The sequence below is a fragment of the Gymnoscopelus braueri genome (assembly GCF_963280865.1).
Source record: "Gymnoscopelus braueri genome assembly, chromosome: 5".
NCBI lineage: Eukaryota > Metazoa > Chordata > Actinopteri > Myctophiformes > Myctophidae > Gymnoscopelus > Gymnoscopelus braueri.
In genome coordinates, this window is record NC_137606.1 from 12,506,646 (window position 1) to 12,628,541 (window position 121,896).

Sequence of the window (121,896 nt, forward strand, 5' to 3'; positions counted from 1 at the left end):
TCTGTGGCTCGGTGGTAAGCACTTTATATTTGAAATCTGAACGTTTATGTTTATGTGAGAGATGGCAATGTGAAAAAATCGAACACAACTTTAGACCAGGGGGACTCGGCACCATGTTTCAGGGCTAACACAAGCACACCGGAGAGCGCACAGTGAGCCTACCCTGTCAACACAGCGGCACCCCCAGGGTCCTAGGGTCCTAGCGCCCTTCATATACAGCACACAAACACATAGGCAGGCAGACGCACAGATTTTTTTCAGGTGGGTCTAAAATGCTGCCCACGGTGCCCACCTACAGTCTATGGTGCCCACCCAATCAAAATGAATAAATGTTACAGATATATTTTGTGGTATTTTTTCTATTGGCATAAAAAAAAATCCATCCTTATCAGGACCGGTCCTGATAAGGATGGGATAGAGGATATTGTTGACCATAATTATTGTGAGGTTCAATATATGTGAGATGTGTTACTAGACACCTTTTCATTTATTCCAAGATGAATACAAAGAGATCTAGAATGTGAAATAAGCAAAGAGAAATGGTTGAATATAGTTTCCAAGGTTGGTTGGGCCACTAGGGATATTCGAAGCAACTTTACCCATTACAAGATCATATAGATTTTACTATACTCCTGTGAAGCTTTTTAGGATGGGTTTGGTCGAAGACAAAAGGTGTTGGAAGTGTAAAGGAGAAACTGGAACATTTTTGCATGCCTTCTGGGAATGCCCTGTGGTAGTACCTTTTTGGAGAGAAGTTCTGAGGGAAATGGGAGATTGGTTGGGACAAACATTGCCCGAATCTCCACTGTTCTGTCTTCTTGGAGATAGCACACTCTTGCCACAAGGTGTCAGCAAAGGTCAACATGCATTGATTACGGCAGGGCTCATTACTGCAGCTAGGCTGATATTAAGAAATTGGAAGAGCTCATGTACACCAGGGCTGGCAGATTGGACCCAATTTATGACTGAGACTGCATCTTATGAATATCTGATTGCCAGAAAAAACTATGTAAAAGGGAAGTTCCATCTAGTATGGGACGTCTTCTTTTTGTACATAAAGGGTTTGCTGCATTGATGTTGAAAAAGATCGCAATTGATGTATAATCACAACTGATAATAAAGGGGTGTAGGGGGGTGTTGTCCACTTAGCTTTGTTATGACTGCCTGTTTTAGTTATGTTTTATTCATTTTATGTTGTTGTTGTTTAATTTATCTGTACTGTTGTGTTGTTGGTCTTTCTGTTATGTTATGTCATGTTTATCACAACGTTTTCACTTATGGAAAATCCGCTTGCTCACGTCTGTCGGCATAGGTCCAAAGTTCATGTGTAAATCGTTTCGTGCAGATTGCTCAAATAGTCAGGGGATATTAAAAACATCTTGGAATAAATTCCTTACCAAAAAAAATCTTCACCAATGTGTTTGTAAAGGTGTCTAGTAACACATCTCACAAAGACTGAAATGCAGTTTCCCTAGGAGAATTTGTGACAGCTCCTGAAAGTTGGGGTACCCACCATAACCTTATGCGGGTAAAATAAATCACATTTTAATTCTGTTTTAAGTAGCATGTGATGAGTCAAACTAGGGTGTTTTTCTGATTTTGAATCCATTGCAAGCATTTGTTTTGCACCAAAACCACTCCTTGGGCTAAAAATGGCCATAGCCATCCTTTTGTATACTTTTTGTGTAAAAAGCCCATTGAGATTGGGCCGTTTTTAGGAGTGGTTTTGGTTTTATTTGCTTTTAATAACTTACAGGAGTTCTTACTGTATGGTGTGTGTGTGTGTGTGTGTGTGTGTGTGTGTGTGTGTGTGTGTGTGTGTGTGTGTGTGTGTGTGTGTGATATGAAATGTGAGCTTACCATAATCACAGTAATCCTTAATCATATTCCATCATATTCAAACAAAATCACTGTATTTTATTAGATATTATATTGATATTATAGCTATTTTCTCCAGCTCCCTGTGGTGCATGAACCCCCCACCACTATTGTGTGGGGTGGGTCTATGATGGACCCACCACGCACAATAGTGGGGGTCCCCAGGTTGCTCTTAGTCAGGATGGTGGTCCCTGGGTCAAAATTAGTTGAAAACCCCTGCTCTACCATATTGCTTCGAGCCTGATAGGCCTCGAACCCTTAAAAAAAATACTTCCACCATGTTCAGTTTTGAACAGAAACTCTAGACTTTGGACAGACATGGATGTATAATGCAACTGGCTGGTGGAGGCAAACAACTGCAATGCATTATTTGTAGTAAATTACACATTTCGCTTACTCAAATGGGAAGCATTAATGTGTGTCTATCATATTGCTGATACTCAGGATCTGATGCGAGTAGCCCTTGCACTGTTAAGGGTGAGTGCATGTGTAGACTGTGTAATTGGGTGTGTGTGTGTGTGTGTGTGTGTGTGTGTGTGTGTGTGTGTGTGTGTGTGTGTGTGTGTGTGTGTGTGTGTGTGTGTGTGTGTGTGTGTGTGTGTGTGTGTGTGTGTGTGTGCATGTGGGTTGTGGGTTTGTCTTAAACTAAAACAGAATCGTATACAGTATGTTGAAAGATCATTATTTCCAAATTATTGTTTGCAGGAGAGCTGATTGGAATTCTTGACAAGATTTCATAATTAACTTATTTATTAAACAATAAAAGCCATCAGTCATATAGCATTGTTGTATTTTGGGGAATCACTGGGTGATCACTAAAACAGAAGTGGTTTCACAACTTACATTTCACAAGACTTGAGGAAATAGAGCACACACACAGGGTGTGTTCAGAGTCAGACTGATAAAAATAAAAGCTTTTTGGAACGCTTTATCTGTGGAAAATCAAAGACATGACATCCTCTATCCCCGACATTGGGGCATTACAACCTCGTCCAGGAGCTCTGTCTGGAAAAAGCTTGTGTTATAAAGCCTATTAAGAGGCAAGGTGCAATTTAAACTGTTGCAGAAGGTTGAACCAGCAGTCTCTCAAACTCCGCTTGGCCCAAAAAAATCACTTTCTAGTGCCTTTTAAAAGCCTTTTGCACTATGCGGTTGCCATTTGGACATTTCTTATAGGTTTTAGTATAAAAAGGCGGTGCCTAGGTATTTTCTTTTTAGGAGGACAGTGTGCACGTGCACTGAACTAAGCCAATAGAGGGTATGCGTGTGACATCATCATCAAGTAGGAAGTTATGCAGGAATGCCTACTGAGTGTCAAAAAAATACTTTCTGGCCTTGACAGCCCATGCATCCAAACAGAAAAGTCATATCTGATTGCATTAAACAACATTAAACAATGTTAAACTCACTTTGCATGTTGCTTTGCCACTCGCTTTGCCACTCGATGTGCCATTCACTTTAAGCATGCGCATACCCTCTATTGTGCAATATTGTAGTCGTTGTGGAAGGCATAAACCCACACCACAGAGGCATACACACAAGAAATTTGATGAGTGCCGATATCACTTAAGCAACTCTGTGAACTCTGTGAAGTTCCCCAATGAACACACCAACAGAACTGCATGATTCAGTGCCAGGGTCATCAACAGGGGGTCCTCAGATTTACTACAGGGGGTCCGCCAATTTTTTGTGTGATATGATTTCTTTTTTTTCGCATTAACCCTAGCATCCCTACAAGCTATTGTAGATCTGCTATTTTTGGCAAAGAGGTATAGGAGGTATAGGAGCTTGTAGATCTGATATTTTTGGCAAAGAGGTATAGGTGTAGAGGGAAAAAAGAGCAGACCAAGTAAAAAGAAAAGGTTAATCTGAAACACAATTTTATACAATATAGAGGGAATCCCTGCTTCATCTCTCTCAGTCTCAGCTAAAGGGTCCTTGGCCTGAAAAGGTTGAAGACCCCTGATTTAGTGCATGTTTCTTGTTGGATTGAGTCTACAATGTGTATAAAATAATTTGTACAGAATGCTGATGAATGCCAGTTATCCTATGCTTAACACACTGGGTATAAGCTAATCGAGGTGTCTCCCTTCCCCTCGCCCTACTTGACTAATACATCAGACAACAGTCATGATATTACTGGTTCCCGTGCTCTTGGAGTTGTTATTGGTGATGCTTGGCCTGGCAGTGGAGGGCTCCTCGTTGATGAAGTTGAATACGCTACGCAGGGAGCGTCCCATGGTCTCCTTGAAACCGCGGCCAAGGCACACGTAGAGCAACGGGTTGATGCAGCTGTTCAAGTATGCCAGACAGACCGCCAAGGTATGTGTCAGGTAGATACTGGGGTATTTAGCAGAGGATCGAGTGGTCCCCAGTAATATGAAGTCCAACACGTTCAGAGGCAGCCAGCACAGGAAGAAGCTCATGGCTACGGCTACGATCACCCTCACCATACGTTTGGTACGGGCCCCGCTGGACCTGCTAGATGAGCCCCCTCGCACTGCCTTCATGTACACGACCCAGTGGCTGACCACAATCGCCAGGAAAGGCAACAGGAATCCAAACAGGAAGCGAAACGAGGTGATGACCCAGGCTCTTTCTGGGGTGTACGATATTACGCACTCCCTCTTGAACTCGCCGGCTGTGATCTGCTCACTGTGCGCGAACTGGGGGATGCTGGCGAGCAGGGCCAGTATCCAGACACCAACACACACCACGGACGCCTGCCGGGGCCGCCGGTGATTCTGACACCACACGGGTCGGAAAACCAGCAACAGGCGATCCAAGCTGATCACCACCAGCAGCAGGACACTGCAGTACATCACTAGGAAGAACAGGCCCTTCACCAGGCTACAGGCCACCTCACCAAAGTGCCAGTGGTCATCGTGGGCCAGAGGCACCATGAGCAGCGGGAGCGAGAGGCAGCATAGGAGGTCTGCCACAGCGAGGTTGAGAAACCACACCGAGTTGACAGAGCGAGTCATCCGGAAGCCGGTCACCCACACCACCAGAGCATTCCCGGGAACTCCCAACAGGAAGACAAGGCCGTAGCTGAATAGTAGCACTATCTGGAACGGTTGAATCTCAGGTCTTGTGAAGTCAGGAAATGTCACATTAATGTGAGTGAAATTCAAGTCGAAGTCATCGAAGTTGAAGTCTTCGGAGTAGTATTCCATGATCTTATTGAAAAAAGATTTGTTAGTAAAATGGCATGAAAGGTTCTACAATTACATTAAATGAGTGTTGTAAGATGTTTTAGTCATTTCACTTCATTTCAAGTGAAAGGCTTATCCTCATGTTAACTAATAGGATGGTGCCATTTCTGTCTACTTATGTCTCAGTATGTGGATAGTTTGAAATGTTAGTAATTCTTTTTTACCAGGATCTTATCAGTGAGGTTTTCACACCAGATTTTAAACTTCTATTTTTTCTTGATGCAACAACCATGGCTATACGGTTTGATCATACTAATGCAACGGGAAGAGAAATGCCGTACTTTCCATTAACTTGAAATGGCTACTGATAATTTAATCAGCAGGTACATTTTCAAGCTATCAAGCTAAGCCACTGAGATGCAAAGTAGAGAGAAATGGCACCATCCTATAGACGAATCCACAGAGCGCTCCCCTGGCGCAATCATAACTGCGGTGTCAGAATGCACACCGCAGCAGGAGTCAGACACCGCAGCGCTCTGTAGATTTGTCTATAGTGGGGACTGACCATTAGTGAGGACCAATATATCGACAAATTGTCGATGTATTGGTTACTTTTTCAATAGGTAATTTGTCATGGCCCTCAGCTGCATAAAAGTACAATAAAAATAAACTAAACACTACATCTGTGCATGTAGTGATAAATACTACATTTGTGCATGTAGTGGCCATAATACTGCAGTTGCCTTAAAATCAAACTGACCAGCCTTTTCTTTATATCGTGTCAAACCTTTCAGTTTTCCTCTTATGTCTCAATAATACCTCTCCCACATAAAGGCACTACATTAAAGTATTTGTGTTTCATAAACAATAATTTCATTTCAGTCATGCAGCAATTAAAAGACAACAAAAGAAGTCTTATTCTTAATGTTTTAACTTACTGCTTCAAAGTAGTCTTGATGTTGGTTCCTCACAGCACTGCAGAGATTAGGGAACTGTCTTTCTGTTCAGGAACATTTAAACAGACAACACACGCCCCCTTGGATGTTGCTCATTGAGATATAAAGATATAAAGATGTGTTGCAGATAAAGAAACCGCTGAGAGGGCATTAGTAGATGCAAACCAAACAGCAGTAATCTGAGGAGTGCTTCAACACTATAAATATACAACATAACACCCACGGGTGTTCCTCTTTTTCTGCTTCTTTTAGAAGTAATTTCCCCACCTATACCCTAATATTAAAATTGGTGAACCCTCCTAAGGTCTTCGGGTCATTTTGACCTGTTTTTCAATTTTCAACATCAAGGAAATCTCCATGAAACTTCTTCTGCTTGGCTTATTTACTGTACTAAACATGTGATATGAAAATGGCAGTGGTGGAAAATAACTAAGTACATGTACTCAAGTACTGTACTGAAGTAAAATTTTGAGGTATTTCCAACTTTCAGTACTTTTACTTAACTCAGAGGCAAATATTGTACTTTTACTCCACTACAATTATTTGAAAACTTTAGTTACCAGTTACTTTGTAGATTTGTATTATTATTACAAAACGAAAACCACTTCTGCCGATCTACAAGCTCACAATGCAACACGATGCAACGCATTGTGAGCTTGTAGATCGGCTATTTTCAAAAGACTTTTCATACATTTTGAACTTGTGAGAAGGGACATTCTGCACAATGAGTACTTTTACTTTTGGTACTTAAGTACATTTTGAAAACTGGACTTCTACTTGTAACAGAGTATTTCTACATTGCAGTATTGATACTTTTACTTAAAGGTAGGGTAAGTGATTTACTTTGGTTACTATAAGTGTTAAAAAGCTCTATATTCTGATAGTACTCATTGCTATAGAGTGTTTGTTCAGAAAAAGGAGTCTCCCATGTCTCTCCAGTTCTTTAGCTCTGTAGCAATGATTACTATCAGAATAAAGTACTGTAACCTTTTTAACAAAACCACAAAAAACCAAAACAAAATCACTTACCCTAACTTTAAGTAAAGAAATGTAGTACTTTTTCCACCACTGGAAAATGGTACATTTTCAACATATAACACCCAGGGTCTTCGGATCAAAGTGGAGGCTAAAAGGTAACTATTTAGACTATTTCTTTCTGTGAAAATATTAGATATAATTGATATTTTCTAGTTCATAATTTGCTCATCATTACTAACAACATTACTAACAATTCAATCAATGTTTGTTATTATCTCCGCCAGGCCGGGACGGCCGAAAGCGAGGCATTATGTTTTAGCTCCCTCTGTCTGTCTTTGAACAGCTAATCTCAGGCACCGCTGGACCAGTCAGCATGAAACTGTACATGCAAGTGACATGCAAGAGGCCTAGGAAGAACCTCAACCCCAAATGTTTCACATCGGCCTGTTCTTAATAGCACCACCATGAGGCAGATTTGAGCAAAACACAATGGCCCGAAGACCCTGGGTGTGACTAAAAATTGTATTATGAATAATACAACAAAATTAGATGTCTTGGTCAAAGTGCTTTATTCATAATGATAGTCTTTCTGTGACGTACAATATGTTCAGAAATGTGACTCATGTCCATATGTCCATCTGTACATTGTCATTGTGATAAAACAGGCTTATTACACAGAATCTGCCTTATAGCATAGTCATTAGTGTGTTACTGTATATGTACCGGTTGAAAGTCTGAATTGATATCATTCGCTTTGACAATATTTAGATAATACCTTGTACCCTCGCCCAACAAAAGCACAAATTAAAATAAGCCTAAAGTGTGAAGAATATATGCTTGGGACACAATTACTAACCATGTGGAAGAACATGTTTTAACATAGGAAAAAGGATGGTTGTGAATACAGTTATTGCATTGAGCACTCACTAATGCAGAATGATGAGTCCATATCCCATGTTGTGGTAGAGATACAGCATATCGTGACAAAAACCTTATAGTGGGAGAAATATGTGAAAAAGTTGTTCACTTCCGGCAGAAAGTGTGAAATTTTGCACCTAGGGGTATTTATGGGCGCTGAATTCAAAAATTGCCGGATCCAAGAAGTCAGACCAAAGCGTCTGACTTATTAATTAGATAATTAGCATATTTGCTGCAAATATGCTAATTATCTAATTAATTATACACAATACAAAAATGTACATGGCAGAAATGGATTCTACGGGAAAAAACACATAAGAATCAACTGAGAAAAGTTTGGTACACCCTTTTATCGAATTGTTATATATATCATTATGCCAATTGATTCCTCCCCACACACAGTGTGTTGTCACTGCTGTTGTATTCTACTGACTCACCTGCCAGTGAGGAGCCCCCACCGGGAGGACGTTACATTTATTTCTCATTAACTTGTTTATTTAATCTGTCCTACTCTGTTCTTCTTGGAAGCATTGTCCTGAACAGAAACACATAGTTCTGTGCATGGTAGATTAGCCGCAAAACATTTGCATTTTCCAGCACACCGTTTTTTACACATGCATTTGATCAGCTCTCGACACCCTTTAGACGCCACCTCTGCCATCACCGTCCAAAATGGACACCAGCCATCGTCCTAACTTTTCACCCATCCCCAATCTGCAGGTGAAGGAATCTCTGGGTTGGCAATTTGGGACTGTCCCCAGATGTGACCAGCTTGAAATACTGCTCTCTTCACATGTTGACGAAGTGCCTCCTTTGTGGGTGGAATATTTTCCACTTTGCGATTTCCATGAGCAAATAGCTGCTTGCGTGCCTCGTTCACTTTCTTCAGAGTACCCCCGCTGGTAGGCGTGCCAGGCATGTAGCAACATTCGAATCAGCCTCTTCATGTGTATGTACATGGTTGAAGTTGAGAAACATCAGAAGGGGGGCTTCTTCATAGGTTGTGAGAAGTGTTTTCCCATCTGGAACAACCATTGTTTCTAGAGCAGCAGAATAATGTCTTTTTGTTGGAATCTACTCGAAGGAAGCTACTCCAGTTTCGTGGCACGGATGTCTGTTCAGTCACATGGAGTGGTATGCCGATGCCACGACCAAGCCTGGTTCCTTCCTTGAGACTATCCGTTCTGTACGTGTCCCACACCACATCAACACGCATCACAGACTCCTCATTCAACTTTCGTGCAATGTACGGAAGGAACTGTTTGTGTGTTGCAAGGAACGTCTACGGTACGTACGGTACGGTACGGTACAGTACAGTACAGTACAGTACAGTACAGTACAGTACAGTACAGTACGTACTGTACAGTAGAGTACAGTACAGTACGTACAGTACGGTAGAGTACAGTACAGTAGAGTACAGTACAGTACAGTACAGACCGTACAGTACAGTACAGTACCGTACAGTACAGTACCGTACAGTACCGTACAGTACCGTACAGTACAGTACAGTAGAGTAGAGTACAGTACAGTACAGTACAGTACAGTAGAGTACAGTACAGTACAGTAGAGTACAGTACAGTACAGTACAGTAGAGTACAGTACAGTACAGTACAGTAGAGTACAGTACAGACCGTACAGTACAGTACATTACAGTACAGTACGTACAGTACAGTACAGTACAGTACCGTACCGTACCGTACCGTACCGTACCGTACCGTACAGTACGAACTGCGCATGCGTCGCATGTGCCCGTGTGTGTGCGCACACGCTGGCTCTGTGTGTGCGCGCACGAGACGACTCGCGCTAAACGTTGCGTGTGTGTGTGTGTGTGTGTGTTTGCGACGGGACCCGGGGGGTTCCGCGACGGGGGGTGTGTGGGGGGTTGCCCGTGGGGGGGGGGGGGGGTTGCCCGTGGGGAGGGGTGACCGCGGGTGGTGCCGCGGGGGGACCCGCGGGGGGACCGCGCTACAGGACGTGCAATAACCTTCACCGGGTATGGTCTAGTTCTCAGTAATTACAACAATTCCGCCATCACCTTTCACAATAGCGTTCTGCTGTTCATGCATCTGATCGTGTGCCAAAGCAGAGAACTTGTGCAATGACAAAGTTCCCCTTGACAAATTCACGATGGGTATCTGGGGAATCATTTGGAAGTTCCTGAAGGTCCGTTACATGCACTGTCAACCATCTAATATGCTATTTTTGAAGAATGAGTTTTGCTACAAAAATATTAAATAAGTGTGAACCCAGTAATATGATCTCATGTGAAAGAATACCCCTGAAAACATAGGTAGAGACACCAACATCATGAGGCTCAGATGAAGCACTTTGGAGTAACACTGGTTTCAATCAAATTTGCCATAAAAACAGACCGTAATCTGCTAAATTAATCTACAGAAAGTGAAAATGTCAAAGTATTGCTGCATTACAATTTGGATTTCATCAAAACAAACTTGTTTCACATTCAAAAGTGATGAGGTGTCAAAGATTGGAATACAAAACCTAATTGAACCAAAAACGTTGGCGGCCATCTTTAATTCTCATTTTACGACCAGATCCCATGGGAAAAGTGCTTGGATCCGGCAAAATTTGAAATTGGCATACTTCAAACATGCCATATGCAAATTTTCACACTTTCTGCCGGAAGTGAACAACTGAGCCTTTTTTTGTTACATATTTCCCTCACTATTAAGGCACTGACACGATGGATGTGTCAGTGACGCTGTCAGTGTGTATGAGGAAATGAGAAAAAATACATCAGCAAAATTTTGAAAAAACAATGGCAATGACGTTCATACACAGCATGCAGCTCCTCCTCCCTCTGTGTGTGTGTGTGTCCATGTGCGTGCGTGTGTGTGTGTGGTGCGTGTGCGTGTGCGTGTGCGTGCGTGCGTGCGTGTGTGTGTACGTGTGCGCGTGTGTGTGCGTGTACATGTGTGCGCGTGTGTGTGTGTGTACGTGTACATGTGTACGTGTGTGCGCATGTGTGTGCGTGCGCGTGCGCGCGTGTGTGTGTGTGCATGTGCGCATGTCTGTGTGTGTGTGTGTGTGTTTGCGACATGTACATGTCTACGTCTGATTCATTTATGTGCATCCGTGGTTCATAAGATTTGTGCGTTTCCTGTCCAAAAAACATTTTCTTGTGACTTTTGATATGCATCAGTCCGCCGCCTATGTTCCCCACCCACACATACAGTATGGATTTAACATGATACATAACATCTACACTAGTGGTTCTCAAAGTGGGGTCCGGGGACCCCCAGGGGTCCGCCAGGGGGTTCCAGGGGTCACCAGCAAAATTAGTTAATATAGCCTTAACTAAGATCAGTTTAACCACTTTAACCCTATATACTGTGCAGTACAAACTGCAAGCTCGAGTTTGTAGATCTGCTATTAAAAAAAATACTCAAGAATGTGAAAGATTTTGAATATTTTTTTAACATTTTTACAACACAGATCTTGTATGGGGGGTCCCTGGCACAAAACCCTTTCAGATGGGGGTCCTCGGCCAAACGTAATATATATGAATTTCCGGGGTCCTTGACAAGAAAAGGTTTGAGAACCACTGATCTAAAGACTGATATTTGCAGTGGTGTAAAGTAACAAAGTACATTTACTCAAGTACTGTACTTAAGTATAATTTTGAGGAACTTTTACTTTACTGGAGTATTTCCAATTTTCTGAACTTTTACTTCTACTCCTCTACATCTCAGAGGCAAATATTGTACTTTTACTCCACTACAATTATTGAAAACTTTAGTTACTAGTTACTTTGTAGATTTTGATTATTATTACAAAACATACGCTAACCACTTCAGCACTATTTCGTCCTTTTGAAAATAGCCGATCTACAAGATCACAATGCGACGCATTGTGAGCTTGTAGATCGGCTATTTTCAAAATATTTTTTAATACATTTTGAACTTGTGAAATGGGACATTCTGCACACAGTACATTTTGAATTCTGGACTTTTACTTGTAACAGAGTATTTCTGCATTGCAGTACTTGATACTTTTACTTAAGTAAAACATGTGAGTACATTCTCCGCCACTGGCTATTTGTCCATTCTGATTGGGGATCTACTCCATGAGCAACCATTGAACCCATTATGTAAGGAGAGTCCTTGTTGGGATGAAGTCAATCAGTTCAGGGCCGGAGCAGGAGGAAGAGTTGGGGTGTCATCTCTAAACGCATCAGACTGCAGGTCTACAGGGGGAAGAAAAACAGATGAAACACCCTTAATTAATCACTGGACTATTTAACCATATCAATCGATATTTCACTTTGCAAGAACATTTTCATATTTTACACTTTGATATGTATCAGTAGGCTACAATAGCAGTCAACCATCCATCACTAGCTGCCTGCACTTTCTGATCATACTTTCTTATCATAATCATAATCATTTATGAATGAAATTAAATTCAAATGTTATACCTAAGCAAACTATCACTTCGACTGCAAGAACAGCATCAGCGGAAGCTGTAGTTTACACTGGATGTAGAAAATCCCCTCCTGCCCAGGCCCAGCCCTAGGTGGGAGGAGCCAGACTGGGCAGTTGCCTAATTTGTAACACACTTGCACCGATTGTAATTATCACCACCTGCACCCAATTACAGGAGGCCCTTTAAAAAGCACTCACTTGGTGCATTTGTTTGAGAAGCATGCAGTTTAGTTTGTCTAGTTTCCTGTGTTCTATTTTCCTGTGTACTTATTTTGATGCATTACTGAGTAAAGGCCATTTCAGACAGGAAGGGCCGATATGTAATTAATTTTCAATGAGAGGGCAGGTGGGCGATTATTTGGGACGCGCAGAGAAGTTGAGGGGCGGTGAGGCGAGCGGGCGCGGTCCCGTGAAATTTTCCGTGCTCATTTGTGCACACACGCGCGGGTGGCAAGAGCTAGCCTGGTTCCAGACGAATCTGCCATTGCAAAATTGCAGTGTATTTTGCCCTAGGCTAGGGGAAAATGCAATGCAATTTTGCAATGGCAGATTCGTCTGGACTCTGGAACCAGGCTAATTCTAATGTCCAAGTGCTATTCCACTAACCAGCTAACACCCTACGATTACAACACTCGATAAAACTCTTTAAAAATAGAAGAGGGAAACAGAGAGAGGGAAGAGAAAGAAGAGTACTCATAATAGGAATATAAATATAGACACGAGTTGAGTAACAACCATGAGAGAGGTGACTATAGAGCGTGCCAAAAATCCTGAAGGGGGCGTCAACAAGTGTCTTTTGGTAGCTGCGGACATCTTTGAGGGGTAAAAACCAGGTTGACTTAACATTGCCCAATGCCACGCCCAATGCCTCGCCCCCCGTGGTGACGACACGTTGACACGCTCTATAAAGCCAAACGGAGGGAGCACTCCAACGAGTCACGACCCATGTGAATGTTATTTAGTTTTTTAACCTTTTATTTACACTGAATTAACTCACCGATGAGTGTCAGACTTGGCTGGTGGTTGAGGATCACCGAGGAGGAGGTCTTCTCCTCCTCCTCTCCCTCCTCCTCCCCCCAGTCGGCGATGTTGGCCGGCGGGATGCACTGCTCCAGGAACAGGTCCTCGTCCTCCAGGTCCACGTTCTCCGGAGGCCAGCGCAGCTCTCCGCTCTCCACCTCGCTCACGTCCGTGGGCTCCACCACGATGGAGGGCAGGCGCTCCTTGGCGCTGTCGTGCACGGCGTGCGTGAGGCAGTTGGCGGAGCAGCACTCGGAGTCCAGGACCACCTCGATGGGGTCGGGGAAGATCTGGAGATGGTGAAAGGTTGCAATGATTGAGGGTGACATAGGCAGTGGTGTAAAGTAACTAAGTACATTTACTCAAGTACTGTTTTGAAGTAGCCTACTTTTACTTAGTATTTCAAATTTTCAGTACTTTTACTTCTACTCCACTACATCTCAGAGGGAAATATTGTACTTTTACGTAAGTACATTTTGAATTCCGGACTTTTACTTGTAACGGAGTACTTCTACATTGCAGTATTGATACTTTTACTTAAGCAAAACATTTGAGTACTTTTTACACCACTGGACATGGGCCCCATGGTGATTCATATGATGGCATTGGTTGATGTCAAAAACAGATGTTTTGTTTTACTGCCTACATTTACATTGGGCATCAATTTGGTATTGATAGAAGATACCTGTTTTCAAGCAATTCACACGTGCTGATTCAAAGACATTGTTAGTTTTGACATGTAGGACATGAGAATAACAACAAAACAAAAAATCAGTGTAGATGAAACGTACACCAATGCCATATATTGTCATATGTTACGGAAGTGATGGAACTTACTTGAAAGGGCAACATATTGTCTTTCCTGTCCATGTCTTCCATGTATTCTTGTCCAGTCATCTCCATCCCTCTGTAGATGAGACAAGTGCACAGTAGGCTATAGTTAAATTAACACTTTGATTCAATATTTTTATAGTTACATATTATGTACAAGTTTACAAGAGTTGAGTTAGGTTCCTCAGAATTGTAGCAGAAATAACAACAATAACAAAGACATAATAAAAGTTCCCTCTCTCTCTCTCTCTCTCTCTCTCTCTCTCTCTCGCTCTGTCTCTCAACCAAATATTTTGTTGACTTTCCATGGTAACAGATGTCGTGGATATCATTCACCCTTTTTTTAAGTATAATCCCTACTGATCCCTTTGTTTCACACTTCTAGGGAAGAGAGAGGGAGAGAGAGAGAGAGAGAAAGAAGAGTAGTCATAATAGGAATATAAATCGTGGCTGTTTTAGAGTGCTTCACACTCTTTGTCAGTTCCTCTGAAATGAGTTTCCTTACAATTTAAAAGTGTAAAAATGTAATATGCAGTCTGTGTGCTTCACACTTAATGTGTCAGATGGCACTTTGTGAAAGTGGTTTGTTCTGGCTACAAAGGGGGTGTACCCTTTAAGAGAGAGATGGAAGCTAAAAGCAGACTTTATTCTGCCTATCTGTCTGTCCACAGAATTAAATTAGGGTGAGTGAGGACCTAATCCTTGTTGATATGATAAAATTTGACTTCAATTCTAATCTGGGGCTCAAGTGTGTGTGTGTGTGTGTGTGTGTGTGTGTGTGTGTGTGTGACCCAGTCTATTCCACACACACACACACACACACACACACACACACACACACACACACACACACACACACACACTCTCTCTCTCTCTCTCTCTCTCTCTCTCTCTCTCTCTCTCTCTCTCTCTCTCTCTCTCTCTCTCTCTCTCTCTCTCTCTCTCTCTCTCTCTCTCTCTCTCTCTCTCTCTCTCTCTCTCTCTCTCTCTCTCTCTCTCTGCTCACACACACATTGCTCTAAATGTTTGTATCTATACTGAGCATACAATATATCATTGCTTTCAGGTGTAAACCTCATATGTCCAAAACTGTTACTTTTCAGGATTTAAATTCAAAAATAGCAAAAGTAACAGATCTCCAAACGCGTCGCTTCACGCCGTGTTTTGAGCTTGTCGATGCTTATGTGTGACGTTGTAGTATGATCAACCAGGGCACTGATATATGAAAAAAACACAAAAAGTTAGAATATGGAGATGAGAGGTTTCTGCCTGACAGCAACGATATCCTGCACATCTGCACATCATTCCAGATTTACACAATTTCCCCTTCTAGCCTACAGTATACTGTATATCGCAAGGATTTTGCAGCAGAGCTTCCTTGTCGAGAGACAGCCCAGTGTCCGTTACTTCCACACCCCTGTGTTACCAGAGGAGAATATGACAGCAGGGCATTCTGAATCAGTGGCTCTCAAAGTGGTGTCTGGGGACCCCCAGGGGTCCTTGAGGGGGTTCCAGGGGGTGCCAAACCAAATGATTGATAGTTAGGGACCAAATTGACCCTTATGGGTCTGTAACTCTGAGAGTGTACATTTTGTACACTCTCAGAGTCACATTAACACTGATGATACTACAGTGTAGATTGGGGGTCCCAGAGATCAAAATGTTGTCAAATGGGGGGTCCTGAGGCCCTAATGCAGATCAACAAGCTCACAATATGTCGTGGCGTGGCGACACTTTGTGACCTTGTAGATCATCTTTCTATTTCAATCCGTTGTACGATGAAATAGGGCTTGAGTGTCTAAAATGTACTTTTGGTCTTTGCCCCTTGGATTAATTCCCCCATCTTCTCTCTCTTTCTTGTACTTGTGCTTATTTTTGTTTGTTTCTGCCTCTATCCGTCTCACGTCTGTTGTCTGTCTTCTGCCTTTGTTGTCTGAAGCACTTTCACCTTAATTCGAATGGTCAGCATGGAGATTAGTGAACTTGAAGCAGTGGTGGAAAAAGTACTCAAATGTTTTACTTAAGTATAAGTATCAATACTGCAATGTAGAAGAACTCTGTTACAAGTAAAAGTCCGGAATAAAAATAATACTTGAGTAAAAGTATTGTATCAAAATGTACTTAAAGTACCAAAAGTAAAAGTACTAAAATGTTTGAAAATAGCTCACAAATAGTTGAAAAAATAGGCTCACAATGCATCACATTGTGAGCTTGTAGATCTGCTATTTTCAAATAGCCTAGGTATAACATAGGGCTAAAGTGGTTAATGTATGTTTTATAATGTAGTAATTTATATCTGCAAAGTAACTAATAACTAAAGTTTTCAAATACTTAAAAGTAAAAGTACAATATTTGCCTCTGAGATGTAGTGGAGTAGAAAAAGTATTCACCTGTTTCCTAGGCTGTGTGTGTTTCACTTCCTGTCGATTTCATTGGATATCATTGGTCATCTGACCAGTTTCATTGGATTTCATTGGATCAAATCGACAGGAAGTGAAACACACACAGCCTAGGAAACAGGTGAATAGACAATTGGAAATACTCCAGTAAAGTCAAAGTACCTCAAAATTGTACTGAAGTACACTTTTATAGTGCTGAGAGTACAATTTTATAGTGCTGAGAGGGTCTGTGTCAGAACCACACAGGCTCACTACTGGGGTTCCCCAAGGCTCGGTTCTGGGTCCTCTTCTTTTCTCTCTCTACACTACATCTCTTGGTGCTGTCATCCGCTCCCATGACTTTTCCTACCACTGCTATGCCGATGCCCAGCTGATCCTCTCATTCCCCCCCTCTGACACACAAGTGGAGGCACGCATTGCTGCTTGTCTGGCTGACATCTCGGAGTGGATGTCGACGCACCACCTGAAGCTCAACCTGGACAAGACCGAGCTGATGTTCCTCCCGGGGAAGGGCTGTCCGCACCGAGACATGGCCATCACCATTGATAATGCTGTGGTGACGTCAACTCGGACTGCGAAGAGTCTGGGTGTGACCCTGGATGATCAATTGTCGTTCTCGGCAAACATCGCATCGGTGACACAGTCCTGTAGATTCATCCTCTACAACATCAGGAGGATTCGCCCCTTCCTCACGGAGAAGGCAGCCCAGGTGCTCATCCAGGCTCTTGTCATCTCCCGCCTGGACTACTGCAACTCCCTCCTTGCTGGTGCTCCGGCATCTGCCATCAGACCTCTGGAGCTTGTTCAGAAAGCTGCGGCTCGTCTGGTGTTCAACCGCCCCAAGTTCTCCCACACAACTATCCTTCTCCGTTCTCTACACTGGCTCCCCGTAGCGGCTCGCATCCAGTTTAAAACCCTGGTGCTAGCCTATAGGGCAGTGAAAGGAACAGCTCCTTCTTACCTCCGGGCTATGGTCGATGCCTACACCCCTGCCCGACCACTTCGGTCGGCCACCTCGGGGCAACTGATTGCCTCGTGGCTCAAGGGTCCTTCTGGCCGATCTACACGGTCACAACTATTTGCTGTTCTGGCCCCACAGTGGTGGAATGAACTCCCCACTGATGTCAGGACAGCAGAGTCACTGCCCATCTTTCGCCACAGGCTGAAAACCCACCTCTTCAGGAAACACTACCCTTCCTCTTCGCCTTGCCTTCTTGTTAACTAATTGTACAAACTCTTGTTTTATTGTTTTATTGGATCTTGTTTATTCGATACACTTATTTGTTTTAGCTCTTGCTCATTTGATTTTCCTATTTTGTCTCATCGGTTTATGAAATTAGGTAGCTGATATATTGCACTTTTACTTTAGCGCTAGGTACATGTATCCTCTTGGTTGCTTGTTTTAGAAGAGAATGCACTTAATGCTTCTGGTGATTAGTAGTTTCATTCCATACCTATGTTGAATGCACTTATTGTAAGTTGCTTTGGATAAAAGCATCTGCTAAATGACTGTAATGTAATAATGTAATGTAACGTAAGTACAGTACTTAGTTACTTTACACCACTGACTTGAAGTGAACTGAAATGAACTCAACTCAACTAGACTCTATCTTTACCAGAGTGGTAGGCGACTAACAGAATAACGATGTTCTGTTGGGTCACACCGCTTGCTTCATTGCACGACACGTGAATAATTACTAAAGCCAGTTTGTACACTCAACTGAACAAGCATGCCCTTAGTGTTCTCGTTAATGGGATCAGATTTGGGAGAGAGGCAATCATTTTTGACAAACTTGTGCTGTGTATAATGTGAGACCGTCAAACTAAGCTGTTTGTGTGCCACCTGTGATGGCAGCATTCAGCCGCTGCTGTTATAACGTAGTGGCTTAGTCTAGATTGTAATCCCCTGCATGCTGGCCACCTGCACCCATCCCCCACTTTAGAATTTACCATAATCAATCAATTTGTTTGTTTTTTAGTGTTAGTTTTGACAGCAAATTTTTATTCAGTTTTAGTCATAGTCTTTTGAATAAAATTCCATTTAGTTTTAGTCATATTTTAGTCATCTAAAACGTTTTACTGTCAGTCTAGTTTTAGTTGACTAAATATCATAAGATTATAGTCGACTAAATCTACAGTTGATTTAGGCGACTAAAATGTATTTTGGCGGTGCCTTGATGGCGTCGTAATGGCTGACTTTACACTTGGTTGCATGCCGAAAATAGCAGATCTACAAGCGTTGCAGATCGGCTATTTTCAGAGTGCAACACCCCGAGCGCAACCAAGCATAAAATGACTTGTCTTTTAGTTCTACTGGATCTCTTCTCCACTAGTCCTCACTAACATGATAGTCTAGTTTTTAGTTGTTTACGAAATTGTCAATTATATTTAGTCTTAAGTTTTAGTCATCGTAGCTTAGTTTTTATTTAGTTTTCGTCAGTGAAAAAAGGTAGTCGACGTTTTTATTTGTCATAGTTTTAATAGGTATAATAAATACAAATAGGTGTATAAATTACAATAAAACCTAAACAATCCCATTCTATCAATCTCAATTAATGAATCTTGATTTGTAGGCTATCACACTTTTGCATATAAAATGCAATTCAAGATACTTGATTTATTTTAGCCATTGATTTTTTACAAAACAAATTCATAGAAGAACGAATAACGGTGTGGAAATATGGGAGCATAATCTGAACAATGAGGTTGAAAGAATAAAAATAAATAAACATAATCCCTTTGAGGTCTTTAGCAGAACAGCACATTCATCTTCACAGCAACTGAAATGTGGTTTCTTCTAAATTGAAGTTTAAATCACCCTGTCTCTCCATCATAATCTGCAAACAAGCTTACATCCCTCTATTCCCTCAGAAATAAAATGAAAACGCAAAGATGATGAAATCCAATTTCAAACAGCCACCTGGTTGCAACACTGGGCTTGAGTTGTCACTGGGCCACTAACGCTAGTGGGATTAGGGACAGGAAACAGGGTTAGCTGACAAGGTGTTAGCAACCACAGCTAATACTTTGGATCACAGATAATAGCTACTGTATCTGACAATCTTTTCCTTTATACAAATACTGCATTTTCTTTCCTGTGTGACGTGGGGGGGGAAATAAGTGACATTTCTTGCGTTAATCCCCCACCGCCCCAACGTTCCTTTTCCTGTTGTTTGTCATCATAACTATATGGTATTTGATTATGTAATGTGTAAAACTGAAATACCAATACAACTATCAATCTCCCCCACCACCCAACTTATTTCCTACCACAATCCCATTTCCACCACTGATTAAAAATAAAAAAGGGCCTGAATTTCTTCGTCTTTTTTATCTTAGAATTGTTTTGATATTTTCAAAAACAAATTTGTTAGAAACAAAATCTTAATTTTGAGACATAGACATAAATAATTGGAATTGCGAGGGGAAAACTCACAATTCAGGCCTTTTTTTATCAATATTCAGTAATGGGCTTTGAGATCCCCTGTGTATCTTCAAAAATGCTTGACAGTTGGTGTCTCAAAGTTCACATCATGGTCATTGCAGGTCAGCTGATGTTGACCTGCAATGACCACCTCCTACTTTAATGAGACCATACATATGCCAACTTTTAGACACACCCACACATACACACTTACACTCACATACTGTACATACACATGCACACACACATCCACACAGTCAGATTATCCATCGCCCAAATGTTTCCCTTATTTATTTGTCTTCTTGATCTGTATATGTTTGACATGTAGACTGCAGCACATGCTCCAGACTCGTAGCGTACCCAATATGAGAGCAAGCTATAAAATATTTAGCATGAATATATATGATACAATTCCTGTTGTGTTGCTACACAAACACATACACTAAAGTAAGTCAGATCTCACTCACTCTCACATAATGTTATTCTCTGCTCAAATCAAGAGTGCTTGTGTATTCTCTTGAGTTGTCCATTATACTGGTGGGCAAGGTAGTGTGGTTGGAAAACAAGTCCTTGTTAAAATGAATAGTACAACCAACAGTGGTTCTTACGCACGCACGCACACACACACACACACACACACACACACACACACACACACACACACACACACACACACACACACACACACACACACACACACACACACACACACACACACACACATTCCCTTACCCCTCAGTGGTGGTCAGGCAGATGTCTTCTCCATCCTCCTGGTGGAGCATCACGGTGTGGAAGCAGGGAACCTCCACAATGGGTCCTACGTCCGAGGGCAGAGCTGCAGGAGTTGGCATGCAGCTCCCACAGCCCTCACCCTCATCAGAGAGGCTGGTGGCCTCCAGGGCGAAGCCTGGACAAAGGGTTCTCCTTCTGGGAGAGTCCTGGAGAACTCGGCAGGGGCTCAGGAGAGGTGGTGTTCTCCGTATGTCAATGTTTAGCCAAGATGCCACCTCTCTCTTTTTGGGGGTTAGATCAATACAGCTCCATCCACTCAGCAGACATGAAGGATACAGGACTTCCAACCGGCCCACACATGCTGCACGCTCTCTTCCCTGGTCTCTACGATAACCCAACTTCCCTCCTCTTCCGTCTGTCAGTGCTCCTCTCCCGCTCCCTCTCTTCCCCTCCCAATCTTTGTCTTTCCCACCCCTCCCTCTCCCTCCCTCCCTCTCTCTCTCTCTCTCTCTCTCTCTCTCTCTCTCTCTCCTCCTACTCTCTCTGTCTCTGTCACTCCCTCTATCCTATCCTCCAGCCCCACAGGCTTTGGAGAGAGAAGTGGGATTAGCGTCTCTTTCGATTACGTCGACTCGCTTGCTGCCGTCAGCAGCCGGGCCTCATGGCTGCCCTATACCACCCCTCTGCCGAGCCATCGGCAATCTGTGGAGGGTTGATACATCTGTGAGGGACTATGAACCCAGGGCACACACAGATAGAAAGGGCCGCACGATTATGACTAAAATCATAATCCAGATTATTTTTGCTGAATATTGTGATCACGCAGTGGTCACCGAGTTGGCCATTTGAATTGTTGCAGCTTGTAACACTGCAAAGTTTGGTGCGGATCTGTGTAAAAATATTATTTTATCATATTTTTAGTGCCTTTGTTGCTCATCGTGCGATCTCGTCATATCTTTGGTCAAATAGTATGTGATTGTCTCTGTGATTTGATTTGGTTTTAGTTATTAATCATTGTGTAATGGTGAGGGGATGAGGGCAGGTTGCAACAGTTGACTAAATAAGATGTTTGATTATTTGTGATGTGAAGCCCTATAGCCTTGCTGCTGGCCTGTAGTGGAGAAGATGGGGTTCGGCAGGAGGGTCTTCCCACCAAGGTTAGGGACCCCACTAGAAGGCCCTTTTTTTTAATACTTGCTTTACTTTTATGTATGATGAGTAAAATAGCAGATCTATAAGCTCACAATGAGTCGCGATGCCTCTGAGATCTACATCTCAGAGGCAAATATTATATATATATATTATAGTGGAAGTAAAAGTAACAGAAAATTGGAAATACTCCAGTAAAGTAAAAGAACCTCAAAATTGTACATGTACTTATAGTTACTTTCCATCACTGGTCACGTGATAAGATTTACAGGCCATTTACAGGCCTGAATTGGCTGAGAGCAGGTAAACTCCTTCCCTCTTTCCTATTAGTGCACCTATCTCCTTTCTTTTTTCTCTGTCTTTCCTGCTCATTAAATCTTCCTCTATTTCATTATCTTCCGTCTTTCCCTCCCCAGCCATACAACTGTGTGTGTTGTTACCCGCATTGGTGGATTTGGATTTGGGCGATTCAGGGAATTAGCCCAGGGGATCAAGGGCTCAGGGATGGTCTGGGGATATATATATATAACAGGCAGTGGCCATCGCTTTAATAAACTGAGTGCTGGCAGCATGGTTTAATCTTTTCTATACAGTGTTGTATAGGCGCAGGTCCATGGTCTGCAGGTGGTTGGAAAATATACAAAGTGTTTCAAATGAACAAACTGTTAGGAATACCTTATCATTTCAAATATTTAGTTATTATAGGCTGCATGTAACAGATCAGATAAAGTGATTCTTTTATATATTTTTTTTCATAATTATCTCCTCCATGCCGAAAGGCATGGCGAGAGAGTATGTTTTACACCCAGTCTGTCCGTCTGTCCGTCCGTACTTCTGTCTGTAAACAGCTAATCTCCGGCACCGTTGGCCCAGTCACTGCGAAACTGCGCACACACATTTTTTGCAAAACACATTTTTTGATGGATGCCAAAGCCGAACTTCTGCCCCCCATTTTTCAGATTGGCTTGTTATAGCGCCACCAGGAGGCCTATTTTTGCAAAACACATTTCTTGATATTACTCCAACAGATTTTGTCCAAACTTCACGCAAATCGGTACACAGTATCTCTATAGTCATGTGATCAACACGGATATGTCAGATTTTCCATATTCCATCCTGATTGGCTAAGATTGGGTTTGCAGGATTGGTTCGTTTTGAACAAAATGCCTCAAATCATTAACGCAGCATGCGATTTCCATGAACTTTTGCACGTCCATTCCCATTAGGCCGAGGAAGAAATGCCACCCTTTTCACATTGGCCTGTTATAGCGCAACCAGCAGGTCTAATATATCAAAACACATTTCTGGAACAAAATGCCTGAAATCATGAATGCGGTGTCCGATTACCGTGAAAGGCCCAAAAAGAAATGCCACCCTTTTCACATTGGCCTATTATAGCGCCACCAGGAGGCCACAATGACCTCCGAGGAGCACTTTTTCTAGTTTCAAATAGATCTTGTTTGGTGCAAATGCACTTGACCTGCAAGCGGATATCTGATTGACTTGTGGCTGAGTCCTCATCATGTTTGTGATCTGGGTTTCCGCTGAGAGTGTAGAATCATGGCAACAACAACTACTGTGAAAGAGTCATCTGGGGGACATCATCTGTTATCTTTCTATCTGGTTCCACATTTCTGTTTTCCTTCCCCTCTTTACCAAAATAAAGTGTGTGTGGGTGGGTGGGTGAGACAGAACACTTACTGGTCTTTGCATTAACTGGAAATCTGTCCAATCTGTAGGGACCAGGGGCGTCACTACCGTCACGCAGACAACGCGGTTGCGTTGGGGCCCATGACGTTAGGGGCCCCTCCCCACGCAATTTTTTTTTTAAAATATATATATATATTATATATAAATAAAAAAAATAATGAATTAAAAAATAAACCTGGGTGGGCCCCTTACATTGTAATTGTTAATCAAGGTTGATTTTATGTCGCAACATAATATCTCAAATTCGGACCATGACTGTCACGTTAATTTTATGGGAGGAGGGGATGACCGTTATATAGATGTTTGACTTTTATGGCTTTTTCTGTGTTTTTCTGTGTTTTTCCTTCATTCAGTAGTGTTTGGTCACAGTGATTGACGCTGTGTGGGCAAGTTGAATTGTTTGGGGGGTCACCTGTCTACCCTCTGCAGTGCTGGCAATCCTGTTGATTGGAATGGACCAAGCACTGTAGAGGAGGAGGGGTGTGTTATGTTGGTAATGGTATTATATTTTGTCTTTAGTTAATAATTGGTGAATGAATTGGCGCCTGGGTAACATTGTAATGAACATATTTGAATTACTTCATTATGACATAATTGTGTAAAATATCTCATGGGCCTTAGTTAGCCTTGTTTGAGTATATATAGTTACCAATTAGTAATCATGTGATGGTTTGCCTCACCTATTTAAAAGGCATGCTACAGTGAGGGGAGAGTAGAGTATAAATTCAGTTTGGCTTGAAGCTTGCCATGACAACATCCAGGGGAGTTTCTTAAGTTCCTGATTTGTTTCATTTTTTACCTGTCAAGTGTATATTCCTAAATTCTGTTATTTGGAGCTTTGTTTTGGCCAGTCTTATTTATTTTTGAATTATTTTTAACCCTGCACTGTGAATAATTCTGCACATTCGGAGGTAAATAAAATGCAAAACCCTGCATTGGTGTACTCGTCAACTTTTTGGAGCCTTGGCCGTTCGACCCTTTTCACGTTCCTATTTTGGAAAACTTTTCAAATTGTTTGAAATAAAAGAAAACAAAATAAAACATTTTTCAAATATTTTACCAGATCAGATTGTTGATATCAAAGAAACTCCAAGACCAATAACCAGTTGATAAACATTTGTAGTCCCTTGAGAACTGTTTCTAACACTGTATATGAACTCCATCACCCATTTACCCCCAAAAAAGTACAGGGCTACAAGAAATAAAGAGGAAATGGGGGAATGAATCCATGGGGCAAAGTCCAAAGTAAAATCTCACATTGCGAGTATTACAGTCATCACATCAAGCATACTTATTCAAATGTCAGTCCTGTTTTTGTTATTTTATTTGTTATGTTTTAGTATCTTCTGTTCACCCTCAGGCATGAAGAGACCGGAATGGAGGGACTGCACACATTGCGCTGACAGGAACTGCTCAAACTGGAATTGTAACCATCACTTCTGTCCAGTGGTGGAAACAGTACTTGCATGTTTTATTTAAGTAAAAGTATCAATACTGCAATGTAGAAATACAAGTATTCTTTGCGCAGAATGTCCCGTTTCACAAGGTAAAATGTATCAAATGTATTAAAATCTTTTGAAAATAGCCGATCTACAAGCTCACAATGCGTCGATGCGATGCGTTGTGAGCTTGTAGATATTATTATATCTATAGCTATTTTCAAATGGCCAAAGTTTAAATAGGGCTGAAGTGGTAAATGTATGTTTTGTAATAATTCAAATCTACAAAGTAACTACAGTGGTAACTAAAGTTTTCAAATAATTGTAGTGGAGTAAAAGTACAATATTTGTCTCTGAGATGTAGTGGAGCGGAAGTACAAAAATGTGGAAATACTCCAGTAAAGTAAAAAATACCTCAAAACTGTACTTAAGTACAGTATTTGAGTAAATGTACTTAGATACTTTACACCACTCCTTCTCCCCCAGAATGTCATCCTCCTGCCCTGATGCTTACAACACAGCTATAGGCTTTTCAAAACAGGTGCTGATGGTCTTGCAGCAGACTTTTACAATGCCCTGCATGCAGTCATTTTCTCCTCTTGTGAGACAGGGTTGTGCACGAGTATACAAGTAAAGGACACACAGGGCTGTCTCCATGCACAAGGAAGCCTTTTTAGAGCAGTGGTCTTCAAGGTTTTTTAGGCCAAGGACCCCTTAGCTGAGAGAGAGAGATGAAGCAGGGATCCCCACTAAATATTGTACAAAATTGTGTCTTTTTCATAGATTTCATATAGGCTTGTTTGACAGCACTATCATCAGTTAATGTTGGATTCATGTTGATGTGTATTTTCAGACATCAAACCACTGAAACCATCAATAGGCTACTTACTATTAAACCTGACCTTTCACTCTGTACTTGGTCTGCTCTTTTCCCCTCTACACCAAACCTCTTTGCCTAAAATAGCCATACATGCTATAGACACCATACCTACCACCAGCTGAATGTTAGATTGTAGATCGGCTATTTTTGGCTAAAGTTCTCCTCAGAATAGGGATGCTAGGGTTCAAGTGGTTAATGAAAAAAAAATATCCCCTCACAAAAGGATTTGGCGGCCACCCTGTGGTAACTCTGAGGATACCCTAGGGGTCCCGGACCCCCTGCTTTAGAGCAATGCAAGTGATCTGATCAACCTATTTGTAGGACATGCTGCAATAATAAGTATTTTTCTTGAGCAAATTGTATTGTTCTGTGACAATCTTCACCCATCTGTCACAAAAGTAGCTAATGCAAATCTGTATAAACATATTAGCAAATTGCAGAGGGCTGATGCACATACAGTACATTTATAACCATGCTCTGCTCTAATGTCACATTCAACCCTCAGCAACCCGTAGAGGAAGGAACATCACGATAAGATTAAAATAGGAAGTTCACAAGTTTATTTTTGCCTCAGACAGTTGAGAAACAGTCTAAGCTGCGAGGAATTTAGATGAGATCTCTTTTCCAAATAAAGTTTCATTACAGTATGAGCCAGAATTACTGTAGATGTACTTAGTCCATGAGCCAGACAAGATTTCATTATCGAAAGAGTGGGCAAAACCAAACCTATATTAAATTGTTCATAGGGTCAATACGAGTAAATAAATATATGATAACCTCTACACAGGAGCAGCTTTTTCATGGTTATCACACATTTTGTTATTTTCCCCATACGTACATGACAGGAGAAAAAATGACAAGATTTAAAAAAGAGTTATCATAATGAAACTTCCTGAGTTGATTACTTACATGAAGACAATGATTTATCGTATTACAAGTTTTCTGAAATTGTATATTTAAATATGCAAATTAGGCATTTAGTCCATGAGCCAGAGCCCCAAAATTGAGCCAGATATTGAATATTCCCTCGTTAAAAACCTTTGACTCCAACATCTTAACAAAATGAAATAAGTATGTTGATTCTGGCTTTGTCCAATGTTCCAATGTTGATTCTGGAAAGTTATGCAAATGTAGGCATATTTTCCTAATGCCTAATTTGCATATCTAAATATACAATTTCAGAAAACTTGTAATACAATAAATCATTGTCTTCATGTTAGTAATCAACTCAGGAAGTTTCATTATGATAACTCTTTTTTAAATGTTGTAATTTTTTCACCTGTCATGTATGTATGGGGAAAATAACAAAATGTGTGATAACCATGAAAAAGCTGCTCCTGTGGAAAGGTTATCATATATTTATTTACTTGTATTGACCCTATGAACAATTTAATATAGGTTTGGTTTTGCCCACTCTTTCGATAATCATTGCTCAATTTTGGGGCTCTGGCTCATGGACTAACTGTTTCATCACAAGATGCATCTGTGCGGCAACAAAGCATGACACTGAAAGAGAAATAACTAGAAAAGGTGCTCCTCGGAGCAAAGGTCTCCGCCAGGTCAGTTAGGTTATTGTGGCGCTATAATAGGCCAATGTAAAAAGGGTGCCATTTCTTCTTAGGCCTTTCACGGCAATCAGACACTGCATTCATTATTTGAGGCATTTTGTTCCAAAAATGTGTTTTGCTAAATTAGACCTGCTGGTGGCGCTATAACAGGCCAATGTGAAAAGGGTGACATTTTTTCGTCCGCCTAGTGGGAATGTGCGTGCAAAAATACACAGAAATCGTACACTGCATTCATGATTTCAGGCATTTTGTTCAAAACGAACCAATCCTGCAATAGAAAATCGGACAGATCCGTGTTGATCACATGACTATAGAGATACTGTGTACCTATTTGCGTGATGCTTGGACAAAATCTGTAGGAGAAATATCAAAACATTTATTTTGCTGGCGGAGACAATGACACAGAGATAGACTACAGTGACAGAATTATAGAATCATCAGAATGATAGACAGACAGACAGACAGATGGAGAGAGAATGAGGGTGGGGGATCAGACAGATATTAGGCCTACGTCACTTTTTTTTGAAGGCCATAAACCAATTGGGCAGCGAGGACTAAAACAACGTGTCTCCTTTTTGGTTCACAGTGTTTCTTTTCTTTTTTAAGGTTCATACAGACATATTCAGAGTCAGACTTATAATGTTTTCTTCTCAGGGTTCATACAAGCACATTCAGGCATAAAGTGTATATTTCACGGCTCATACACATTCAGAGATAAAGTTTGAAGTTACTTTTAAGATTTTATTCTGTTGAGATTGACTGGTAGACAGCTGGGATTTTCAAATGCTTTGGCTACAAAGCACTCCCCTTTACACTAAGAGATGGAAGCTAAAACAGTCTTTCTAATGCCAATCTGTCTGCCGCAAAATTAAATATGAAGGTGATAAAGTACGTAATCCATGTTGATATGATTTATTCTCACAGACCTCATCTGACTTCAATGCTAATCCCAACTCTTGAGCCCCACTCGTGTGTGTGTGTGTGTGTGTGTGTGTGTGTGTGTGTGTGTGTGTGTGTGTGTGTGTGTGTGTGTGTGTGCGTGTGTGTGTGCGTGCGTGCGTGCGTGCGTGCGTGCGTGCGTGCGTGTGTGTGTGTTTAGACTCTGGGTGACTGACAGACAGACACAGACCCGCACGCACGCACGCACGCACACACACACACACACACACACACACACACACACACACACACACACACACACACCTTTACATATAAATAACCTGTAACAGCATAGCAGTAGCTCAGGTAACTGAGGAACTTAAAGAATCTTAATAATGACAGAATGCTGCTTCACAAGTTTGGACTGTACATGTTCACCAATACCGTACATTCAGTTGCATCACTGAAACGTTTGGATATTTCTTGTAGGGTTCTATAGACTACCTTAAATGCAAGAATGTCATTCTTGCATTTAACCTTCTGTTTCCTAATATATTGTGTTGCTATACTATCAGAGAAAATGTGCATCGTGTTACTATATAGTTATCACCATATCAGCGCTGCAGAGCCCCTTAATAGATGCCTCACCATTAGTATTTCATTTGTCTTGGCCAGTAAAGTGATTCTCATTTCTGTCAGTGTAAATCTTTTCATATAGTGACCCCATAGAATTTAGAATTTCAACAGAAACCCAAATATTTGATCTTTCTCACAAAATGTAGCTTACATTCTTGTCATGTTTTGGGGGACCTGCTGAAGCTTGTCTGAAGTTTCATATTTGGGCTTCATGCAACAAACCAGACAAACTACTTATGCTTGTGTCCACTCCTACCTGTCTATCAAGACGTTAAACAACAAGGCTGAAATTTCACACTTCTGCAACTAGGCTGCAACAGGTAAGGACCTCTGTAACCGATAGACTGTTAGATGGAATTATGTAAAGCATGAACTGATAGTTATATCATTATGAGTATTTTTAATTAGAGTATGTTCAATACTTGCCTAAAAGAAATCCTAAGTATTTGTTTTAATCTACGCTAAAGGGGTGGGGTGTGCTCAATCAGGACTCATGAACATTCAGCTGGTGGTAGATATGGTGTCTGTCTATAGCATTTTAGATAGACCCTCAAACGTAGCCCTTTGTTTGCAATTGAAGCAGATCAAAGCAAATAGAAGCATGCAAATACAATTTTGATTTTCAAACTATATGATTGCAATATCACCATGCAAAACCACAGATTTGGACAAATAATTTTGTAATGTTTATGTTATACAAAAGATGTAGGCTACTTATTAATTACTCTAACTATTTACTGAAATCTTGACATGTTTTTCTATCCTTAGAAGTGTATCGTTTATCAAACATCACAGCAATGGATTCCCGCCGTGGAGATACACCTGATGTGACACCTGGTAAATAAATAAATATCAATAACTGAATTTCACTCTTCTAAGTAGGCCTATGTATTGTTTTTACCAATAGTTTGTAAATAGATTGCTTGCTTCTGGGGTGTCAGATAATGCTTTATTATGAACTCAAACATGAAATATGTAACTGATCATGAAAAATATATATATATTAATAGTATCACAGCAAAGCTGGGAAGAAAATAAAACTGTAGTCTACAGTACACGTCTCACCATCTTCTCTCACGTCTAGCTCTCTTGTCTCTGTTCTGGTACTGGCATCTCCCTCTATAATGATCTTAGTTAGGATCATAGTAATGTTGTCTGGCTATGGCTCTGACTCTACTGTTGCACAACACTTGCTCTGGATGAGAGCATCGGCTGAATGAATATGATAATCATTCAATATCATTCAGAGTATAATTCTGTCACTGCGGCCCATCTCTGTCTCATTATTTCTCTTTCAGTGTCATGCTTTGTTGACGCACAGATGCATCTTGTGATGAAACAATACTTCAATTCTGACTCATGCTGTAATGAAACTTTATTAGGAAAAGAGATCTCATCCAAATTCATTGGAGCTTTGACTGTTTCTCAACAGTCAAAGTGAGGCAAAAATTAGCTTGTGAACTTCCTATTTGAATCTTAGCGTGATGTTCCTTCCTTTACGGGTTGCTTAGGGTTGAATGTGACACTAGAGCAGAGCATATCATAGGTTATAAATGTATGTGCATCAGCCCTAGGCTCTACAATTTGCAAATATGTTTATACAGATTTGCATTAGCTACTTTTGTGACAGATGGGTGAAGTTTGTCACAGAACAATGCAATGTGCTGGAGAAAGATGACTTATTATGGCAGCATGTCCTACAAATAATGCAAAAATGATCAGATCACTTGCATTGCTCTAAAGCAGGGGTCTTCAACAGGGGGTCCGGGACCCCTAGGCCTAGGGGGTCCTCAGAGATACTGCGGGGGGGGCACCAAATCTTGTGTGCCATAGGGACTTTATTTTTTTAACTACTTGAACCCTCGCATCCCTATTCCAGGGGGAGCAGAAGAGGTTTGTTGTACAGGGAAAAAAGAGCAGACCAAGTGGTAGTTAGCAAAATATTGAGTGCTTAGTGATTAAATGTCTGAAAACACACATTGAAGATGAATCCAACATGCAGTGGGGCTCCCTGCTTCATCTCTCTCTCAGCTCAGGGGTCCTTGGCCTGAAAAACATTGAAGACCCCTCCCTGTGATAATCTATCCTTTTACATGTGATGACCGATCTCTTGTTTCGCCCTCCTCCACACCGTAGGCAAAGTTGTCGCCTTCACAGCCAAACTGAACATCTCGGACAGCTACCCTTGTCACAGTGGCGTGCTTAAATTTGCCAGTGTGCTGGTCAACGAGGGAGGCGGCTACAGTCCCGACACAGGCCTCTTCACCTGCCCCCGTGAAGGGTTCTACCACTTCGCCGTGCACGTGTCCGTGTACGGAAGGGCTCAGTGCGGCATCTACAAGAATGGCAAGGTCGTCGTCTCGGTGTATGACACCAGTCTTCCGGAGAAATGCAGCCAAGTGGCCAGTATCAGTAGTGTGGTGCGGCTTTCCCAGGGAGATGAGGTCTGGGTTAATTTATGGGGGCCCGATCGACATGACATCTTTGCATCCAAAGATAACGACTCTGTCTTTGTTGGGTTTTATCTGGGGTGATCATCATGCCTGTGGTGTTCCTATCTAATGCAGTCCTTATAGACTGGCCTAGATCACTGGTTCTTTAAGTCAGTAGTTCTCAACCTTTTCAGTCCGCGACCCCCCAAAATAATCATATTTGAACTGGGAACCCCTCCAAAATAATCATATTTGAAGTGGGGACCCCTCCAAAATAATCATATTTGAAGTGGGGACCCCTCCAAAATAATCATATTTCAACTGGGGACCCCTCCAAAATAATCATATTTCAACTGGGGACCCCTCCAAAATAATCATGTTTGATAGCAGATCTAACAACAGCAGATCTGCTATCAAGAGCTTGTAAATCTTGTAGATCTACTATTTTCACAATTGTTGCCTCTTTCATATATTATTTGATTTTTTTTTTGTCCAGTTTTTATAGTATAGTTTGTTGATTACTTTTTGGGGTAGGTATTAAAAAGGTCTCAAAAGTCCTTAAATTGACACTTCACTGTCATCTGGGGACCCCCCTAAAATCGTGTGGGGACCCACCTGGGGGTCCCGACCCACAGGTTGAGAACCACTGCTCTAAGTGGGGTCCAGAGACTCAGGGTTCCTTGAGGGGGTTCCAAATGGACCCTTATAGATCTGTAACTCTGAGAGTGTACAAATGGAACCAAATGGCCCCCTCACAGGTCCATTTGGTTCCATTTGTACACTCTCAGAGTTATGGGGGTCCTTGAAATTAAAAAGATTGAGCACCACTGGCCTAGATCTAAGTCTGCTCAAAAGGCCTGTCAACATAAGTCTATACTTTTGGGTAAAGAATAAATAAAGCAGAATCAAACTTTATGATTATGATTTGTTTGACTGTTTAACTGAAAATGTATTGCTATGTGAAGAAGAGCCAATATTAATGTGAGTGCAATAAAATCACTTCCAACCAGCTGGACTGTCTTCTTGAAGAAATGTTTCGTCTTCCAGCGTGTAGGGGGCGCTAGCTCCAAATAGTGTATTACATTACTAGGATTGCACATGCGCAGATTGTATCGTTTTCAACAGCGTTGCCATGTGCGCTTATTATAAGCGACTTTGGGCTTGTTTTTTCTGTAAAGTTGCTTGTAAATATTGCTAGTTGCGGCAGGTTGCGTTTTTTTTGGGCTTGTTTCTAAAGTGTACTTATTTGGACTTTCCTAAAAAAAATGGTTTAAACCAGTGTTTCTCAAACATGTTCATGTCAAGGAGTAAAGGACCACCAAATTAATATGTATTTGTCCACGGAGTCGGAGTGGACCCCCATCTGAAAATATTTTGTACCAGGGATCCCCCATAAAAGATTTTTCATTTTAAATAGCCGTAGCGTAGGCAGCCTAGTCGCTTCTTTTTGGGCTTGTTTTCATAGACCACCTGGTGGCTTATTTCTCTCACAAAACCTGGCAACGGTGGCACACATGCGCAGACAGTGTTGTTGTTCAAGCGGTAGGAAACGAAGAGAGAGAGACTTTCACACATTTCTTCTTCCAGTTGTTCAGATTTATTGTGTTTTAGTCTCTTAATTCACTTCTAAATGGATCTGGAAGCAGGCTCGTTTGAACCAGGATTTGTCGGGATCCGCTTTTGTCAAGAATGGTACATTTTATTGTATATATACGCATATAACACAACATACGTCCATATAAGTAGAGAGTTTCAGATTAGCCGTGTGTTAACCGTGTGTGTGTGTGTGTGTGTGTGTGTGTGTGTGTGTGTGTGTGTGTGTGTGTGTGTGTGAATACCATAGAGTCTAGACTGTATAAAAGAGAGGTGAATACATGTCTTAGCAGTGGTGGGGAAAAGTACTCGCATTGTTTTACTCAAGTACAGTACTGGAGTCCATGTACTTACCGTCCGGTAGTTACATTCCACCACTGGAAAATGCATGTCTTTTAGTTGGGTCTAAAATAGAATCTGTTAACCACTGAGCTAACTCTGTGTGTGTGTGTGTGTGTGTGTGTGTCTTTCCAGCAACAACATGTTGTATCCCAAGGAAGACAAGGAGAATCGTATCCTGCTCTATGCAGTAAGTTTGCTCTTTGAAATTGAAATGATGATTGATTGAATACTTTATTAACAGTTTGCCAAAAAAGAGCACAAAGTACATTTCTATAGAAAAGGATGCTAAAAGGATTAAACCCAAGAAAGCACTATGACTTGTTTCCATTGGGGTCCTCCTGTGTATTCCTGTGTATGCTGCCATTATGTTAACAGTTGAGCCTGGCTTTGCAGCTCTGGTCCTGCTTGTTTATTATTGATTGTCTAGCTCCTAATCATAGAGCTAATATAGATTGTGCACACCATATGAATACATTTGACTTTGACATTTGACAAGTATAAATATATGACTAATTTACGTCTTTCACAGTGCAGGAACTGTGACTACCAACAGGAGGCAGACAACAGCTGTATCTATGTCAATAAGATCACCCACGAGGTCGAGTAAGTACATGTGAATCACAGTGCTATCAATCATGCTGTTGATTTGACCTGTTGTTTGTCCTTCCCTCTATTAGAGAAAGTCATGAAGTTCTCTATATGTAAAGCATGCTAAACTTCGGGTTCCTTGAGAGAGAAGCTGATAAACAGCTAAAAGACACGCACGCACACAGTGCTGGAAAAAGTACTCAAATGTTTTACTTAAGTAAAAGTATCAACACTGCAATGTAAAAACACTCTGTTACAAGTAAAAGTAAGGTATTCAAAATTTACTTGACTAAAAGTACAAAAGTATTGATATCAAAATGAACTTAAAGTACCAAAAGTAAAAGTACTCATTATGCAGAAGGTCCCATTTCACAACTTTATGTGTAAAATGTATAAAAATCCTTTGAAAATAGCAGATCTACAAGTTTACAACACGTCAAGCGACGTGTTGTGAGCTTGTGGATCTGCTATTTTCAAATTGCCAAAGTATATATACTGTATATAAGTGGTTTTGTAATTATAATCAAAATCTACAGAGTAGAAATACTCCAGTAAAGTAAAAGTACCTCAAAATTGTACTTAAGTACAGTACTTGAGTAAATGTACTTAGTTACTTTCCACCACTGCACGCACATCCCAGACCTACTAGGCTGGGTGCTGGTCTGCTGGATCAAAAAAGTTAAACGGTGTATAAGAATAAAAATTCAATGATGCCATTTTACTTAGGTAACATTTCAAACCACCAGGCTCTTCCTCAGACCTTCACACAGTGTGTAGACTAGACAGTCATTTTTATACAGTGTGACATCCTGATCACCACCACACCTGTGACCAATCAGCCATCAGTCCCAAATCAGTGCGGAGTGACATTAACAGTTAGTGTACAACACATGTCCCAATACATTACACATCATACATTATGTACATAACAAAACAAACATACACATAATCCTGTTTGCCCAAGATTTACAGACATTGTATACACAAAAGGACTCAGGCTAATAAGCCATCATAATGCTACCTAAAGAGGTGCCTCTTGTCTATTCTAATGTAAGTAAAAAGAAGGGGCAAAATACCTTACGTTAAAAACACAAAGAGAGACTCTTCTATTTGGAGAACAACTGCTACACTGTGTGTGAAGGTCTGAGGAAGAGCCTGGTGGCTCGAAACGTCACCCAAGTGAAATTGCATTTGGGAGCAGCAATACTGGTGTGCAGATTTGTTATTCTTTTACACAAACTTGGGGTTGCTTACCATGCTTTTGGTACTCAAGGAACACACGTTTAGCTATAAATGGCTTTAATCACCCATTGTAGCGTCGGTTGCAAATTTTACTTTCAAAATATAGCTCACAATGGCCTACTTCTTCTAAGTGCCCTTGCAAAAAATACCAGGCTCTGACAAAGTTATGGCAACAAAAAATGGTGTCATTATTGTGTGGTGTCACTGGTGTGGCAATATCTGTATGACAATATATGGGTGGCATCATCATCATAGACATTATATGACTAGGCTGAAAATAGGATTTACACTTACGTTCCATTGCACCATCCCCAAACATGCAATTGGTTGCACATCTTCTTGTCACGCATCACGCTTGTATTTTCGGTGCAAGACCAATTATTGTTTGACCCCTCATGTATAGGGTCTGACTGACTTTTCATTCTCATCTTTTTTTAATATATATATTTGTTTTCAGAGGGAAAGTCTGTTGGGAATGGATGACCATGACAAAGAATAAGAAACCTATTTTCCATGTTACCCTCAACATTAAACACACATTAAACACATTGTCACACACATAGCTGAGCTGTGTAGAGAGGCTGTCTGGGAAACGGAAGGTCTCCAACGGTTTGTGCCCCCTGTGTCCCTTAGCTGCTTAGCAAGTGTAATAATAATTATTGTTATTATTATTCTCCTCTAATACAAGAAATAGAAAATAAATGATACATTTAGGTATAAAGGACACTGACAACAGACATGTGCATGTGTAACCACAGTAATCGGACATTGACTGGATAGTGGGATAGCCTGAAACAAGACCTACTCAGTAATATGTCTTGAGATTTCAGTCCACGGTAGATCGCAGAACCCACTACGAAGCCCTGGCTGTCGTCAATAATATTTCTCATCTCTTTAACAGTGAGCTGACCCAAATCATTGCAGATGTATCTCAAGATCCAACACTACCAAGGACAGAGGATCATCCCTGTCCCAAGTGAGTTTTACTTACTTTGCCTATCATGTCTTGTCATGCATGAACCTCTTGTATTACAAATAACTGTTTGTGTATTTTTATGAAAGACTCGAAAACACAAATTCCCAGTCATGATATAGTAGTTAACTCATTAAGACCGGGGGAAAGCATCTGTGTAATTTTAAGATTTCTTTGATGATTCAAAAATAGCAGATTTAGATCTGCTATTTTTTTTTAAGTCTTGGAAATGTGTGCAAATCTTTCAATATATATATTTTTTTAAGCGAACATTTGTAACTCAAATCTTTGCTTCTGGGGGTTCCCTGGAACAAAATATTTGACAAATATTCGCTTTAAATATATATATTCAAAGATTTGCAATAATTTTCACGATTTTTATTTTTTTTAATAACCAAAGAAATCTAAAATGACAGGGATCCGTTCCCGGTCTTAATGGATTAAGACCCCCATCTCTGGACCGATGTGTATCCCATCTGGCCTTGTGGCATTCTCTCCTGTGCTTCTCTCTCTGTTTACCTCCCATGTGTCTTGTTGTCTCAGTAAATACAAATTACATACTGTATATATGTGGACTGCATGCCCTGTATTTAAAAAAGAAAATCTGAATCACCTTCTTGTCAAGGGGTCTTTCTCTTGGTGTGGTGATGCTGACAGATGAAACCAGTTAGAAACTGTCTGAGCGAAATCTCATATAAATGCCAAACAAACAAAAATGTTTCTCTTTTCAGATGTGGCCACAAGGAGGCAGTGTTCTTCCAGTCTCACAGTATGAAGGCTGAGGTAATATCATACTTCATGATGAGACTGTTAAGGAGTCTCAAATACATGTCTCTATGAAGGAATTTACTACATTTCTGTACTGTGTTCTCTATATCCTTCAGTAGTTGAAGGACTCTTATTAAAGTAATTCTGTATTTGCTGAAAAGGAAAGTGCTCATTGTCAAATATAAGAAAAACCCCAAGCAATGCTGCAATGCAGAATTCATAACACTATAATTGTGACATTTTGATCCTTTCGATGTTGCAAACATCACCTGAATCAAAATCGGAACAAAATGGGAATAGTCGGTTTCAAAATGACTTTGTGTTTAACCCTTTAAGACCGGGAACGTATCTGTGTGTCATTTTTGGGCGGCCCTATAAGTGAGATTTGGAAAAATGTACAAATATCTTGGGCAGTGAAACCGCCCCTAAAAGTGAGGTTTGGAAATTTGTACAATTATCCTGCGCTGTGATTGGCCAATCACAATCTATTCAGGACTGTGATTGGCCAGTGTCACATGACACATGTGCATAGCCCTATATAAGCAACCATAACTTGAAAAAAAACATAAATTGGTTTTTTTCAAGTTATGGTTTTGTCCATCATAAAGAGTGTTTCAATAAATGTATTTATTTTTTGTACATGATTGATCGACTCCATTCAGTATTGTGATTAGCTAGCAAGACACCGCCCACTTCACACAGGGTGTGATTTTTTTATTTCTTTGGCTATTCAAAAATAGCAGATATACGAGTGCCGCGCTATGAGCTTGTATATCTGCTATTTTTGGGGGGAAATTAAAAGATTTTGTGCAAATCTTTGTTTTTTTAAAATAATTTTTAACTCAAATCTTAGCTTCTGGGGATTCTACAAATGGCTTCTAAATCCAAACAGTTTTTTGAAAAAACTTATGTTGCTACAAGTTCATAGCGTGGCACCGAGTGCCGCGCTATGAACTTGTAGATCTGCTATTTTTTAATAGCCAAAGAAATCTTGACATCGAAGCGTTCCCAGTGTTAAAGGGTTAAAATCAACTGCTGTATTTGTTTTGAAACACTCTTGTCAATTTTGCATGTGTTCTTGTACCTTGCAGGATGCAATGAGACTGTACTACGTGTGCACTGCCCCTCACTGTGGACACCGGTGGACAGAATAGAGATTAAGGTGTTAAACATGAACATTGACATCACCTGCTGTTGGCAAACAGAACGTTATGGACCCCTTAAAAAGAAAAAGAAAAACACAGCTGTCCTGATTTAAAAACTTCTTTTGTTTTGTCAGACAGAAAGGTGAAACTGAAATGAAGAGTTCTGTGTATTGTGTAGAGTTCTAGGTAAGCAAATCGTTTTCAGGAAAAGAACTGCTTCTAAAACCCATGTCATTTATGTTAGCGTATGATACATTGTGTGGGCCCTCACCTTGTGAATAGCATGTATTGTATACACTTTTAACTGAATTAATTGTACTTTTTGTATAATTAAAAGTTTTTTTTTACAAATACCTCCTATGTTATTTAACAAGAGATTTATTTTATGATTTAATGAAAGGTACATACTGAATGTTAACTTTATTATTCATAACGAAAAAACATCACATGGATGCACCTGGGACGTATCATCAGTGTTGTAGCCTGGGGTCATAGGATGTTTCGGGTCTCGCAACATACACCCTCGCCCAGGTGACCCAGCCAGGGTTGATCAAGCCCCGACTTACGTCCCAGGTAGCTACCCACGGTCAGTCCTAAATAGGGAAAGACAGGGCCACTCAATACGCTTGTCCGAAACTACTCTGCCAGGAATGGGGGAGAGGAGATACTCTGGCACGTGGAGGGACTAGGCTCTGTGGATGGCCTCCTCCTCGGTCTCACCAGGTCCAGGACCTGAGCGTTGCACCAGACTCCCCCGCTCCAAACTATCCATAGGATATATCAAGCATCACTTTTTTCCATAATGGCAGTTATCATGTTAGCATATTGCATTTCTGAGGCAAATCATTGATGTCAAAATGACACTATCCCATGTGAGCATATAGGCGCCTTTTACTATTTACAACCAGTCTAGTGTCCCTTGAAATTCCCGTATACATCTTCCAGTGAAGGCATGACGTTACCTCATCAAATTATGTAATTATAAGCAGCAACAAAATGGGTATGTGAGTGTGGGGGGGAGGGGCAGCTACCAGTTGGCTGATGGTCTCTCACCATGTTGAGTGTTGGTAGTCCAACACAGTTCTTCTCAAAGTGGGGTCTGGGGACCAGCAAAATGAGTTGATATAGCATCAATTTAGCCACTTTAACCCTATATACATCCGCTGTTTGAAAATACTCCATCTACGAGCTCACATGCGTCACGGTGTGTCACGTGAGCTTGTAGATTGCTATTTTCAAAAATATTTGACATTTATTTTATCTTGTATGGTTTTCAGATGGGGGTCCTCAGCCAATGCATGTTAAATTGGGGGGTCCTTGACATTAAATAGTTTGAGAACCACTGGTCTAACAGCTTCCACTGCAGTACCTGACAACGTAGCCTATATTACGCAATGACCAATTGATAAATTATTCTTTGAAAAGCAGCATGCATAGACATGTGACGGGAACATACATGTGAGGTGAATTGTTCCTTGCCACAACCTCATAACACACAGGCTTCCTCCTTGAAGACTAAACAATTATAACTACTGTCTGCTGTGACTCAATTCATGGACGTATACGGTAGTCCTTTAACCTTTGGTTTCAGCCACAGAATTTTGGCCTGATTATAAACGTTTCAATACATGCTAACAAGCTAATTAACCATACAACTTCATCTTTAGAATATTGACATTCTATTGTCTTGTCAGGTGTTATATAGGCTATGCAAGTATAGGACAGTAATCTACACAATCATTTGGATTTGTCCGGAGCACTTATTTTACTTGAGGGCTGCTTAAGCCTACACAATTTAAGGCAAACATGACTTGTTTTCTGTAGCTACAGGGACATACTGTACCTGACATAGGTCAATATAGGCCAAATCACTGTGCTAGATGTCAGTATAATTCTGCATCGTTGGTTGCTGTAATGATTATAGTAGTTTTCTGCTAATAGTAGGCCTACGTGACATTGTACAAGACAATGGCATTGTTGTTCAGATAACACGGTGAGTACAGAGTCGATGTCTTCGGTCAAACGGCTCCTGCTGTCTGGGGTTTCCCGGGGGTAGGAATAGGCCTGTTTAATCCCCAGCCAGCCAGGTTTGTCCTGTTTGGAAACAGAATGTTCCAGAGAATAGGCTACTGTATGTAATTATATGTGCTACTGTCAAAGACGTTGACACTTTTAACATCTCTCTCGCCATCAAAGGCACTGCATTTGTGGATCATCTCGATGGGATTATTACCTTCCATTTACAATAATAGAGCACCGAATAGAGCACCGAAGTCCTGAGGTCACTTCCGCTAGAGGGCGCTATCCCCCTGTTGAAAATCCCCATAGGGGAATCTTAAATCGCCTCATAAGAACTGTGTTCGAAAAATAGTTTTTACTCGTGGATATGAAGCACCGACTGATGGTGGAAATGTACAAATTTATCGCTAGAAACAAGTCAAACGACCCAAGTTCCCAACGACTACATTTCCCATGAACGTGGCTGCTGTAGGGACAGTGATTTCAGACCCGGAAGTGTAGTTTTTAGACTTTTAAGGCAGAATGAATAAACTTTTCTCCAGAAACGGGTTGTATCAAATATTAATTAATGATAAAGTAGGGTATGTTTCTAGGGTTTTTACTGGTTCTACAGAGTGAAGACCCACCCTCACTGCGGTTTCAGCCAATAGCATTAATTTCCATTTGCATTTCGGACCGGATATCAACCGGATATAGAAAGATGGCAGATTTGAAATCGCTGCAAAATAGGCTTCATTTACAGTTCATTTACGCCATTGGTTTCTGTATAGTGCTTGCCAACGTGTCGTCACCACGGGGGGGCGTGGCATAGTAGCTGCAGACATACTGGTGGGGGACAATGTTAAGTCAACCTGTTAATACCCCACGAAGATGTCCACCGCACCAAATGACTCTTGTTGACGCCCCTTCAGGATTTTTGGCATGCACTATAAACCAATGGCATGGTGCTGTCCATATTTTTTTTACAGCCTATGGCCACGACCCAGGGGAATAGCGCCCTCTAGTGGCAGTGACGTCAGACTTCGGTACTCTATAGCCGAACTTTTCTTCTCCAAAGCATTTAGTTGCACAGCTATTAGTTTCTCATCAGGCAGATGGCGCCACAAAACTGTTCAAATAGGATTGGACAAAACAAGCAGGCCTTTGCCTGAGATTTACAGACAAATCACTGACTGCAAAATAAAATATATTAAAGTAGTTAAAAACTATTCATTTCATTTGTGTGTGTGTGTGTGTGTGTGTGTGTGTGTGTGTGTGTGTGTGTGTGTGTGTGTGTGTGTGTGTGTGTGAGAGAGATTATTATTTATTTTACTATCATTTCTGAGTGTTTCTTCATCATAACAGTATTGGTTTCCCTGTCTCTCTAGCTCTTTACAACAACAGAAAATGCATTTACAGGTCAGGCAGATACCAATTTCATCCAATCAGGAGGATAAACAAGTGAAATTGGAAGAAATGACACCAAGAAATTAGCAGACAAAATTAGAACACAAAGATTTTAATTGATATGGGTAGGCTACTCTTTCATGGCTGAAATTGGCAACCCATCTGAAAATGTATTTTCTGTTTATTAAAGCGCTGGGAGATGAGGAGACCCCTGTTAATGGACAAAAACTCTAGCAATGATTACCATCAGAATATAGAGATTTAACTTTATTTAAAAAACATTTATATATATATATCACCACACTACCTTTAAGTAAACTATCAGTAGAGTTTACAATTGTTAGTTGTATTTTTTCCTCCATAAAACTAAATACATTGTACAAAACAAAATGTTTTCATTATATGCGTATTTTATTTAATAGTCTGTTTTTGTTTTTCTAATGCGCATATAGCACGATAATTTCATAATATGAAAACCGTCTTTATAGGGAAATAATTAAGGATGCTATATATGCTTCCTTTGCGTAAGCTAGTTTACCATGGTGTTTATATTGATAATGAGTTTATGTTCATAATCTTCATCAACATGACACTGCAAAATAAAAAATTAATATAAATATATATACAATCTTTTAGATCAGTGCATGGTTCTCAAAATTTTTAGCTCGAGTCCCAAAAGAGAAATGACGCGACTTGTTGTGAGCTTGTTGATCGGCTATTTTCACTACATTTTGTTTTAAAATTTAAGGAATTTCTTAAATGTTTGGTATTTATTTTATGATTAAAAAAAATTTAAGTATCTGGATTTGTTTTTAATTCATGCAAATCTTAGATTTTTTTTGGGGGGGGGGGGGGTGAAAATCTTTTGAAAAAATAAAATATTAGGAAATGGAAAAAATAAATAAAGGTGATATTTACTTGCGACCCATAAAAATGGGTCCACGACCCAAACATGGGTCCCGACCAAATGTTTGGGAAACAGTGTATTAGAGGAAGTATCTGACAGAAAGAAGCGTGGGGATTACAAGGGTTTCGACAGATCCGTGCGCGTCCTGCAGCGCTAGAACAACATTCCCTACATGTGCGCACAGGTTTGGAAAGCATGGAATTATTATCAAACTAAGAAAAGAGGGTAAAAGGTAAAAGAAAGAATCTATAGCCTATATTCTGTGTGCCTTATGTTACCATATGTCACACACACACACACACACACACACACACACACACACACACACACACACACACACACACACACACCTGTCAACAGCTGTGCACACGCCTGCCCTGCAGGCGGACTTTAAAAGCTGTATACCATGTCCCTCTTTATTCTGTTCTTCAGTGCAGCGCTCTGTTGTTTGTTTACACACATAATCTGACGCCGTTTCTGCTCGATAAGGATTATTTTACAGATCTACAAGCAGTCCTTATTTGGATGGGATGTTTGCCAAGTTATTGTGTCAACAGTAAGGAAAAAGGAAAGAGATGGAGAGGCGGTCCCACAGGGCGATCCGCAGGTGAGAGAGAGAGAGAGAGAGAGAGAGAGAGAGAGAGAGAGAGAGAGAGAGAGAGAGAGAGAGAGAGAGAGAGAGAGAGAGAGAGAGAGAGAGAGGCTTGGGTTACCAGAGCTGCGGAAGTGTTAATTGAACCTGAGAGTTCATCGATCAGTCAGAGAGATTGACTGAGACTAATCACAGGCTAAACTTTCTATACGTCTCGCCTGGGTGACCATGCATCAGTGGTGGAAGAAGTAGGCTACCCACATTTTTTACTTAAGTATCAATACTGCACAGCTGGCACTGCAACGTAGAAATACTCTGTTACAAGTAAAAGTCCGGAATTAAAAATTGACTTGAGTAAAAGTACAAAAGTATTGGCATCAAAATGTACTTAAAGTAGGCTACCAAATGTAGAAAGTGCTCGTTATGCATTGCAGAATGTCCCATTTCACAAGTTTTCAAATGTATAAAATGTATTAACCTCTAGCATAGAGTAGCAGATACAAGCTCGCAATGGGTGCATACAGTATGTGAGCTTGTGGATCAGCTATTTTCAAATAGCCAAAGTATATGTAGGGCTGAAGTGGTTAATGTATGTTTTGTAATAATATTCCAAATCTTCAAAGTTTAAGTAACTAAAGTTTTCATATAATTAATTGTAGTGGAATAGTGGAGTGCAATAGCCTATTTGCCTCTGGTAGAGGAGTAGAAGTAAATAAAGTATTGAAAATTGGAAATACAAAAAAAATCCTCAAAAGCGTACTTAAAGTACAGTAGCCTAGGCTACTTGAGTAAATGTATTTAGTTACTTTCCACCCCTGTGGGTGACCATGCATGCATGCGCTCTTGTTTTCAGGTTGGTGAGCCCAGTGCGCACGTGTGGCGCATAATGTCTCTGAGACTTTGGACCAGCAGCACCTCACTCCGTGGGACTGGGATGCTTTATTAACGCACTCTCTGTCAGAGACGCCTTTGATTGGGGGATTGAGTAAGTTAGTGTGGTTTAAAAACATGGAGGATTTGAAAAGTCCCGTCCGATTCTTCCACAAGTCCTCGTTCAGCATCAGCAGCTTGTTGTTCAGGCGAGAGGGAGTGATGGGAGAGCCACCGGCTCTGGAAAAGATGTCCCCCTCAACCCAAAAACAATGCTCCGCAGACCCAGCGATAATAAAGCCTCGAGAGGAAGAAGAAGACCGCAACGACAGAAAAGAAGAACTTAAAACGGTGTCCATCACAAACCACGCCACCAAACGAGAAGGAACTATTAAAGACGACGTGAAGAAAGGTGGTAGGGGATCGCCGGAGGAAAAAGCCAAACCGGAGAAACCTCCGTTCAGCTACAACGCGCTCATCATGATGGCCATCCGACAGAGCCCGGAGCGACGGCTCACTCTCAACGGCATCTACGAGTACATCATGGGGAACTTCCCGTACTACCGGGAGAACCGGCAGGGCTGGCAGAACTCCATCAGGCACAACCTGAGTCTGAACAAGTGTTTCGTCAAGGTGCCGCGCCACTACGACGACCCGGGCAAGGGCAACTACTGGATGCTGGACCCGTCGAGCGACGACGTCTTCATCGGCGGCACGTCGGGCAAACTGCGGCGCCGCACCACGGCGAGCTCCCGGGCCAAGCTGGCCATCAAGAGAGGGACCCGTCTGGCGTCCAGCACCGCGGCCAGTCTGGCCTTCGCCACGGGCTCCTTTTACTGGCCGGTGCCGTCGTTTCTCTCGCTCCAGCCGCCCGCTGTGCGAACGCACCTTCCCGGGTCATATCTGGGTCCACATCATCACTCCAATTACGCGGCGTCTGTCGCGGTGTCACAGCGGTCACGCCATCACCAGGTCAGCGCGACCACTGTGACCGGGGCTGACCGGTACCTCCATCATCAGACCAACCAGGAGACCTCTTACTTTGGGATTAGTTGCGCGCAGTCCCGTCGCCATCATCATCATCAGATAAGCGCAGCCGCCGCCGCGTTCTCGTCCACGTCCTCCATGCCATGCACTCTGTCTCTGCCCAGTCCCTGCTCTCTGAACATGCTCTCCGGACAGGCCAGTTACTTTTACTCGCAACAGATGCCTTATTCCGCCACGTTTAACCCGTGCCAAGAGGACTGTCCCGCTGTGCCCATGAAGACCCCAGGGGGACAGTGTCTGTCAAAGAGTGACTTTGGGAGCTGCAATGAGTTTCTGAATTATTATCCTCAAGCCAGCAGCACGAGTCCTCTCTCCTGAAATGTTACTAGGCTAATTGGTGTAATTAATGAAGCCATTTGTTTCAAAAGTCACAATGCGTATGTGTGCGCTCATTGCGTCACATGTCCGTTTGGTGTACCGTGTAGCTTAGGCCAGTGGTTCCCAAACTTTTTAGCTCAAGACCCAAAAGAGAAATTAATTGCCCGTACACAGTAAAGTCCTGAGTGTTAATTTAACTCTGAGAGTGTACAAATGGAACCACATGGACCTGTAAGGTCATTTATACTCTTTCAGAGTTACAAATGGATAAATTAAGGATTTTACTGTACCCAAACTAGTCAAAATCTACAAGCTCAAGCTCACCGTGTTGTGAGCTTGTAGATCTGCTATTTTCACCAGCCCTACTTTAATGATAATTTATAGAATTTCTTAGATTTTTGGCATTTATTTATGAAATTATTTTTGAAAAATGCCAGAATTTGTTTTTAATTCATGAAAAAAAAGATTCATAATTTATTTATTTTTTAAACGTAAGAAATGAAAAAAATAAAGGGGATATTTACTCACGACCCATGCATAAAAATAGACCCGCGACCCACAAGTGGCTTAGACTGATATGTAGCCTACTTTTTATTCTTGTTAAGAAGTCAAGCTACACATAAGGCCAAAGAAAAACTAAATTAAATAGCTAATTCATTTTGTGCAAAATCATTTGAGTTACCATATAGGCTAATTGTGACAATCTCTCCTCTGTATGACAAAAATCCCGCTATAGGCCTACATATATGTTTTTTTCTTTTTTGAGGGGAAAAAAAAAAACCGGTGTTTTAAGAAAATGAAAATGTTTGCACTGGCCTAAAGGCCTGAGCTTTTCATCAAACGTTCATTGTGCCATTTACAGCTAATTAGATATTATATATGCACACAGGACCTTTGTCAGAACAGCCTTAATAAATTGCATTCATCATTGTTATAGTAGGCCTAGGCCATACTTTTACGCATAAAACCCATGCAATGTCGCAGAAATGCATGAAACAGTTTTTATGCATTTGAATGATACAATGGAAAAGTCAATGTAATTTTAACAAATGTCGCAAATTGATATTGACACTTGACAGCCTTTTAAATATGGGAAAATATTTTTATGGAACATATTATAGCCTATAGGCATATATGCATAACATCATGTATTTGTTAGGCTATATATACATAAACGGACTGTAGTTGTTCACTCTTTTGTTAGTGTCGGACTTTTGCTTTCTTTCAAAACATTTCACCAGTCCCTTTCTGCACAAATTGTCACAATACGTTTTCTGTTTTGCGTGCATGACACTGTTTCTGTAGGCCTAATGCCATTGTATGTAATTATAATATATAGCAAATGATACATAATTAAAAGAAAAATCACATTATGACGTTGTTATTATTTTCTTATTACTGTGAACCCATGCCTTAAATATTTTTTACTGATTGCAAAATGCAACATGCATTAATGGTGTTGTAATTCGGCCAGGGTTCATAAAAATGACCATCTCTTGCAACTCCCTCTAATAATTATCCTATTCAAAATATATATTTTTTATTTTAGAGCTAGATTAACCTGGATTGATTATAGGCCTACGTAGGCAATCAAATAGCACCAATTAGTTAAATAATCCCATTCCATTTACTTTTAAAATGCATTGAGTAGGTTACAAAACTGGAACATTTGAAATGTAACTGTAGTCTGACATTATTAAGGATATAGACCCATATCAGGCCAGCTAGGTGTAAAAACTGATTTAGCCACCTGGAGCCAGTTGCACCACCTAGCTATAACTTTAACCTAGTTATAGCTTAAATGGTTTTTAAAAAGCCATTTAAGCTATAACTAGGCTAAGTGTGAGGAGCAATTAGTGTGAGGTGGTGGAACTGAGAAAACAGAGCAATCATTTATATTTCCAAGTCAAATCATGTTGTGATTATTAATTATTGTATCGGTTAAAGTTACCTTAGTAAAGTAGTAAAGTTAGTTTTCTGTAGTTCGGAGACGGATTTTCTGCTAAATGAAAATTTAATATAAATTAGTGTGTCTAGGCCCAGACCCCTTAACAGATGACGTCACACTGAGAAGAACCATGAAACCCATTCTATCAGGTCTCGCTAGGACGCGCCTCACTAGCCAACACACAAAGAGGGGGTTGGGGTGTGCTGAAACCAGCGCACCCCGAAACAACAGGTTGGGAATTGATTGCGTGAAACAATCACCTGTGCGTCCAGTCTCAATGTTAGTAAACAAATAATTGGTATAATGCAGTTGCGCTAAATTGAATTAATTCGGAGATTAATGTAACGTGAAAACAAAAGTGTGGAGACTTTTTCCCAACAAATCCAGAATCTTGCTTGCCTGCTTTATACCCACCCACACTGTAAATGGGACACAACTCCGTGCATGTCATGAACTCATGATGATCATATACTTGCTGAAATGCTCAAATTACAGGCAGTTGGTGATTTTAAAGATAATCAAAAGTTCAAATGTGCAACAGCAGAAGATTCTGTCGCGACTCGCGAGAGACCGTGCTGCTGTGTAGGTGAAACAGCAGGTAGCAGCCTGGAGGCTGCAGACTGTGATGTAAGAGAGAGAGATAGACATCACATCTCAGTCCATCTTATTGATCTAACGTCTACGGTTTCACCCAGCCATATGACATCACCTGCCCGCTGAACTCTGTCTCACCTTTCCTTTCCTCTTGGTTCCTCTGAGATATTATATAGGCTATAGCACATTAATAAAAATAGGTGTTCGAGTAGGTGTTTGCGTGCGTGCGTGGGTGCGTGGCGTGCACGCGCGCGTGTGTTAGAGATTAGAACAGCTCTCTGGAAGGGTGCCTCCATTAAACAAAGGAGGCTTTTATCAAAAGTCTCCAGTCAGCCAGCCAGCCACCTCTCCTCCCAGCCCTGTCTCATTCATGCAGTCGCTTGTGGTTGGAGGAGACATGGGCTGGATCAGGTAACTTTACACACACACAAGCGACAGTGTTGGCAAACTCAGGGTCTAGATAGATACAAAGATAATAACAATATTTTCATCACTGCCATGAATGAATAATTGTGGTTGAGACACTAAGAGGGTGATGGAGCTGTGAATCAACAGGTTTGGCCCTAAACGGTATGACTTCAGGCAGGTGTAAAGTGATACTGTTTTGCTGCTAATGTAATAAATAAGTTCCTCCTTTGACAGACACCATGCTAATAACCCTAGAGCTCTAAATCACCACACCGTGTGCTGCAGAGGTAGTGAACTACCACAGGGTACAAGGGAATAAATCAGCATATGGACAGGTCTCATTATGTGATTTTCAAGACACCAGACACTCGGGGGTCAGAATAGTTTTGATGTAGAGAGCCCACAGAGAGACCACACACACACACACACACACACACACACACACACATCCATGTACCCACACACACCCACACGCTCGCTCGCATGCACACACACACACACACACACACACACACACACACACACACACACACACACACACACACACACACACACACACACACACACACACACACACACACACACACACACACACACACACACACACACACACACACACCCTACTTTCAGATTGTCTTAACTCTGGAATTTACGTTTTTACATTAAAATATAGATATTGGAGCCTGTTCATTTATAATCATTTTAATGAGCAAAAATAAATGAACGAGGCCAATTGTATAATTCGTCATTCAGTTTCGAGATATTGTTACAAAGTAAGTCATAAAATGCATTTTTCCCCTAGTGTCTGTAATCTGATGTCTGTATCCGTCTTTCTTCCTCAGTATAAAGGCGGCTTTCCATATACATGGACTTACCTAGCCCCACCCCACACCGCCCACCACAGCGACGGTTTCCACTACAATGAAGTGGGTAGAGTGGTGTGTAAGTGGTACTAAACTGGTGCCTAAAAAGTACCCAGTCTTGGGTAGGTCTGAGCTGGGCTAAGCAGGGCTAAAGCTGTGATAAAGCTGATTGGTCGGCTCACAGCTGTGTCTGACCACTCAGGTCTCTGTAAAATGTAAACACTACGGTTGCAGTGTTGCCATGTCCACTTATTATAAGCGACATTGGGCTTATTTTTCTGTAAAGTTGCTTGTAAATATTGGTAGTACTTTTACTCCACTACAATTATCTGAAAACGTATTAGTTACTAGTTACTAGTTACTTTTCAGCTATAAATGATTACATTATAAAACATACATTAACCACTTAAGCCCTATTTTATACCTAGGCTATTTGAAAATAGCCGATCTACAAGCTCACAACGCATCGCATCATTGTAGATCTGCTATTTTCAAACATTTTAGTACTTACTTTTGGTACCTTAAGTACATTTTGATACCAATAGTTTTTGTACTTTTACTCAAGTAATTCCAGACTTTCACTTGTAGAGTGCTTCTACATTGCAGTATTGATACTTTTACTTAAGTAAAACATTTGAGTACTTTTTCCACCACTGCTTGTTTCTAAAATGTAGTTGATTATTTGGGGCTTGTTTCCATATGTTGTTGAAACCAGTGGTTCTTAAACATTTTCATGTCAAAGACCCCCAAATTAATATGTATTTGTCAACATTATATATGTATATATATTTTTTAAATAGCAGATGCACACACTCACAATGCGTAGCATCGCTACGTGTTGTGAGTTTGTAGATCTGCTATTTTCAATTGGCCGTAGATAGTCGCTTCTTTTGGGATTGTTTTCATAGACCTGATTGCTTATTTTTTTCTGCTAAACCTGGCAACAATGAATGTGCGACGATACACGCTAATAATGTTTTTTATATAAGTGATGGCAACGTGTTTAGACACCACACAGGTCTTCCCAACAATAGCGAAGATTAAAGTCAGGGTGAACATGGCCAAATAATAACTTAAGAGCCAAACTAGCTCTGAGGAAGCACGCTAGCATTTAGGCTAACCCTGTAGCCTGAGGCTAAGTTGGTGTGTTAAAGAAAGGGGCGTTGATTTCCTTCGGGAGGGGAGGGGAGGGTGGGGATTTTGCGAGTGGGGACTTTTGTGCAATGGAAACGCAAGACATTTTGAAGCGGTGCGGTGCGGTTCTGGACTGTACTGGACAGTGTCGTGCTTAAGCTGTGATGGAAAAGAGGCTTTTGTGAACAACTACAGATACCACTGATAATCAGATTAAGGCAATCCCATTACAAGTAATTCATTACTCTCCAAACACACACACACACACACACACACACACACACACACACACACACACACACACACACACACACACACACACACACACACACACACACACACACACACACACACACACACAGTGACAAAGCTATATAGAGAAGCTCATTTTACAAGCATGCTGCATCAGAGCCTTCTTGAGGAATGTATCTGTGACTTATGGCAGGCCCCCCCATTAAAGTTAGAGAAGGGAGTGAAGAGGGGCAAGTGTAAGGCTTAATTTATACACCGTGGTACGACGAAGTATAAATCAGACTTTAAGGCTTCTGTCTGAATAAGGTGCGGTTCATAAAGATAGGCCTTATGGAAATCAATCCTACTCCCTGGGCCCTCTCGGCAGCACAGAGGATGCAATTATCCCCTAGCTAGAAGTGGCCTCCACAGGTAGATTCGCCACCCTGTGAAATAAGGTTCGTGGGCTGTAGAACCCTCAGGCGTCTGCCTGTCTCTTGTCGGAAAGCCAATCTCTCAATGACTCATTGCTGCTGTGGAGATAATGTAGGCCACATCTATGTCTCTCTCTCTCTCTCTCTCTCTCTCTCTCTCTCTCTCTCTCTCTCTCTCTCTCTCTCTCTCTCTCTCTCTCTCTCTCTCTCTCTTCTCACATGTACACCTTTCCTTCTTTCTTGTTGTGTCTGTATAAAACACCAATACAAAGACCTGTCTGTTTGGTCTTCCAACACACTGTACCCCCTGGGCTGTCTCTTCTTCCATCACCGAGTGTCCATCAGCAGCTAAGATACAATGGTCAGTGTTTATCTGTAGATGTCAGTTACCTGCATACAATACAAATAAGGATTAATTACCTGTGTCAAACACTTGGCGGCCTTTTGAACATCTTTAAATACATTTGAGTGTCTTGCTTGAACGACTTTACACTGTAATTTATGATGGTATTCAACTAGGCAGGGGGCCACAATTGTAAAATTACTTGAAGTTGGGGGCCAAGTTCATGGTTTTACCGGAAAACGTTAAGAAATGTGTAACTGGTTCGTTAAACGATTAATTTATTATGTTGTTTTATTTATTTTGTGGTGCAAAGGTACTTCCTCCTAAAGTGACGCCTGGAGGTAGCCGTCTAGCCGCCAAGTGACAAAGCTGCTCCATTATCGCTGCCCAATTCTGCCTTGCAAGTTATAGATAAATAAACTGTGGTTTATAAAGTAGGCTACTTGAAGTCATACTTGAGTAAGAGAACAGATCTTACTTAAAGTACAAATATCAGGTTTTTCATGCAAAGAAACAAAACAGACAGAAATGTGTTTTTTGTTTCTCTCCTCGCTTTATTAACTGATTTTAACTTTTTGAAAATGTTAAAGCTATAAAGAGACTGGATAATTTGTCCCAGCACCATTCTGTCAGGTGAATGATCTCACACATCACTGTGTCTTACATTTCCAAGTAGCTTGTGACTAGGTTCACTACACTTTCAGAATGATGTAACTTTCAAGTAGCTAGTCTCAACTTTTTTCACCATGTTGGGTACCTTGACAAAATATACATCCCTACATGTTCAGTAGCACATCAACAGGGAAGAGCACAATGTGAGTTTTGAGTGCAGTTCAGTTCACCCATTTCATGCTAGCCTGGTCCAGACGAATCTGCCTTTGCAAAATTGCACCTTGGTAGCAGTGTGTCATGTGAAAAAGTCTGGCCATGTGAGGCTAATTACATGCCATCTCCCTCAATTTGTAGCTAGTACCTATTTGTGAGGTTAGAGTGGGTCCATCACTCTAATCACCCTAATGGTTCATGAAACGCATCATGACTCATGAGAGCTTGTGCTCTCTCTCTCTCTCTCTCTCTCTCTCTCTCTCTCTCTCTCTCTCTCTCTCTCTCTCTCTCTCTCTCTCTCTCTCTCTGAACTGAGCCCTCTTTCTAAGATGAAAATGAAAGTAGGCAGAAATTGACCAATCTTAAAATGAGCATGGTGCTTAAAATCAGTGAAGTGGTCCTTAATTGGTTCCAAAATCCAAAATCAAATCCTGTGCAGTATAAAGGTCTGGCACAGATATTATCTTCTCAAACATCAAAATGCGTAGATGCAGTATGAAGCAGTACGTCACCAAAATGGACATGATATTGTCCATTATTGTATTGGACCTATAGCACATAACAATGGACATGATGTTGTACTATAGCACATAATGGCCGCTTAACCATTAATGAGTTTTGGTTAACAGTGATGAAGGACGTTCAAAATCCTGTGCAACCAACCATCCAAGATTATTTTATATATTTTTTGGAATTTGCCCGCGGGCCGCCAGTTGAATATCACTGTATCCGGTAGGAGACACAAAGAGTCCTTCATGTCTCCTACTGGATACATTAGGCCGGGTCTTTATTATTATCATCAAATTATTGGCTCAGGAAAAATCTCCATGAATGCTTCATGGGGTGTGTAATTTTTTTGGGGGGTGAACTACTCCTTTAATATATGATAACATAATGTATAATTAGGTGCTATAGACCGCCGAAGTCTGACGTCATTTACACATCCTTTGTTTGTCTACCTGGTTCGCAGTTTTCCACCCCCGTTCTGAATCCCATAGACGTATTTAATATCGCGTCAAATAAGAACTGTGTTCCAAAAATAAACAAATGACCACGGCGGGTTGACTCTTATGGATATGAAGCATCAACTGACGGTGAGAAAACGCTAATGTTACTTCCGCCAAATTAGTTACATTTTCGCCAGAAACAGACTGTATCAAATATAAGTGACTGACTATCATAAACTATACAGAACCTCCTCCCTGACAATAACGCCGACACGCGGTGTTTATTTTTGGACCACAATTCTTATATGAGACGATTCTAAGATGACCCAATGTTATTCTCCATAGAGAAATTACTTCCGCAAACCTGGGGATGAACGAGTGACGTCAGGACTTCGGTGCTCTATTGAATGTTTAACCATAAACAAAAGCATGAAACAGAGACGTTTATAACATTAAATATTAAATTATTATTATTTATTATTGCTATTGCTATTGTTATTATTTTCATTATTAATATTATTGATGAAATTTGTCATTCAAATGTAAATATGCATTGGGAATTTAGTAGCCCTGAAACATGACTGTCATATCATGACACAGACAGTCATGGCGCTACTTGTTCCTGTTTTTTGAAATGTCTACATTTACAACCTGAACATCTACAGTAACATTCACATTTCAAATATAAAGTGCTTAACTCACGGCCACGGATGTAAAAAGCTAAAACGCTTAGGTTTAAGTACCCGTATCTTCCGTATTATCCAATAAAAAGCATTTTACTCATTTTTTCATAGAGTTATAATCTATCAGATTGCAGTACACCTCCCATCCAATAGGGTCGCGTAGTTGAAAGCATATGAGAAAATTCTGAGAAAATGGCCACCAATCAGATTAAAATACTTTTGATTGAACAATACAGAAGATACGGGTACTTAGACCCAGGCGTTCAAACTTTTTACATTTATGGTCGTGGAGTCAGCACTTTATATTTGAAATTTGAACGTTTATGTAGATGTACCAGTTGTAAATGTAGACATTTTAAAAACCAGGAACAAGTAGTGCCATGACGCTTGTGACAGACGAGCGTCATGCGAACCAATGGCTAGGAATTAAGTTACCCGGAAGTCATTCCTGCAATTTCAAGCGCCCACCGTTTGACTCGGAAGCAGTGTTTACATTACAACACGAGTCCGTCGTTGCAGTTGCGTTGAATGAACAACAGACCGAAGCATCCAGAAGAGAAGACAGTGTTCGAACTCTTTACGTTTTAACTTCGAAAACACTGCCTGTTCAAGAGAAATCATGTGAGTATATTTAATAAGTGTGTTTTGTTTTCACGAGTGCAGTGAGAACAACACCCAGACCAGCGACTAGAGAGCTGTAGCTGCTAGTTAGCATGTTAGCATGCTCGTTAGCTAAAGCTAATGTAATGGGAGGGTTGTGTTGTGTTGTTAACATTGCCATTTATCGTCATTCATCAGATAATGCAATTAACGTAACAAACAACCAACCATAACCGGTGTTCACAGAGCATATGAGGCATGTTATTTACTAGCCCAGCATTAGCTGTAGAATACAACTCTCGTAGACGTATTTATGATTCTGACGTTTTCACTCTACGAGAGTTGTAGGGTTCACGCCCCATGGACACAGGGACATTCTGCACTATACCCCGTAAACACTCCAAACATGTACAAATTGAAAATAAAGGTGCTTACCCCCAAGCCCCAAATGTTAACTCTCGCTACGGGGTTGTAGTTTAATGTAATAATCCATATATTTCAATAAAGAAGTGTTTTAATGCCGTCTGTGTCCTAACGCCATTTTTTTACTCTCGTTTACTTCCTGTTTACATTGAGTGTAATTCCGGGTCTCACCAGATGGGCGCGTCACTACCGCACATTTGGAACTTCCGACAGAATCGGCCACAGACGGCATTAAAACACTTCTTTATTGAAAGATATGGATTATTACATTAAACTACTACCCCGTAGCGAGAGTTAACATTTTGGGCGTGGGGGTAAGCACCTTTTATTTTCAATTTGTACATGTTTGGAGTGTCTACGGGGTATAGTGCTGAAAGCCCCTGTGTCCATTGGGGGGGGGAACCCTACAACTCTCGTACGTAGATTGAAAACGCCAGAATCATAAATACGTCTACGAGAGTTGTATTCTACAGCTAGTTGTATGCAGTAGTTCCTGCCTGCTGTTTCCGTTATACCGTCAGGTAGAGGTAGCCTGCTGGTGGCTGGTCATTGAATAAACTGAATATATCGTCCCCTGTTAGTGCCAGTGTTGCCTTATTTTGTGAGAGAAGTAAGCAAACAGGTCTAGTAAAACAAGCCCAAAAGAAGCAACTTAGGTCACATGAGCACTTTAAACCTATATGCGTGGGCTATTCGAAAATAGCAGATCTACAAGCTCACAACGCGTCAAAATGCGACGCGGTGTGAGCTTGTAGATCTGCTAATTTCAAAAACTCGTGGCAATTAAATGTGGAATATTTGGAACGTTTTTGAAACATTCAACACAAATGCTCCCTGGGCATACAACATTTTAATGAAAAATATTTGAGAACCACTGGTTTAAATAATAATAAAAACATTTGGAAGTAAGCCTAAATAAGCAAGTGCACTTTAGAAACAAGCCCAAAGAAACGCAGGCCGCAACTACCAATTTTGACAAGCAACTTTACAGAAAAAGAAGCCCAAAGTCGCTTATTATAAGCCGACATGGCAACACTGGTCAGTGGCCTTGAGTAAGAATAAGAACTGACACAGTACCTACTTCAGGGGTTCAGCTGGCCACATGGATATGCATACATCTGCAATATGCATACATCTCTCCACTGAATATAACACATTGGGAAAGAATATGACCCAGTGACTTAAAATTACACTGGGTAATAAAACAATTTAATTTCCTAATATTTACCCCATGTGCTTTCTAAATGGCACAACTTTGCGTTTCATGATTATTCAATTTATTGTTGTCGTTATGTTTTGTTTTCCAGGAGTCTGTTGACCAAGCCCAAGTCAGAAATGACCCCTGAGGAGCTTCAGAAACGAGAGGAAGAGGAGTTCAACACAGGGCCCCTGTCTGTGCTCACACAGTCGGTGAAGAACAACACACAGGTCCTCATTAACTGCCGCAACAACAAGAAGCTGCTTGGTAGAGTCAAGGCCTTTGACAGGTATGTTCTGGCTTGGGGGTCAATCAGCCATTAATCGATCAAGATGTCAGTCTGATGCTTTACTTGTTGTTCTTTATTTAACCTGAGAAACCACATTGAGATGAATTCTCATTTGCAAGTGAGTCCTGGTCAAAAAGGCAGCATGGTTCAGTTCACTAAATACATAAACTAAATTCTCGATAAAATTGTGCATGAAGGCATACAAGAAGCAAGCAAAAGAACAGATTCCTAAATGGTTCATAAAAAAGTAAGCTTTATAAAAGACCATCCTCATCCAAGCACAGCGAGAGATAAAAACAAGTGCATTCTGAGGTCAACCGTCCTTCAATCTTGGAGGTGTACAGTGTTGGCCTATAATCTGAATTATTTCTTTTAACAATATATATTTAGCTGCAACCTTTTGTATAAAATGTATGACATACAAAAAATGTGGATTCTGGATAACCAAGGAATAATGTGCCAGTGCTTACATTTTGTTTCACGGATAGGCATCTCACCAAATCACATTCCTCTCACCAATAAAAGTCATGAAAAATATCGTTTAAGTCCACATTTTGAATTTCACTCCAAATCAGACATTTCAGAAAGGTGACTCCAAGTTGCAGTGGTGCTTGAAAGTATGTAAACCCTTTAGAATAGTTTATATTTCTTTCGCACATCTCCTGTTTCACAAAAAATACGTCGCAAAGGGCTAACCGGTCAGATTGTAAGTTGTTTATTTTTTGAAAAAAGAAAAAAAAGAATACTGTATGCCTAGATGCATTTCCGCACTGGGATCAGACTCGGAGAGAGACCAAGAATGAAGTAAAATGACCATTATGTAGATTGGACCATTATTTTCGCAAAGAAGAACGATGACAAAGTTATTTGTAAAATTTGTGAGAATGCACTCAAATACAGCACAGGGCGAGAAATACATGTTTTTACTTGGTAGCGCTGGTGCTCCCAATTTACAGTTTGGAGCACCAGCAACATTTTGGATAATTATGTAATATATTTTTGTATTAATAAAAAAGGTGTACATTTGACAAGTAACATAAAATGGTAAAAAATAGCCTTAAAATGCATGATATGCCACCAGTGGGGCTTCATGCAATAATCTGGGGCCAAGATTAAAATGTAGTGTCCTGGCTGTCTGTCCCTCAACCCCCCATCTCTTCACTGATTCCAATCAGTCATATTTTCACCTGTGTTTTCATTTGTTCACCTTGATAGCTCATTTTTAATATAATTCAAATTTGAATTTCTAAGTTATAAAATAATTGCAATAGGGCATAGCAGCGGCGGCCATTTTCTGGTTCCTCTTCAAAATAGTCAATGCATTTTTCCCATTGACATTTCCAAAAATATTTATATCAATGCATTTAAGCCTAGAATCAAGCCATCCAGGGTCCTGGTGAATCATGACCATGAAACATTTTTTTTCTGTGATTTTATATTTAATTATATGATATACTATATTTAATAAATACCCTTTGTTTTGCCGTTTTTCAAAAACGTATTTTCACAGAATCAAACGTTTTATGGTCATGATTCACCAGGACCCTGGATGGCTTGATTCTAGGCTTAAATGAATTGATATAAATATTTTTGGAAATGTCAATGGGAAAAATGCATTGAGTATTTTGAAGTGGAACCAGAAAATGGCTGCCACTGCTATGCCCTATAAATACAGTAACGTGTATGAGGTTGTTTACACAACAGTATATAAGTATAACATTGATTACATTGGCCATAATGCATATACTCACAAACATATTTTTAGTATTGTCATACATTTCTCAATAGGCTACATAATGATTCAGAATATTTAAAACCCTTTCAAGAGAGACATGTGCTGTAAAATGCCAGCCGTGCGTTCTCCTATGACATCTGCCTAGCGATGGCAGTGGGGCACGCACACAGACACGCTTAGCGCAGGAGTGAGATGGAGACAGTTTCTCTCCCCAGTCGGCTCCTATTGTTTCTCAACTTAAATACTCAGGAAAATGTACTTTCTGACACGGTGAGAAGTGAGAACGCGTAATGTTTCGATTACATTGCAAACGCACTGTTAGCTGCAGTCCACCTGCTCTATTGCATGGATTTCCAACCTTTTCAGGCCGCGATCCCCTAAAATAATCATTTTTTACCTGGGGACCCCCTCAAAATAATCATATTTGAACTGGGGACCCCCCACTCTGACAACCTGTTGGAGTTGAGGCATTACGTTTTGTTAGACTGGGTTCCACAGATACATTTTTTTTTAAATAGCAGATCTACAAGCTCACAATGCAAGGCGTTGTGAGCTTTTAGAGCGGCTATTTAAAAAAATGTTGCCTCTTATAATATTTGACAATTTGGCCAATGTTAGACCAGTTTTTATAGTATAGTTTGCTGATTACTTTTGATGCAGTAATTGTCTTTTATTTCTTCCCTTTTGTTTGAGGTATAAAAAAAGCTCTCAAAAGTCCTTAAATTGTCACTTCACTGTCATCTGGGGACTCCCTGGGGGTCCCGACCCACAGGTTGAGAACCAGTGCTCTTATTGTGTACACAGTGCATTGCACCGTTCTCAAACCTAAGCCATTCAAGCTCCTTCAGCCATTCTCTCCTAAAAGTGTAAGCCTTCTTTGGTACAGGTTTGTCTGCATCACCATCACTAATGGTGTCAACATCCACAGCGACCATATCTGTTTTTGTAGCGTTTATGTTACTAAAGAAATCTACAATAGATCACTTCATCTCTCTCGCCCTGATGCATACCGTAACTGTTGGCAATCTTTAATAGAATTAAATGTTTTCAGTTTACTTCCTCTCCACATTTTTCGAGTGCTTGGATCTCCTATTCCTTTCTAAGGTCACTTCATCTTTTGAGCTTTTTATATCACTTTCCATAACTCATGTTATTTTATCTGTTAAGCTCTGTAGCTTAACTTTAGAAGCCTGTGGAGTGCGATGAAAGGAAAAGGCTGGGAGTGACAGAAGGCATATTAACCGATCTAAAAAATCAGCATTAATAGTTGGGGACATGAAAGCTCATGTTTTATTGGTTAGAATAGTCACTGTCAGCTCAATGCACATGCTGACTTCTGGTGAATGCACAGAGGGGTGGGATGTCCAACTGAGAACAGGAAAAAATAAGCATTTAAAAAAATGTCAAACCGTTTTTTTCCCAAATATATTTTGAGGTCACACAGATTACATTTCAGGTGCATATGCGACCAAAAAAGTCGTAATTTCGAGCCCTGCAACAGGAGCATGCTAAATGCACTCATGCTTCCAAGTGATCCATTACGCACAGATGGATACGCAAAGAAGAACACAATGCAGCTGCTCCTTGGACATGGAGTTAAGGAGCTAAGTTATTTGGAGAAAAATGGGCCATGATGGAAGGTAATCAGCCTCCATTTCCCCAGACCTATCAGGCAGACGCTATCTGCGTTTGCTAGGGTTGTCTGGGCCCTCAGAGCGGCTGTACTCCTGGTCTCAGCAGCGAGCCTTATGCTCATCAGACTCCGCACTAGAAAATGTTGACATTTTTATCTACCTGTGCAGAAAGAAAGCTGTTTTAGGCGCTATCTTTCTAATCTCAACGTGCGCAGAAATATTACAATGCACTTCATGTAATTAAATGAGCCGAAATAAATATCTACCGTTTTTAAACGTTAATACATTAGTACATTAAAAACAAAAGTTTGGGCCTGGACCGCTGGCGTAACGGTCCAGGCACCTAGGCTCAGTGTAGCCCGATCCCGACGGCCTTTGCTGCATGTAACTCCCCATCTCTCTCTCCCCATTTCCTGTCAGCCTACTAGGGGTGTGCCGATATATCGTCCCGCGATATATCGCGATACGTTTTCGTGACGATATGCATCGTTTTGGAAAAAATAAATATCGTTTTGAAAAAAATTATAAACACTTTATTTTTATTTTTTTAACAATAATAATAATCAGGCATGCAAACAGCCAGAGGTGAAAAGGGTGACAACATGTTGTTTTTTTTCGGGTCAGGTGTCACACTATTGCCCTATTTGGATTCAAAACGGCTAGTGGAAGCTGAAAAGCTACAAGTTTGCAAGTCTGAATAATGCAAAAACAGATATTTGTTTGCATTTGCTTTTTTTCTCCCCCATATATTTTCATAATAAAGTGCGTATCGTATCGAAGTTGTGTGCCCAATATCGTATCGTTTCGTGAAATTAGAAAAAATCGGCACACCCCTACAGCCTACTGTCCTGTCAATAAAGGCATAAAAGCCCCCAAAATAATGATAAAAAAACATCTTTGGTTAACTGTTAATTAACCGACTGACACTGGCGTATGGTGGGTTCTAACGTTGACCGGGCCACATTCTTAAACCGCACAACAACGGCTGATAAGTCTATTGAGAATTACCGAGCCATTCCGGGTGGAAAACGGAACGCTCGTCCCAAAAAACACTGCCCCATTTTTTTCCGCGGACCGAGGCCGCCGGTTTAGACATGGGGCAGGGTGTTTCAGGACGACGGTTATTCTCTATTACATTTCTGAATGGAGAGGTGCTCGTCTCTACGCAATGGAGAACCGGTTTGACGGCGAAACTGGTTTTCTAATGGACACTCATTAACAATTCGACCGAATGCAAATGAGCCCCATTTGAAAACAAAGGCGACTTAAAGGGTGAGGGGCTGCTAATGTTATGTTGATTTTTTTTGATTTTTTTCCCCCTGGGGGAGCAGGGTTTTACAGACCGGGCCATGGCCTCGTTGGCCCCAATGAGCGTACGCCTCTGCCGACTGATGTTGGTTTCCGGCTGGAACACTATAATGTTTTCACCCTACTCAGAATACCATTTCATGTTGACTTAAATTTGAAGGTGAAATTAGATTCGGATGTTTTCGATCACATAAATAAACAACCCAGTTGGTCTGATAGTAGGCTACATGTGAAAAAAAATTAAACCCAGAACAAGGTGCAAAACAGAAGCAGGTGAACCTAAAAAGGGAGAACTTGAATTACCAGGTCTCACCATAGTGCATACTAAAATTATACATTCTGATGTATAATTGACCCTACTCACCACCTCTAGTATGAGACAATACAACTGCTTGATTTGACCTTTATATGGAACACACACGCACAGTTTTCATACTGTCCATGAGTCACAAGGGGAGAGGACTAACCCCTGACTTGGAAAAACAAACCCCCTCATTTTGTTCCCTGTTCCATCGTTTCAGGCATTGCAACATGGTCCTGGAGAACGTGAAGGAGATGTGGACGGAAGTCCCAAAGAGTGGAAAGGGAAAGAAGAAGTCCAAGCCTGTGAATAAGGACCGCTACATTTCCAAGATGTTCCTCAGAGGCGATTCTGTCATTGTTGTGCTGAGAAATCCCCTCATTACTGGAAAATAAACTCTGTTCGTCCGTTCATCCAAAATATTAGTAGTCACCAACACCTTCCATGTTATGACAGTGTTCTGTCATTGTTGGAAGTTTTTTTTTTTCCTTTTCCTTTTTTAATGACATGTCATCATTATGTGAGGAACATTATATCTGTATGCTTTTGATGGCAAATTTAAGCTCACTGAGTCATGAGCTGTTTTGCTTTGTCTAGAACTTTTTGGTCTTTTTTCATTTTAATAATAAAAGTGACAGGAGTAATGCATATGGTGTTGTGAGAAGATTTTCTTCAATGTGCCAGCCAGTGCATTTGTTCTGTTCTATATCAATATTATGATATACTTAAAGCTGCGTTGTGTGATATGTGGCCCGACCAATTAACAAGGGGAATTACAAGCAGTTGTTTCAAAACGAGCCAGTTTTCTCCCTATGTGGCGTCTCCCCCTGTCTGTCCAAAAAGAATAGGGCAGCCAAAGCAACACAACTTAAGCTAATACACACAGTAGTTTAAATATATCCAGGAATTAAATTGGCACTTTGTATGATGCAACGAGGAAGGCATTTTGCACTGTATAAACTGCCATGATGCGGTAGTGGGAGGCATGGGTATTGGAGCAGATTTCACCTCGGGAAAACACCTTGGGTGACGAGGTGTTTTTTCAACAGGTCTGGCAGGAGCCCGAAGTCTTAAGAGGAACTTAGTACTTTAGGAATGGGGGAAACAGTCTTTTTATTTTTCGTTTTTATGTTTTCCTTGTTGAAACAGCAGTAAAGATGAGGGAGATGGTGTAGGGAAAGAGGAGGTAATGTAATATCAATAAGCAAAAGTGAGACATCTAGACTTCTTGTACAATAACTGTAGTTAGTGCAATGGGTCGCTGCCATGTGAGTTCCCTCACAAATGTAGCTACAGTAAAGAGCCATCATCCCGTTCTCCCTTATCTCGCCTATCCTAATCGGCCTCCAAACCCCCACCATTCCCTCTTGTCATCCCCCCCACCCCCCCTCTCCCATGCCAGCATCTAAGGTGTCGGGGCTTGATTTCAGTCCGCAGCGCTCAATATGCGACAAACTGCCGTTTAAAGGCGTGCTGCATTATTGATGAGACCAGATGTGCTGACTGTCACTTCACACCCTGCTCTCTCTCAATTACAGGCTGTTACTCTCCCGCTCGGCCCATCTTGCCCACTTTGTTAATTGCCTTTAATAGCTTCTAGAATGCTTACTTTTTCCTCAAATGGTGATGGGCACCTAATCTCAATTTGTAGGCGCTGCCAAACTTGGCAATCAAGTGTGTATAACATACATTATACTATATTACTCTTGTCCAGTTATAATGTATAAATGTTATAGAAAGTCGATTGCTATTGATTCCTGCATTTGATTTTAGGCCAGAGGTCATCCTCTTTTGTTACTTTTTAGTCACTTGTACATGATGACAAGGGAGTGTGCATGGTTGGAGCATGGGAGGAGGCACGTGGACTTTTAACTGCAATTTTTGTGGTTGGATTTAACTGGCCTTGCAAAAAGTGCTTATTCACAGACAACCAAATAAATCCTAATAATGTAGCTTCACATAGGAATTTGACTTGGTGCTCTTGACACGTTGAAGTAAAACTGTATATACCTCACAGATAAGAGGGACAACGTATAGAAAGTATGGTATAAAAGTAAAAATCAGTGGTGTAAAGTAAGTACATTTACTCAAGTACAGTTTTTTGGTATTTTTACTTTACTTAAGTATTTCCAATTTCCTATTCTTTTATATCTACTCCACTACATCTCAGAGGCAAATATTGTACTTTCACTCCACTACAATTATTTGAAAACTTTACTATTATTAATATTAATTACTAGATACTTTGTAGATTTGGATTATTATTACAAAACATACATACCCACTTCAGCCCTATATATATTTAGGCCATTTGAAAATAACAGATCTACAAACTCACAATGCGTCGTGATGCGACACATTGTGAGCTTGTAGATCGGCTATTTTCAAAAGGTTTCATACATTTTACACATTTGAAAACTTGTGAAATGGGACATCCTGCATAATGAGTACTTTCTACTTTTGGTACTTTAAGCACATTTTGATACCAATACTTTTGTACTTTTACTCAAGTAAATTTTTAATTCCGAACTTTTTACTTACTTGTAGTATTTCTACATCGCAGTATTGATACTTTTACTGTATATTTTTCTTTTCACTGTATGAAAGTAAAAATAGGAATATAAGGAGTACAGGGTCAGACCAGGTGAACTGCTGGATGTGTATACTGTGATGAGACAAGTCAGGTATCACGTTGCTCAGAATTACTGCATTGCAATAATTTTGCGTGGGTTATGCTACAGTTATTATTGGATATTGCACGTACATATACTGTAGAAATTGCACTTGGTAGGTGCATGGTTGCAGATGGCAAGAACAAGTGTTGTGTGGAGCACTTAACAATCCAATGTTCAATCCAAGCATGCTGTGTGCCTGGCTCAGGAATCGAACCCGGGACACGCTGTCAGCCATCAGAGCTTATGTGTACACGCCTTAACCACTTGTCCGCATACTTCAGGAACATTTTAACCAAGTTGTAAAAAAATATATATATATATAACCACATTTGACCACATCTGTCATACTGCTGTGTGTGTGTGTGTGTGTGTGTGTGTGTGTGTGTGTGTGTGTGTGTGTGTGACTGTGTGTGTGTGTGTGTGTGTGTGTGTGTCTGTCTGTCCACCTCACTGATTTACAGCTCTCTGAGTCTCAGGTGAAGCTTTATGCTATAGCAGTGGTTCATGTCAAGGACCCCCAGAATGGCCGCAGACCCCCATCTCAAAATATTGTATCAGAAGCAAAGATTTGAAAAAGCAAATGTTCGCTTTAAAAATATGCATATTCAAAGGTTTGCACAAATTTCCACGATTTTTCAAAAATTGCAGATCTACAAGCTCATAGCGCGGCACTCGGTGCCGCGCTATGAGCTTGTATATCTGCTATTTTTGAATAGCCAAAGTATAAAAGCTTAAAGTGGTTTATTATGCTATTATGCTATATTAACACATTTTGCTGGGAACCCCCCCAAGGACCCCTGGGGGTCCCCGGATCCTACTTTAAGAACCAATGTGCTATAGGACTCCTATCATAGGCGGACAGCATTCATAGGATGTGTGACCCATGTTGTGACCTCCTTCAGATGACTATTTCCTCTAATCAAGTGTAGTTCTGGTGTATTTTGACTACTGCTTTAGGCATATCCTTGCCTTGTTATGAGGAAAAGTTTATGAGGGAGATCAAGTAGCAAAGGGGCTGGGTTTATCTCAAGAAATATCCTGGGGCCCTAACACACCCATTTACCACACACACACACACACACACACACACACACACACACACACACACACACACACACACACACAAGAGAAACAGCACTTCCTTGTGCCAAATAGTGATTGACAAAGTGCATAGTGAAAGGGCAGGTGCACTGACTGACATCCAGACAAACGTGTTAAAGTATTCAAGTTGAAAATCAAAGTTCTCCTGAGGGTAGGCCTACTCATAAAGACACTTGGAGAAGTCCCATTTCCCTCCAGATTTCGGGATGAGTGATCCACACAGCAGGAAGGGAGATGTTTTATTCAGAAGGCACGATAAGAGGGGAAGTGTGATTATGATAGCGATCGGCCACGCGTCGATACCCGACCCCCACGAGCAATGCGACACCTTATGAGCCCACCATCGATCGTGGCCGGTAACCGGAGCCACCGCAGTTTGTTTCCAAGCAGATCCCCGGTCCCGGTGTCAAAAGCTGTGAGGCCAGGTGGAGAGAGAGTGGCAGAGTAGGTATAAACACACACTCAGTCACTCGTCTCTCTGTGTGATTGTGAATGACAAAGTGCCGTAATGCTGCAAGGACAAGTTCACTGACAGCCAAAACAAAACAGATCAAGTACCCAGCAATTTACAGGTAGCTATTTACAAACAGCTGATGATGGCTGGGCACAGGCATGTGCGGATTATTACGGACCGGGGCCAACAGGGCCAATGGTGCCCAGGGGCCTTTGCTTTGACTACCAGAGCTGACAAGTATTTTACAGATTATTTTTTCAGGTAAAAAAAAAAGCTATCCAAATGGCAAAAATTTAGAGTATGTCTATATACGTACATCTGGCCCAGTGCTGGTCTGACTGTAAAGTTTGAGTTGCATATCTGTGCTATATTTGGGCCAGATATTTACTTGTTTTTTGCTAACCTGGGCCTAATGGCTAAAAATTTGAGTATGTCTATATACGTACATCTGGTCCAGTGCTGGTCTGACTTTAAAGATTTGAGTTGCGTATCTGTGCTATATTTGGGCCAGATATTTACTTGTTTTTTTGCTATCCTGGGCCAGCTCTAGCCCGAAACTGTTCCGGACCTGTAATGAGACTCCACACCAGATTTGGCCCATTGTGCAGAAAGACAGTGGGCCGGATCAGTTCTACACATTTGGACCGGATTTTGGCATACATCTGGCCCGGATCCGGTCCAATCAAATCTGGGAAAAGTACTGAAAATTTGAACTACTCCGGTTAAGTAAAAAATACCTCAAAATTGTACTTAAGTAAATGTACTTTGTTACTTTCCACCACTGGTAAATAGCCTACTCGAAGTTATAGACTGTAAATCCTGTATGATAAAAAAAAAGTCTACAGTCTAACTTTCCTGTTACCCCAGATTTGAACCCAAGTCTTCTGCGCAAGTGCTGACATTTAACCACTGAGCTAACTCCATAGGTTAAAATTTGTGTCAAACCGGAAAAATATGTTGTGTCAAAGGTCATGTCCAACCTAGACACAGGATCTAAATGTCTCAATAGAAGAGCAGGGAGACCAAAAACAAGCACCCCAATTGTATAAGTTATATACATACTCTCTACCACTGCACAGATTGTACAAATGAAATGAATGAATTATGTACATATAATGTATGTACATAATAGTTTTAATGTAATTCAATTGTTCTGTATTCTGTCTGTATAATTAAATAAAACAGCAGTTATGCATGTTATTTATTTATTTAACTGAAAGTAAAAGAAAAGAAAAGGAAAAGGTATTTTTGTATGTTGCTTAGCTACTGCTGCTTTTAGAGAGCGCTCTGTAGAAGTTGTTAGTATCATACCTCCATCTACAGGAATTCATCAGTAATACATGTACTTATTGTCTCATAAAGGACAGGTACACTGTAGAACCTTATGTGAAAAGACAACGATCTCTCTCACTCTCTGCACAAATACGGTCAGGATTAGGAACATTACCGTTAGACTGGCAGGTTTAATGCCACTCCAGATCAAGAGAGATACCGTTTTTATTGCTCTAAATATGATGATATAAGAGAGGTATTTGTTAGCAAGATGTCTTCTTATTTGTGGTGATTTCCTTGAGGTAGATGATTATGAAAAACTCTGATATGTTTTGTTAAAGGAGCTTTTGTTGTGGCAGATTTGTCAAGCTTGGGAAAGAAGACAGAACACTCTGTATAATTCTGAGATGTAATTGAATGTATTATGTGAATACATTGTAAACATGCTGTAAGTGTAAAATGGTGTCTTATAAACGAACCCATGAGGGTTGGGCACTTTGTGTGCAGGACCCAAACAAAAATCTATCTGTACATTATTATTACATGAAGTACCCAGTAGAGGGCGTGCCGATACTTGAGGATGGATACAGGCAGCGGTGGAAGAAGTACTCAATACTATCAGAATGTAGTACTTTAACCCTTTTTTTTTTAAACAAAATACAAAAAATATATATGTCACTTACCCTACCTTTAAAGTACCAAAAGTAAGTACTAAAATGTTTGAAAATAGCAGATCGTCTCTATTTTCAAATAGCCTAAAATAGGGCTAAAGTGGTTAATATTTGTTTTATAATATAAAAAATAGAACTAGTAACTAAATTTTTCAAATAATTGTAGTGGAGTAAAAGTACAATATTTGCTTCTGAGATGTAGTAGAGTGGAAGTAGGCTATAAAGTATTGAAAATTTGATATACTCCAGTGAAGTAAAAGTAGCCTACCTCAAAATTGTATTCAATTCAGTGAAGTGCAGTTCAGTGAGTAAATGTACTTAGTCACTTTACACCACTGGATACAGTACAGGTGTCTCGCGAGCCATACTGTTTCATTTTCAAATGCCTCCGTCATATTCGGAGATTGTGGAATTGATGTCTGGCTACGCGAGACTAGTGGACAACCGGAACAGTGGGCCCCTGAGAACAATGGGCACCATTTGATTTTTTAAATATTTTATCATATATTTAGGCTGCATTTATTTTACAAATGTATATATTTGGTATACAACTTATACAATTGGGGTGGTTGTTTCTGGTCTCCCTGATCTTGTGTCTAAGTTGGACACGACCTTTGACACAATATGTTTTTCCGGTTTGACACAAATTTTGACCTGAGGGCTGAGGGTCAAAATTAAATTCAAGCAGGCACATTACATTTAAGGCCCACTTCTACAACTGCTACAAATTGCTACAAAACCTGTGATAGCAGTCATTTAACAACAATAAGTTGAAGGGTAAATTTTATGATGTACTGTACCGTGCATGTTCAAATGGCTACTTTACATTACTTCCGACCATTTTCCAAAGCATACATTTATTCGTTCTTTTTGTTGTTGTTTTTTTTTTCACATTTTGGTAAAAGCAGCCAATGTAACGTTGAGGTGCCCACATTGTTTTAGGGTCCAGTGGGCACCTAGGATCACTTCTCAGTGTAGTGAATGGACCCAGAAGTACTCCAAGAAGGACACTGTCACTCAAAGCTTGTGTGACACACGATGATGCATTTTCTCATGAACATGTTTCATTCTAAGTTTTTCATTTTTATAGCCTACTTGGCCTGTGTCATCGTCACAAGGACCTTCATTTCTGACCATGTCACTTGGAGTTATCTGGACAGCAGCCCAGGCCTCTTAAAACACAGTCATGACCCTCTCCCCCTCACACACCCTATCCTCTCCAAACACATTCCTTTCCTTTCAAGAAAGATGGAATGCAATACTGAAAATGTAAATGGTACAAAGGCCAGACTCTTACATTACTTAAAGACGGGGTGCCGTGATTTTCTGACCCTCAAGGTTTCAGCCTCCAGGAAGAAACTCAAAATAGTCAGAGAAGACATAAAACACCATAAAAACAACACCAGGGGGCTTAATGAAGTTCTATCAACCTCATAGACACATGAAAAACTGAAAAAGTGCAAAACCATGGCACCACCTCTTTAAGGTTAAGTCACTTTGTCTAGTGACTGTAGTTGATGACATCTTGCCCAGTCTGTGTGCATAACATTTCTTGTAAAAATACAATTTCTACTTTCAAATTTCTGTGTTTGTCTGCAAAGCAGACATGTGAAAGAATGTGAAAGTTTGTTTCACGTTCATCTCTAGTAACACCTAAGCTCATGCCTCCAACTCATGTGTATTGTTTTCTTGACCATGCAAGTTTACTCTCAAAATTCCCTTTATTCCCTGGGAGAAACCACTGAACTTGTTGGGCATAAAGCTTAAGGTGGTATGAAGACAACTGGTTGTCATTGTCACTGTCATGTTTAAGTTTAATATTAATATTTGTCTACTGCTCTAAAACTCTGATGATTACTATTGTTGAACGCTGTACGTATAACTAAATATCTGCAACTCTATGCAAACTCATAGCTCCACTGAATGCTCTTTATACCCCTACGGACACAATTATGAGAAAATGCAAATAATGTATCTAAGGGCCTGAGCTGTATGTGTGTGTTTCCTTTTTTTTTATCTAAACAAAATAAAATCCCTTTATACTGTATGTCTTTTCACCATACAGTAAAAACAGATACTTTCAGAGTTTGGCTCTGGACTATTGACGAGATAGGCACTCAGGAGAATCTGTTTACAATGTAAGCTTTACATAGACAAAAAACTACTAAACACTCCAAGAGAGAGACAGAGAGAGAGAGAGAGAGAGAGAGAGAGAGAGAGAGAGAGAGAGAGAGAGAGAGAGAGAGAGAGAGAGAGAGAGAGAGAGAGAGAGAGAGAGAGAGAGAGAGAGAGAGAGAGAAAGAGCTAAAACAAGATTTCAACAAAGGAGTTGTGGTTGGATGACCAGCACACCACTCCTCTCTCTCTTTCTTCACCCACACACTTCAGTCTTGACAAAAGGGATCCTTTACACAGCACCTGTCTATTAGGTCACTGTTTCCTGTACCCTGGCCATAGACTGACTATGTCTGGCCTCAATGGCCACCCTCAAATATATGCATTATGTATCCCATATAAAACCATATAAGTGTTGTCTATTCAACAGGTCTTCTGTCTGAGACAGAGAGATGGGTTGAGTGACTCACGTCAAGCAGTGGAAATAAAGATCAACGGGAGGAAGGATGAGGCCTACAATTAAATTACACTGTGAGCTTCCACTACTTTATGAGCAACTTTCTGGGAATGTCATTGTGTGTGTGTGTGTGTGTGTGTGTGTGTGTGTGTGTGTGTGTGTGTGTGTGTGTGTGTGTGTGTGTGTGTGTGTGTGTGTGTGTGTGTGTGTGTGTGTGTGTCTCTGTCTGTCTGTCTGTCTGTCTGTCTGTCTGTCTGTCTGTCTGTCTGTCTGTCTGTCTGTCTGTCTGTCTGTCTGTGTGTGTGTGTGTGTGTGTGTGTGTGTGTGTGTGTGTGTGTGCAGTGGTGGAAAAAGTACTAAATTTTTTTCAATACCACAATGTAGAAATACTCTGTTACAAGTAAAAGGCCTCTGTTCAAAATATTACTTGAGTAAAAGTACCAAAAGTAAAAGTAACTAAGATGTTTGAAAATAGCAGATCTACAAGCTCACTCGTTGTGAGCTTGTAGATCAGCTATTTTCAAATAGCCTAGGTATAAAATATGGATAAAGTGGTTAATGTATGTTTTATAATATAATAATTTATATCTGCAAAGTAACTAGTAACTAACGTTTTCAAATAATTGTAGTGGAGTAAAAGTACAATATTTTCCTCAGAGATGTAGTGGAGTAGAAGTAAAAGTATAGGAAATTGGCAATACTCCACTAAAGTAAAAAATACCTCAAAATCTTACTTAAGTAGGGTACTTGAGTAAATGTACTTAGTTACTTTACACCACTTCACACGCACGCGCACACACGCGCACACACACACACACACACACACACACACACACACACACACACACACACACACACACACACACACACACACACACACACACACACACACACACATTTTCTCCCAAACTGTACAAGTATAACTTGAATCGAGAATCAAGGTTTTATTCATCACTAACGTACATACACAAGCATACAAGCAGCGAAATGTTGATGAGACTGGAGTTGTTCCGCAAAATTGTGCCACCATGCTAACATAATATAATGCAATAATACAATAAGAAGTCATACAAACAGAAGTAATGATAATAATAAAATATATCCTACAACAACAATAATAGTAGTAGTGCCTTCCTTGAAGGAAAGTGTTGGCAGAAAGCATGGCCCCTCGAAATCTATAGCTGTGACACAGATTAACAGTTGCTCAGAAGGGTCAACTGGTGTGTGTGTGTGTGTGTGTGTGTGTGTGTGTGTGTGTGTGTGTGTGTGTGTGTGTGTGTGTGTGTGTGTGTGTGTGTGTGTGTGTGTGTGTGCGCGCGCGCTGCGTGCGCGTGTGTGTGCTGCGTGCGTGCGTGCGTGCGTGCGTGCGTGCGTGCGTGTGTGTGTGTGTTGTGAAAGCTCAGTGTTTACACATGCCATGCAGACGTAATGCATTCCTCCACTGTCTCCCGTTCTACTTCTTTCCTCATTAGCAGGAAATAGGGCCTTGCAGGAATGCATAGCATATGACGGTGTTGAGAACTTGGCTATTTATGTCATGTAGGCCTATAACTCCTTTCCACAGTTGTTAAAACATTTGTTTTTACTTTACTGGAGTATTTCCAATTGTCTGTACTTTTACTTCTACTCCATACATCTCAGAGGCAAATATTATACTTTTACTGCAATTATTTGAAAACTTTAGTTACTGGTTACTTTGTAGATTTAGATTATTATTACAAAACAAACATTAACCACTCCTATACATTTCGGCCATTTGAAAATAGCAGATCTACAAGCTCCCAATGCTTCGCATTGCGATGCACTGTGAACTTGTAGATCTGCTATTTTCAAAATACTTTTTAAATACATTTCATACATTTGAAAACTTGTGAAATAGGACATTCTGAGTACTTTCTACTTTTGTTACTTTAAGTAATTTTTTTATACCAAACACTTTTGTACTTTTACTCAAGTACATTTTGAATTCAGGACTGAATTCAGTACTTTTTCCACCATTGATACTTTTACTTAAAGTAAAAAAAAAGTAGTACTTTTTCCACCACTGGGTCTATGTATGGAACAAAACCATACAAAACCCATACACCACCCTGACATTACGCAGTCGACCGCTAGGGCGCGGTGTGGTGCGGTTAACCAATAACCACGCAGGGGCGGGGCTATAATACCCTGGGATGAGAGAGCCTAGCCTACTTTGAAGCTGGCGGCGGGTTGGAGGAGGACGGCAATGGATTTACATATTCTACACTCTGCTAGTCGCTAGTACGACGGACCCGGACCGACCGAACCGGGACAAGAGGAGTGTATGTGTGTATGTGTTTGTGTGTGGGGCGAAGCGAAGCGAAACTCCGCATTCAGTGTGAACGTGTAGAAAGGAATCGGGCCGCGATAAAGTGATATCTAGTGGACGAAGTTGTAGTTTTTTGGAGGGGTTGGTCGGTTGGTTTCTAAAAGGAGTGTGGGATAGTGATTGGAGTTGACAAGCAGGCTGCTCCACTACTGTATGCACTCCACTCCCCCCTCCTCCTCCTCCTCCTCCTCCTCTCTCCTACTGCCCTCCTCCCTCCTCCTCCTCCTCCCTACACACACAACCAGGAAACCGTCGAGGTGTGCTCCTTCTTTATTCCCATACTGTGGGGTGGTTTCTGCGGGGGGTTTAGATCAGATGTGTGTCGCCGGTTTTTGTCGTTTTTTCGTCTTTCGCTGTTTCGCTGCTTAATAGTGACCTTCATCCCGGCTCCCCGGGCTTCAGATCTGAAGTGGCTCAAACTGCATTACAAGGAGAGGATCTGATCTCCACTCTGTGGAACAATGAGGTGGGTAAAGCGGGTCAAATGGGATCTCTCTCTCTGTCTTTCATTGTGTTGGAAAAGCTACATTCTGTGTGTTTTTGAACTGCTGCCTGTGCCTGCTGGCTGCTGCTATACAATAGTTTTTTGCATGGAAAACTCTGAACGGTCCACACCACAATGCACAAAGGATGGCCCATTATACAACGTGTTTTATTTGAAGGAAATCATTGGAAATCATATATTTTTTTTACTTAACGATCAGTGGATTTGTTTTAATAATATTTAATCAATGGGGCGTTGTGTGGCTTCTTGTTGTGTCGTTGTGTGTTCTGAAGAACACTTTTTGTTGTGTGTGTGATCCTGGGAATGAATTGAATAGGTGTCTGTCAGCTCCCAGTGCCAGTTAGAAACTTCTGTTTGTGTCGGTACTCCCAGCAGCTCCACCAGTTCACTGTCTGAATCAGAAACATTCAGAGGTCAGGGCAGTGGTGTTAAGTAACTAAGTACATTTACTCAAGTACTGTGCTTGAGTACAATTTTGAGGTGCTTCTACTGAGGCAAATATTGTACTTTTACTCCACTACGATTATTTGAAAACTTTAGTTACTTTGCTGATTTTGTTTATCATTACAAAACATACATGAACCACTTCAGCCCTATTTAAACTTCTGCTATTCTGCTAGACAGTTTAGACATAACTTAGACATATAACCTATAACTTTTAGACATAACTAAATGTCAAACGAGACATTATGCATAATGAGTACTTTCTACTTTTGGTACTTAAGTACATTTTGATACCAATGCTTTTTGTAATTTTACTCGAGTACATTTTTAATTACGGACTTTTACTTGTAACAAAGTATTTCTGCACTGCAGTATTGATACTTTTACTTAAGTAAAAAATAGTACCTTTTCCACCACTGGAGGTGAGGGCAGTAGAGGAGCAGGTCCGATGACAACAACCACATTGTTGTGTATATCTGCTGCAGAACACAGCTTTGAAATGAATGGTGCTGCTGTGTTTTGGCTGCAGAGAACCTGCACATGGGTCTGTGTTTCCCCATACAGTTCAGTTATCACTCTGCTACGTGTGTCTCTCTCTCTCTCCATGTGGGAGTGGGCCAAGAAGGCAGGGCTGCTCTATGTGTGTGGAAAGCTCTCAAGTCCACGAATTCCACATCCTGTCACAGCCTGTGCACTTGGTAATTATTATACTTTGAAGCCACCGCTCTTCACTTGGTTAGATTTCTCTCTCTCTCTCTCGTGTTTTTCCCTCAGTCAGATTCTACGTGGGTGACCCTCCACCTAGGCTAACATGGAACAAATGTGTCACTTTCACTTGGACAATTTAACTATGATGTGCCTCTATAGTATTCAGAGATTCAGGGTTGAATCATAACCCGTACAACTCTTTTATCTCAGCCCTATCGCTGATTCTCCACAACAACCTCTACTAGTTTGTGCCATGGGTTGGTCTAGGACTTTTATTTATTTTAACACCATACTAACATTGACAACAGTAATTTACTACACCCAAGAATACGATAAGAGTCCTATTGTAAGGTCCCTCTAATGTCCTGGCATATTGCCCATTCTGTGTCAGCATGCACATTCTCACCATTGACACAGTTTTAATTGCAATAGCATTGATTCCACCATTTCCCCACCATCAATATAGCCTTTTCCAATGATGGGATTGGGTTTTGCTCATTCTGTGGCTCATTCTGCCCTTCTTTCTGACTGACCCTGTGTTGCATGAATGTCTGGCAATTCAGACGCTGAAACAGGTCACGTCACCTTGCATAATAGGTGAGGAATGGAATGCTGTCACACATTGAAGTTCATTGTCTCCCATGGCCCTGGAATGTAAATGTTGACACAGAAGTGCATTTGATTAAAAAAGGTTTCCACCGTTTTCTCCTGGATGGGAGCAACAGCACAGCGTAGCACCCCAAGTTCCCAACATAACTACATGACTTGGTGCTTCTGTCAATAGAAGCCTCCCTGCTGTTCACACATAGAGTGGCAGCAGTGGAAAGTAACTAAGTACATTTACTCAAGTACTGTACTTAAGTACAATTTTGAGGTATTTGTACTTTCCTTGAGTATCTCCAATTTCCAATACTTTTACTTCTACTCCACTACATCTCAGAGGCAAATATTGTACTTTTACTCCACTACAATTATTTGAAAACTTTAGTTACTAGATACTTTTACTAGATTTTGATTATTATTACAAAACACAACATTAACCACTTGAGCCCTACATACATTTAGGCCATAGTAGCAGATCTACAAGCTCAGATCTACGAGCTTGTAGATCGTCTATTTTCAAAAGAGTTTTATTCATCTGAAAACTTGAAATGGGACATTCTGCATAATGAGTACTTTTACTTTGGTACTTGAAGTACATTTTTATGCCAATACCTTTGTACTTTTACTCAAGTACATTTTGAATTCCGGACTTTTACTTGTAATGGAATATTTCTACATTGCAGTATTGATACTTTTACTTAAGTATTACATTTGAGTACCTTCTCCACCACTGTAGAGTCGGATACTTTTCTTTCAGACAGTCCTGACTGGGCAGCACAGGCTTCTGCAGTGTGACCAGTTTTTACAGCATTGGTCCCTGCAACCTTTTTAAAATGAAACAATAGACTACATATTGAACATGAGCTTCATTTTACTCCGGATCAACCATGTCAATTACCACCACATACTAATTGAACCTTAATTAATGTAGATTATGTTGGAATCTGCTTCGGTATCAGCGTTTCTGACAAAGACGTGTTTCTCCCTGGATGTTTTATCCCTCTCTTATTTGACACAGGAAGTGCATCCGTCTCTTGCAATGATATGATAGCATTATGATTCATTGTTATTGTCAGAGTGGTGACTCTGCTGTGACTCGCCTGCTATGCCTGTCTGCGACTAAATGACTACCTGATTTGGCACAAATGGTACAGGCTGCCTCTGGGTTCAAGAATGCGCACACACACTCAGGTGTAATGCGGCTGTTAGACACCGTGTTTTCCATTTAACAAGTTGTTCTGTGAGTCTCGGGTCTAGAATCATTAGATGCCTGGAAGCAATGCCAAAATGGCTCTGTGAAGCAGTGGATGATGACTGCTCCGCTTCTCCTTTTGCACTCCCGTCTGAGCTTGTTATTGATCCAACTTAAAAGCAGGGAAATGGTCTCCTCCCCAGTCTCCTCTGTGTCTCGCCTCCCACTTTGCTTGCAGATATCCTAAGATATAGTCAGCTACTTTTGCATGGCTACGGGACGGCATTTCCATGACTACTGGAATGTTACTCCCCGGTGGATGATGACACTTGCTACCATCTCTTTTGTCCTTTATCAAAAATGGGCACTTGACCTCATGTTCCCATAGGCCAATAGCTGTTATTTGACTCTATCGTCGACCCTGTCCTTTTTTGGAAGGACCAGCCCTAGTGTTTTGTGCTATCTGGCTTCTTGTGGCAGGTTGTTGTGTAATCTCTATTACAGAATGTGAGTAGATGTTGATATTCATGTCTCCACTTGTCTCCATAATTCCTCATTGAGAGGTTTTCTCTCTTTTAAAGTCAGATTTCAGTGACACTTTTAGGCTACATCACTAGGACTTTTTTCTGTAATGCTTTTTTCCGTTTCTGAATATTACATTGAATAGCATATTACATGGAAGTCTGCACAGGCATTTCTGTCCTCATGAATATGACTATTGCATGATCCAGCATCTTATTGAGATTGTAGCCGGTTGCCATATTTCAAATATGACACGTCTCTTTTGAACAATATTAGCTGTGCAACTGAAAAATTTAATTATGATAATTGTGCACATGGGAATTCCCGGCATACACTCAACAACAATGTATTTATAAACACTGTGAAGGGGATTCACAGGTTGATCTGCACGTCAGAAAGACAGTGTAGCACTTAGCGTTACAGCATGGCTAAGTGTTTACAATACCTCCATGCATCATCATAGCTCATGAATAATTTTTGTCATGTCTTGCCTTGTTATAATTTTTGTCCCACAGTATCTAATGACGGCTACCCCCCCCCCCCCCTGCTACAATTTACCCCCATCGGTCCTCCCTCCTCTCACACGTATAATAAATGGGCCTTTATGCCGGCCTGCCCTTTGGATTAGACGCTGTGCTACAGGAGTTGCTCAACATACAAAACCTTCTATTGTCTCTGTCTGGAGTGACAAATCCAGTTTCCTCAGCGGTGGCTGCTGCTGTTTTTCTTTTATAGCCAGTTTAGGCTGTTTACGCTCACCCTCTGTGGAATTATTGTCTATATTCTCTAGCCTTGACCGTCCCATTACCAGCTTGTTTTTACTCCACAGCCGTCCAACACCCATAACTAGTTGTTCTACAAGCATAACCTTTTGAAACTAGCCCTCTGGGGCTAACCTTTTCTTTGAAGAAATCTTTTGCAATCTTTGAGGGGACATTGTTCATACTCAGTCTGCTAGAGCTAGGACTGGAGATAAACTAGGGCTAGGCTATAGCATGTGTCGTAATGGTAAGGTTGCTTGTTAACATGGCAAACGAGAAGTGAAACAGGGCTTTGGTTATTATTGACCACTGACCAAGTCTTTTTTTCCCACCATGCATTGTATTGAGGATGCTACTGTAAATAGCCTATAAGTCAGCTATGGTCACTCATGACACATGGTCATCTATGCGTCTAGCAGCAAACAAAACATGTAAAAGAGGACACATGGAGGTTAAAGCGGGGACATTTTCCCCTGTATTTCTTTCTACTTTAATTCTTAGACAAAAAAACTAATTGAGAGGAGAGAGGAGAGAAATGCTAGACAGGGCTGGTAGTTGGGATTCGAACACAGGTTCTCTCACGGTTCACAAGGATCACATGGTCTGTGCTGGTTCAGCCTCCAGGCATCCCACTATGTCAGATTCTCACTATAGAATGATAGTATTCATGTTAAAAACAGGCAAAGTTGCGCTGTCGCCTCACAGCTAGAAGGTCCTGGGTTCGATTCCCGCCGGGGACGCCGTGGGCGCTGGGGGCGTGTTCTCTCCTCCACGTCATCAGTGCCCATACCCTAGCTGGGGTTGGCAAAAGGGCCTTTCTGTGTGGAGTTTGCATGTTCTCCCCGTGTCCCCTAGGGTAGGTACCCTCACAAAAAACATGCAGTAATGCTGGTCTCTATACTGCCTCCCCTTGGTCAGCCGGGACGCCTGATTGAGGGGAAAGGAACTGGTTGGAAGAACGTGTTCCTTCCACGCGCTACGTCCTACCGGGGAAACTCCCCTCTGTCAGGTGATAAGAAGCGGCCTGCTCACTCCTCATGCGTTGAAGGAAGCATGAGCTCAGTTCGGGGCTCTCCCCAGGCTGGCAGAGGGAGAGTAGCGCCCAGGATTTCAGCTTAGGCATTGGCACTGGGTGAAAAAAATAGTTAAAAAGTATATTATTTAAAAAAACTAAAACTGTCAAAGTTACCCTCTAAAATGTGAAACATGTTTAATGATATAGGGCTACGTCTTGATATATTAGAGTTACAGAATGATGCAGTATGATTTGAAGTCTATAAACAACGAGAAGCTTCCAGACACCCCGGCTGTGCCATCATTGTCAATGATGGGCAGTCTGACATCATAGTGAAACCAAAGCTCACTGTGGTCAAAGTCAAAGATGCTATAATGATCTAATGTATGGTCAGCATGGGCTGCATCTAATGGACGCTCTCTCACACACACACACACACACACACACACACACACACACACACACACACACACACACACACACACACACACACACACACACACACACACACACACTAGGTTCCTTGGAGAGCCACCCCATAATGGAGTGTAATGGACAGCAGTCTGTGTATAAACTGCTTTGTATTACCAGCCATCTCAAGCACTCTATCTTTCATGTTGTCTTCTGACCTCCACTTCACCCATGTAGGATGATAGTGATCACTGATTACAACAAGGATGCATTAGATGGATGATAGCATGTGTGGATAAATAAGTATTTGCTTTGCAGGTCTATTGGACCAGCAGCTCCGTATATGTTCTATCGGCAGCATTGGTCTGCCAGTTGACCTAACAGTGGACTAGCTAATTGTAACGCAATTATCCTTCAGGCAATGGGATGCAGGATAGCCTCTGTTGGCCTAACTACTAACTAGCCAGTCGCAGATCAATTGTCCCTCTAGCTCCAGGCTATGGGATGTAGTGAGTGAGCGGATTATGACTCTATGGTAGTCTACGGTTTTGTTTACTTTTAGCCATGGTTAGTTCTTACTCAGCGCTGATCATAACAGAACTTGGAGATAAAAAAGCGTTGACAATAAAATTGCAGATAAATACATTCGACATTTAGACAACACTAATGTTTGACATCATGGATTTCATTTTAAATTATCGGATGTTGGTGTCCTGGTTGAGCGATGCAGAGCGGAATATGTTTGGTTTGGTGGTTCTGCCAGACATTAAATGAAATACCTCATGAAATACTCGTAGACTAACCTGATTTGAACGTGTTTTAAGCACATTAGAGCTCAGGTTCTCATCAGACAAATGGTTTTGTGTAAAATACAGACATGGATGCACACTCAGCAAAGCACCTCCATTCATAGAGGAAGCTGGCACAGAGGACTCACGCAGGATGCAGGGTAAACAAGTGAAATGGGACGTGGTGAAACAAACAAATGAGCAGACAAAATTGGAACTGGAGTCTGGAACACTTTCAAATTGAAGCTGATAAAATGATCTTTTTGGGGTTCTCTATCCTGATTGGATCGAATTAGTATCCAATCTGACTATGTATTTAAGAGCTGGAGAGATGGGGAGACCCCTTGGCAACTTGGTTGCTAGGCTAGCTAGCTACATGTATTCCTCATCTTGCATCAAACATGTTGTCAACTCAGTCCTTGTCAATAAGAAGGTTGTCCCGTGTTTTCCTTTCTTGGGCAATATTGACACATTTCTTGAAAATATGTTATTCATAAAAACATGCCCTTGTTGCCTCAGTCAAGTGTGTTCATGTAGGAATAGTGTTCTTAGACTCATGGTTTCATTATCTATAGATGATTTCTACCTGGAATTACTTGCTACCATCATCAAATGTTTCTGTTGGAACCAGAATTAAACAGTAATTTTGCTGATATATTCCTCTGGTTTTTCTTTCCAGCCAGTGGAGTTGAGGGCACCTTCTAAATGTTGTTGATCAGATTTGTTGGATTGGATCATTAGATAAAACAAGGCAAAGGAGACATCAAGATTAAGACGGGATGTGGCTTGTTGCGCAACTGCCATGTCAGGCCAAAGTCTACACAAGCAGCCATATCAGAGTCATTTGTCAATTAAGAAGAGCAAGGAAATCTGATATCAAGTCTGGCCTCTTTTTTTTTTTTCCTTCCCTTCGGCTTCAAATATATACATCCCTCCTGTGAGATATGGAGAGACTGCAGCACAAGTTAGGACAATGCAGGAAAAGGGGAGTTTCTCTGTCATTCTCTTCCTACGCAGGGGTTGTTCTTCGGGAACGGTATGCTTGCTCGCCTATTTCCCCAGCCCTAGTCAGGGGAGGACGTGCTCCAACCTGTAAAAGGAATTGAACTTGCTGAGAAGAGAGGTGGTGATGATGACGACGGTTCCAAATAAGGGCATAAAAGTCTGCCAGTTCTCTCTCTCTCTCCTCTCTCTCTCTCAAACTGTTTTAGAAGAAGGGGAAGAATTCTCCTCCTCAGCTCCATCAAGTAGTCAGACACCACAAAGAACTGAATGAGACCGTGGCTCAAAAATGTCTCTTCATCGTTTCCACAACATTGTGAGGGACGTTTTGCTAAATGATGCCAGAGGATTGTAGGGAGCCCGATGAGTCAGCACGCAAAGAATGCTGAGGGGTTTAGATCTTAAGAGTGGTGGGGGATTTTGAGTGGCTGAAGTAAAAAGAATTGCAGAGTAGAAAAGTTTTGAGTGAACGTGTCTTTATGCCATTCAGACAGACACATTGAGGAAGCTGGCTAAAGAATAACTCATAGACATTGTGTGTGAGACAGACAGACAGGCAGGCAGGCACGCAGTGGCAGAATGCTGTAGCCTGAAGCAGCTGTGTGTGTTAATGTTAGCAGCATGCTAGGACCTGCTGTTTTAGGGGGGGACGGCATGAGGAAGAGGATGGGGAAAGAGAGAGGGAAGTTGCCAGAGGGTATACTGTAGGGCTGGGTGATATGGACAAAATCAAATACCACAATTTTTTTTTGACCAAATATGTGGAAATTGATATAACCAACAACACAAACGGCAGTTTAAATTATTGTGAATTAATCGCACAAAATAAACGCTCCCCAGTGTATACAGACCTTTAATTTCAATACTGTATGTAACTCTTTTTTTTTAAAGAAAATATGTGAAACATGAAATAAATCACTCACATGTTCAAAATATCCAACAGCTTTAGATTTGTTTGTGTTTTACTTATGACATTGATTCGATAATTATATAAGATCAATTGTAAAGACACTGTCACACTCTTACTTTTTTACAATATCAAATAAATCATCAGAACATGGAGAAAAATTACACCTTAATCTGTCCCTGGACCAGTAGGTGCCTTCCAACCACCTCATGTTTGAGGAAGGAAATCTTTGTATAGATTCCAGAAGGTATTGTACATACTATCCTCCTGTAGGCTATTAGGACTGCTTTATCTGAAAATGAGGAACTTGACTACTAGCTCTCCTGTTTTACAATGGGAACGGGCCCTTTTCTGTCATTGACGACTTGTATAAATAAGTCACCATATTCAGATTAGATAACGTGTCTGTTTTTTTTGCAGTGGTTGTTTAGAAAGGTGGAAAGAAACTAAGTACATGTACTCAAGTACTGTACTTAGGTAAAAGTTTGAGGTATTTGTACTTTACTTGAGTATTTCCAATTTTCAGTACTTTTACTTCTACTCCACTACATCTCAGAGGCAAATATTGTTCTTTTACTCCACTACAATTATTTGAAAACGTAAGTTACTAATTACTTTGTAGATATAAATTATTACATTAACCACTTTAGTCCTATTTTATACCTGGGCTATTTGAAAATAGCAGATCTACAAGCTCACAATGTGTCGCATCGCGACACATTGTGAGCTTGTAGATCTGCTATTTTCAAACGTTTCAGTTCTTTTACTTGTGGACCTTTTTTCTTTAAGTACATTTTGACACCAATACTTTTGTACTTTTACTCAAGTACATTTTGAACACCAGACTTTTACTTGTAACAGAGTACTTCTACATTGCAGTATTGATACTTTTACTTAACTAAAACATTTTGAGTACTTTTTCCACCACTAGTTGTTTTAGAGAAGGTATGATCAACATATGAAATGGAGCTATAATAGATCTCTGCTCTTGACAGTTGTGTTCAACTTTATGGCTGCAGTGAGGACACTGCACAGTGTCACGCCGCTGATCTACAAGCTCACATCAACACATCGCACTGCGAGGCGTTCGTTGCAGACTTGTTGATCAGCTGTTTGACTCATGACAGTGAGCAACTCCTACCTACGTGCAACTAAGTATAATAACTCAGGCTTCAGATGACTGGGCCAACCTGCCAGCTATTGTGCATGTCCATGCTGGTGTGAGGGGGGAAGCACCTTTGTGTGTGTGCCTGTTTTGTATTCTGAATAGTGTGATAGTTGTGCAAATATTTTTTTTACAGAGCTTAAAATGATTAGTGTGTGTCTGAGTTTGGTATTGGGGCGTGGGAGGAGATATCTGATTAAAATGGAACATTTTCTAGAACATAATATTTGATTTGTATGTAGAGCTGTCACGATTATGAAATTTTACTTGACGATTAATTGTCATACAAATAATTCCAATGAACGATTTAGGCCTTGTAAACAAAAGTTGCACAAAATAACTTCAATGCACAAAGAAATTACTGTCAATGACCGATACCAATCACCAAAATCAAGAATGTACGAAAAGTCAATAATGCCTTGTATTATGGCCAAAATAAATATTTTTTATTCTCAACATCTGTTACAAAATAGTGGAAATAGCCGATCTACAGTGAGCTTGTAGATCTGCAAAAAATAATTACGATTATCTCAAATAATTGCGATTAGGCGATTATGTAGTAATTTTGACAGGCCTATTTGTAAGCCAGGGACAATTCAGCACAGTTACAAAATATTGTTTTGTCAGCTGACTGAAACAATCAAAAACGTAGCCTCTTGTACCTGTGTAAAATCACAGTTATTCATATGGTGAATTTGATGTGTTTCCAATCATGCCACATGGTAACACTTCCCTTTCTCACTTCTCTACTGTTATGTCTGTGTGGCTTGAGTGTTGTGGATTTTCTCTGAGGTGCCACGATAGAGACGCCCTGTGTGATGCATCTAGGTCCACATTCACGCTCTCCTCGAGCAGTGGTGGAAAGTAGCTAAGTACGTTTACTTAAGTACTGTACTTAAGTTAAAAAAATATATCTTTTTACTTTACTTGAGTACGTCCAATTTTCAGTACTTTTACTTGTACTCTACTACATTTCAGAGGCAAATATTATACTTTTACTCCACTACAAATATTTGACAACTTTAGTTACTTTGTAGATTTTTATTATTATTACAAAACATACATTAACCACTTCAGCCCTATATGCATTTCGGCCATTTGAAAATAGCCGATCTACAATGCGATGCGACAAATTGTGAGCTTGTAGATCTGCTATTTAAAAAAAATTATTAGGCGTATTTCTACATTGCAGTATTGATACTTTTACTTGAGTAAAACATTTGAGTACTTTTTCCACCACTGTCCTCAAGAATGTATGATGATGCACTGCAAAAATATCAGTTGTGGGGAGTCTTGATATTCAGTGTTGCATTTTAGTTTTGTGTTAGGACGAGAGAAAGTGATCAAATCGGAGTAATCTTATTTCCAGGGCAGTTTCAATAAGCGCATGAATGAACCAGTTTACATTGTCTTGAAAGAAAGTAGATGAGTTGTTTCACTGATGTCACTCGGTCAAAGAAAGCAGTTCTTTGAAATGACTTCAGATTATAACCCAGTAAAACGATCTCCTTCACACCAAGGCATATTTTCTTTTTGTCCACGTCTCTTATGAGAGATTAACTCATTAAGACCGGGAAAGCATCGGTCATTTTAGATTTCTTTGGCTATTCAAAAATAGCAGATCTACAATTGTAGATCTGCTATTTTTGAAAAATCGTGAAAATGTGTGCAAATCTTTGAATATATATAATTATTTTAAGTGATTTTTCTTTTCTCAATTCTTTGCTTCTGGAGATTCTACAAATGTCTTCTAAATCCTAACTTGCTATAATATGGTTCTCAAACTTTTTTCATGTCAAGGACCCCCAAAATTACATGTATTTGGCCGCGGACCCCCATCTCTCAAAATATGTTGTTCCAGGAACCCCCAGAAGCAAAGATTTGAGTTTAAAATGTTCGCTTAAAGATTTGCACACATTTTCATGATTTTTCAAAAATAGCAGATCTGCAAGCTGAGTCCCGCGCTATGAGCTTGTATATCTGCTATTTTTGAATAGCCAAAGAAATCTAAAAATGACACAATGCGTTCCCGCCGGTCTTAATGGGTTAAGATGGGGTTAAGGAATGGATTACATAACTTGTGAAGGTGGACCTTTTTTTCTTTTTTGCGCTGGATCAGCATTCTGATTCATCGTCCAACACTGAGGAATTGGGCCTCTATTTTGATCAAGTCCTGAAAAGCGTGGGAGGACGTGTGTCGGTCGGACAGCAGACACAGATGGAATTGTGAGGATTTATGTGTTCTTTTCTTCTCTGATGTTGATGCGACATTTTGGGATCAAGGCCAAGACGGAGATATAACCCCTGGATTCTCTTTGTGCTTCACTTTCTTTTCTATTCTATCATGTTTGGTCACATGAGATTTACAAGTCTATTGGGACGCTTGATATTCAGACACATTATTCATATTTGACAATGAGTCATGCATGATTCGGGCAGATATATAACTTTTAGCTATTAATACTAGTACTATCCATCTTAACCCTTTACATCTGGGAACGCATCTCGGCATCTGTCATTTTAGATTTCTTTGGCTATTCTTGGCCTATTTGGTTATTTTTTTAAAATAGCAGATCTACAAGCTCATAGCGTGGCACTCGTGCCGCGCTATGAGCTTGTATATATCTGCAATTTTTTTTAAATCGTGAGAATTTGTGCAAATATTTGAATACATATTTTTTAAAGCCAACATTTGTAAAATATTTTGTTCCAGGGACCCCCCCCCCAAGAAGCAAAGGTTCGAGTTACAACTGTTAACTTAAAAAAATACAGTATATATTCAAAGATTTGCACACATTTTCACAATCTTTCAAAAATAGCAGATCTACAAGCTGATAGCCGCGCTATGAGCTTGTATATCTGCTATTTTTTGAATAGCCAAAGAAATCTAAAAATGACAGATGCGTTCCCGGTCTTAAAGGGTTAAGAATGCATGAAGCTACTTTAACTACATTGTGAGGGGGGGGGGTAGTGTTAAACTTAAACATTTACATTTGACTAGGTGTTAAACTAACACAGATGTTACAGTGTAGTAAAAAGTAGTCTTGTATAAGTTGCCCTATCAGGCCTTATTCCAGATCACTTTGGATGTTGGTAAGCAAGAATGATTACATTTCCTTAAAGGAAAGGTAGAGGCTTTTTGTAAAGCTGACCTATTAATCATTATGTGTGTTTCTAGAATTTGGCACTAGCCCCCCCTTTATCATTCACTAGCAATGTTAGAGCAAGGCAGTTGAAGAACCCGAGGGCCATGGTGATCTGAAAGCTGAACATTATTAGAAATGATCTTTGGCTATGGTCCTGAGACCCAAAATATGTTTTTAATATACTACTGGCATTATGAACTCTGGGAAGAAAAAGATGGCTGGTGGTGGATTTAAGAGGAACTGTGACTGAGTGATGAATCCAGGGTCTCTGTAACCTTGTGTAACTTTGGAAATTGTCACTTTTAAGCCCCTCTATAACCCATTCAATCCGGGGAACGCATCTGTGTCAAGTTAAGATTTCTTTGGCTTTTCAAAAATAGCATACATACAAGCTCATAGCGCTATGAGCTTGTAGATCTGCTTTTTTTTTTATCGTGAAAATTTGCAACTCAAATCTTTGCTGTTGAGGTCCCTGGATCTAAATATTTTGAGATGGGGTTCGGTGGCCAAATGCATATCCTTTTGGGGGTCCTTGACATGAAACGGTTTGAGAACCACTGACCACTGATATAGCAACATATCCGTTTTTCAGAAACCAGTTAGGATTTAGAAGACGTTTTGTAGATGCGTTCCTAGATTGAATGGGTTAATACAAGTGTCATAATGTATTTTCTTTGTTCAGTGCAGCTGGTTGTGCACTGGACACAAGTTGTTTCTCGAATTGCAACGAGACATATTCCTGTACAGACAAATGAAGCATTTCTGAGTCTAGGTAAGAGAATGGGGAAGAGAAGAGAAGAAAAGGAGTGAGTGATGAAAGAGCATATGGTGGGAGGGTCAGGTAAACAGGGGAGGAGGGCAAGAGAGGCTGAGCCACTGGGCTTGACTGTACTTGTTGTCGGTGCGTTTGGGAAAAGTTCTGAGAGCATAGCCATATACAGACATTTCCAAGAGTGTGTGTGCCCCAGCCGTGCACTCTACTTTCCTGTTAACCCTTCACTGACTGTGCAACTGTAGCAAGATGAGGAAGTTGGGACCCCATTCTGACCGTAAAAGCAATGAATATTAAGGACAAACCCAGCTCAGATGGCATGCGTTTAACTTTCAGATGTGTGTGCCAATGTTTTGCCTTTCACAAGTTTGAATATCCTATTTTATGGGATTTTTATGAGGAAAAGTGCCATTGCTAGTTGGCCTTTTTTTTGCCTCAATATACCTCTACAGTGTCAGAGCCAAGCATAGCCTATACATACTCCTCAGAAAACTTCCAAGTCAACTGTGCTTACTAAAGGCCTACAGTAGTTATCTTAACTCTGATATGACCTACAGTAGGGCTGCTATATACAAATAATGAGAGAAATAATCATGTTACCAGATGTGGGGACAGCTTCTTTTGACATCATGTTTTCTCTCTCTTTCTCATTTTGAAGATTTCCTGCATGCCATGTCATCTGAAGGCCTGGGATTCTGCCTATTTTGATACATAGTATTTGCGCAAGCTGGCTAAATTGCATTAGTGATATTTGTGGGATTAATTGTGCACCTCTAAGCTGCAGTAGCTTCTTAGTAGCTGCTCTCCCAGTGAACAACTGTGGTGTGGTCTGTCGCTGTAGAAAGGACATGAATTAAATGTTTATAGTTTCGTCTGTCACGGTGCATTCCGGTGCTAAATCGATGTCCTGTCAGATCCACGTGTCGTCTTTGGAGCGGGTCAACAGAACACATGCACGCACGTGTTGGCATGTGGCAGGTTGACAGGTGTGTGTGTGTGTGTGTGTGTGTGTGAGACGCATGCGCATTTGTCTGTAGTGTTATAGTATGTGAGTCCATGTGCTTTCTTAAGTGCGCGTGTCACACACTTTTATAGTCTCAATATCGTTAGCTCAATAATTCATCTCCTCACTCTCAGCCTCTCTCCTGAGCCCTCGCTTTTCTCTGCCATTAAAAATGCATCCATTTCCCAATCCTCAGTCTGGGTCCCCTCCCTGTTCCCACCAGTCCTGGCCTGTCCACACAGTCAGGAGCATGCTCAGTAGACAGACTCTTGCCAGGTAACATCACAATGTTTTATTTTTTTATTTTTATTGAACACAGAACGTGGGTTAACCCATTAAGACCTGAAGCCGTTTCTACAAATGTCTTCTAAATGCTAACAGTATTTTGAAAAACGTATGTTTCTTTATCAGTGGTGCTCAAACTTTTTCATGTCAAGGACCCCCAAAATGTTATGAATTTGGCCGCGGACCCCCATCTCAAAATAGTTTGTTCCAGGGACCCCCCCAGAAGCAAAGATTCTAGTTAAAGATGTTCGCTTTAAAAGAATATATATATTCATTCAAGATTTGCACACACTTTCACGATTTTTCATAAATAGCAGATCTACAAGCGGCACTCGAGCTTGTAGATCTGCTATTTTTGAATAGTCAAAGTGTAAAATAATGCTTTTTTAGCTCAAATTAAAAAAATGCGTTTCAAGTCTCAATGGGTTAAAATGGTATTTGCAGTGTTTGCTCCTAGCTTATTTATTATGTAGGCTTTGCCACATATGGGATATATAATACAAGAATGTAGAAAGCCAGTCAAAGCAAAGTGATTGAATGTCAATCAGCAAGCATAGTTTTTTCTCTTGACTGACAACCTGGCTGACACCGCCTACCTTCTCATTATTGTATATGGAGTTGGGTGATGTATTCATATTCATATGGACGAATATGAGACTGAGATGAATATCACCTGGGATTTTGGTTGTCGTGATATAGCTGAAATGTTGTCTTTTCTTGTGTTCTCAAAAGCTGCATTACAGTAAAGTGACAACATTCTCGGAACTTATTCAACTGTTCGTGCTGAGTGAAATTAACGAGAGCCTCCAGCTGTTCAACAGTCTGGTTATCATATCCAAAAATGACTAAAAATATCATCACATTATCGATATTGGGAGGTAGTCACCATGACTGTAATAATAGTCAATATCACTCAGGACTATATCTCTGCTGTACGGCGGAAAACCAGCTAACTCCAAAATGTTCATTTTTCAGGAAATGACAAAAACAAAACAAAAAGTGGAGTTAGGAGGTTTTGTTCATCATTGATAAGAACATCTGAATGGACCTCCAAGCTCACAATGAGGTTGGAGGTCAAAAGGGGGTGGAGCCTGGAGTCAGCAAAACCAGCTAACTCCACCCCCCTTTGGTGGACTTAGCTGGTTTAGCAGAAAGTTTGAGGATCCAATGGAGTTTGCTGGATTTGTCGGAAGCACTTTTTAATACTTAAAGACGTAAAGGGTGTTCAAGAGCACTGATTTATGGAAAAAAATGCAAAAGCGGAAAAATGGAGTTAGCTGGTTTCTGCCGGGCAGCAACGATATGCATCTGGCTGTCCAGGCTCAAAATACTATTTATTTGTAATTTGGAATAATCAACTATCCCCCCCCCCCTTTTTTTTTCAAAATGTATGTAGTCATTATGCCATTATTTCCAAATCCCCCATACATTTCTGTGTAGTCTTGTCGCTGCTGCCCCTATTGGCTCACCTATCAGTGAGGAGCCCCCACTGGGAGGACGTAGAGCCCCTATTGGCCCACCTATCGGTGAGGAGCCCCTACTGGGAGGACAAAGAGCGCCTCTACCCTCCTCCTCACCGTTCCACACCCTCTGCTGACAGCCCCCCCCCCAGCCCATAAGAGTTACTAGTGCAAGTAGTAGACTGCTATTTATTTGGCTATTCAAAAATATCCGATCTACAAGCTCATAGCGCAGCACTAAGTGCCGCGCTATGAGCTTGTAGATCTGCTATTTTTTTTTTATCATGAAAATGTGTGCAAATCTTTGAATATATATATATTATTTTTTAAGCGATTTTTTTTTACTCAAATCTTTGCTACTGGGGGTCCCTGGAAGAACATATTTTGAGATGGGGGGTCCGCAGCCACATACATATCATTTTGGGGGTCCTTGACATGAAAAAGTTTGAGAACCACCGATTATAGCGACTTAAGTAAAAAAAAAAAAGGATTTAGAAGACATTTGTAGAATCCCCAGAAGCAAAGATTTGAGATACAAACGTTCTATCTGTCGCTATGAGCTTGAATAGACGAAGTATAAGATTAGATAATGGTTAAAGTCGTTAAAATCTAAAATGACAGATGCTTTTCCCGGTCTTAATGGGTTAAATGGACGCTTGGCCAAGCCAGAGGCACCGCAGAGGATTCAAACCTCCAAATCTCTGTGGTAATGGACAGGAACGTTACCACTGGACCACCACAACATGCTAACAGTTACTTGCAAATGCTGCTTGTCCCTAGTCTGACTAAACCCTGTGTTCGGGAAGTTGGTTCAGAGTTCCCTTGTCGGTCATCCCATCTCGCTCTTTTATTTTTATGTATCTTTTTCTTTTATACCATATTAAAGGAGCACTTCACCTATTTTCATTATCTTCATATAATTGGCCCTCACTAATGGTCATTATAAGTTGGCACCATTTCTGTCTACTCGCTCTGTGTCTCAGAGGAGGGCTGTGGACAGTTCAGAAACCTGCCTACCAGTAATCTCTCAAGAACAGATCCATCGCTGCCCTTGGATCTGTCAGTAGCCGTGTTGACAACCCGTGCACATTGGCGTGGCGTGGGCGTGCCTTCAGATCAGGAAGCAGGCCGCGCTTTACCCAATCAAATGTAGTGGGCGGGATTTACATGTGTGCTGCTCAATTCCCACTGGAAACAAACCGAAACTCATTTAACAATAGCGTCCTCGGAGCAGACAAAACCACGGAAAGTTAGTAACATTTTAACTTGCTGTTTCATCATAGAAACAAGTGGCCTTAATAACCAAAACGATCCATGTTCTTAGGGAGAAATTGTGTTCGTGTTCAGTGGAGAAATATTGTTAGTGGGAATGAAAACATAGTCGCACCACCGGAAGTGGAGGGCTGAAGGCAGACCAAAACCCCGGTTTCCCTGAGCACAGGTCCTCCGTTCAGCTCCGCCCAGAGCCAAATGAATAAGTAAAAAACAGCAGAGGGCGCTGTTTTTCCTTTTTATTTGACGATGGGTTCCCAGATTGGCCTACCAGTGACATGACATTATTGATTATTCCAAGCTAATAGAAACGATGTTCTCTTCCTGGAAACCAAGTTACCATGCTGAAATAGAAGCCATTGTTCCTTCATTAATATTTTTATTCTTGAAAGTTTGAAATGACCAAACGCGCCTGTCTACCAGGTAGAACTGTCCACAGCCCTCCTCAGAGATGCAGAGTGAGTAGACACAAATGGTGCCATCTTGTAATGAGCATTAGGCCCCGTTTAGACGACAACGGTCTCTAGAGAAAACGGCAAAAGAAAATATCAGATTTGCCGTCCGTTTACACGGCAACGGCGTTATCGGTGGTTGAAACCGCAGCAAAGTGAAACCCCTTCTTCCAGAAGTGGAAATGTTTTATAATCAGATTTTGTGAGAGAAATAAGCCAGTTCTATGAAAATAAGCCCCACAGAAGTGACTATAGGAAGGCTACATGAGCACTTTAAACCTATACAGTACATCTACAAGCTCACAACGTGTCGCATTCGTGACGCGTTATGAGCTTGTTGATCTGCTGTTTTAAAAAAGATCTTGAAAAGAAAGTGAAATAACATTTGGAATATATATAATATATTTTTTTTTTATTCAGATGGGGGTCTGCGGAGAAATAAAATAATTTGACATGCACTTGTTTGAGGACTGTTATCCAAAATCCAAAACTCAACTACACTTTAAAAACAAGCCCAAACAACCCGCAACAACCAATATTTTCAAGCAACTTTACAGGAAAAACAAGCCAAGTCGCTTATAATAAGCGGACATGGCGACATGGAACCACGCTGCATTGGTGTATGTAAACGAACAGCTGCGACAGGAAGTAGAACGGCAGTGGTTCTACACATGCGTGACTGGTCTATCTGGCAGCGCGTCACACCGCCACCTAGCCACCTGGCATGCACACTACAGCGTTTTCAATCACCCTTGCGCCTCTGTCTAAACGCAGGATAAGAAGTGAGAACGCAACGTGACTTTGACGTTTTCTCTTGAGACCGTTGTCGTCTAAACGTGGCCTTAGTGAGGACCAATTATATGAAGATGAATATGGGTGAAGTAGTCCTTTTTAAAGGGATAGTTCACCCAAAAAATTTCTTATTTTCTATCAATTACACACCCCATGAAGCCTTGAATTCATGGAGATTTTTTTGTTTTTGTCGCATTCCTAAGCCAATAATTTGATGACCGGCGAAAAGATGCTAATTTCTCGGGTAGGAGACTCAAAGATGACACCATGAGTATCCTACCGGAGCCGCCACCGGTCATCAAATGATTGGCTTAGGAATGCGACAAGAACAAAAAAAATGCATGAATTCAAGTCTCCACGGGGTCGGGGTGTTTAATCGATAGGAAGAAAAAAACATTTTGGGGGTGAACTATCCCTTTAACATGGAATTGAGCACTTATGGACGGTCCTTGCTTTGCTATATTTACTTAATATATAGACCAAAATGGAAGGGTCGTCATTTGTTATGTCAAATGAACACCGGGGATCATTCTGTGTGCGCGTGTGTGTGTTGGTGGCGTTTCTGATAGTCAGTCAGTAATGTAAACGGCTCATGGTACAGTCAGTCAGACATTAAGGCTAAAAGGATAACGCAAAGAAGTCCTGGGGACTTGTTTCCATTGTGGTCAGGGTGTACTGTATGTATGTATGGACTGTTTGACTCAGGCAGCCCTTATTAGGCAGGGCCGGCAGCAGGAAGTGGGCAGTGGCTTTAGTGCTGTGTCACAGGAAGTAGCAGATTGTATCACGGGCGGGACAGATGGAGAGGGAGAAGCAGGGATGGATTAGTGGACTTGACTGTACAAGAGCAGAGGAGAGGAGAGGAGGGGGAGAGAAGATCCTGAGAAAGAGGAAGACTGGATATCTGATCTGACACCTAATGGTCGACTACTACTACTACTGCTGCTTCTACTCTGGCTTCCTTTATCTCTCTCATACTAAAAGTTCAATTGCCTTTTTTTTTTGGTATGAAGTACATTTTATTATATTAAGTGACCAAGTCTTGGTTTCTACCTTTTGATGGTACTACTACGATTTAGGCCTGTCACAATTATTACATAATCGTCTAATCGCAATTTTTTTCTGCATAATCGTCATAATCGTTTCCATGTTGAAAAATGTTCACATTTTCAAATATTAAAAAAAATTGTAGATCAGCTATTTCTGCTTTTTTTTTTTTTTACATGTATAACATTATTAAATATGTCAATAATTTCTTTGAATATTTCAGTTATTTTTCATATCTGCCCTGTGCAATGTTTGATTACGAAGCCTAAAAGGTTTCATATGTTCCAACACCAAACACACAATGAAATCGTTAATCGCAATTATTTGAGTGACAATTAATCGTCAACTTAAATTTGTAACCGTGACAGTCCTGCTACGATTACTAGCAAATCTCACACTCGTATCATCTCTCTTTTTCCTCCCTCCTCTTAATAGATGTCTCCTCTCTCTCGCTCTCTGTATATCTGTCTGTCTGTCTGTCTCTTCGGTCTGTCTGTCGCCTCTCTCTCTCTCTCTCTCTCACACACACACACACACACACACACACACACACACACACACACACACACACACACACACACACACACACACACACACACACACACACACACACACACACACACACACACACACACACACACACACACACACACACACACACACACACACACACTCTCTCACTCTCTCACTCTCTCTCTCTCGTATCCACACCCTTGGGGTTTTCCCTGTGTGACATGTCTTCCTTGCTTGTGTGTGACACTCTTGTGTGTTCTACTGTATGTGTAATCTGTCTGAGACAGTGCCAGGTCAGTCTGGGCTGTGAGTGTTGGTGTCAGATGAACTGACTGCCTCTCACATTAGGTAGTCCAGAGGAATGGCACGCTCGCTCAACTCACAAGACTTAAGATTAATGACTCTCACATTAGACCTGGGACTGTCAGAGCAATCTCAGACATCCTGCTACTGGACCGCCCTGCCTGGGTCTTAGGCTAGCTAGTTATTCTCAGCAGCATATTATTATTAAGAATCTTTATTATAGACAATGACCAGTAGCCTTATTGAATGTGTGTCTTATGATACGAAAATTGGAGACTAGAGAAATGTGCTCCTCGGAGCACAGGTCTCCGCCAGGCCAGGTAGAAGTCAATCTTAGCCGTTCAGGATGAAATATGAAAAATCGGACGGACAGGGCAAACTTGATTACGTGACTATAAAGATATTATGTGTACCGATTTGCATGATGTTTGGACAAAAACTGTAAAACCTGTGTTAAGCAAAAATCAACCTCCTGGTTCATGATTTGAGGCATTTTGTTCAAAACGGACCACTCGTGCAAACTTTAGATGCCAATCTTAGCCATTCAGGATGGAATATGAAGAATTAGACAGATCCGTCTTGATCACATGACTATAGAGATGATGTGTACTGATTTGCGTGATGTTTTGACTAAATCTGTACGAGTAATATCAACAAAATTGTTTAGCAAAAATCGGCCTCCTTGTGGCGCTATAACAGGCCAATGTGAAAACATTTGGGGCAGCGGTTCTGCTCTGGCCTCCAGGGAGTGTGTGCACAGTTTCACGCCAATCAGTCCAACGGTGCCGGAGATTAGCTGATCACAGACGGACGGACAGGAGGCAAAACAGTCTCGGCCACGACTTCGACCTGGCGGAGACAATAATAATTAATCTGATGATTTTGACTGCAAAATAAAATAAAATAAACTTTGTAACATGCATGGACACATGAAAAAACTGATTTGTACCGAGGTGAACGATAGAAAAGAGATCCCATAGGACATACTGTATACAGCATTGGTTCTCAAAGTGGGGTCCGGGGACACCCAGGGGTCCTTGAGGAGGTTTCAGGGGGTCCCCAGCAAAATTTATCCGCGGCCAAATACATATCATTTTGGGGGTCCTTGACATGAAAAGAGAGTCATAACACAGCTACAGCTTGACGGACTAGAATATCAGGTATTTTGTTTAATGTTGTTGTACTGGTGTACATGATTATAAGCTACACAGTTTTATAGGATACTTTTTGTTTTGTTTTCACAAGGAGTAATTTGTTCTTTATAAACCTTAAGGGTATTATTGCAAATCCCCACTTAGCACCCTCATTCCATGGCCCTCATGACTGTTATCAACTAGGTGTGTTCAGTGTACGAAAGCTTTTGGGTGTGTTTTTCTCCCTGAGCAGCGTTATCTTAAAACGCGTGCGTTTTCAGTGTGTGTGTGTGTAGGAGGAGTTGGAGATGTAGAGCAGGTGGAAGGTTCCAGTGGCGCTCCTCTTTGCCGGAACACCACTCTACTTCCTGTCTTTGTCGGCCTTCATTGTTGTGCTGTGGCCCATCTTGTTTGGGATCGAAACCAATCTCTCCTCTCCTCCTAAAATCAGCCTTTTGCTGCATTACTTTCCTGCAGTGGTGTAAAGTAACTTAGTACATTTACTCAAGTACTGTACTTAAGTACAGTTTTGAGGTATTTTTTACTTTACTGGGTTGTTTCCAATTTTCAGTACTTTTACTTCTACTCCACTACATCTCAGAGGCAAATATTGTACTTTTATTCCACTACAATTATTTGAAAACTTTAGTTACTTTGTAGATTTTGATTACTATTACAAAACATACATTAACCACTTCAGCCCTATATACATTGCGGCCATTTGAAAATAGCAGATCTACAACCTTGTAGATCTGCTATTTTCAAAAGATTTTAAAACATTTTATACATTTGAAAACTTGTGAAATGGGACATTCTGCATAATTAGTACTTCCTACTTTTGGTACTTTAAGTACATTTTGATACTAGAACTTTTGTACTTTTACTCAAGTACATTTTGAATACCGGACTTTTGCTTTTAACAGTGTATTTCTGCATTGCGGTATTGATACTTTTACTTAAGTAAAACATTTGAGTTTCCACCATTGCTTTCCTGCACCAGGTCTCCCTCTCTTTGTCTTTTGCACACGCTCTTGTGTACTTGTTCCACAACAGTATTTACAAAGCATATAGATGGAGTATATTTATGCTTTCTTATTAGAGCAGTCTTGGCCTTGTTTGGCTTGTTATTATAATTACCCTATGCCCCCCTGCTCTGCTCTACAGCAGCCTGTCTTCCACTACTCTATATGACCCTCATACACCCATCTGTTGAATGCATCGGTGCATATTTACTCTCATGGCACCCATACCAAGGGGCGGACCTAACTTAGATGTTACACTTCAGTCTTATAAATGGCCTGTTTATTGGTGTGGACATGCATTGCTGGCCATTACTGCACCGGCATAGCAATGTAATATTTGAGACACCACCCAGCATATGTATCCTCCAGAGCCTATGAAACTATGTCATAAAAAAAGAATACCTGGAGTCCAAACCTTGTTCCCCGTAAGCTGTAGCTGTACAGTGTGTGGCATGATGAAGACTCGTATTGCATTGAAATATTTCCTATTTTTCTGGGTCAAAAGTGTTTGAGAATACTTTCAAGGTTGTGACTCCTGAACTGGTACCGGTTCCCAATTTCTAGAAGCTGGAAGTACTGTGGTCATGCTATATCATTGGCGAACCGCCCTCCAAACCCATGCCCAAACTTCAGCATTGCTTTATGTAATGCCCAAACGCAACCATTTTAACATTATACCTGAAATTAGGTCAGCTCTGTTTTGTATTTCTATGTGATCCATCTTTCAAAAGGTAGTTTTGCACTTCCCAGTGTACTGGCCAGGTGCTTGGCACAGTGAAGACAATGGGTCAAGAAAAAAATACACCAACATGACCTCATCGGACGGCAGATGCTTGAAGACATGTTGTGAAATGTTGATAATTACACACTTAAGAGAGCAAGTATGCATAGTGTGCAGGACGTATTTGTTCTTTAGCCTACCTACTTGTGTTGTCCGTCTATGGTCAACTTTACACGGAGTGATCTGAATTGTCCCGATGCAGTGAACCCCACCTGGCACTCCAAGCAGGTTAAAAACAAACAACAAAGATTTGTTGTTGCCAGGCCTGTGGCCTGCTTACCACCATTCATTTAGGATCTATTAGCCTGATGCTTTTTTGCAAAGACCTTTTCAGAGGCAGTGTGCTGTGACAGCGTGTCGAGCTAGACCAGATGAGGCTAGCCTGGAAAGACTGGCTCCCATCTCCAGAAGCCTGTGTGACACGCACAGCTATGTCTTCTTTCTCTCTCCTTCCTTGAGACGACTGCAATTCACACTTCCTCTCTCACGTGTCTGATTCCATTTTATTTTTGTATTTGCTTACATTTTCATACTCCTCTCTTCCTGCAACCTCAGGGCTGCCTTTCTCTCTTCCTCAACTTAACAGCCAGCAAGCAAGACGGTTTATTTTGTCAGTCTTTATCAGCAAATAAATATGTGTAATTCACTTCTTTTATAAAGAATGAAGATGCCTTGTTTGTCAAGAATGAAGATGCCTTGTTTGTCATCTGCATAGGCTACAGAAAGTAACACAAACAAAGGAACTGGAGCATTATGACAGGGTTCTTCTCACAGTCCTAGAAACTCCAGTTAACATAATGGTTTTCGTATTATTTTGCATGTAATTTCCCCAGACATGCATCCAAAAGTGTTGGTAATGAAAGTATTGTTGGTGCTTGTTACCTGTTGAAGCAATGATAAGACCGTAATACGTTTTGACGTGATGAGCCTTAGGTTATAGCTTTAGCGAGGTCAAACAAAAGTTATAGCTATCAGCTATTTAGAAAGGCAAATAAGGCGGCCTGGTACACTTAAGTCAGGTAGCATTGGATCGTAAGCACTAACAAATATTTCTCATGCAAACTTTAACTGCAGTGTCATATGTCCATGAAATGAGGAAGGGCTTGTCAGGGCTCAACATTCTTAACCTTGTGTAATACAATACAATTTGTGTAATTAATTGGGAGCATCCACAGTGTTGCAACTCCGAGTCTCTTTTTAATACAGATGTCAAATAAGATAAACAAAAGTGTTCACCAGTTCTTTAAGCAGTGAGGGAACCATTCTAAAACACTTTATCTTCTCTCGCCCAGTGAGTCGAGTATCTGCCAGGCTCGGGCCACTGTGATGATCTACGATGATGGCAATAAGAAGTGGCTGCCGGCGGGCGCTGGTGCCCAGACCTTCAGCAGAGTCCAGATCTACCACAACCCCGGCACCAACGCCTTCAGAGTAGTGGGACGCAAGATGCAGACGGACCAGCAGGTATGTGTGAAACAGTGCTGTGGGGTGGATCAGGTGTTTGCTATTTGTTTCTATACATGTCAGCGTCTTAACCCATTAAGACCGGGAACGATTACTGTGTCATTTTAAGATTTCTTTGGCTATTAAAAAAATAGCAGATCTACATGCTCGTAGCCACGCTACGAGCATGTAGATCTGCTATTTTTTTGAAAAATCCTGAAAATGTTCGCAAATAATATTCAAGATATTGAAGATATACATATTTATTTTTTAAGGCGAACATTTGTAACTCGAATCTTTGCTTCTGGAGATTCTAAATCTTAACAGGTAAAAATGGGTTAAAGGGAGGGAGGGGGGATGGGGGAGGAAGGCTTGCTCTCACTCATGCCATACAGTGCGTGTACTTATATCATCAGTGTTATATCATCATATAGAGTCGGGCCAAAGAGCAACGTACCATAGTTTTATTTGGCCACATATCTTTTCCTTTTTTTTGCTTTGTCTTTTTTTCTGACCTGAATTTACCCTGAGGAGGTTTGCTGAGTGTGCATCCTGTTTTTAGTTTATATTTATATATTTTTTTGTGTTTAGCAGTCCGCTGCCTCACATTCATTCGGCACAGACATTCACACCAGGGAGGTGCCACAGTCTGTAGAATGCAGTCACAACAAATGACCTCTAGCATTTGTTTTTTAGTACCAACCCCTACTGTACTGCAGCATCATTATTGCTAAAGCACTCCATACTTTTACTAGTATTAAAAGCATCCCTGGCTAATAAGCCAAATATGCCTTATTATACATTATAATTGCCCTCTACAACTAGGGGATGCCCGTTGCAAGTTGATGATGTCATTTGCCCATGTGTGGTTCAGCCCTATGGAATTTATGGAATGCATATCCAAAATCAATTAACCTTAGGAAGTATTAAGTTGTTTTTTATCTTCACGTGCATTCCATAAATTACCTAGGGCTAGACCACACATGGACAAATGACATCATCAACTTGCGACGGGCATTGCCCCCATTGAGTGAAAGATTAACTATTTATAAAATAAAATTCAGTGCCAATGAAATAAAAAAATAATAATTGCGAACTGTGCCAGCAATTTTTCAAGTAGTCACAGAATATTTATCTCCAGTATCGATCCCCTGATGGGTGCTAATCACTGAGGGTTGCACTGTGTGGTTTCACAAATGTCAACGAGGTCATTGGACCTTTGACCTTTTGAAAATAACATAATAACATTGAAAAATACATAGTAAAAAAAAGTGCTCAGGAGCCGAGATACAGCCTTTTCCAGTAATAAGTTAAACAAGAAGTGAATGGAGCAGCAAATCTTCAATGATGATATCTTGGGTTCTGAACGTTTTTTTCCCCCAAAAAAATCAAAAAACACGTCAAACACGTCATAAGGATAATTCCTTTAACAGGTCCGTTCATGAAAGTCCTTACGGTCTTGTTTCCAATGAGGGCCTGTGAGCAATTAGGGGTTAAGAGTCTTGCTCAAGGACAAATTTCATTTCATCGACACATTTGCTGGCCTGGCCTGGAATCGTACCTGGGGCAACCAGGGCCTCTGGCTCCCTAGGCTGGCTCACTAACCACTCAGCTATGGCCGCCCCTTAACTCTTTGACTGCGGTTGACTCGATAACGCGTCAATTGCTAGTTTGTCCAGTTGGCCGTCGACGCGTTAGACGCGCGTTCATTGTTTAATCTCTGATCGCGCTATTCTGCAATGTTTCACTCTAGGATTCGAGTTCCACTTACTTCACCCACACTTGCATCCGGTTTTATGACGCAGATTCCGTTTCCGGTTTTCATTTTTTTTCCCTGGTCATTTTCGGCCAGAATAGGGAAACACACGGTATAAAAAACGAACGGAGAGCTCCACTTCTATAATCTATGGTCTGGGTGACAGTCATCGCCGTCGTGTATCACACCGTAAATTTTTCCAATCGGAGAATCTGAGAACACGTCACATCCGGTTTGACGTATTTGACTGTTTGGGCCTGTTTGGGGGGGGGGGGCAGCGAGTCAGCGAGCTGATGAAAGTGTCTATTTGCTGCTCTCTAGTGGTGGAACCATCGTATGTGTTCAAAACCACAGCTACACAAACTATATGAAAATTAAATAACAAAACAAAAAAACATCGCTGGCACTGGGGGAGTACTTATGAAAATACTCTGGTAGTCAAAGAGTTAATCATTGGCACGTTGCGCCATTGCGGTGAAACACGTCAATGGCACTCAATGAGTTAAGGTGTTTTTAATTTTACATTTTTGTTATAGACCACCGAAGTCTGACGTCATTTACATATCCTTTGTTTGTCTACCTGGTTCGCAGTTTTCCACCCCCGTTCTGAATCTCATAGACGTATTTAATATCGCGTCAAATAAGAACTGTGTTCCAAAAATAAACAAATGACCCCGGCGGTTTGACTCTTATGGATATGAAGCATCAATTGACGGTGAGAAAACGCTAATGTTACTTCCGCCGAATTAGTTACATTTTCGCCAGAAACAGACTGTATCAAATATAAGTGACTGACTATCATAAACGATACAGAACCTCCTCCCTGACAATATCGCCGGGACAGTTTGTTTATTTTTGGACCACAATTCTTATATGAGACGATTCTAAGATGACCCAATGTTATTCTCCATAGAGAAATTACTTCCGCAAACCTGGTTATGAACGAATGACGTCAGGACTTCGGTGGTCTATAGAGGGCAATTATAACTTTTATTACGGCATATTTGGCTTATTAGCCAGGGCGGGGATCCTTTTAATACTAGGATTAATTGCAGACTAATGTGTAAAAAGGTATAATGGGACACATGCATAGTTTGTTCCCTGCTTTGGGTTTTCTCTGTGGGCTCCGGTGTCTGTGGATGCTTGCTTTCACCCTGTGTCTATCTACCAGTCTGGTTTCAACCGGGGTGCCCACAAATTTAAAGTTGTCCACACTCTGAGGGATGCCCAAGTTCATGTACTACCCAGAATTATTTCAATCATAAAGAGAGCTCTGGCCGGTGGCCACCTGAGCATGGATTCGGTTTCGGAATGTATGCCCCGAAAATGCATTTGATCTCATCGGGCAAACACACAAGACGTATGGTATTTTTACCCACACTATACATAGGTTCTCCTCACATCGGAAAAAAAGTTACCCTAAGGATTAAAAAAAGATGTAAGACCATCTCGAGGGCATGCTGTGTTGGACATGCATAAGAGATACTGGAAAAGGGCGGATAACATGCAACATGGGTCATGAGCCAGATTTGAACCCACAGCACTGACTGGGATCAGTTCTGTTTAAGACCTTACTTAAACTGAGCAAGCTGGGAGGTCATTCTTATTTGCAGCCTGGGAGATGCAATTGCAGGGGAAGGTAGGGTTACACGTGTACTTAAACCACAGTCACACCTGATACCGCTAATAAGACACACTTAAAGTTATATCAATGTATATCAACTTATAAGGTACATACTGTACTAAACAGTGGTGGAAAAAGTACTGACATTTTTTACTTAAGTAAAAGTATCAATACCACAATGTAGAATGTACTCTGTTACAAGTAGAAGGCCTGTGTTCAAAATGTTATTTGAGTAAAAGTACAAAAGTATTGGCATCAAGATATACTTAAAGTACCAAAAGTAAAAGTACTAACATGTTTGAAAAGCTCTACAAGCTCACAATGTGTCGTGATGCGACGCGTTGTGAGCTTGTAGATCGGCTGTTTTCAAATTGCCTATGTGTAAAATAGGGCTAAAGTGGTTAATGTGTGTTTTATAATGTAATAATTTATATCTGCAAAGTAACTAGTAACTAAAGTTTTCAAATGATTGTAGTGGAGTAAAAGTATAATATTTGCCTCCGAGATGTACCGGTAGTGGAGTAAAAGTATTGAAAATGGGAAATACTCCAGTAAAGTAAAAAAAATCCTCAAAAGTGTACTCGGATACAGTACTTGAGTAAATGTTACTTTACACCACTGCATCTCACAAATAAAAAATGGTTGCTGGAGAGCGCTTGGATGAGTTTACCCCCCCCCCCCGCATCACAGCAGTGCTCTCTCTCTCTCTCCCCTTCTGTCGCCATCTCTGTCCTTCTTTAAACATTCAAGCCTCCAAGTGTTCCCTAGAGATGGCTCTTAAAGTGGATGATGTTTCCTGCCAGATAGTATGCCTTTCTCAGTCATTTCCTGTGACAATTTTAGGAAGACCACCCACCCCCCTCCCCCTCTCAGCTGAGGTGACACCTAATGGCTAATTTATAGTACGAGTCGCTTGTCGAAAATCTGTTATTTTTTTGCAAGAGACGCATTCGTATGATAAAATGTAACTTGACCACTCAACCACTTCAACCCTGGCTTTGCTTTTTTGGGGCATGTCATTATCGGTGAAGACGTTTCGAAAATAGCAGATCTACCAGCTCACAACAACGCATCATATTGCGTTTTGAGTTTGTAGATCGCTGGTGACACTCTCACACGCACAATCCCACATGCATACGTACACAGATATTTCACATATTTATAGTACGATCCATACTTGGAGACGCATGGTGTGATGGGGGGGGGGGGGGGGGGCGTTGAATAGCAGCTGAGGGCAAATACAGGTTGCTGCAATCTTATAATTCTCTGTGTCTCTTATCTCCCTTTCATCTCATGTGTCTCTTTTCTTGTTCTCTCTCCCTCTCTCTTTACTCTACCATTGACTTGGAACAGGAGGAGATCATTGCATTTTGTTGTTTGCAGTGCTCATGGTCGCATTCCTTCTATCTATCTGTCCCAACCTGGCTGCATTTATCTGCCTGTTTGACAGGACTGGACAGAGGTTAGGAATGCCTCTCGCAATGCTGGTTGCGGCAATTGAACTTGTTAGCCTCTCTCTCTCCCATTGGAGCACCACATGCCGACTGCCGGTGTATTCACTCTGACTGGCTCTCCTCTTTTCTCTCTCTCTCTCTCTCTCTCTCTCTCTCTCTCTCTCTCTCTCTCTCTCTCTCTCTCTCTCTCTCTCTCTCTCTCTCTCTCTCTCTCTCTCTCTCTCTCCTCTCTCTCTCTCTCTCTCTTCCCCCCCCCCCTTTGCCCTGTGGAATTCAGAGGCTGTAAAACAAACAGGGAAATGGCGCGTCAGCACATTCAGGTTGCGCTCAACCCCAAACCTATTTTTTCCCCCCACTGGCGTATAGGGCTCACGCCACCTGCTGGGTGCAACGTCTTTTCTCCCAGACAGTTGATTTAGCTTATGTTAACTTCAGTGCCAAACCTAAATACCCATGATGATGAAAAACACATACATTTGGTCAGTGTTGGAGAAACTTTCACATTTTGTTTTTGTTTTGTTCGTTTAGTTGTCCTGCGTTCTTCCCGTTTGTTATTTTTCTGGTTGTGTGCTTTAGGTCATTTCATGGAAACGTCTGACCTGTACTGCAGGTTTCTCACTACGTCTAATAGCTTCTGTTTTGTCCTTTTTAACCCATTCAATCCGGGGACGCATCTGTCATTTTAGATTTCTTTGGCCATTCAAAAATAGCAGATATACAAGCTCAAAGCGAACATTTGTAACTCAAATCTTTGCTTCTGGGGGGGGGGGGGTGATCCCTGGAACAAAATATTTTACAAATGTTAGCTTAAAAATGTATATATTTAAAGATTTGCACACATAAAAAAAAACAACTAAACTATAACAGATCTACAAGCTCATAGTGCGGCACTCTGAGCTTGTATATCTGCTATTTTTGAATAGCCAAAGAAATTAAAATGATAGAGATGCCTCCCCGGATTGAATGGGTTACAATTGGCCACTCCTAAAGAATTCACACTGCATGTCTGCTAAACGCCAGGTCACCTGTTGTCCAACCAACCCCCATTCTTTTCCTGTTCCAGGTGGTCATAAACTGTCCGATTGTGAAAGGCCTGAAGTACAACCAAGCCACGCCTAACTTCCACCAGTGGAGAGATGCACGGCAGGTGTGGGGCCTGAACTTTGGCAGCAAGGAGGACGCCGCTCTGTTCGCCAACGGCATGCAGCACGCTCTGGAGGTGCTCACCTCAATGGCAGATGCAGGTAATGGCAAACAGCTGGTGAATCGCCTGAGATTCAGCCATTGTTTTATGTTTCCTTCCCCAAAATGACTTTTTTTCCCCTATCGATTAGTCACCCCATGCCATAAATATATCCATGAATTCAAGTCTCCATGGGGCCCATGGAGACTTGAATTCGTGGATATATTTGTGCTTTTGTCGCATCCCACCGGAACCGCTGCCTGCCGGTCCGCTGGTCATCAAATTATTTGGTTAGGAATGTGACAAAAACTAAAAAAATATCCAGGAATTCAAGTCTCCATGGGGTGACTAATCCATAGAAAAAAGGTAATATTTTGGGTGAACTATCCCTTTAATCCCTTTCAACCTGGTGTCCCTATTTTGGGCACGTCATCATAGATGAAACGTTCAAAGATAAGTCTTTGGAATGTAGTCGGACAGTATACCTGTCCCTCTCACCATCTCACCACGTGCTTGCAAACAGATTTTCCTGTAGATGTACTTCTGTGGACATACAAGCACTCACTCACAAAAACAGAACATGTATACAACATGCCCTGGAGCTAATCCATCAGAAACGTCCCCATGCTCTGTCTTTCTGCAGGTTACGCCACCCTCCCTCGCCCAGTGTCAAATGGACCAACCCCAGAGGAGCTGGAACAACAGCGAAGGTACCAACACTGGATTAGATTTTTTGTCTTTTAAGCCTTCATTGATAGGACAGTAGACTGACAGGAAATGGGGAGAGAGAGATGGGGAGTGACATGCAGCAAAGGTCGTCGGGAACGGGATTCGAACTCGCGACACGCTGTCAGGCTGGCATTGCGGCCGAGGGTTCCTGGACCGCCTCGCTGCGGCCCAGGCCTGCACAGGTGTTCTTTGGGGGAGATTGGGTGCTACCCACTTTGTGTTACAGGTCTACCTGTAATACTTATTTTTCTTTTCTTTTTCTCCCAATTTAATTGTTATGCCAATCACTCCCAAGTATTTTTTCTTTTTCCTCCTTTTTTCCTCCCCAATTTACCAATTATTTCCTCCCCACACACATTTCAGTTTGTTGTCACTGCTGTTGTATCCTACTGACTAACCTACCAGACAGTGAGGCCTGCGTATCTCGGCCGTGCTTCCACTTCCTTCCGCTTCAGCAGGGCAAGCTGGAAACTTCCGTGTGTGTCACAGAAGGGGGGCGTTCGGTAGGCCAATCAGAGGCAGGTGGGGCGGGTCTTTTCTTAAGAGGCAGCCGCGCAGCAACTAGTCAGTTAGATGCGCTGTGATTGGCCAGTAGTCAACGCTCTGTGATTGGCCAGTAGTCAAGTAACCCTGCGGAAGAGCCTTGTATTGAGATACCAGTCACTCCAATGAACTGCAGAGGCCAATGAGGTATCTAGGTTTCTATATCTATGGTGAGGAGCCCCCACTGGGAGGACATAGAGCCTCCGTCCTACTCCTCCTGCCCAACTCTCCTGTGATTCCAGATATCCAGAGGTGTAGGAGGGGACACTTGTTCCATCTCTTTTCCCTAAGCTCAAAACTGCACTGACAAGTGCAGGCTGTGGCTGCGCGCACACGCACAGACACACACACACACACACACACACACACACACACACACACACACACACACACACACACACACACACACACACACACACACACACACACACACACGTCCTAGGTTAACATTGGGGAAATTACATCACTCACCCGCCCACGTGAGGACAATAATACTAATGATTATAATGACAGGTACAAAAATCATATAAAACTAGAAAAAGTGCTCCTCGGAGCACAGGTCTCCGCCAGGTCAGGTAAGTTATTGTGGCCTCCTGGTGGCGCTATAATAGGCCAATGTGAAAAGGGTGGCATTTCTTCCTCGGCCTAGTGGGAATGTGCGTGCAAATCTTCACGGAAATCGCACGCCGCGTTCATGATTTCAGACATTTTGTTCAAAACGGACCAATCCTGCAAACTTTGGAAGTCAACCTTAGTCAATCAGGATGGAATATGAAATATCGGACAGATGCGTCTTGATCACATGACTATAGAGATACTGTGTACCGATTGGTGTGATGTTTGGATAAAATCTGAAGGATTAATATCCAAAAATGTATTTGACATAAGTCGGCCTCCTGGTGGCGCTGTAAAAAGCAGATGTGAAAAATGCAGTGCAGATGTTTTTCCTTGGCCTCTAGGGAGTAGGCGTGCAAAGTTTCACGTAGATCGGTGCAGTTATAGTTAAAAATGCAAATCGGCCTGTTATAGCGCCACCATGAGGCTGATGTGAAAAGTTTTAAGTGCCATTTCTTCCTCGGCCTAGTGGGAATGTGCGTGTGCAATTTTATGCAAATGGCAAGCTGCGTTCATGATTTGAGGCAGTTTGTTCAAAACGGACCAATCCTGCAAACTTTGGATGGTAACCTTAGCCAATGAGGATGGAATATGGGAAATCGGACAGATCAGGGTTGATCACATGACTATAGAGATACTGTGTACCGATTTGCATGAGGTTTGGTTAAAAACTGTAGGAGTAATGGGAAAAAATGGGTTTTGCACAAATCGGCCTCCTGGTGGCGCTATAACAGGCCCATGTGAAAAATTTGAGGCAGAGGTTCTGAATTGGCATCCAGGGAGTGTGTGTGCACAGTTTTGCAGCGACCGGGCCAACGGTGCCGGAGATTTGGTGGTAACACACAGACAGGACACACGGACACACGGACACACGGACGGACGGACAGGGGCGAAAACATACTCTCTCGCCATGCCTTTCGGCCTGGCGGAGACAACAAACGTTCAAATCTTCGGTATCTTCGATACTCACGTGTTGGCACGGTGCATAGATAGTGAACCACTCTTTATTGGATTTATGATCATGTTTGGTGTTTTACAACAAGAGTTCATTTATTAGTTTGTAATGATAATAATTAAAAGGTGAGTGTTAAAAAATAACATGTATTGCTTTCTATCGTTATAGCGATTTTTAACTGGGGGGTGGGGACATTCGGGTAATTGGTTAAAATGTTGTTTTTATTACACGATAAGGTGGCTATTTTTGTCTCCGCGAGCCGAAGGCATGGAGGTCAGGGCAGAACCTCTGCCCCAATTCTTTTTACATCGGCCTGTTATAGCGCCACCAGAAGGCCAATCTTTGCAAAACATTGTTTTTATATTACTCCTACCGATTGCCGTGACACACAGATCCCCCACTAGGCCAAGGAAGAAATGCCACAGAATCTAGTGTAAAAAAGATGTTAATTGCTAAGATGTACAGTTCAAGAGTTATAGGCCGAAACGTGAATCTGCCTGTTATAGCACCACCATGAGGCTTGATTGAAAAATGTAGGGTGGCATTTCTTCCTTGGTTTACTGGGGATGTGTGTACAAAGTTTCACGGCGATCGGACGCTGCGTTGATGATCTGAGGCATTTTGTACATAACGGGCCACTACTGCAAACTTTGGAAGCCAATCTTAGCCAATCAGGATGGAATATGAAAAATACATCAGATCTGTCTCGATCACAGGACTTTAGAGATAATGTATACCAGTTTGTGTGACGTTTGGACGAAATCTGTAGGAGTAATATCCAAAATTTTGTTTTGCAATAATCGGCCTCCTAGTGGCGCTATAACAGACCGATGTGAAAACTTTGGGGCAGAGGTTTTGCCCTGGCCTCCGTGCTAAGCTTTTTGGAGGTGTCATCAAAAAGACAAACTGGTGAAAAGCAATAAATGTTTAACGCCAGTGATATGTCCACTCTCCCCCAGTTCCCAGTTAAGTGGCGCACGGTGTAACTAGATTCAATCTAATAAAGATTTCCTTTTGAAACAAATTGGGCCGTTAGGTTCTTGCTGATTGTGTGGTGAGTGTCATGGATACTCTCTTGCTAAGCTTAACGGTGATATATGAGAGAGAGAGAGGGAACAGAAGAGCTACAAGTGTCCCTCAAACCGCCAGGTGCTCCTGGAAGGGAATGCTAACCAAAGAGAGAGAAAAGAGTTATGGCCAAAAGAATGGCATAAATAATCCAGGCACTAAAGGTAGGTTTTAAAAATGTAAATGCTTTTTCATTGAATGGGCTCAAGACATAAAAAAAAAAACTGCACCAACGTCTACTTGTGCCTTCTTCCGAGTCGAACATTCTTTTGTCTATAACTCTTCCTCACTCTTTAGTGATATTTGAGATTTTAGTTAATTTTAAGATAATTAATTTTAAGATAATTGAACACATCTAGGCGACTGCTGTGAGGCCATACGAGGCAGATCTAAAAGAGAGTCCATCTGTTAAAATGAATTCCACTCTGGTTTTGGTCGCGCACTGAAAATAGCAGATCTACATTGCTCACAACGCGACATCTTGTGACAACACCTCACAACAAAGTAAATCAAGCCTGTCTTGGCTTCTTTCTTCTGTCCTGCCTGCACATATCTGCTAATTGTACACACACACACACACACACACACACACACACGTGTAGCGGATTTGATGGCATTAGCCTCATGCTGCTTAAACCCTCCACCAGTCCCTCTAGGTTAAAGGTTAGACAGGGGACGAGGAAGGCCAACACATCGTCTTTTCCCTCCTTCCCTCCATCTATCCCTCCATCTATCCCCTCATCCACCAGCATGTCTATCTGTTGACCCCTGCACTCGCCCGCATAGACAAGGCATTAACCTTTTAATCTCATTTCAGCCTAAATGGTCATAATGCAGCATGCAGCATGGTAGGAAAAGCTTGCGGATTGGCCTGAGAAGCTGTCTGTCAAACCACAAGAAGGCACTATTTGTTGTTCTCATGCCCGGGGCTTATGTCAGGGTCCAAAGCTCTACTATTGAAGCACAGCACTGACCGACATAAAGTGAAAGGTCCAATTCAAGCAGTGCTTGTGTAATATGTTCGGCATTCATGGTTATTCTGCCTAGATACAGAATTAGTTGGGATTTGCATTGCTCACCAGCCTCATGAGTAGTGAGCAGTGGTGGAAAAAGTACATTTTTTTTTACTTAAGTAAAAGTTTCAATACTGCAATATAGAAATACTCCGTTACAAGTAAAAGTTCGGAATTCTAAATGTACTTGAGTAAAAGTACAAAAGTATTGGCATGAAAATGTACTTAAAGTACCAAAAGTAAAAGTATTCATTATGCAGAAAGTCCCATTTCAAGTTTTCAAATGTATAAACATCTTTTGAAAATAACCAATCTACAAGCTCACAATGCGACGCATTGTGAGCTTGTAGATCGGCTATTTTCAAATGGCCGAAATTTGTATAGGGCTGAAGTGGTTAATGTATGTTTTGTAATAATATTCAAAATCTACTAAGTAACTAGTGACTAAAGATTCCAAATAATTGTAATGGAGTAGAAGTACAAAATTTAGTAAAAGTAAAAGTAAGTAAAAGTAAAAGTAGTACTAGTAAAAGTATTGGATATTAGAAATACTCGAGTATAGTACAAATACCTCAAAATTGTACTTAAGTACAGTACTAAACCTTATAGATTCCGAGAAAGAACAGTAATGGTTCCCCGTCCCTCCCTCCCTCCCTCTCGTCTGGGCACAGTGCCCAAGTCGACCTGCAGAGCTTTAAATCTCACCAGTGGGTATGGGTGTGTGTGTGTGTGTGTGTGCACACAGTCATGCACACACACACGCCATGAGTATATGTTTGAGATTGCTGTGCTTGAGATTGCGCACATGTGTGTGTACATACATGTGCCTTCGTGTGTGTGTGTGTGTGTGTGTGTGTGTGTGTGTGTGTGTGTGTGTGTGTAAAAGACCTTGTGACTGACAGATGTGTTGGGGGAGGAGGTGGGAGACTTGCTTAGTGTAGGCCATCTAGTCCAGCTGTGGACTTTGTGCTTCCAGCACCAGGCTAATCAGAAGCTGCAAAATGCCCCATCCTTCATCTGTACAAACACAGAGTTCAGTATATTGGAGTCGTTCTCTAATATCCTCTGTATGGATTCATTATTTGAAGGAATTTCTCAATTACTAATGAGGTTTTTTTATATATGTTTTTTGTCTAGATTGGAGCAGCAAAAGCTGGAACAGCAGGAGAGAGAACGTCAAGAGAGAGAACGACAGGAGCGAGAGAGGCAGGAGAGAGAGAGACAAGCGACCGCAGGTCAGGAAACGCCTGCGTTAAGTCATCACAAGTTCAACCACCCTCATTAAAACCCAATAAGACCTGGAATGCATCTGTGTCACTTTAGATTTCTTTGGCTATTCAAAAATAGCAGATATACAAGCTCATAGCGCGGCACCGAGTGCCGCGCTATGAGCTTGTAGAGCTGCTATTTTTGAAAAATCTTGAAAACATTTTTTTTTTTTTTTTTTTTTTTTTTTTAACTGTTAGGATTTAGATTTTTTTAAAGAATCACCTCAGGTCTTAATGGGTTAACCATGCTGTTCCTCCTCCATAGGAAAGACTGCTCCTAATCATTCACATCACTACAGTACAGCCCCTCCTCGTATCATTTACAAGTCATAGTTGTTATCCAAGTACTTATTAAAGGAGAATTCCGGACTAGCCTTTTCCTTACCTTTTATATGATGTTATTATATCCTAGGACGAGTGGTACGGTAGAACATGTTCGTAACTCCATCCCGAGTCCACCGCAGCTAAAAACCTGAGCGGACGGTCCATGCGCTAGATCTCGTATTTTTATGGCTCTAATTTCTTTCTTTTGTGGTGAGATCGGGCTTTGGTAATGTTTTGTGTTAGATGCACCCCTCCGGAAGTCTCACAAGACGTGATTTCATCCAAGCCGCTTGTAAACACTAAGGCGGCCCATTTTTGGACAAAAACACTGTGGAGAGTTTTCTGTCATTATGAACGTCAGATATCACCCAAAACTGTACCACTCGTCCAAGGATATAATAACATCATATTGATTGATTGATTGACATTTTTATTAGGCAAAAGAATGTAAAACAACACAGTTACATTTATAATACTTTTGTCTAAAAGGTCCGACCCAAAAAGTCCTTGCGGTCTTGTTTCCGTTGGGGTCCTTGAATTAATTTCATAGACATATAAAGGTACGGAATTCTCCTTTAAGCCACTACAGTACAGTCCATATTTCACAATGCTGTAGGTTACAGGGTCTCCAAGACGTAGCTGTTTTGTAACGAGTCATGGCTTGGTCAGGTGGTGAAAATTGTGCAAAATTGGCAACATAATTACATTGTCAGGAACACTATTGTGTTGACGTGATTCAGCAGACACCAGTCACCACCGTTATCACTACTCCGTCTGATCTCTTTATGAGGAGTTCATCTGGTAATCGTCCTCTTCATGCTAAACGCTGACAGTCCTCGTTGTTTCCTCGTCTCTCTAGCTGCCGTCCCCCCACCTCCTCCTCCGATGATGACCGGAGCCCCCGCACCGCCACCGGCCCCTCCTCCGCCCCCGTGCCCTCCGCCAGCCCCTGCTCCTCCTCCGGCCCCTGCCCCTCCGGGACCACCTTCCACAGGAGGAGGAGGAGGAGGACCACCTCCCGCCCCGCCCGCACCGCCCCTGCCCACTGCTGGAGGAGGCGGTGGTGGAGGGGGAGGTGGGGGGTTGGCCGCCGCCATCGCAAGTGCCAAGCTCCGCAAAGTAAACAAGGTGTGTATGGTGGAAGGTGGGAAATGGTCTGACGTTTGAGCAAAGCATGGAAATGAAACCCAATAGGTTAACGCTGTGTTTGTACTAATAGCCACTTTAAGGTGTAGCGATCTTATCTTTATTGAGGTATAATACCTGCACCAGCCTTGTCATTGAAGGTAATTTGTGTGTGTGTGTGTGTGTGTGTGTGTGTGTGTGTGTGTGTGTGTGTGTGTGTGTGTGTGTGTGTGTGTGTGTGTGTGTGTGTGTGTGTGTGTGTGTGTGTGTGTGTGTGTGTGTGTGTGTGTGTGTGTGTGTGTGTGTGTGTGTGTGTGTGTGTGTGTGTGTGTGTGTGTGTGTGTGTGTGTACTAGAGCTCTTAACGGGTAAAAAAAAAACTGAACCGAACCGAAATGGTCCCAGGAAATTTGGTCCGATTCCAAGCCGTTCCGAGATTATTTTCAAATAACAGAATCGAACCCGAGTGGACCCGTGACAAATTTGGTCCGATTCTGTGCCGTTCCGACTCAACTCTTTTTTTTCTTTTGTTACAGAACCGGACCCTAATTGGCTCCGTGAAATTTGTTCCGAGATCCAATTATTTCCGAGATTCCGAGACAGACCAGACTCAGACACGCCTTCAGAAAAGCGCTTATGAAACTAGAAAAATAAATGTGCGCAGAGGTTTTAATTTAATATGCGAGACAAAAGGTTTTCTTTGTAAATAAATGTGGACTTTATGGAATAATAGCAGATCTATTGACCAATGACCATTTTATGAACAAAGCATTGCTTTCACCTCGTCAGAGGAATCTGTGATTTGCACAGCAGTGTTTTCAAATCATCCTGGCAGCTGGCTTGCCTTGCAGTGTGGTGACGCGGACCACCAACTTTTTTTTTGTTGTGCTGCAGTAATCTGATCTTAAACCAGCCTAAAACATCGCGCAAGATGCACAGCCATTGGTGTCGCTGCTGCACTAACCTGATCCTAGGTTTGTCTAAAACATCACACTCAAGTTAAACAGAACTTCATTGTGTTTCTCTCCTGATTAGTGCAGCGCACACACACAGTATAGGCCATTGGTTCTCAAAGTGGGGTCCGGGGACCCCCAGCGGTACTTGAGGGTGTTCCAGGGGTACCCAGAATTTTTTTTAAATATAGCATCAGAATAATTATGACCTTTTATACTTTGGCTATTCAAAAATAGCAGATATACAAGCTCATAGCGCGGCACCGAGTGCCACGCTATGAGCTTGTAGATCTGCTATTTTTGAAAAATCTTGAAAATGTGTGCAAATATTTGAATATAATATTTTTTAAAGCAAACATTTGTAACTCAAATCTTTGCTTCTGGGGGGTCCCTGGAACAAAATATTTTTAGATGGGGGTCCCTGCGGCCAGATACATATCATTTTGGGGGTCCTTGGCATGAAAAAGTTTGAGAACCACTGGTATAGGCACTAGGCATACTACGGGTCTTCTCGGATCCACTCGGGTATTACACATAATGATAGACAGACCCTAGTTCCGAGGTAATGGCGCCCATTCCGACCCGGTACCGAGTGATTATGATAAAACACGGATCCAACCGTGCGGGTCTCAGGTCTTGTCGGGTATTTTCGGAATCGGGGGGGGCCCTTGAAGAGTTCTAATATATACACCTTTTTCTCTAACTGGGCATTGCAGAGCAGACCGACTCATCAGACTTATACTATGATCATGTCCTCTGTTACCAGTCTAATGGTTATTTCCACACGCTCGCTGTATTAAAGTCACCTCCTGAAGTGCAGCTGCTGCACCCTAACACTAGTATCTTCCACTACAGACACACTGATTTTCATTTTCCCTTCACTCCTGACTCTTTGTTATGCTGCCCTCTGCAGGAGGAAGGAGGCTCTGCAGCCCCCGCAGCCAAGGCAGGTGCCAGTAATTCTGGAGGAGGAGGAGGAGGAGGAGGAGGCGGGGGTGGTGGTGGCCTAATGGGCGAGATGGCATCCATCCTGGCACGGAGGTGGGTGGCATTACTTTGTTGTCCAGGAAAACGGCTGACGGTTAATATGCAGTGGTGTAAAGTAACTAAGTACATTTACTCAAGTACTGTACTTAAGTACAATGTTGACGTATTTTTACTTTACTTGAGTATTTCCAGTTTTCAGTACTTTTACTTCTACTCCACTACATCTCAGAGGCAAATATAGTACTTTTACTCCACAATTATTTGAACTAGTTACTAGTTACTTTGCAGATTTAGATTATTATTACAAAACATACATTAACCACTTCAGCCCTAATATATTTCGGCCATTTGAAAACTCCACTATGCGTCGCATTGTGAGCTTGTACATCTGCTATTTTCAAAAGATTATTTTTGTATACATACATCATGAACTTGTGAAATGGGACATTCTGCACAATGAGTACATTTTGATACCAATACTTTTGTACTTTTAACTCAAGTGATTTTTTTTATTCTGGACTTTTACTTGTAACAGAGTATTTTTATAATGCAGTATTGATACTTTTACTTAAGTAAAAAAAAAAACTTTTTCCACCACTGGTACCTGCTGATTAACACGTGATTGTGGAATACGCAGGAAAAAAGCTTCAGAACCCGGCGAACCAAAGGCAACCACCGGTAATGTGAGTACTCCCTAATCTAGTTTCCGTCATTTGATACCCTGACTGGCTTGGATACTGTTTGTGACGGGGAACATTTTTGAGAAATGTGGGTTGAGCCCAACCCATGTTTAACTGGAAGTCTCTCTCTCTCTTTATATCTGCAGGATGATTCAGAGTCTCAGGGCCAAAGTGGTGAGAAACCGAACCTTTCAAATCCACAGCATGCCAGCTTACATTCATCCTGATGTTTTATCACATCATACACCAACATGTGTGTCTAGCACTGGTCTTTATATTATGTTCTTTGTTCCTTTAGAACCCGTTAGAAGACCTTGGGAGAAGGCGTCTACCATGCCCAGGTAATGGAGAATTTAGCTGTTCTCGTGTCCCTCATGTGGTCAACCTCAGGCTCACACCCCCCACCGCAAAGTGAACAGCCTTCCATGTTTTAACACATCTTGACATGTAGCGCCGTTTTCCATCATAATTTCATGCGTGTGTGTATGTCCACATACTACATCCGCACATAGACACAGGCGTGCACTAGGCCTGTCCCCGGCTAAGGATTTCTATAGTCGACTCTGATTGGCCAAATGTTGCCTATAGTCGACTAATGCAACCATTTTTTAAATTTCTTTTTTGAAAAACGTATATATTTTTTTGCATGATTCGACTGAGATTGGCAGTCGAATCAGTCTGATTCAACTCAACTGCCAATCTCTCAGTCGAATCATGCAAAAAAAGATGTTACGCAATAGTGGAACATTCCATTTGGGCTGTAGGGGTGCATAATGTCTGATTTAACATATACTTGCTTGGTTTCTCCCAATAAATAATGATATATATCCTATTTTTGTTAAACTATTAGTTAATTAATATAACAAATTAGGCCTATCTCAGTTGAATAATGCAAAAAAAATTTTTTTTCCTGATTTGACTAAGACAATGGCAGTCGAATCAGACTCCATCGATCGATTAGTCGACTATTCGAATAATCGAGGTCAGGCCTAGCGTGCACACACCTGTAGTTTTGTCATTGAGAATGTTGTGCGCGTGTGTGTACGTGTGCCTGTCATTTCTTTTCTAAGAGCAGAGTGTGTGTGTGTGTGTTCACTAACAGGAATAACTCGGTCCCCAAGAACATGGACTCCACTCCCTCATTGTCCCAGGGTTCCAGGTATAATAAAATGCTGTCCCATTCCCCCATGTCCACATTCCTCCCACCACCTCCCTTTCTCTCTCTCTCTCTCTCTCCGTCCCCTTCAGGTCAGTGCAGCCTCACTGCAGAATGCTGCCTTGGGGGATAGTATACTTTACAACTGATAGCACCATCTAATGGACTGCAGAATGTCATGCGTTCAAATGGCTTTTCAGTGCACTGATTGAGTGCAATAGTGATGCTCAGGTGGACTTGGTGACTTGCTGGTCCTGCAAATTCAGGCAGATTCAGGTCATGGATACCAACATTGAATCATTTGAGGGTGGACATTGATTATGAAAACACATCCCTGTGAAAAATCTTAAAAGTTTGTACTTTGCTAAATTAACCCATTCATTCCGGGAAGTCCGCATCTCTTTCATTTTAGATTTCTTTGGCTATTCAAAAATAGCAGATATTCAAGCTCATAGCGCGGCACTGAGTGCCGCTCCATGAGCTTGTAGATCTGCTATTTTTGAAAAATCTTAGAAATGTGTGCAGATCTTTAAATATATATATATTTTTAAAGTGAACATTTGTAAAATATTTTGTTCCAGGGACCCCCAGAAGCAAAGATTTGAGTTACAAATGTTTGCTTAAAAATATATATATATTCAAAGATTTGCACGCAATAGCAGATCTACAAGGCAAGCCCATGAGCTTGTATATCTGCTATTTTTGAATAGCCAAAGAAATCTAAAATGACAGAGATGCGTTCCTGCATTGTTAACATAATTTCAGGTTCTTTGAGATGCTGGTCTGTGTCATATTTAACATTTTCACCATACATAGGTGGGAGAATAGCAAATGCAGGCAGGCATGGGTGACCTCAGAGCCGACCCGTGCATCACTAAAGTGCATTTTATCTCACTGCTGAAAAATCTAGATATCTCAGTGGAATTGACTATGGTTGTCCACGCAAATATTAATCCTACATCCTTAATCCTTCCATTTGCATGGAATTTACAAGCATTAGATGGTGGTGCTGTGGTCTTCTAGTCAACTCTCTGAAGAAGGCTTTGGGTGTCTTTTGTTTTGTGTTTACCGTGTTGCTGAGGGATATGTGCTGTGATGTAGAAATAATATGTGAAAAGGTAGATAGCCACCCGTTGTCTATCAACCTGAGGTGAGCAGTCACTGATATAAGCAACATACCATATACTGTATGTGTGTGTATATAAAGTTTTTCTCATTTCATTTGTGCACCGACATAACCAGTGGTGGAAAGTAACTACGTACATTTACTTAAGTACTGTACTTAAGTACAAGCTTGAGGTACTTCCTTTTACTTTTACTCCACTACATTTCAGAGTCAAATATTGTACTTTTACTCCACTACAATTATTTGAAAACTTTAGTTACTTTGTAGATTTTGATTATTATTGCAGTAACCACTTCAGCCCTAGATACATTTCGGCCATTTGAAAATTGATGATCTACAAGCTCACAATGTGTCGCGATGTGACACATTTTGAGCTTGTAGATCTGCTATTTTCAAAAGATTTTTATACATTTGAAAACTTGTGAAACTGTATAATGAGTACTTTCTACTTTTGGTACTTTAAGTACATTTTGATACCAATACTTTTGTACTTTTTTACTCAAGTAATGTTTTTGTTCCGGACTTTCACTTGTAACAGAGTATTTCTACATTGCAGTATTGATACTTTTACTTAAGTAAAACAATTTGGTACTTTTACCACCACTGAACATAACCACCCCAACCCCATCTCCAGCGACAAATGATAAACATTTTTATTAATTTAGGCTATATATTGTATACTTATTCTTTACTAGAAAAAGCGTTATATCAGTGATGCTCCTTCATAGACTGTATGGTATAGAGGGCTCCTATCATTTGAAGAAAGACAAAATAATACATGGGTATTTGCTTCAGTAAGAAGTAGGTAGGTTAACTGTGTTTAAGTACCCTTGTTGTCTATTACAGTGGTTCTCAACCTTTTCAGGCCGCGACCCCCCAAAATAATCATATTTGAACTGGGGACCCCCCTACCCTGATTCCACAGATACATATTGTGAAAATAGCCGATCTACAAGCTCACATCGCCTATTTTCAAAAATGTGGTCTCTTTCATTTCATTATTTGGCCAATGTTTGACCAGTTTTTATAGTGTAGTTTGTTGATTACTTTTAATGTAGTAATGGTAATTTATTCATTTCATTTTATTATTTTCTTAGGTATCAAAAAGGTCTTAAAAGTCCTTAAAACCCATTAAGACCTGACGCTGATTCTACAAATGTCTTCTAAATCCCAACAGTATTCTGAAAAACTATATCAGTGGTTCTCAAACTTCTCAAACTGTCAAGGACCCCCAAAACTATATGAATTTAGTCGCGGACCCCCATCTCAAAATATTTTGTTCCAGGGACCCCCAGAAGCAAAGATTTGATTTAAGAAATGTTCGCTTTAAAAGAATATATATTCAAAGATTTTCACACATTTTCTCGATTTTTCAAAAATAGCAGATCTACAAGCTCGTAGCGCGGCACTCGGTAAATTGTCACTTTACTGTCATCTGGGGACCCACCCCCCCCCCCCCAAAAAAAAATCCTGTGAGGACCCTCCTGGGTGTCCCGACCCACAGGTTGAGAACTACTGGTCTATTACATCCCTTTCTGTCTCTGTGGTGCATTCCCTCCTCCACCCCCCCCCCCCCCCCCCCCCCTGCAGTGCTATGGCGATGGGCTCCGTTGACAGCAACAGTTGTTTCTATGATGGAATTGCCTGGCTTTGGCAAAATGTCTGCAACTGTGCAAAAAGGAATCCAGGGCTTTCATTAAATCTGTCTCTTTTTTTTGCCTTCCTGTCTCTTTCTCTCACAGGATGAAGACCGGGGCTGTTAGCAATAATGATGCCAGTGGAAATGATGACACAGACTTAGAGAAAATGAAACAGGTATATCTCCCCTCTGTCTTCCAGCATTACCTTTAAACCACATGAACCTTAGCGTCCGTATCATGTTGTAATAGGCAAACATTCTGTGGAAATGGCAGCTGATTATTTGCAATAGATTGGCAGAAGAGATCTAGTGTAGAGGGCAGTGGTGTAAAGTAACTAAGTACATTTACTCAAGTACTGTACTTAAGTACAATTTTGAGGTATTTTTTACTTTACTTGAGTATTTCCAACTTTCAATACTTTAACTTCTATTCCACTACATTTCAGAACCAAATATTATGCTTTTACTCCACTACAATTATTTGAAAACTTTAGTTACTATTTACTTTGTAGATTTTGATTATTATTACAAAACATACATTAACCACTTCAGCCCTATATACATTTCGGCCATTTGAAAATAGCCGATCTACAAGCTCACAATGCGTCACGATGCGCCGCATTGTGAGCTTGTAGATCTGCTATTTTCAAAAGATTTTAATTTTTTCAAAACATCTTTTGAAAATGGCAGATCTACAAGCTCACAATACATCGCATCGCTACGCATTGTGAGCTTGTATATGTATATAGGGCTGAAGTGGTTAATGTATGTTTTGTAATAATAATCAAAATCTACAAAGTAACTAAAGATATCAAATAATTGTAGTGGAGTAAAAGTACTTAATTTGCCTCTGAGATGTAGTGGAGTACAAGTAAAAGTATTGAAAATACTCAAGTAAAGTACAAATATCTCAAAAAGGGCAGTACTTGAGTAAATGTACTTAGTTACTTTCCAGCACTGGTCTCATGTGTCCTGAATGTCATGTGATGTTCATGCCAATTGTTTGCCCTGTAGGAAATTCTGGAGGAGGTGCGGAAAGAGTTACAAAAAGTAAAGGAGGAAATAATTGGAGGTAAGTTGAGTTCATTATGTTTATAGCAAACCAATACGGACATAATGGAATACAAATGTATGGCTGTACAGTGAGCTGTTGTAAATAGTCTATGTATTTGTCATGTTATGTCTGTATGTATACTTTGCTTAGGTGTCCAAATATCAAGTCATAGACTCGTCTCAGTCGTCTGTGTGTGTATACTGTACTTTGCATACTGTGTATGTGTCCAAACATCAAGTCAGACTTGTATATTTGACAAATAAATCTTGTTTGTTGCTATCTGACAGATGTTTGTGTCTGAACCAGTGTAGCAAATTTTGATTTAGTCTTTTGAATAACACACCATTTAGTTTTAGTCCTAATTTAGTAATCGGAAATTGTCTTAGTCTAGTCTTAAAGGAGAATTTTGGACTAAGGTTTTCTTACCTTTTCTATGATGTTATGATATCTTAGGATGAATGGTACAGTAGAAAAATTTCATAACTCCATCCCGGGTCCGCCACAGCTTAAAACGTGTGCGGATAGGCCTTGCGCCTTTTTTTTTTTTTGATCTGACGTTCATAGTGACAGAACACTATGCAACCAAAAAAAGAAATAATAATAATAATGTAAGTCTCGCTAGACGAGATTGAAATCTCGTCTTTTTTTTTTTTTTTGGACAGTGTTCTGTCGCTATGAACGTCAGATCTAAAAATAAAAATAAAAGCTATTAAAATATGTGATCTAACGCAAGGCCTATCCGCGCACGTTTTTAGCTGTGGCGGACCCAGGATGGAGTTATGAAAATGTTCTACTGTACCATTCATCCTAAGATATCATAACATCATAGAAAAAGTAAGAAAAAAAAATCTCCTTTAAGGTCATTACACACCGGCGATTATGCGAATATACGCAAAAGTCGGACTCGTTCCGAATAATTAAAATACGCTTTTTCGCTTCGCTTTTTCGCTCCATGGAAGCTTGCATTGACTTTAACGTATGATTCGCATGAAAAAAATCGCCCCCGGTGTGTAAGGAGCTTTAGTCTAGACTAAATTTCAAAATCTTAGTCTTTTAGTCTTAGTCAACCAAATTAACACTGGTCTGCACTAACCGTTCCTCTCTCCCACTCCACAGCCTTTATTCAGGAGCTGCAAAAGAGAGGCACATAGTTCTGCGTCAGGAAGAATGAGATGGATGGATGGATGGATGGAAGGAAGAGGCTATGCCCCTGTGTGGATCTCTCCTCTGCTGCCCCCTCCTGTGTAGCCCAGGGATTACTCTTTCTCTCCCACCAACATTGTCTTTCTCTCTCTCACACACACACACATTAGCATCATGTAAAAGAAAAGAAGAAAAACAAAAAGGTAAATCAGGGAAGCTATTCACTTCACCATCCAGGACTCTGAAGATCCTTTAGCTACCACCATTGCAATGCTCCCTCCTGCCCTTTGCTTCTATAAGAAACATGTGAGAGCACATAATCACAGCTGCGGTTGCTCTTTCTAAGTACTACAACTACCCCCCCCCCCCTACAGGAATTGCACCCTCGCTTATTCTCCCTCCAATTGTACAACGGGACAATTTTATCAACAGGGCAGTCAAGTCAGTCTTCAGTATTCAGGGATGACATATAATTCACATATGTTACTGTAATAACAAGATGCTGGCATGTGGCGATTCGTCACGATCCCCCCCTCTTTTTGTTTCCATCTTTTTTTATTTTCCTCATTTGGAGAACATCATTACTCAATCTAAAGAAAAAAAACTGCCTTTTACAGAGAGATGGTAATTTCAGACAAACCCCGTGAGTGACACACTAAGGTGGAAGGACGCGACATTGCTCGACTAATGAATCAGGGATCCCCAGGGTGGGGAACCACCACACCTATAGCACTCACTGGCCCTTGAAGGGTTGAGGCGAGGGTTTCTGTACTGCCCTCTCTGTCACTCCATTCAAGTGGATGTACACCTACTGACAATAGCCAAGAACAACGACAATACAGCACAAGCCTTTCATGTCAAGAGATGGGAGGAGAGATGAGGAGAAGGAAGATGTGAGCAAAGGGAATGTGATGGACAACCTGAGTGCTGTGAAAGAGTTCTGTTGTAGTTCTGTGCTAGTGTGAGAAATCCTTCTCTGCATTGCACTTGTTCCAGAGAAAGTTTGTTTGTGCGTGCGTGCGTGTGTGTGCACCACTCTACTGACACACTCTTTCCCCGTCAGTCAGAATGAGATGCTACTTGTTGGGCAGTGCAGTGGTCTTATACTGTGCTTCTCACTACTTTTTTTCCTTCCATTTTAGGTATGTTTTGTAACTTTGAAACATGAGAAATGGCCATGACAAGGTCAATTAATTTGGCCATGACCAACTGCCTTGAGAATAAATATATAAATATATATATAAGAAAAATATATATATTTGTTTTGAGGGAAAATGTTAGCAAAAATAAAATGCTGTTTCTATTTTAATTGAGATGACTGGTGAATGGGGATCCTTTTGTTTTTTTTGGATGATTATTGTTTTCTTATTATGAAATGTTATTTTGGGTTTACTGTTTCTTTTTTTTCTAATAGAGTATAGGCTTTTTACACTGAAATATAAAGAAAACAGCTTAGAGACACTGGATTAGAAATGCCTTTATAGTCAAATACAGCTGCTTCTTGAAATGGATCATGTCTTGAGTCTTCCTTTCCATTTCAAATGCCTATGTGTTACATGTATACAGTATTTTAAAAGTGATAGATTTCACTCATTCACAAGTACCTTTAACTGTGTGCAAAATATAACGATTCAAATCCATAACCTTGGAACTAGAGCTGGGGCAATATATCCTTATGGATATTGTGATATAATACCGTGATACGGATGTGTTGTTTTTTCCTGGTTTTAACCACTTAAACCCCAGCATCTGCTTGTCGATGTGCTATTTTCAGTGAAAGCTTTCCCCACAATAACAGAAAACACACTAGGTTACCCATATGGGGTTTAAAGGGATGGTTCAC

The 121,896-nt window shown here is 41.0% G+C and overlaps 6 protein-coding genes across 9 annotated transcripts in view; 4 read left to right on the forward strand and 2 right to left on the reverse strand.

The window, feature by feature from the left end:
• LOC308085765 (C5a anaphylatoxin chemotactic receptor 1-like) overlaps positions 1-5,997 on the reverse strand; it is a gene marked incomplete at its 3' end in the record, with an annotated part of 18,069 nt that extends 12,072 nt beyond the window's left edge. The window contains exon 1 of the mRNA XM_080429076.1: positions 5,968-5,997. The remainder of the gene's footprint in view (positions 1-5,967) is intronic.
• On the reverse strand, positions 2,617-5,997 carry c5ar1 (complement C5a receptor 1). The gene is made up of 2 exons (XM_080428030.1): positions 5,972-5,997; positions 2,617-5,057 (listed from the first exon to the last, which is right to left on the reverse strand). Exon 2 carries the CDS (start codon positions 5,052-5,054, stop codon positions 3,996-3,998), a length of 1,059 nt encoding a protein of 352 aa, XP_080284156.1. The 5' UTR covers positions 5,055-5,057; positions 5,972-5,997; the 3' UTR covers positions 2,617-3,995.
• Positions 5,998-32,968: 26,971 nt separating this feature from the next.
• Positions 32,969-38,425, forward strand: polr2i (RNA polymerase II subunit I). The gene is made up of 6 exons (XM_080428633.1): positions 32,969-33,121; positions 33,497-33,551; positions 33,894-33,967; positions 36,096-36,170; positions 36,899-36,950; positions 38,027-38,425. Exons 1-6 carry the CDS (start codon positions 33,060-33,062, stop codon positions 38,087-38,089), a joined length of 381 nt encoding a protein of 126 aa, XP_080284759.1. The 5' UTR covers positions 32,969-33,059; the 3' UTR covers positions 38,090-38,425.
• Positions 38,426-43,869: 5,444 nt separating this feature from the next.
• On the forward strand, positions 43,870-45,219 carry foxg1c (forkhead box G1c; the record flags this gene model as incomplete). The annotated part of the gene is made up of 1 exon (XM_080429077.1): positions 43,870-45,219. Exon 1 carries the CDS (start codon positions 43,993-43,995, stop codon positions 45,217-45,219), a length of 1,227 nt encoding a protein of 408 aa, XP_080285203.1. The 5' UTR covers positions 43,870-43,992.
• Positions 45,220-54,115: 8,896 nt separating this feature from the next.
• snrpd2 (small nuclear ribonucleoprotein D2 polypeptide) lies at positions 54,116-61,765 on the forward strand. The gene is made up of 3 exons (XM_080428634.1): positions 54,116-54,250; positions 55,960-56,139; positions 61,338-61,765. Coding segments are annotated over exons 1-3 (357 nt in total). The 5' UTR covers positions 54,116-54,248; the 3' UTR covers positions 61,513-61,765.
• A 10,342-nt stretch (positions 61,766-72,107) lies between these two features.
• vaspb (vasodilator stimulated phosphoprotein b) lies at positions 72,108-121,564 on the forward strand. 4 transcript variants are annotated; one of them, XM_080428625.1, is made up of 14 exons: positions 72,109-72,678; positions 97,509-97,680; positions 103,557-103,737; positions 104,320-104,386; positions 109,737-109,834; positions 111,051-111,319; positions 113,182-113,309; positions 113,893-113,938; positions 114,082-114,109; positions 114,234-114,276; positions 115,038-115,094; positions 117,960-118,032; positions 118,871-118,928; positions 120,027-121,564. In XM_080428625.1, exons 1-14 carry the CDS (start codon positions 72,674-72,676, stop codon positions 120,059-120,061), a joined length of 1,260 nt encoding a protein of 419 aa, XP_080284751.1. In that variant the 5' UTR covers positions 72,109-72,673; the 3' UTR covers positions 120,062-121,564. The 4 variants fall into 4 exon arrangements, with proteins under 4 accessions (XP_080284754.1, XP_080284753.1, XP_080284751.1 ...); XM_080428626.1 differs by having other exon boundaries at positions 72,110-72,678; positions 113,893-113,942; positions 114,092-114,109; XM_080428628.1 differs by lacking the exon at positions 115,038-115,094 and having other exon boundaries at positions 72,108-72,678; positions 113,893-113,942; positions 114,092-114,109.
• Positions 121,565-121,896: the final 332 nt, after the last annotated feature.

Excerpts from the sequence above, each read along its gene's own strand:
- snrpd2 (XM_080428634.1), top strand. Across the intron at positions 56,140-61,337 it reads AGAGTCAAGGCCTTTGACAG|GCATTGCAACATGGTCCTGG; the intron begins GTATGTTCTGGC and ends CCATCGTTTCAG.
- polr2i (XM_080428633.1), top strand. The coding sequence starts at position 33,060 with ATGGATCTGGAAGCAGGCTCGTTTGAACCAGGATTTGTCGGGATCCGC. Across the intron at positions 33,552-33,893 it reads ATCGTATCCTGCTCTATGCA|TGCAGGAACTGTGACTACCA; the intron begins GTAAGTTTGCTC and ends CGTCTTTCACAG. Across the intron at positions 36,171-36,898 it reads GAGGATCATCCCTGTCCCAA|ATGTGGCCACAAGGAGGCAG; the intron begins GTGAGTTTTACT and ends TTCTCTTTTCAG.
- c5ar1 (XM_080428030.1), bottom strand. The coding sequence starts at position 5,054 with ATGGAATACTACTCCGAAGACTTCAACTTCGATGACTTCGACTTGAAT.
- vaspb (XM_080428625.1), top strand. Across the intron at positions 97,681-103,556 it reads AGATGCAGACGGACCAGCAG|GTGGTCATAAACTGTCCGAT; the intron begins GTATGTGTGAAA and ends TTCCTGTTCCAG. Across the intron at positions 115,095-117,959 it reads TCATTGTCCCAGGGTTCCAG|GATGAAGACCGGGGCTGTTA; the intron begins GTATAATAAAAT and ends TTTCTCTCACAG.